This window comes from Myodes glareolus, chromosome 21 (assembly GCF_982192425.1).
Source record: "Myodes glareolus chromosome 21, mMyoGla1.1, whole genome shotgun sequence".
NCBI lineage: Eukaryota > Metazoa > Chordata > Mammalia > Rodentia > Cricetidae > Myodes > Myodes glareolus.
In genome coordinates this window covers 20,572,475-20,678,748 of record NC_142046.1, presented here as the reverse complement: position 1 = coordinate 20,678,748, position 106,274 = coordinate 20,572,475, and the positions used below count along the sequence as shown (strand labels likewise).

The window sequence follows — 106,274 nt, the reverse complement described above, 5'->3', positions numbered from 1 at the left end:
AGTCAGGACCGGCGGATCTCTTGAGTTTGAGGCCACTCTGGTCTATAGAGCAAGTTCTAGGACAGTAAAGACTAGGCTCACAACCAAAAATATGAATTTGGGGGGCTGGAGAGATGGCTCAGTGATTAACAGCACTTGCAGCTCTCTCTCAGAGGACCCAGATTCAATTCCCAGCACCCACATGGTAGTTCACAACTGTCAGTAACTCCAGGGAATCTGACACCTTCATATCAAATACACATAAAATAGCCGGGTGGTGGTCGTACACGCCTTTAATCCCAGCACTCAGGAGGTAGAGGGAGGTAGATCTCTGTGAGTTCAAAGCTAGCCCGGTCTACAGAGTGAGTTCTAGGACAGCCAGGACTGTTACACATAGAACCCTGTCTCAAAAAAAGAAAAAGAATGAAATCTTGGTTGAATATTATATGTAGTATGTAGTCATCTGTCATGTTTTTTCAGAGTTGTTTGACACTTTGATTTTACAGTTGCCAGTGCTGAGTTCACTGTTTCATATAAATGTAATATAAAATGGGAGACATACACTTAGGGCTACTCTCAATATTGTTAAAGTCAGCCCCAATTCCAAGCTTAAATTCACTTAACAATTGCTTTGAAACTCAAGTCAGAAATTCAGATGAAAGTCCAGGCATGTGCCACAGCTTTCTTTGTGGGGGTGGGGAGAGGGATGTTTTGAGACAGGGTTTCTCTGTGTAGACCTGACTGTATTGGAACTTGTTTTGCAGACCAGGCTAGCCTCAGATTTACAGAGATCTGCCTGCATCTGCCTCCCAAGTGATGGGTTCAAAGACAGATGCCACTACCAGCCTGGCAGTTACACACACCTTTGACCCCAACATTCAGGAAGCAGAGGGAGGCAGATCTCTGAATTCCAGGGCAGCCTGGTCTACAGGGTGAGTTCCAGAACATCTGGGCTACACAGAGAAAAGTTGTCTCAAAAAAAAAAAAAAAAAAGAAAGAAAGAAAAAAAGAGAAAAGCAATCAAACTTTAAAAAATAGAACATTTTTCATGATATTGAAGAGGCCTAACTTAACATTAGTACAGCTATGACAGGCTTCAGACTAATAATCCTGGGACTGGGCCTCACCCTAACGGTAACCAGGAAAACCCACAGAGTGTACCCTGTGGGGGAACCAATCAAAACGGAGACAAACAAGTACTCGATGCTCCAGAACATTAAGAATATCTTACCTAATTAGTATACAGGCTGCCAATTTCCTTGCAGCGATGCCAGTACCAATCCCTGTTTGACAAGACCTCTGTTGCCCCACTCCTGACCAATCAGGAGTTCAACCCCCATCTGAATCCTGAATTCCCTTTCTCTCCCTCATCCTTTACTCCTTAAAAACCCTACCATAGCTGTGTTCAATGTTCTCTGATCCAACTGCTGTGTCCGAACAGACAGAGGACCCATGGTCGAGCTTGCAATAAAGGCTCTTTGCGTTTGCACTCGAACTCGGACTCCTGGTGGTCTCTAGGTGGGTGGGGGCTCATGGTTAGCATTCAGACGTCTGTACTGGCCTGGCCTGCCCTTGGCTGCCTGACAGCATGCTCCTCAGTTGTAGCCACTAAGAGCACCTTCTGTGCACATTCACTATGTTCCCTTTAAAAGGTGAGGCTTGCCCTCCTCGTGCGTGTGTCTGTTCATTTCTCTCTCGCTTGCTCTCTGTTTCTCTGCCTGTCTGTGTTTCACAGAGATCCACCTGCTCTGCCTCCCGAGTGCTGGGATTAAAGGCGTGTGCCACCACCACCCAGCTCTTCACCACTCTTGTCCCCAGGACTGGTCTCAGCCCCCCTCTCTGCTCCTTTCTCTGCCCCTTCTCTCCCCTATCTTTTATTTTCCAAAGAGCCCTTCCATTTAATTTACTACAAATAATTAGAAATTTTACATCAACTACAGTATTTTTAATTTTGATTTTTGAGACAGAGTTTTCCTGTGCAGCCCTGGCTGTCCTGGAATTTTCTTTGTAGACCAGGTTGGTCTTAAATTCAGAGCTCCACCTGTCTTTGCCCCTCGAGTGCTGGGATTAAAGGTGTGCACTACTCTGTCCAGCCAGTATTATTATCTTTTCTTTCCGCTTTGTAAAAAATTTTTTATTGATATTTATTGAGATCTACATTTTTCTCGGCTCCCCTCCCTGCCTCTCCCTTACCCCCTTCCACCCTCCCTCAAGGTCTCCATGCTCCCAATTTACTCAGGAGATCTTGTCTTTTTCTACTTTCTATTTCTCATGTAGATAGATATATGTAAGTCTCTCTTAGTGTCCTCATTGTTGTCTAAGTTCTCTGGGCTTGTGGTCTGTAGGGTCAGCCAGCATTATTAAAAAGAATTAAGTAGCTGTGTGGTGGTGGCACAGACCTCTATTTCCAGCACTCGGGGAGGCAGAGGCAGGCAGATCTCTGTGAGTTTGAGGTCAGTCTAATCTATAAGAGCTAGTTCCAGAACAGGCTCCAAAGCTACAGAAAAACTCTGTCTCAATAAAATAATAATAATAATAATTAATTAAATAATTGGTTAAATACTGAATTGGATATTTATACACATAGAACATCTTTAATGCTTTTCGGAGTTTATTGAAATTTTGATTTATTTGTTTTTTAATTTTTATTTATTTATTGTTAAGACAGGGTTTCTCTGTAGCTTTGGAGTCTTTCCTGGAACTAGTTCTTGTAGACTAGGCTGGCCTTGAACTCACAGAGATCCGCTGCCTCTGCCTCACGAGTACTGGGAATAAAGGCATGAGCCACCACTACTTTGCTGACAGTTTTGATTTAAAATAAAATTTAGGGTCTAGAAAAAAATACAGACTACAAACTCTCAGGAAGCATTTTTTTTCCTCTGAAACAGTGATATAAGAATTGCACTTTGAGGCTGGAGAGGTGGCTCAGCAGTTAAGAGCACTGGCTGCTCTTTCAGAGGACCTGAGTTCAGTCCCCAGCAACCATAGGGTGGCTCACAGACATCTGTAATGGGATCCGATGTCCTCTGCTGGCATAAAGTCATACATGCAAACAGAGCACTTTTCTACATAAAATGAAAAACTAAATCTTTAAAAAAAGGTTTCAAGTTTTCAAGTCCAGCGAGAGTACATTTGGAGTTATAACGAAGTTATCACTTCTGGAGGAGCTATCTGTACCATTCTGTTATCTACAGTATTCACTCCTCACTCTAAACGCACCAGTCAAAGGCGGCCAGTACATTATAGGCAACAGTTTATAGCTTTACCCCATGCCATCTATTCGCGGGTTTTCTTTTTCAATAATCCCAGGTGTAGTAGCATAACACAGTCTTTCAAGTCAAGCAGCTGATATCTTCATGGGATCATCTGTGCCTACCTGATAGAGGCCATCAAGACCAGGCATGTGAACTGTGGACATCTCTTATAGAAGGGGTGGGGGATGGGAGGGTCACTGGATCCTTGCCTGAGTATCCAGTTATTCCTTGTTGTGCGAGGCTGCTTATTCATTTCCTGCCCACCCAAACTCCCAAAATAATCATACAGAAACTATATTTTTTTGCAATACTGTTTGGCCAATAGCTGGAGCATATTGATAACTAGCTCTTACACCTAGAATTAACCTATTTCCATTATTTTATATTTTATCACAAGGCTCGTGGCCTACTAGCAAGGTTCCAGCTGGCAGTTTGAGTCTTTCCCTTCTGGTAGCTACATGGTGTTTGTCTTTGGCGGGGCTACATGGCTTCTCCTAACTCTGCCTTCTTTCTCCCAGCATTCAGTTTAGTCGCATCCTCCCTCCCAGCTCTACTCTGCCCTATCACAGGCCAAGGCAGATTCTTTATTCATTAACCAATAAAAGCAACACATATACAGAAGGACCTCCCACACCACTTCTTGACATTTGCATTCAGTTCAGTCATAACTGTACATGGCCCCAGGATCTCGAGAAGGGGCTAGATTATATAGACAGGGGAAGGTTAGCGGAAGGGACCTCTGTGGGGGAATCTTCATTCATGCAGGATAGAGACTCTCCAGTGTGGCTGCTTTGGGGTCACCCACACTCCTGTTAAGAGTAACCCCTCACTGGGCGGTGGTGGCACAGGCCTTTAATCCCAGCACTCGGGAGGCAGAGGAAGGTAGATCTCTATGAGTTCGAGGCTGGTCTACAGAGCAAGTTCCAGGACAGGCTTCAGAGTTACAGCAGAGAAACCCTAGGGTAAAGTTTTGTGGAATTGAACTTTGGTTTGTTCTTGGAACCTTATAAGGAGGGATAAATAACGTCTCTTTAGGGAAGGAATTCTTGTAACCGCACCTGTAGGCTTAGAAGTTAGGCAGTGGAGTCAGGAAGATCAGGAGTTTGAGGCTATCCTTGGATACATGAGGCCATTAAGTAGCAGACAGACATGAGTGAAGTAGTTAGGAGACATGGAGGTTCCTGAAAGACCAACAGAGTCCCATTCCTCTTTGTACAGCCTGATGAGCTATGGTAAAATACTGGCCCCAGTGAAGAACCAGCCTGCCTCCATTTTATAGCAAAGACAAACTAGGTTCATTTCCTGTTCATGATTAAATCTCTGTTTCTCAAGGATTGGGCTATACCCCTGCTGTAACCTTAACTACACATGGTTCCAGGAATGGCAACCATGTCTTTGTTTCAGAAAATTGTTTGTAACCGTCTTGCAACCCTAACTTTGCTTCAGTGTGACTACCTTGTTATGACTCCCTGTATTATGACTATCTTGTTATGCCCACCTTGCAACCATGTCTGTTTCAGGAAGTTGTTGCTGTTGTAACAGCAAGTTAGTTGTTTCAGGACTAACTTGTTATGCTGATGTTCAGCTCCTGTAACCTCACCTCTTTTCCCCACAAAGCCCCCATTTGGAAACCCCCTGCCCCTGAGGTATAAAAGCCTGTCTTTCTCACTTCACCTCACCTGACCTCTTGCAACCCACCTTAGGAGGAGGCAGCCTATGTACACAAATAAAAAAGCTTGCTTTAGTTAGTTTGGCAGTGATGATTTGGGTTAGTGACCTTTTTCCTCCCACATTTGGAATTTGCACCAGCTTTCACGACAAAGCAGAAGTTTCTGCACTGTCTGAAATCTAACATGGACCTCAAGCAGCCTCACAGAGGAGTTAGATGCAAAGGTCTAGCTGTGTCTCCTGAGAGTCAGAAGGATCCTTCCTGGTTGTCAGGCCCTGAAGTTACAGATACATTGTTCCTGCTAGGTCAGAAACGAAAGCACTAGGAAATTGTCCCACACATGCACACTAGAGAAGGATCTGCAGTCCACCAAGTATAACATTTTCTAGGGGACCCTGATGACATACCCTGGAAGGGAGATCTAAGCGGTCCACCACTGTAGGAAGCGCAGTTTAGAATAAGCTTTGGAGTAACCAGGATCGCCAGTCATGTGGTTTTATTTCTTTAAACAGAAGGAAACAATTGGCACCTCGTCACTTGGAATGTCAAAGTGAAAAGTGGTCAATCTGGTGATTCTTTGCTATTTTCTTAGGAGCCACCACCAGCTGAATCCCCCAATATCTTGAACAATGTTTAGGCCCTACCCCTGCAGCTAATAGAACTTATAGCTATGAGAGAGACCCCGCCTACTTTGCATTCTCCACCAATAGAATCTATCCTCGTGCTTATCACAGATCCTTCAGCTAGGGCAGCGGTCCTCAACCTGTAGGTCAAAATCCCTTTCACAGGGGTCACATATCAGACAACCTGCGTATTAGATATTTACACTATGATTCATAACACTAGCAAAATTACAAAGTAGCAATGAAAGTAATTTTATAGTTGGGGGTCAGCACAACATGAGGAACTGTGTAAAAGGGTTGCAGCGTTAGGAAGGTTGAGAACCACTGCTCTAGGCCCTGGCTCTGAATTCTGTTTATCAGCCAATAGTATTCATTCTTATTGTACTGGTAACAGGTCATAAATTCTACTATGTTTAAATGTGTAAGAAAAGTAAACTATGAGGTCAGTCTCTCAAAGATTTTGACCCGGTGCTTGCAGATGGCACTGTCTCGAGTTTCCTTCATCATCTCTTGTGCAGACACCCCCAAGCGGTGAGGCTTTCGGCAGTGGGGGGGGGGGGTCGCCATACTTTATGACTTGCAAGAGAAAAGGGTTACCTTACCCCATGAATATGCTGCTGCTACCTATTGTAATTTTTTTTTTTTAAAAAAAAAGCAGCACAAGAGAAAGACATCACGAGACAGAGTTCACATGGAGGGTTTTTTTTTTTTTTTTAAAGTAGGGAAAAGAAAGGAATGTAGAAAGAGGGAAGGGGAGGGCAGAGACCAGCCTCTGGGGACAGAAGCAGCAGAAGAGAAGAGAGAGGCACAGAGAGAGAGAGAGAGAGAAGGGGAGAGACAAAGAGAAAGAGACGGGAGGTGGGCAGGGCCCCTTTTAAAAGGGCACAGTGAATGTGCACAGGAGGAGCTCTTAGTGCTACAGCTGAGGACGGAGCCTGTCAGGACCCCAAGGGCAGGCCAGTGCAGATGCCTGAATACTAACATTCCTCCCTTTTATCTATTACAAAAAGGTGAGGGGTAGAAAGAGTAGCAGGTAATGCGTGATGAGGACACTGTGTTCTCAAGACTACATCTCAAGATGACCTGGGGGACGTGGTTCATTTTGGGGGGACCTGGAAAAACTGGGGTGCTGACCACATCCTGGAGTAACTGCTGTTACACTTCACTGTCCAGGCTCTGAAACCATCAGACACCGCTTGGACCTGGTAAAATGCTGTTTGGGGTGTATCCAAGTTGACTCCCTACGGTTTAAAGCACCTGATCTTTTTTCCAGAGCATCACCTGGACACGTCTGATGGTCTTGCACCTCTAGCTCTGTAGCTAGCAGCTGGTAGTCCTCCAACAACAATAGCTGGTTAGGAATGGTCAGTGGGTCTCCAAAAAAACATCCCAAAGGGAGCAAAGAGGTATAAACGATAACACAGTTCCATGAATGAGGTAGAGAAGTGAGACCCACGGGCCTGCAATTGCTAGAGCCCCAGGAGTTCAGAGAGGGTCAATTTTGAGACAGGCACAGGCCACCCAGTGGGTCGTCATGCAAAGGGTGGGGACTAAGGCTCTGAGGCCAAGAGAGAGACACTGTCACCTAGTACCAGGACTTGGAGAAAAGCCAGAAGGTGAGAAGAGGACTGTTCTGGAGAAAGGAAGCCTCACATCCGGGGGAATGGTCAGAATTGAATGGAGGCAAAGCCACCAGTCAACAAGGAAGCAGATTTGTTGCAGATGAAAGATAGCGGATCTGTTGAGGGTGGAGCAGGTGGTCCCAGCATGAAGTGATTACCTCTCAGTGGGCTCTGTCACTGAGCAAACAAGCTGCATGCAACAGAGTTAATGTAAGTGGTTTATTGGGGGAGGGGGAAGCGGAAGAGTGAAAGGGTGATGGGGTGGTACCTCCTTCCATCTATCAGGATTACTGGCAGAATGTTGCAAAGGTCCCATAAAATATCAGGATACTGAGTGCTGGGAAGCAGATTTTTGGTAGGCTTATTCCCCATGAGTGAGGCAGAACAAGATCCAGTGAATTTTAACAAGATCAAGTGAGAAAGGCACTCACTGCCCCAGAGAGTTGTCACTCAAGGAGCAGGGCCAAAGGGCAAAGTCCGAAGGACCCAAGGGTCCGAGAAAGGCACAGGCCACCCAGTGAGTAGTCACACAAAGAGTGGGGGCTGAGGGCTCTGAGCCCAAGGACTCTGGGCCTGATAGAACCGTAGTTGCCTGGTACCCGGACTTAACGAAGCCAAAAGGCAAAACACCACGCTTGAGAGACCTCATTCGGTAAATAACCAGAGGTGGGGAAAGGGGAAGGGCTCACCAGTAGTGCCGGTTTTGGATGGAGGGACCCAGCGATCTGGAGAAGTGAGGCTGTTGTATGTGGACTAGGTTCCAGGATCCTGGCACCTCAAACTGATGGTGGGAAGGAGGAAGTAGCAGGAGAGTCTTTCTTGGTCAGGGAGCCAATGTTGTAATTTAAAAAAAAAGCTGTGCAGGAGAGAAAGACACCGTCAGACAGAGTTCACGTGGAGGTGGTTTTTTAATTAGGGGAAAGGGGTAAACAGAGGGAAGGGGAGGTGGGAGACAGGCCTCTGGAGACAGAAGCAGCAGAAGAGAGGAGAGACAGAGAGAAAAGGGGGAGGGACAGAGAGAGAGGGAGGGAAAGAGGGAGGGAGGGAAGGAGGGAAGGAGGGAGAGAAGAATGGGAGGTGGGCAGAGTTCTTTTTAAAAGGGAAAGTAGTGAATGTGTACAGGAGATGCTCTTAGGATCTTAATGGCTACAGCTGACAACATAGCCTGTCAGAACCCCAAGGGCAGGCCAGTACAGATGTCTGAATACTAACACTACCTAATTCATAAATATTCATAAAATTTTTTTAAAAATCCATTGAATGGGACTCTGTTGCTACCCTCCTCCTTTTGGTGATGGAAGACCATTTAATCTATTACAATTTCCTGCTTTGATTTTGATGGGGGGGCATTCAAGACAGGGTTTCTCTGTAGCTTTGGAGCCTGTCCTGAACTAACTCTTGTAGACCAGGCTGGCCTCAAGTTTAGAGATCTGCCTGTCTCTGCCTCCCAAGTGCTGGGATTAAAGGCATGCACAACCACTACCTGGCAATTTTGATTTATTAAATAAACTTATGCTTAAATTTGTCATGTCTTTCAACCGAATTATTTATTTATTTATTTATTTATTTGAGACAGGGTCTCACTCAGTAGCCCTGGCTGTACTGGAACTTGCTTACGTAGACCAGGCTGGCCTTGAACTCACAGAGATCCACCTGCCTCTGCCTCCCAAGTGCTGGTATTAAAGGCATGTGCCACCACTGCCCTGCTTCAGTTGAATTTTTCCCTTCAAGAAGACTGAAACCAAGAGATTCATGCCACAAAACTGTCTCAACAAAATGACGACAAAAATCCCTTTATAGGCATTGTGGTTGAGGTATGAAGGCCGGAGAGACGGCTCCATGATAAAGCAAGCACTGTGGACCTGAGGGCGCTCTCCAGTGCAATGGCTAAAACACTCCATTTATGCTAGCATCCATCTTGGTACCCACCAGCCGTTTGTTTGACTTCAGTCCCTGGAAGTAGCCCTGACTCTGTGACTCCTCCCCCCAGAAGTGTACAGTGGTGACCGCCTACTTCTTACGACTAACATGCTATTTTGCTTCTGTAACTTGCTTATGCAGACATTCAAGACGACTTGACTACCTCTCCTGGCAGAGCAAAACAGATCCTGGCTGCCTTGTGCAGATCCTCAAGGTCCTCTTGTGATTTTGCCTTTAAAAATCCTTCCCTCAGGGGCTGAAGAGATGGCTTTGTGACTAAGTGCGCTGGTTTCTCTTGAAGGATTTGAATCCCAACACTCACACCAGGCAGCTAACAACCATCTGAAACTCCAGTGTCAGAAGAAGCAATGCCCTCTTCTGGCCTTCATGAGCACTGCATACAAATGGTATGCACACAGGCCTGCAAAACACCCATACACAAAAAATAAAAGAAAAATGCCTAGTCTACAGAGCAAGTTCCAGGACATGCAGAGCTACAAGTGAAGCCCAGTCTTAAAAAAAAAAACAAAATAAATAAAAATCTCAAAAAAAAAGGATTTATTTAAAAAGAAAATCCTTTCCTTGCACACCTCACATCAGTTTCTTAAGTTTGGCTCAGAGGTTGTTATCCATTTAACAGTAATCAATAATAGATATTTTGATTATAATTGGATTGAATCTATTGTCTTTTCCCAGGGGTCAGAACTCCATAACACCAGGACCTACATAGGGCAGAATTCAGACAGATGGAGTAGACTGAACAGAATGCTGGGAGAAAGAAACCTGAGTCAGGCAGACACCATGATTCTCCTTCCTGAGACAGACGTTGGCTAGACTCATGCTGGCAAGCCACGACCTCGTGGTGACATACAGATTATTAGATATGGGTTAGTCAAGATGTGAGAGTTAGCCAATAAGAGGCTAGAACTAATGGGCCAGGCAGTGTTTAAATGAATACAGTTTCTGTGTAATTATTTTGGGTGTAAACTAGCCAGGCAGCCAGGATCCCAGCAGGAACGCAGTCCGCCGCTCCTTTCACAACCAAGCCATGTGGCTAACGTAGATAAGAACAATGGGTTAATATAAGCTACAAGAGTTAACAAGAAGCCTGAGCTAATGGGCCAATCAGTTTTATAACCTATGGAGATCTCTGTGTGATTTTTCTTTGGGACTTGCTGGTTGTGGGGTACCGGGCAGAACAGAAACCCCAATGAGTAGGCCCCTCATGTTACAACCCAGGAGAACTAGAAGGCAGGAAATGATTAAATTGAGAGCTGAAATCAACAAAATAGAAACAAAGAAAATACAAAGAATCAATGAGACAAAGAGTTGCTTTTTTGAGAAAAATCAACAAAATAGACAAACCTTTATCCAAACTAACCAAAAGGCAGAGAGAGAATATCCAAATTAACAAAATCAGAAATGAAGAGAAAATCAGACATAACAATAGACATGGAGGAAATCCAGAGAATCATTAGGTCATGTTTTGAAAACCTGTACTCAACAAAGTTGGAAAACTTAAAGGAAATGGACAACTTTCTGGATAAATATCACTTAGCAAAATTAAATCAAGATCACATAAGCAAATTAAATAGACCTATAACTGCTAAAGAAATAGGAACAGTCATCAACAGTCTCCCAACCAAGAAAAAAAAGTCCAGAACCAGATGGTTTCAGCTCAGAACTCTACAAGATTTACAAAAAACTAATATCAATACTCCTCAAATTGTCCCACACAATAAAAACAGAAGGAACATTGTTAAACTCTTTTTATGAGGCTACAATTACCACATAAAGACATTACTAAGGAAGAGAATTACAGACCAATCTCACTCATGAACATTGACGCAAAAATATTCAACAAACTACTGGCAAATCAAATCTAAGAACACATTAGAACCATCATCCACCACGCCATCAAGTCGGCTTCATGCCAGAGATGCAGGGATGGTTCAATATAAAAAAAAATCTTGTCAATGTAATCCACCATATAAACTGAAAAATGAAAACCACATAGTCATCTCATTAGATGCTGAAAAATGCCTTTGACAAAATACAACATCCCTTCATGATAAAGATCTTGGAGAGAGCAGGGATACAAGGATCATACCTAAACATAATAAAGGCAATATACAGCAAGCCAACAGCCAATGTCAAACTAAATGGAGAGAAACTCACAGCAATCCCACTGAAATCATGAACCAGAGAAGGTTGTCCACTCTCTCCATATATATTCAATATAGTTCTTGAGGTCCTAGTTAGAGCAATAAGACCACAAAAGGTGATCAAAGGGATACAAATCAGAAAAGAAGTCAAACTCTCACTATTTGCTGATGATATGATAGTTTACATAAGCAACCCCAAAAATTCTACCAAGGAACTTCTACAACTCATAAACACTTTCAGCAATTTAGCAGGATATAAGAATAACTCCTTTACACTGATGATAAATGGGCTGAGGAAAAAAATCAGAGAAACATTACCCTTCACAATAGCCACAAATAGCATAAAATATCTTGGAGTGACTCTAAACAAACAAGTGGAAGACTTGTATGACAAGAACTTTAAATCTTTGAAGAAAGAAATTGAAGAAGATACCAAAAAGTGGAAAGATCTCCCATGCTCTTGGGTAGGTAGAATTAACATAGTAAAAATGGCAATATTACTTAAAGCAATCTACAGATTCAATGCAATGCCCATCAAAATTCCAGAAAAGTTCTTCACAGACCTCAAAAAAAAGTACTCAACTTTTATATGGAAAAGCAAAAAACCCAGAGTAGCCAAAACAATCCTGTACAATAAAGGAACTTCTGGAGGCATCACAATCTCTGACTTAAACCTCTACTACAGAGCTACAGTACTGAAAACAGCCTGGTATTGGCATAAGAACAGACAGGAGGACCAATGGAACTGAATTGACAATTCAGAGATTAATCCACACACCTACGAATACTTGATTTTTGACAAAGAAGCAAAAAATATCAAATAGAAAAAAGAAAGCATATTTAACAAATGGTGCTGGCATAACTGGATGTCAACATGTAGAAGAATGAAAATAGACCCAAATCTATCACCATGCACAAAACTCAAGTCCAAATGGATCAAAGACTTCAACATAAAGTCAACCATACTGAACCTTACAGAAGAGAAAGTGGGAAGTGCATTGGCACAGGAGACCACTTCCTAAATAGAACCCAGCAGCACAGACACTGAGAGAAACAATTAATAAATGGGACCTCCTGAAACTGAAAAACTTCTGTAAAGCAAAGGGCATGGTCAACAAGACAAAACAACAGCCTACAGAATGGGAAAAGATCTTCACTAACCCCACATCAGACAGAAGTCTAATCTCCAAAATATACAAAGAACTCAAGAAATTGGTCATCAAATGAACAAATAATCCCATTAAAAAAATGGAGTACAGACCTAAACAGAGAACTCTCAACAGAGGAATCTAAAATGGCTGAAAGACACTTAAGGAAATGTTCAACACCCTTAGTCATCAGAGAAATGCAAATCAAAACAACTCCAAGATTCCATCTTATACCTGTAAGATTGGCCAAGATCAAAAACACTGATTACAACTTATGCTGGAGTGGATGTGGGGAAAAAGGAACACTCTGCATTGCTGGTGGGAATTCAAATTGATACAGCCCTACAAGACCCAGCAATACCACTTTTGGGTACATAACCAAAGGATGCTCAATCGTGCCACAAGGACATGTGCTCAACTATGTTCACAGCAGCATTGTTTGTCATAGCCAGGACCTGGAAACAATCTAAACGCTCCTTGGAAGAATGGATAAGGAAACTGTTGTACATTTACACAATGGAGTACTACACAGCAGAAAAGATGATGATATCTTGAAATTTGAAGGCAAATGGATGGATCTAGAAAACATCATATTGAGTGAGGTAACCCAGACCCAGAAAGAGAAATATCATTTTTTCTTTCTTTTCTTTTTTTTCTGTTTTTTTTTTTTTTGGTTTTCTTTTGAGATAGGGTTTCTCTGTAACTTTGGAGCCTGTCCTGAAACTAGCTCTTATAGACCAGGCTGGTCTCGAACTCATAGAGATCCGCCTGCCTCTGCCTCCTGAGTGCTGGGATTAAAGGCATGTGCCACCATTGCCCAAAGAAAGACAAATATCTTATGTACTCACTCATAAGTTGCTTTTAGACACAAAGCAAAGCAAACCAGCCTACAATTCACAATCCCAGAGAACCTAGACAACAATGAGGACCCTAAGAGAGACATACATGGATCTAATCTATATAGGAAATAGAAAAAAAAAAGATTTCCTGAATAAATTGGGAGGCTGAAGACCATGGAAAATGGTTGAAGGGGAAGGGAGAAGAAGAAAAGGGAGCAGAGAAAAATGTATAGCTCAGTAAAATCAATTTTAAAAAAGAGAGGCATAGGAGAACCAATCTACAAAACTGTAACATAGTTTTTTAAAAATTAAGAAATGAAGGAAGAGAGAAAGAAAAAAGAAAAGATGGGGCTGGAAAGATGGCTCAGTGGTTGAGAGCATTGGTTCTTCAAGGGGACCACACGGTAGCTCACAACCACCTGTAACTCCATTTCCAGAGGGCTGACACCTTCAGAAAGACCTATGACACAGTGAATACCCTAATGCACATTTAAAAAAAAAAAAAGACGTTTTATTCTGTGGTCCAGGATGGCTTGGAACTCACTACTTAACGGCAAGACTAGTCTTGAAATTGTAGCACTTCTCTTTCCTCCCCCTCTGGAGTAGTAAGGTTCAATTATGGACACAGATAATGGTGTTGCTTTGCTGCTGGCATTATGGTACTAAGGAGAAGGCTGAGGTTACCTCACTGCTCTCTGTGGCTGAATTGATTCTCCTCTCTCAAGTCACTCAAGTCCTTAACTGACGCTAAGGTTATTCTGAACCTTGACAAGGATCTGTCCCACAGTGGATTATTATTCATTCTTGCCTGGCTTGAACTGGAAGATTTTCAGCTACAGGTTTATTTTCCTAACAAACTCCTTCTTTTGCGGGGCGCTGGTTGCGCATGACTTTAATCCTAGCACTTGGAAGGCAGAGGCAGGCGAATCTTGTGAGTTTGTGGCCAGTCTGGTGTACAGTGAGTTCCAAGACAGCAAGAGCAGTTACACAGAGAAACCCGGGTGTGTGTGTGTGTGTGTGTGTGTGTGTGTGTGTGTGTGTGTGTGTGTGTGCAGCGACAAAACCCTCCTCCTTCCTATTTTCTCTCTCAAGGTTTAGTCTTTGAGCTCTAACTAGCCCTTTGAGATTCCAAATGCCATTTCATGGTCTCGAGCATTGGCAGCACGTGGGAATGTGCAGACCTGGCTCCAGAACGCCACCTTAATTTTTAGGAAGCTATGCAGACCTCCAAGACATCGATCGCATCATCTGCCGTGATTTCAAGAATCTACATTTTGAGGGCACTGTTGCAACTGCCAGATCGAGACCAGCAAGGACCTAAAGTGTGTGTGGGGGGGGGCACGGGATCAGTAGGGTCTCCTGTAAGTCAAATGCTCACTGAGCAGAGAACCCTCCACACATCCAGAGATGTCACAGCTAAGCTGTAGGGCAGCGGCAGCTTCAGCCACCGGACAGTGGGCAGTTTTGGCGTTTTGGGTGTTTTCCTCGCCCCGCGCACCGCACAGTGCAGTCGTTGTACACACGTAGCCATGTCCATAGGACTTGGAGTGGAAGGATCAGAAAAAAGGTCGCAGCGAGGAGAAAGAAAGAGCCAGCGCCTCGGGACGGTAAGTCAGGCCAGGCCTCGGCTTCAACAGGGCCGCTCGTCCCCTCGGCCGGGAGTTGTCCGTTTCACCTCCGGCAAGCGGATGCCGGACCTCGCTCCCCCAGACCGAGCCCGAGGATCCTTCAGGCCAGGACGGCCTCATCTCAAGGGAGGTAGAACCGCGACCAGGACCACACCTCCATGCTGTAGCTGGTCCGCCCACAGCAAGGAGGGAGCAGGACGCCTACACCCGCCCGGGAGGACGCAACTCAGTGACGTAAGGCGCGATGAAATTACGTCAATCGGTGCAGGGGCGGGCGACCTGACGCAAGCGACTCACCAGGAAATATCAACTCAAGGCTGTACGCATGCGCTGTGATTAGAGTAGGGTCGTGCGCTTGCGCAATGAACCCCAAGACGCGGCGCGTGCGCACTGGTGTCTTGGGCGATGGGCGGGGTGTGGACGCCTTCGCTATGGCAGCCCGCGGTCTTTCTCAGTCTTGGGCTTCCTGACGCCTCCAGCAAGCGAGGTCTCTTGGGCCAGCTTCGCAGTCATGTACCCACCGCCGCCGCCGGCGCCTCACCGGGACTTTATCTCGGTGACGCTGAGCCTGGGCGAGAGCTACGACAACAGCAAGAGCCGGCGGCGGCGCTCATGCTGGAGGGTGAGGCGGGGTCCGGGCAGGGGACATCCTGCGGTGGGTAGCGTCCAACTGGAGCCTGGACCCTGGCGTCCGGGTCTCTTCCAGCTTGAAGTTCCCCTGCCGCGTCTGGTTCTCGCAGCTTGGGTTCCGGTGTTGTTGGGTCCCCTGTCTAAAGCCAGGTGTTTCTGGTGGTCCTTGGCTGAGGGGCACGGGTCCAGCATGTATGGTCAGATGCATGGTTCGGTCGACGCCCGAGCCAGGGCATGGGAATTTCAGGAGTTTTTCTCAATTGCATGTTCAGCTCAACAGATGGTGTACAGCTGTTGCCACGTATAAGCTAGTGTGCTCTGTCACCCCTGGTGCTGCCCCAGCCATGTAAACTTTGCTGACAGCGAACTTCCCTCAAGTATAGACACGCCGCAGGTTCTCTCTGAATTGCTGTCCTTCGAATCTGTGACAAGTGTCATTTCTGGCTCCCCCTCAGAAATGGAAGCAACTTTCAAGGTTACAGCGGAACGTGATTCTCGTCCTCCTGGGCTTTCTGATTATCTGTGGATTCTTGTCTTATCTTCAGGCGGCTGACCAGTGGAAAGGTATTGGAAATACCAGTGGTGTTAGGGACGTGGGGGTGCGGGCTGAGGTCAGATACATTCTTGCAGTCTAGTTGAGACAGTGCCAGGAGGCATATGAGGTATCAGATGAGCAAGAGGTGGGGGTGGGGGTCAGTATGGCCACCTGGCTGTGCAGCTGACTGTAGGCCGCTCTTCAGGTATTTGGTGCCAACAGTGCTGCCTCTCTCTGTCAGAGAATGTCAGTCAAGAGCATCAGCACTGCTCACAGGAAACATCCCCACCACTTGTTACAGTGTGTTTGCCAAAGACCAACAGGTTTTCTGAGAAGATGCTGAGGATCCCTTCTGGGATTCGCTAGGGTTGCTGCTCTTGGAGATCCAAACAGTGCTGCAAATTGCTCAGATCAAGCTGTTTACCACCATGTTCTTCTATCCAGTGTAGACAATATGAAATTTATATGTTTGGGGATTTGTGTGTTGTGCTTAAGGACACATTCTGCCAGATGCTTGAAAAAGAATTGATTCAGCCTAACTGTAGTCCCAGCACTTGGGAAGTAGAGAGAAGGATCAGGAGTTTGAGACTAGCCTGGACTACATAAAACCCTACTTTCAATAAAAAAATGTATGTTTGTGTGTGTGTGTATGTATGTACGTACGTATGTAAATGCATATCAGATTTGATTCCTCTGGACTTTCTTGAATTCAGTAGCTTCTAGAAGATCTCACTGACCTAAAACAACACCTGTTGAGGCACCTCTTAGTGAGCTTATCTGGGCCTTAAGGTAAAAGATTTTCTTCCACAGCACTGAGTGGCACACCTGCAGAAGAGCAGAAGATGAAGCCGGAAGTCCCACCTGTCCTACCAGCTCCTCAGAAGGAAGGCGCTAAAGCAGAAGAGTTTCCGGCCGTAGTCCCCCAGGTATTTCCAGTAAAGATTGTGTTGAGTTGCCACTGGGGTCTGCTCTGGAGCGTTGCAAGTTGACAGACAGTGCCTCAAAGAGGCTGAAGGCTCAATTGAGGTTGTCTGTATAAAGCTGGGGAAAGAAGGGGCGGGCACTTGCTTCAGTTTCTCTGCAGAGCACGGTGGTCCAGCTCCTGTGTTAGGTGCTGACTGCCTGCTTATGAGGAAAGAGACTTTTCCCTTTGGAGGAACCACAGAAGCTGATAGGAAGGGCAGGTGAGAGGCTAGCAGCAAACAGTGTCAGACAGCCGGCACATGGCAGATTGCTGAGAGCTGGAACCATCTGGGGAACTGTTCAAGAAGCCCCCATTTCTGTCTAGGTTGAAGGAGATATTTGTAAAGTTGTGGTTCTGGTGGTGCCTGAGGGGTATGGCCAGTGCGCTCAGGAGATCTGAGGAGGGAGTAGAGCCATGCTCAGGTGGCGATGCTTCACAGTGGAGGAAGGTGCTACACAGGTCATGGTGTGGGGATAGAGTGAGGGTCCCCGTGCAGAGGGACACGTGAGAAATGAACAGGAGCCAGTAGAACACTGAGGTGCTCCATCTGACTGTTGTGTTGTGCCTAGAAGGTGGTGTGGAGACAATGTGGGTGGGTGGTATTAGAATCACCTGTTGGGCAGTCATGTCTGGGGAGTCCTGGGTAGAGGCAGCATAGTTTATCTAGGAGAGGTTTTGGGAACAGCCCAGCCTCATCCTGGGGTATCCACTCTGAGAAGTTTAGGATTATGGGGAGTGGAGCCTAGAGGTAGGTCAGAGGCAACTAGAGAGCCAGTTGCCGAGAGCTGATCTGTGGTAGAGATGGCCGGACCTAGGTTTCCTGAGAGCTGAGGCAGTTGCCCACAGCAGTTGGGTTCATCTACACCCTGAAACCTTTGGCTGTCTGTTGCTTTTTTCTGTATCACATAGCAGATGTTGTAAAACTTCAACTTCTCCGTGGGTGGAGTCTTGCACACAGGTGGAGGTTTCATATCCTTGTAGGCTATGCAAACAGGAAACCCTTGCTAATGGCCTCTCTAGGGAATTGCTTTTCCAGTACCAGTTCCCGAATTGAGACATAGACACATATTGAGATCCAACATGGGGTTGTCGTCCTGGTGAATTTGGGGGTGCCTTCATTCTGAACAGGGAATGTTGTACATTTTGTTTTCAGAAAGCTTGTCGTTACTAAGTTGCTGGATACTCACTAGAAAGGACAGGAGAGTAGACCAAGTCTGTGTTGGCAAGCCCCTTGGTCAGGACATAGCGAGCGGGTAGGGTTTGGAAAAGGACAATCAGAGTGCTGCCCCTGTAGGACTGTTGATACAGCTTTTGAGTGACAGACTTGCTTCTAGACAGACCTGTGCATATGGTGGTGATGCTTCCAGTTTCCTTGTGTTTTTTCGGGAGATGCAGCACACGTCAACTCACCCCAGATAGGGATCCTACAATAGACCAAAGTACAGATACTACCAAAGTCCAATGACTTTTACTGGGGTTACTTACAGGATTATGGGGGAGAGGTTACTTACAGGTGAAGAAATGATCCAAAGGCAGCTGCATCACCAAAGCCCATCCCAGCATGAGTGACAGTTCACATATAATAAGCTGGGACCCTGGAGCACACTGCACAGCCTGCAGGCAGCTCAGCAGGTTGGAGAGTGTCCTTTCCAGGTGCCTCTGTTGGTCTCAGCCTCTTCCCGGCAACTTGGCTGGCTGCTGCTTCTTTCAGGCAGGTGGTCTGGACTGGGTCTTTGCAGCTTGCCTTCCCTGAGGGTCTTCACTGCAGCTCTGCTCCTCTGAGGGGAACTCTCAGCTTTTATTGCTTCCTCAGAGTGGGGCCTAGAGAATCTGGTCAGTTTCAGGGGCTTCCTGCCTAGGGAGCTTCCCTGCAGGATGGAATATTTCCATCAGGTGGATACTCCTGCTCTGGATTTTCCTGTAAATTGTAATGTTGCCAAAAGCAAGAGATAAGTATCCTAAGTTTTTTTCCAGTGGTTCAGTGTGCTGCCTTGAGCAACTTTATGGACTTTGTCATGTGCTCAGCCTCTGACACCCCCCACCCCCCCATCCTCCCACTCCCCCACACCCCCACCTCCGCAGGGAGGAAATAGTTTTCTCATGTTTGCACGCTAACTGATTTCAGTGTGGTAAGAAGGAGGATTGGAATGCTGATAAGACAGAATGGAAGGCATTCATTGTCACCCTACTTAAGGCAATTTTTTAAATATTTGGTGTACTTTAGTAGATTTAATTGGGTGCACACATTTGAGTACAATTGGGGATTAGGTATCATGTGGATTTATTTACTTATTTATATAGTTAGTTTTTCAAGGCAGGTTTCTTGTGTAGCCCTGTATAAACAGAGGCAGAGCTTTCCTTTTGTCCCAACTGTCTAGTCCCAAATAATTTTACAAAAGTTTATATTAATTACAGAATGTTTGGCCTATAGCTTAGGCTTATTATTACTGATTATTTATTAATATTAATTATTTTTTTATTATTAGTTCTTAGAACTTAAATTAACCCATGTCTATTAATCTACATTTTGCCATGTGGTTTTGTGGCTTTTCCTGTTCTCTAGCATGTCTTGTTCCTCTGGTGGCTGGCTCATATCTCTCCCGACTCCACCCTTCTTTCTCCCTGTATCTCCATTTGACTTTTCCGCCTTGCCTTGTTCTGCCTGGCTATGAGCCAGTTCAGCTGTATTATTAACCAGTGAGAGGAATGCATGTTCACAGCATACAGAAGGTTTATCCTGCCTGTCCTGGAATGGGATCTGTAAAGCAAGCTGGTCTTGAACTTAGAGAGTAGCCTGCTTCTGGAGTACTGGAATTAGGTCTGTGTTGTGTGCATTTTCGTCCTGAGTTTTAGTATCTTCTGTCATGTAAATTTTTATAGCTGGGTCATCTATTGCATGTATGTATGTAATGTAATAAATGTAATTTCCCAAATCATTTATTGAGGATATAAATAAAGCTAAGGGTAAATTTCTGTGCCTGATGCTATGGAGCACAGAATGAGTCTGGAAAATACACTGTCCTGTTGCCAGGACTACTCTGAGGGGAGGGTGGCAGTGGGGACCTAGCTCTATCATTTGCAGTCCCCCCCCCCTTTCTTTTCTTTGTTTTTTCTTTCTTTCTTTTTTAATTTTTCAAGACAGGGTTTCTCTGTGTAACAGCTCTGGCTCTTGTGGAACTCTGTAGACAAGGCTGGCCTCTGCCTCCTGAGCGCTGGGATTAAAGGCATGTGCCACCACTGCCCAGCTATTTGCAGCCCTTTGATTTGTGAGAACCCAAGGCTTTTTGCATTTTCTCAGATGGAGTGAGTAGCCCTGGCTGCCATCCACAGTGTCTTTATCTTAGTCGTTCTTATCCCTCTAGGACTGTTTCAGTTTTCAACTGTTCCCACCAGGGCTCTCAACTCTGTAGCCAGGCCTGCACTAGCCATTTGGTATTTCACCAAGTCCTAAGCAGCTCATCTCTCAAACCTGCAGACTGCTAAAAAGTGCAGCCAGTTCCCCAAGGCTTTGGTAGAACACAACAGCACACTGTCCTCTCTGGGTGTGAATACATGAATACATTCTGAGGGACAGAATCTTCTACATACAGAGAAGCCCAGGCCATGACAGGTGATGTATTTTCACATGTAACTCTGATATTGGTTTAGAAGCAGCAAAGGCATTTCCGGAGGGGCCCACCCCACCTGCAGATCAGACCCCCCAACACAGTCTCCAAGGATGAAACCCAGGATGATGCTAAGGAGAAGGAGACAGCCCTGGGGGATGCTCAGCAGGAGGAAAACACACAAAGGACCGTCATCAGGTACGAGCAGGAGATGGGCCTGAATATGCAGTGTCTGATGCCAGCCTGTCTGGTTTTATTTTAATGAGAGTTCATTCTGTCCATGTCATAGTTCCCGTTTGAAACAGACCGTGTTCTAAAGATGGCTTCAGTAAGTTTTATTATACAATCAGTTTCAGAGCCACATGGTCTGAGAGCAGGACTATTTTAAGGCTTGTGAGGGTAGAAGGTCCAGAGGAATGGTGGGAAGGAGGAAAGTGAGACTCAGTCTTTTTCTGTGGCAGGTGCTGTGGGGTGACACCTGGTGACAGGCACTTCGTTTTCTAGCCACTTAAGACCTGGCAGTGAGCAGAATGAGAGGATGTGGCCTGGTTCCCTGGACTGGGCTGGCATTGTCAGCCAGCGAGTTGCTTGCTGGCAGTACTCACAGACGCCTCAGTCCTAGAAGGCCTTCAGCTTCACTCCTACTCAGTGTCACCCTTGAAAACATCAGGTGCAGCTCTACCAGGAGGTGTGCCCTCACCTCTGAGCCTGAGGAGCTATTCTGAGGATGTGCAACCTGAGGTCTCAAATCCACGAGCACATAAGGAGACAGGGTGGAAGTAGCAGCCTAGAAAAGTCCTAGGGAGAATAGCGGTTTGGAGAAGCTCTTGATCATGTTTGCAGGAGGAAAAGATTTGCTTCCACAGCCAGCATCTGATTCAGCTCAGTATTGCTTATAGTACTCTTAAAGACAGAGGAATGAAGGGGTAGTAGCTGAGCCTGGGTCCATTCTGCTCAGGTTGTTAAAGAGATCCTTTGAAGTGACAGAGAAGACTACCATGCCCCCTATATAAGCATAACATGCAAATCTGTGAAACATTCTGTATTATAAAAATTAAGGAAAGAGGTCAGGTAGTGTCAGCACATGCCTTTAATCCCAGCACTTGGGAAGCAGAGGCAGGTGGATCTCTGTGAGTTTGAGGCCACAGAGTGAGTTCCAGGATAGTCAATGATACTGCCTCCAAAAAAAAAAAAAAAAAAAAAAAGAAAAGAAAAGAAAGAAAAAAGCCAAGCATGCTAGCATGCACCTTTAATCCCAGCACAAAGGCTGGTGAATATCTGTGAGTTCAAGACCTGATGTGTCCTCATAGCAAACTCCAGGTCAGCCAAGTCTACTCAAGAAAAAAAAAGAGGGGCGGGCATGGGGGCATGGATTAGAAGTTAAGAACACTGGTTTTTACAAAGGACCCAGGTTCAGTTCCCAGCATCCACATAGTGACTCAGAACAATCCATAACTGCAGTTTCAGGGGATCTGACTTCTTCCTCTGACCTCTGAGGGCACCAGGTACACACGTGGTACAAATGCATACATACAGGCAAATGTTCAATACACATAAAAATTAAGACAGACAGAAAAACAAATATACCATAGCAGCAACAAAAAAAGAAACCTTTGAGTCCACACTCAACCAGGTGTCATATGGCAAACCTTTGCCTGTTCCTGGTGTGCTATCATCGGACAGAACCCTAGAGGGACTCCAGATGTCATATCCGTGAGTAGAGACAGTGCCAGTCTAGGCAGCTACCCTGACTCCTGCACCCATCTAATTTCTCTCTGGGTGTTTTCAGTTTATTTATACCATAGCAGCTTCCACCTCTGGCCACTGCATCCGTCCCCAGGGTTGCTCCTTGTGTCTTCTCCAGATCTCAGGAGCTCCTCTGGCTTAGATTTCTGCTAGACTCTCCCTTATTCAGCCCTGGAATTGTCTTCTCCACATTCAGATGACTGTACCCAGGAAGCCATGTTCCAGATGAGTGTGTGTCAGGATTAGTTGGGTGTTTTCCTGTCTCTATGTTGTGCTCCCACAGTGATGAGAGAACAGGCCTCTGGGAGCAGGCGTTGTCTTAGGCACATTGTGGGTTTGGAGGGTGTAACATCAACTGGTTGATCTGGCTGACTGCTTTTTCCTGCTCCCCCTAAGCTGGCGGGGAGCAGTGATTGAGCCTGAACAGGCCACTGAACTCCCTTCAAAAAGAGCTGAAGCCTCCACCAAACCTCCTTTTCTGGCACCTAGGATGTGGAAAAAGCCAGGTGAGTTTTCCTGCTCCCTTTCCTCACTAGAGCTGTGCAGTTGTTACTCTACATGCTGATCCCTGCGCAGCTCCCCCTTCAGCACCCTTGCTCGGTCCACATACTTTGTACAACCCTTGTGACTATCTGTGACTTCTTAGTTCCCCTGATTTTTTTGCCTGAGCACTGAGCTATCAGAGAGGATGCTGTGTTTGAGAAGTCTAACTTTGCCATTCTGCTCCTGGGCCAGGTTGTTCCTCAGTGTAAGAAGATACACAAGATTAAAGTTACACATTTTAATGATAGATTCAATAAAATAATTGTTTTGTTTTGTTTTGTAGACAGGGTTTCTCTGTGTTGCTTTGGCTGTCTTAGAACTTGTTCTATAGACCAGGCTGGCCTTGAACTCAGAGATCTACCTGCCTCTGCCTTAGAGTGCTGGGATTAAAGGCATGCACTACCACCACCTGGGCATCAATAAAAATAAGTGCCTTGTTAAAAATGCTGGGAATAGTGGCACGTGCCTTTAATCCCAGCACTTGGGAGGCAGAGGTAGGCAGATCTACAAAGCAAGTTCCAGGACAGCTAGGGCTGTTACACAGAGAAACCCTGTCTCAAAAAAAAAAAAAAAATTGGCTCAGCGATTAAGAGCACTTATTGCTCTTTTATAGGTCCTGAGTTCAATTCCCAGAAACCACATGGTGGTTCACAACTGTCTATAATGGGATCTGATGCCCTCTTCTGACATTCAGGCATGTGTGTAGACAGCACTCATGCCTAAAAAAAATACATAATTTTTTAAAACCTTTTTAAAAAATTATTTATTTATTTATTTATTTATTATGTATACAATATTCCGTCTGTGTGTATGTCTGCAGGCCAGAAGAGGGCACCAGACCTCATTACAGATGGTTGTGAGCCACCATGCGGTTGCTGGGAATTGAACTCAGGACCTCTGGAAGAGCAGTCAGTGCTCTTAACCTCTGAGTCATCTCCCCAGCACATATAATAAATTTTTAAGAAAATATGAGATAGCCAGGCGATGGTGGTGCACACCTTTAATCCCAGCACTTGGGAGGCAGAGATAGGAGGATCTCTTGTGAGTTCGAGGCCAGCCTAGTCTACAAGAGCTAGTTCCAGGGCAGACAACAAAGCAACACAAAGAAATCCTGTCTTGAAAAGCCAAAAAAAAAAAAAAAAGGAAAAAAAGAAAAGAAAATATGATACACAAGTGTCCCTTGATGTGTCAACTTGTTTCAACTTATTTCTAGACCTAACAGGTCTTTGGACGGGTCTGTGGGCCACTGGGATTGTAGCATCATTTATTGAAATCTGCTTGGTCCCAGCCTTGTGCCAAGAGCTCTGTGTGTGTGCTAGCCCGTTTCCATTGTCATAGTGTACCTAGCCTGTTTCTGTTACGGTGTTCTTTGCGGTAAGAGATGTCTGTATAGCTCCATTGTACATATAGAAACTGAGACTGGCTAGTCCTGCGAGAGCCTGCTTACAGGAAGCTGAACCTCTGAGTCCCGGTACCACTTGCTGGGGCATGTAGAGACCACTGTGTTGGCAGTGGTAGGGTCAAACCATGTCCATCTTCAGGAACCTTAGAACCTGGTGGGAATAGGCGTGTGGTGTGTCTCCCTAAAGACTGCTATGTGCTGCCTAGTTTGGGAAGAGAAGGCTCCCCATGGAGGTGAGGCTATATAGGTACTGGTGTATCTGCACCCGCCCCTGTCCCCATGGGACTGTGGAATCTCATCTGGTTGGATAATGTGTGTGTGTATGGTGTATGTGTGTGTGTGTGTGTGTGTGTGTGTGTGTAGGGTGTATATGGCACAGTGCCTAATGGCTGGTTCCTACTTACTCCAAGTTCACATCGCACACTCTGGTGGCCAGGCTCTGCATTCACCATCTACTTCAAAGGGCTTTGCTCTGCTTTGTTGTAGTGGACCATAGGAACGCTTCCCTGTTCCCCATGAACAGAGAGGCCCTGAGTCCTAGTGCCACTGTGTGTAGCCTGCAGAGGACTTGCTTGCTGAGGATCTGGTGCTGGGCTCTGGCCTCGGCCATCACTGCCTCACTGTAACTCACTCTGCCCATTTTATATCAAGATTCTGGCCAGATCCATCCAGTACTGTATCTGAGGGGGTCACAGCTGTTCTTTGACCCCTGCCTGCCCCAAGAGCGGGACTATTCCCTACCACTTGTGTGTTCTCCTCTCTAGGTCCCCCGAATGAGCGCCAGAAAGGGGTCATTGAGGCCTTTCTCCATGCTTGGAAAGGTTACCGAAAGTTTGCTTGGGGCCATGATGAACTGAAGCCTGTGTCCAAAACTTTCAGTGAATGGTTTGGCCTGGGCCTCACCCTGATCGATGCCTTGGATACCATGTGGATTTTGGGTTTGAAGAAAGGTAATGACTCTTTCTGACTGGACTGAGTTTCCATGTGTGACACATAAGGCAAAGCAGTATGTCAGGGCTCCATGTGGGCCACAGATGCTACTCCATTGGACTTTGGTTTTCTCTTGTCCTGGGTACAGAAAGTGTGTGCTTGGTGTGTTCAGAGCCCAGTTTCCATTCTGCCACTCACTCAGAGCAGCTGTCTCTTATGTCCTAAAGAGCTAAGGGTGACCTCGGCTCTCATTCAGCCTGTTTTGCTGCAGTAAGAGGGCTGCACTTGGCTCTGTATCTCGACGACGACCTCCTTAGGTTATGCAGATCCCATTTAATTTGATAGTGTGGGCCCTTAATCATTTCTAATTGAGAATTGTTTTTATTTTAAAAGATTTATTATTTTTAATTATGTGTGGCATGTGTGTCTGCATGTAGCTATGTGCATGTGAGTTCAGACGCCCTTGCAAAGCCAAAGACATCAGTTCCTCTAGAGCTGGAGTTGCACACATAAGTTATGAGTTTCCTATGGTGCTGAGTTGTCTTGTAGGAAACTGTCCTACAAGAGCAGCAGGTACCCTTAACTGCTGAGCTGTTACTCCAGCCCCAAGTTGTTTGAGTGGCTTGATGGCCGCTAGTGAGTCACTCCCGCGCTCATGTCAGAGCGTCTTCTGGGCACTGTGACACATACCAGAGCTGCTCCATGAGAGAGCCTTTTGTTTGGGATTATTTGTTAAATATATTGTTTTTGCGTGTCTGTGTGTGGGCGCCTGTGTGTATTACGGCACACATGTATAGGTCAGACACTAACTCGTGGGAGTTAGTGTTCTTCCACCATGTGGGTTTCTAGGATTGAACCCAGGTAGTTAGACTTGGTTGTAAGTGGGTAACAACCATCTCACCTACCCTGTTTGTTAAGACAGGTCTCAGGTAGCCTAGGCTGACCTTGAAGTATACATAGAGCTGAAAATACCTGCCTCCAGGGTATGCTATACCATGCCTGGCTAGTGTGTGTGTTTGTTTTGGTTTGGTTTGGCTTTAAAAAATGTATTGGGGATAGAAAGATGGCTCAGTGGTTAAGAGCATTGGCTGCTCTTCCAAAGGACCAGGTTCTGTTTCCAGTACCCACATAACAGTTAACAACTGTCTGTAACTTCAGTTTCAGAGGATCTGATGCACACATTTCATACACAGACATTCATACAGGTAAAACATCTGTACACAAAAATAAAATCTCAAAATATATTTTAAAACAGTGTCTTGGGAGACTGAAGAGATGGCTCAGTGGTTAAGAGCACTGGCTTAGAACACAGGTTTAGTTCCCACCACCCACCTGTAACCCCATTTCCAGAGGGAATCTGACACTGTCTTCTCGTCTCTGCCGGCATTGCACATACGTGGTGCACAGACATACATGCCCACAAAACACTCATATACGTAAAAATAAATAAAATAAAACCAAGGTCTTAGTATATAGCCCGGAGGGTGTAATGTAGCCCGACCTTGAGCTGGGGCAATCGTCCTGCCTCAGCCTCCCAGTGCTAGGCCTGCAGGCCTGTGCCACCACACTTTGTTTCATCATAGAATGACAGATTTATTCATTTATTCCTTTGCTTTTACCCTTCCGTTACACAGAATTTAAGGAAGCAAGAAATTGGGTGTCAGAGAAATTAGACTTTAAGAAAAATGTCGATGTCAACCTGTTTGAGAGTACCATCCGCATCTTAGGGGGCTTGCTGAGCACCTACCACCTCTCGGGGGACAGTCTCTTCCTGAGAAAAGCTGTGAGTATACCTGAACGAGGTTTCCGTGACTTGATGTATGGAATGTGGAGGATTTATTTTCAGTTTCCTCTTCAGTACATTTGGTTTCCTTCTGCATTGGTGTAGAGCTGCCACATGCTTTTCTTTGTTGCTGTGTGTAGCAAAGTCCCTCGGTGCTGTAGCCTAGTTTTGCCGTGTGATGGGTGTTAGCGAGCCACCAAACTGTGTTTTTCCGCTTGGTGCAGATTGGTGATGAGGAAAAAGCTCTCACACCTGCATCTCTATTGTGCTTCGTGTTAGGAAGATTTCGGAAAGCGGCTAATGCCTGCCTTCACCACACCCTCCAAGATTCCTTACTCTGATGTCAACATTGGCACTGGATTTGCCCACTCACCGCAGTGGACATCGGACAGCACAGTGGCAGAAGTGACAAGCATTCAGCTAGAGTTCCGGGAGCTCTCTCGTCTCACCGGAAATAAGAAATTCCAGGTAGGGGCTAGAGAGATGGCTCCGTAGTTAAGAGCACTTGCTGCTCTTGCATAAGGTCCCAGGTTCAATACCTAGAAGCTACGTGATGACTCACAACCCTCTGTTTTGTGCCTTTTTTTGTTATTTGTTTGTTTGATTTGAATCATAGTTTCACCGTATCCTTCTGGCTTGCTTAAAACTCACTATATAAACCAAGCTAGACTGGGTGGTGGTGCCGGGGGGGATCTTTGTGAGTTCAAGGCCAGCCTGGTCTACAAGAGCTAGTTCCAGAACAGGCTCTAAAACTACAGTGAAACCTGTCTTTGGGGGGGGGGGGGAACAAGCTAGTCTGGAACTCATAGAGGTCCACCTATGTCTGCCTCCAGAGTACCGGGTTTAAAGATGTGAGTCACCACATCCAGCTCTGTTCTCTATAACTCCAGTTCCAGGGGATCTGACACCCCCTCTGGCCTCGGTGTGTACCAGCCTTGCAAGTGGCACAAAATAAAAATAAAATCTAAGGGACAAAAAAGAAAAAAACAATTTCAGACAGGATGGGCAGGTTCTAGATGGACATGATATCCCTGAATCTCAGCGCTTCTCACAGGTGTAATTGCTGTGTGTGTGAATTTCATTTTCTTTTTTTTCCCAAGACAGAGTTTCTCTGTGTAACAGTCCTGGCTGTCCTGGAACTTGCTCTGTAGACCAGGCTGTCCTTGAATTCACAGTGATCCACCTGCCTCTGTCTCTCAAATGCTGGAATTCAAGGGGTACACCACCACCTGGCCATTGTTTTTTAATTGTCATTTGTATGTATGTGTGTACTTACTATGGTGCATGTGCAGAGGTCAGAGGACAGCTACTGTCTCTGTCTTTCTAACTTTATATAAGTGGATTCCAGGGTTCCAAGGATCAACCTCAGGTCCACGTTGCATGGCAAGTGCCTTTACCTGCTGGGCCATCTGATTGATTCTCATTGGTTCTCAATATGTCTGTTACATAAAACCAGCTATTAATAGCCTCCTCATCTTGTGAAATGGAAGCTCGTGCCAATTAAAGACTCTGTGTTTCCATTCCCAGCCCTTGACAGCTCCAGTCTTCTGTCTGTCTTTATGAGGGGATATGTATAAGGGACTGTGTGTAGAATCCACACTCTGCCATCTCCTGGTGGCTTTTCCCATTTAGCTTCTGCTGTGTTGCTGCAATTGTTGGGGTTCCTTTCTTTCCCTGGAACTCGCTTGGTAGACCAGTCTGGCCTTGAACTCAGAGATCCTTCTGTCTCTACCTCCCAAGTGCTGGGAGTAAAAGCGTGCGCCACACTGCCTGGCTGTTGAATATTTTTATCAGGAAAAGAAAGAATTGATTTTCTTCTAATGGTTTGTTATTTGTTTGTACGTATGTTTGAGATAAGATCTCATTCTTTCGACCAGACTGGCCTTGAACTTGATGCAATTCTCTTGAGTTACAGGCCTGAGCGATCATGCATTGGTTGTTCTGATACTGTTTAATCAATTGAGATCATTCTGGTTGATATTTGTGACATTTAAATGATTCTCATGCTCTGAAACCATCCTTTCCTCTTGAGCCAGGAGGCCTGGCAGGTTAATGTGTTTCTAAATTGCCTTGTTAGCTTGTTGTGGGGGAGCTCTGCTTCCATGTTGGTAAAGAATTTGGTTTTAGTTTTCTTCCTGCTGGTACTTTCATGTGGCTTTGGTGTTAGGATATTGCTGGCTTCGTGGGACAGGGCAGGAAGTGCCCCCCTTCCATTTCCTGAAGTTTGGGAAGAATTGACTGGTGTAAGCCCACTCTCCCCTTGTCTGCCACAGGAGGCCGTGGAGAAAGTGACAATGCACATCCACTCCCTGTCTGGGAAGAAGGACGGGCTGGTACCCATGTTCATCAACACGAACAGTGGCCTCTTCACCCACCCAGGAGTGTTCACCTTGGGTGCCAGGGCTGACAGCTACTATGAGTACCTGCTGAAGCAGTGGATCCAGGGTGGCAAGAAGGAGACACAGTGAGGCCTGACCCACTGCCTTGATGCAGGGCCCCAAGCTTCTGTCCTCGTCCATTGCTAGGAGCCAGCAGTGGTGCGGGTGGTTTGGCTTCCCTACGAGAACTTCCCAAATGGGATGAGCCATTTAGCAAGGCATCAGTGCCCACATGGCAGGTGCTCAAGGGCCTGTGCTTTGACTTGGGCCGTGTATGCAATGTCTGCTCCCCAGGGAGGGGCAGGTCTAGCAGTCGTGTATGGGTCAAGCTGAGCAAAGCTCCTGGTCCTGTAGCTCTAAGGAAGATGGTTCATGACCATGCCCAGAGTAACCTGATTTGTGATATTCACAGGTTGCTGGAAGACTATGTTAAGGCCATTGAGGGGATAAAAGCACACTTGCTACGGCAGTCTCAGCCTGGAATGCTCACCTTCGTGGGAGAACTTGCCCATGGCCGCTTCAGTGCCAAGATGGTAAGTTGTGTGGACTGGCAGAGCCTTTAGGAAGCTACTGCTTTCTTTGTGGCTTCCAAGGCCTTAGTTTTTTAGGTTTGTGTTTTTTGTTTTTGTTTTTGTGGGTTTTTTTTGTTTTGTTTTTTTTTTGTCAGAAGTAATAAGGAAATCTGGTCAGCTATGTGTCATGGCCACAGGTTGACCTTTGCTGCCTGGCTTGACCTATTCATTGTGATAGCATCAAGCAGAGCCTCCACATGCTCTGTGGTAGCAGGCATAGGCTCTCCCAGGGCCAGCTGCCTTCCTTGTGGTTCTGGAAGTGCAGCAGGTCTCTGAAGGTATTTGTGGGTAGGATGAAGGGGTCCAGAGGGCCTGAGTCAGTATGGCCCCCTGCAGGAGCCATACTGCAGGCTCTGGAAACTGCACTGTAGTTTCCCCTGGATTCTATGGCACAAATACTTTGCCTGGACTTAAGTCTGCATGTGACAAGTACTGCTTAGCCTCACTGCCCCTGGGTCAGGCTGAGTGTACGTGGTGGCAGCCAGGCAGTATGGACCTAGGTCCAGATGTACACTCTGCTTCCAGGACCACTTGGTGTGCTTCCTGCCAGGGACACTGGCTTTGGGCGTCCATCATGGCCTGCCAGCTGACCATATGAATCTGGCTCAGTCACTCATGGAGACCTGCTACCAGATGAACCGACAGATGGAGACAGGGCTGAGCCCTGAGATTGCACATTTCAACATGTACCCTCGGGCAGATCATAAGGATGTGGAAGTCAAGGTGAGCCTGGGTGTGGGCTGCATTTGGGCAGGGTGATGTCAGCAGGGCTGGATACTCCATGAGCCTCTTGCTCTGCCCCTAGCCAGCTGACAGGCACAACCTGCTGCGGCCGGAGACGGTGGAAAGCCTGTTCTATCTCTACCGTGTCACAAGGGACCGCAAGTACCAGGACTGGGGCTGGGAGATCCTGCAGAACTTCAATAAGTACACACGGGTGAGCTGTTAGACACCTCTCTGTGGTCTTGGCTGGTGACAGACATAGCTAGGTTCCTGCAAAGCTCAGGCAGGGCCCATGCTTGAGACTGCTATGGCACAGGTTGGGAAGAGCCAGCTTTCTGGGGCCTTCAGTTGGCTGTCCCCTAGTAGGGTGTGACCTTGATAGTGTAGTCATCTTGCTGAACTGAGTGGCATTGGAACCCTGTTGTCTAGAGGCTTACAGATGTCCAGTGTCTCTGGGCTTGCTCTCAGAACCCAAGCTTTTCTGAGAAGGGTTTCTTTCTCTTGCCCTACGGTGCCCATGGTTTATGAAATATTGCTCAGTGATCCAGAGTACTGCCCTCACCCCACCCCACCGTCTGCACCTGGAGTTCATGGTTCACCTTGCCCTCTCATTGGGAAGGGTTAGGAAAGGTGGTGGGACTAGATATGGTCTAGGTGTGATACCCAGCTCTTGGCCCCAAACCTCAACAACTTCATCTTTTTGCCTGTGCCTGCCCTAGGTTATGTTGAACAAGCTAGATGCTGGACATATCCCGTGACCATACTATTCTGGAGGGAGTTTCTGGTCACTCGGGTTGTTGGCATTTTACAGGGTCCTTGTAGCCATTACTTAGGTGGTCACTAGCCCTGAGTCTGCCCTGGGGTCACAGGTGCTGGGGTTGAGCAAGTAGCCTGGGTGACACCTCTTGCTAGTGGTTCTTCCTAAAGCTTGACTCTTCATATTGGGCCCAAGCTGTGCTCAACCTGTGTCATCGTGGCTTTGGCTCTGATGCAGGTCCCCTCAGGTGGCTATTCTTCTATCAACAACGTCCAGAATTCCCAGAAGCCTGATCCCAGGGACAAGATGGAGAGCTTCTTTTTGGGAGAAACGCTGAAGTACCTCTACCTGCTGTTTTCTGATGACCTGGAGCTGCTCGGCCTGGACACCTGTGTGTTCAACACAGAAGCCCATCCTCTACCCATCTGGACTCCTGCCTAGCAGGGTAGCACCTGGGCTGGTGACCAATGGCAGACTGAGGTGGGCCTAGCGGGTCTGTGACTTTCACAGGGCCCATGTAGTTTTGGGCAGCCATCAAATGTGATGCTCCTGCCCAGTTCTAGGCCCCTCCCGTCTCAGCTTTTCGTGAAGATATTGGGGGGGAACAAGAGTCAGATTAGCAGGTATGGGATTCAGGCTAACCAGTCTACCAGAAGCCTTGGACTTCCTTAAACTCATGTCATGACTCCTGGTTCCTGTCCCCAAATGACCCTAGTGGCTGGCTGCAAGCAGCCCCATGGTAGTCCCAAGACTACCTCCTGGGACCACTCAGGACCCCAGTGCCTGTGTTGAGTTCAGAGGGATAGCCCAAGTCAGTGAGGTGCCAGGCCTGGCCTGACGGCCTGTGCAAGTCCTGACCCACAGGTCTGGTGGGTCTTGTGGCTCTAGTGTTTACGGGTTGGACTCAGGGATCCTCCTGGCTACCCTACTGGGCTGGCAGGGGTTAGAACAGCAAACTTGTCTTATTTCCAGGATACCCTGGTATAATGTGATTTCTCAGCTGAGATGAAAGTGGACTTGGTCCCACTGTAATGGTCCTGTGTTGGGGAGGGAGTGGTATCTGGACTGTAAAGTCTGGACTGGCTGTAAGGGACAGCAGGTTCTCTGGGTAACACTGCAGTAACTGCCCCTAGAGTTAGAGCTGCTGTTCACTTCAGGTCAGAAGAGTGGGGAGAGCAGACTTTGGGGACATTCTACAGATAGGCCAGAATGCTTGGTTTGTGCTCTCAGAATGGTCTGAATACCACCAGCTGACTGGTCGGAGTACATTGTGGAGGAGGCACACCAGCAGAAGCATGTACCTTTCTCTTTCTCAGATGTTTGTGCCTTGGTGTGGGAGCCCATGGACACGAGGGTAGGGTAGGCCCTATCTTTGATATGTTGTTAGTGGGCTGTCCCTGGGCCTTGACTGGTAGTCCCCCATCCAAGACCAGGGTAATTTCATACAGCAGTGTAGGGTAAACTTTACAGAACCTAAGGCACCTCAAGGCTCTCGGCCTGTGTTCCCTGTGCACCCAAGATCTGGAGGTTTGACCTGCTCCCCATCTGCAGCTCAGAGCATCTCAGTGGCAGCCACCTTGTGCCTCTGAGGCACACTAGTTGCCCCGGGGACTTCCTGTCAATCACTTGTACCCCAAACCAGCTCTAATCCCAAAGGTGTCTACAAAGAAGGACCTGCCTGGTGACATATCCTTAGGACTCACTCTTGTGTGTAGAGGCTGCCTCCCCACTTTGGGCTGTATCCCTTCCTGTTGATGTTGGCCTTTCCCCATGTTGTCCTCTGGACCAGGAGCCCCATAGACTTGTGAATGGGCAGCCTTAGGCTTTGGGCAAGGCCTGAGCAGTTGATAATTATGTATTTTCCATCTCTGGCCTTGATCTCCCAGATGTATTCTGGAGGGTGTGGTCACTACCAAGGGACAGCAACTGTCCTTGTGGCCCTCTGAAGAGTTGTCATGAGTCAGAATACCCAAGTTGAAGATGTCACAAAACTGCAAACTGATGGCCGCGTTGAAGCAGACGACATGGGAACAGTCATGGGAGGGGAGGCTGGCGCGGGGAAGGCAAATTCCCTCCCTCTCACCCTGAAGCACGAAGCCTGAGAGCTGGAGTCTGTGCTTAATTAAATGTCTAACTGGTCTGCAGGCTGTGTGCAGTGTGCTGTCTTGTCTAGAGCATATCCCAAGGGTCCTGTCCCTCCACGCCTGGACCCTGCCAGACAAGAAGGAAACATTAACCAACAACCATAAGTTTATTCGGTTCCTTCCGTCCACCACTAGCTTTGGTACCTCTTGCTTGAAGTTCACAGTAGGCAGGCCGCCATGATCTGGACGCCCTTCAGATGTAAGGCGAGCTGTCATGTCACAATTGCTAACATAAAATAAGGGATCTCTGGGTCCTGATGTGCCTTAGCTGGAAGAATGCTGCTTCTCAGACCCAGGGCACCAGGGCATTGCTGGTCGCTTTAGTCTGGCTTCCTCTACCCACTCACGGATGAGGGTGGCTTCCAGTTTACGCACCTCCACGACAGATGGAGGGTCTTTTGAGTTAGATGCTCTATGAAGAAGACAGACGAGGGGCCGCTCAGGTGGCAAGCATACAAGGTGAGTGAACTTCATGCCCATCCAGCCCACATCCCACCACTGGCCCAGAGTCATCAAGGAGGGAACTGGGTGGGCTGTGCCTCACTGCACCTGAGGTCTAGGTGATGCGCTCCCCCCTGGATGGTGACGGCAATGACCGATGTGCTCAGGTTGCTGTGAATCTGTTGGAGAAATCTGAGGCATGTGACCTGTGCTTTAAGCCACAGGTGGGCAACCCCTCTCCCGCCCTGGCACTCTTAACAGGTGCCAGCACTGTCTGGGGGATGCAGCTGAAGCAGTAGTGAGTTCACTGTGCAGCCTCAGATGGTGCCATTGGAAAAGAAAGGTGAGATCTGATGGACCAGATGTTAGACTACATTAAGTGATGTGGGAAAGAAGCCCTCAAGAGAGAGAAGAGCAGCAATGGCCCAGTGAGCCTGAGCGTGAATCTGGAATGGCAGAGGTTCTTTGAGGAGTCTGGCAAAGTGGGAACAGCAGCAAACACAGCCAAGCGTTGCCAAGAGTACCTATATGGGGTCATCTGCTGCCAGGTCGGGACTTACCCCGCCCCCTGCCCAGGGGTCTAAGTCACCGTTGGAGAAGATTATGTTGCTGGCAGCTTTAAGTTCTGAAAGGAACACAGTAAGTGGTCGCAAGGTATCCAGTATGGCCTTTAAAGCTGTGAGCTGCATCTGAGGGTGCAGAACCAGCTCAGGACAGAGGGTAGGACCCTTCCTGGCTCCCAATCCCCATTCCTTTACCGCCACCCCAGAAGCTGGTTCGTAGCCAGTCCCGCCGAGGCCACACGCCCCATGTATCCATGCAGTATCGCTGGCGTAGTTCCTCAGAGAACGGGATGTCAGGGAACATGTCCGTCACATTGTTGCTGTCAAAGGTCAGATTGATCTCCGTACAGGCCTGCAGGTAGCCCACAGTGAAATAAAGCAGGCAAGCCACACATTCCCACCCCTACACTTGGCAGTGTAGCTCCCCAGTGTCCACAAACCTGGTAGTCCCAGGCCTTGGCATCAGAGCCAGTGCCACAGCCAGTGGGGTCAGCACAGCTTTGATAGAGCCGATAGATGTCAAAACAGGGCTCCGTTCCAGAGGCGTTGTAGACCAGCCCTGGATAGGAGGAATGCTAGGACCCGCAGCCGGACACTACATGCTCAGGCCACTTCCCGCCCACCGTGGAAGGAAGGCGAAGGCAGGTGTGCCTCGGCAGGAAAGCACTGAGGTCCGTCGTGGAGCATGTGCCAGCAACTGGCCTGGCCTCTTCAACAGCTGATACCTGTCTCACTCCCAGCACCCTGACCCACAGCAGGGCATGACAGGCATGACTGGGGATTGTAAAAGCCTCAGGCAACTGGAGTGTGCTCCTCAGGGGTAGCTGTACCTGTTCCTAGGGTTGGCGGGAAGTCATACCACCCACTTGAGCATCTGCCCAGCTACAATACAAGTCTTGTCCTTTCAAAAGCTGAACTGAGTCCCCTCCTGCATCTCAGCCTACCAGAACCAAGCCCCAGTTCAGGGCTCTGGGTCTTTTCCTACTCAGCTCTTACTGTTAGGGTCTCTCTCTAGCCTTGGCTCATGAAGACCAAGGAGTAGACCAACCTGTTAGTGCTCGTAGGCCCATGATCCTCTGGTTCTCTCTCAGCAGCCGTTTACAGCCCACCTAGAGAAGGGTAGCAGAATATCTCAGCAGAGGCCCCTTGCCCTGCTTGACCTTCCCTGGTCCCAGAATGCGGGTCAGGGCTATTAGCCTACATGGCTACAACAGAATAGTATTGAAGTACCAAGGCAGGTAGCTGCGAGGCTCTTGGGCCAGGCCTGCACTGGGACCTGCACCTAGGGAGAGCCATTTCACCTTGACAGGGTTGGCAGGAAGATTGCCAAGGAAGTCGGTCGGGTATGGGTAGTCCATCATGGTGAGCACAGTAAATGCATTCCGAGCAAACCCAAAAAGCTGAGTCAGGTCCTTTGGGCTGGAAACTGATTGGCAGGTACCAAAATTCTGCCTGATGGTGTCATAAGCTGGGAAAAGAGAGGCCAGGAGAGGAGGCTGGGGAAGTTGCTGGCAAATGTGAAAGAAGAATGAGTACCCGAAGCGGGCATCAGGCAAAGAAGGACCTCCTCACCTCCCTGGAGGAACAAGTCCTTGATTTGCTGGAAGGCATCCCGCACAGCCTGGGCGCACTTGGGACTCTGGTCATAGAAGTCCTGGAGAAAAGACCATGGGTTGCTGCCGCCGCCGCCATACCTGCACTAGCCTGAGGTACCCAGGTACCCTCACTCACCGCTGTGACATCTTGGAAGAATTGGTAGGAGTCACCGAGGCCTGCAACAGCTACCACAGGAGCACTGGCTGCCAATGCCCCCGCCACCAGCTGGGGATACTTCATCCTCATGTAGGCACTCAGCATCCCCCCATAACTGGGGACAGAGCACAGGATTATGGCTGTGTAAAGTGCCTGCATGCCCAAGCCAGCAGCCTCACCCCATCCTCCAGGCTGAGGTTCCTGGGCTGGACCTTTCTCCTCCCCTTGGTCTTTCCCTGCTCAGAAGCCCAGTGTGGAAGGACTTGAACCTTTTAGGCCTACTAATTCTGACCCCAGGGCCGATGCAGATATAACCTTTACTGGGGAAGGGCACCTGTGAGTGCCCTGCCATGACCCAGCATGAAGATACTGCTGAGACAAAGTCAGGAGGGGCATTGTTCCACTAGTGTGGACAACATAGCAAACACAGTCTCTGAGGTCCAGTCCTGCCATGTGAGAAGTTAAGGACTGAGAACACGGGCTGGGCAGAGGAGTGGAGAGCATAAGAGACATGTGTGGCCCTTCTTGTATAGGGTGTCGCCAGGTACAACGAGGTGGGAAGCAGGGAAGGGTAGGAGTAGGACTCCTTCAGCTCGGGAGTGGGTCAGAATTGTGTGTCCTGAAGGTAAAACAAGGACCCACCTCCCTCCGAAGGCTATGACGGGAGCATCCGGGGCCCCAAGATCTTGCCGCAGGGCCTGGAGTAGCACAGCAAAGTCAGCCAGTGCCTGCTCCACAGTCAGCAGCTGCGTATATCCACGCTGTGTGGACTGCACACCGAATGGAAGCGATTTCCCGTAGTAGCGCTGCGGGAAGAGGGAAGGGATGGCTAACGGCTGCCTCTGCACTCCCCACCTCCTTCAGCTCAGGGACTGCCGGGAAACATCCAGATACCTACGTGCTCAGCGAAGACAAGCAGGGCCCCCTGCTGTGCCGCCAGTTCCACCATGAAACCAGAGTTGTTAGCGAAGGACCAGATGTCCCCTTCATTCCCGGTGTAGAAGAAAATGGGCCCCTGGCCCGCCTTCCAGAACTTATCTGTGGGAAGTGAGTTTCCGTGAGGGCAGAGACAAGCCAGCAGAAGACTTGACGTGAGGACCACACTCACCTGACACCAGGAACCGCTGTCCAAAGGTTTTGTTGCCGAAACTCTCAAAGTTGAAGTGGTCCATGTATTGCTCAAAATAGTTCTCCTCAAAGTCAGGGTCTACAACTCCGTCAGCTGAGGGCAAGTGCAGAGGCTCAGGAGCTGGCAGGGATCATCAGGGACCCAGGAGGGTCAGGAGGGAGGGCGACCAGTAACACTCACCTCTGACCTGGAGGGTGCGCAGCCCCAGTGCCAGCAGCAGGACCAGGACCCGGGAAAGGACCCCATGGTTCACAGAGACACAAGGCTGGAAGCCCATGCCTGATTCTGAGATGGGCGCCGCCAGTCATGTGACGCAGGTCACATGACAGTCGTGGCAGGCCGGGCAACATCACGTGACAACTTTGCAGAACGGTCCTTACGTAGCCTTACGTAGCCAGAGAACCACTTCTACTCCTCTCTCATGCATTGCCCTCTGGGTCGTGTGATGCAATATTAAGGGTTCCCTGGGCTCCTACTGTGTTCTCACGGAGATGACCACAGTGGAGACCCAGGAAACAGAGAAGAGGTCTAGGGCGTGTCAGGACTGTGTGGTCTCCCAAGTGTCCAGTTGCTGAATACCACAGAGTGATGAGAGGATCCTCTCACACAGGGATACTGCAGGGTGTCCGAAGTCCCCAAGGGTTGCCGACCCCACATCTTCCACTGGCGGCTGGAGCTACGTCCTCCTTCGGCACACATCTGTGTGCTAGGCACTGAGAGCTGAGCTGGGACTTCACCAAAATGGACTCAGTCAGAATGGCCACCCGACCCCAGCCCTCAGTACTGGTCAGCACCCTTGCTTCGCTGACATGCCCATAATCCCAGGGTCAGGGAAATTGGGACCGTTCTTTCTGCCCTAAGAGAGTAGCCTCAGGAAGGTAGGGGTGTTGGGGATTGCTAAGGAGGCACAGTGTCTCTGAGAGAGACTTATCTAAGTGACACCAAGGATCTCTGAGCTTCGAGTGTGTAGTCACTCTGTTCTCCTGACTGCTGGCACTGTGCCCATGCCCACACAGAGTAGGGGAGACGAAGGGACAGGGCTCCTGTTGGAAGCTGCCCTCCATCTGGTGGCGGGGAGGGTACAGGGAAAAGAAAGAACCAGTTTTCTGTCGGAAACCCAGTCCCAGGTCTGGAAGACAGGGGAGATCCACGGGAGTTGGAACTTGGACTGGCTCAGCTAGGAGCGGAACAATATCCAGCCAGCTTGGGCACAGTCCGATGGGATACACAGCCCAGAGCTGTGGAATGCTGGGCACAGATCAGGGAAGCCCCATCCTGTGCAGATACCTACCTTCACTGTTATGGATTTCTGGGGGTGTCGCTGTTGCAGGATTTCATGCCGTGTTACTTCCTGATTCCTGATTCCTGCCTGCCATCTGTTTATACAGCCCACTCCCATATGCCCTTTGAATAAAGAGACAGCATCTTCTGTGGCATAACACATGGCTATTTCTTTATTGTGCATTTCTGCCTCTGCCTCCTAAGTGCTACCTCTCTTTCTTTTTATTTAGGGTTTGGCATCCTGGGAATTTTCCATGAGTCATCTCCCCTTTTTATATTTATTTATTTATTTTGTTTTTTCAAGATAGGGTTTCTTTGTAGCTTTGAAGCCTGTCCTGAAACTAGCTCTTGTAGACCAGGCTGGCCTCAAACTCACAGAGATGCCCCTGCCTCTGCCTCCCAAGTGCTGGGATTAAAGGCGTGCACCACCACCACCCAGCTTTCCTTTTTTAATTTTAAAAATTTGATACATTCATTTTATTGTATTGTTTTGCATGTGTATGTATCACATGCATGTTTGATTTTCTTGGAGTTCATAAGAGGCATTGAAATCCCTGCAACTAGAGTCACAGGTGGTTTTCAACCACCCTGTGGGTACTGGGAATCAGACCAGTGTCCCCTGCAAGAGGAGCAGGTGCTTCTAACCACTGAGCCAACTTGCCAGCCTCTATTTTCCCAGTTCTGAGTTTTTTAAAAGTTTTTAAATTTTTATGTTATATACATTGGTGAGTGTCAGTGTGAGGGTGTCAGATCTCCTGGAACAGGAGTTACAGACAGTTATGAGCTGCCATGTGGGTGCTGGAAATTGAACCTGGGTCCTCTGGAAGAGCGCTTAGTGTTCTTAAGTGCTGAGCCATTTCTCCAGCCCCTGCCATTTTGAGGTTTTTTTTCTTTTCTTTCTTTCTTCCTTCCTTTCTTTCTTTCTTTCTTTTTTTTTTAGTTATAAACTGATCGACCCATTAGCTCAGGCTTCTTATTAACTTTTATAACTTATATTGCCCATTATTAGCCCATTATTCCTATCTGTGTTAGCCAATTGGCTCAGTACCTTATTCAGCGGGGTAGTCACATTTTGCTTCTTCTGTGATCAGGTCACAACTGCAGAGAGAGCTTCCTCCTTCCCAGAATTCTCCTGTTTTCATTGACCCACCTCTACTTCCTGTCTGGTTGTCCCGCCTATACTTCATGCCTGACCAATCATCGTTTATTTAAAATATAATTGACAGAATACAATAGTCCCACACCACTTCCCCCTCTTTTTTTTTTTACAACAAGAACTCTGAATCTAACATCCTCTGTTTAGCTTGTCTCCTGACCATTAGCCATAACAACTTGTAACCAACATCCTAAACAAAGGAAAATATCCATAGTCCATTTTTTTTGGGTATGTGGGCATAGTTTTCCAGGCTATTTCCTGCTGGTTGGGGGCACTGATAATTTTATGGGGACCTAAAGAAAATTTAGAGTTGTGATCAAGTCCTGACTGGAGTATCCTGTGAGGTTTATTCATCTTAGGCAGCAGTCTTGAATCTGTTCTGGATGCAGAACTCAGACATCGGGGTCATCTGTTTCTACCAGAGATTTCTAAGGTAGTCTTCCTTGATCAAATCTGATTTTTCTTAACTCAGAATGAATCCATAGCTTCTCATTTTCTGTGGAAACAAAAGCAAAATCTCTTCTCCAGAGTAACATATCTTTTGAAGTCGAGGTATTTTCAAAATACCTATCTTGGATTAATTCAGCAGCATTTATAAATAAATATCTTTTAGCAGCTGTTGCTACTTCCTCAGCATTCAAACAATTCAAAGAAAGCACAATAACATAAAGTATCCAGACTCTTTGTGTGTTTTTCATCTTTACGTGGCTTTACTTTAACCTCTATTTCTTTTATTTTTACTTTTAATTTTTGGCTTTTTGAGACAGGTTCTCTGTGTATCTTTGGCTGTCCTGGAACTCCCTCTGTAGATCAGGCTATCCTTGAACTCACAGAGATCTGCCTACCTCTGACTCCCAAGTGTTGGGATTAAAGGTGTGTACCACCACACCCAACTACTCTTTCCTTTTTATTTTAAGGGCTTTAATCTTTTTCTTTCCTCTCCCAAACTTGTATATATTTTTAACACACTGTAAACCATTTAGAGGTTTTCTTCATCTTTGAATCTCTCTTTACTGTATATCTGTCTTTTTCTGACTATGTGAGTCTTTAATTTGCTGAGCAGTATGGAGAGGATTAAAGCCATAGCTTTGATGAATGGATCCAGTCCATTTCTTAGCTTTCTGTGATTCCAGCCTCATGGCAGAGGTACTGGCTGTAGCCACGTTTATTGCCACAAATCTATGGCATTTCAAGGTCCCTGCCAGCAAGCAAGCTGCAGCAGTTTGCTCACAAACCACACTCAAATGCCCTGTAGCTGGACCTCTTGCCCAAAAGACTGGCAGGACGGCTCAGAAAGCCGGCATTTTAAAACTGTACAGCTTTTTTCCTGCTACGGCTGAAAACCAAAAAGCATGTGGTCAGCTTTTTATGCACACCATTTAAGTGTTTCGTGGCAGGGCCTTTTAAAAGAGCTGCAAGGTTTTACAGCTAAAGCTGAATCAGGAAACCTCTCTTAAGTGAGAGCACTTGCCTCTAGCAAGAAGAGCCCACCTGAGAAAATGCTGCTACCAAGAAACCATGCTTTACTCTATTCTTTTCTGTCTAGAATTACTTCCCAAGCCCCTCAGGCTTTATGTGGGTGCAGTTGTCTACACATTTGGTGCCATTTGTTGTCTGAGTTTTCTGTCCTGCCCGATTACCACAGTTGTTAAGTCCCAAAGAAATCACACAAAGGTCTACATTAGTTATAAATGATTGGCTTATTAGCTAGGCTTCTTATTAACTCTTATAACTTATATTGCCCACTATTAGCCCATTATTCTTATCTGTCTTAGCCTTGTGGCTCAGCACCTTATTCAGCAGGGCAGTCACATCTTGCTTCTTTTTTTTTTTAAGATTTATTTGTTTTTTATGTATACAACATTCCTTCCATGTATGCTTGCATGCCAGAAGAGGGCACCAGATCTCATTATAGATGGCTGTGAGCCACCCTGTGGTTGCTGGGAATTGAACTCAGGACCTCTGGAAGAACATTCAGTGCTCTTAACCTCAGAGCAAGCCATCCCCCCTTTTTTTGGTTTTTCAAGACAGGGTTTCTCTGTAACTTTGGAGCCTGTCCTAGAACTAACTCTTGTAGACTAGGCTGGCCTCGAACTCACAGAGACCTGCCTGCTTCTGCCTCCCAAGTGTTGGGATTAAAGGCGTGTGCCACCACCACCCAGCACATCTTGCTTCTTCTGTAGTCAGGTCACAACTCTGTTTTGAGTTTTAAAGTAGAGAGATGGATGCAGTTATCAATGTCCTTAATTTTGAGTTGGGCATTTCCCCTCTACCTTCATATTTCATGCACATCTACCTAGATACTTTTAAGTCTAAAAAATGTTTGAGATTTTATTATTGTATATATGGGCATTTTGCCTGCATGTTTGTCAGTACACCATCTATGTGCAGTCTGTGGAGTCCAGAAGTAGGTGCTTAATACTCTTGGAACTAGTTACAGATGGTTGTTAGCCACATGCTGGGGTTTGAACCCAGGTCCTCTGGAAGAGCAGCAGTGTTCTTAACCACTGAGCCATCTCTCTAGCCCCAATTTAATTTTAAACTTTTAGTTTTTGTTTTTTGGGTTTTTTTTGAGACAGGGTTTCTCTGTGTAGCTTTGGAGCTTGTTCTGGAACTTACTCTGTAGACCAGGTTGACCTTAAGCTCCCAGAGATCTGCCAGCTTCTGCCTCCTGAATGCTGGGATTAGATGTGCCACCATACCCAGCCCTTTATTTGTTTATTTATTTATAAGGTCTTTCTATATAGAGCATGCTGGTTCACCTGTAAAGCAAGTGCTATTACTGCACAGACCTCACTTTTGGCACGGGTATGTTCTGGCAAGTCTCTCTCTCCATTGTATCTCTGTCTTCCGTGAGGCTCCCTGCTTGGCCCTGCTGTCACTGTTTTGTATGGATCCTTTCATGTCTGACCACTTGAATTCCTTCATTTCTTGGGCCTCAACTTCATCCAAGGGAGCTAAGGCATCACACGGTCGGTTGTGACAAATCTCTTGCCAGGCAGAAGCTCCACGTCTTTTAATGCCTCATAGATTGGTCAAAGGAGTCAACAAAGCCTGACAAACCTCTCTGAGGAGTGAATGGGAGGTGGGGGTGGGGAAGGGAGGGAAGAACTGTGGTTGAGAAGTTGATGGGAGGGCTGTGGTTGATATGTAAAATGAATTGAAAAATTTTAAAAAAAGGAAATAAAAAATAAAAAGTAGGGCTGGAGAGATGGCTCAGAGGGTAAGAGCACTGACTGTTCTTCTTGAGGTCCTAAGTTCAATTCCCAGCAATCACATGATGACTCACAACCATCTGTAATGAGATCTGGTGCCCTCTTCTGGCTTGCAGGTATACATGCAGGCAGAACACTGTATACATAATAAATAAATACATCTTTAAAAAAAGAATAAAATGTTTAAAAAAATAAAAAGTAAATTGATCAAATTTCTCAAGTAAATATAAAGAGTCAGGCATGGTGGTGCATGCCTTTAATGCCAGCAATCAGGAGACAGGGGCAGGCAGATCTCTATGAGTTTGAGGCCAGCCTGGTCTACAAAGTGAGTTCCAGGCCAGCCAGGGCTACATAGAGAGACCTTGTCTCAAACAACAATAGTTTAATGGTCCTGGTTGTCCTGGGACTTGCTTTGTAGACCAGGCTGGCCTCAAACTCACAGAGATCCGCCTGCCTCATCCTCTCAAGTGCTGGGATTAAAGGTGTGTGCCACAACCACCTGGCAAATAAATATACTTTTAAAATGTATATTGAGGGGGGCTGGAGAGATGGCTCAGCGGTAAAGAGCACTTTCTGCTCTTCCAGAGGCCCTGAGTTCAATTCCCAGCAACCACATGGTGGCTCGCAACCATCTGTAATGAGATCTGGTGCCCCCTTCTGGCCTGCAGGCATACATGCAGACAGAATACTGAGAATACTGTATACATAATAAATAAATAAATAAATTAAAATGTATATTGATTGGGTTCGCATGAAAAAGAAGTTTTCTAGACTCTGACTTGTGTGGCCCCCCCTTGCTCCATGATCATCAGATGCCATAAGTCTGCACTACTATGAAATTTTTGTTTATTTAAGACAGGGCAGTGGTGGGGCACACCTTTAATCTCAGCACTTAGAAGGCAGAGGCAAGTGGCTAGTTTGATCTACAGAGTGAGAGCTTCAGGACAGCCAGGTCTACACAAGGAACTCTTTCTCGAAAAACCAGGAAGGAAGGAACCAGGAGGGAGAGAGGGAGGGAGGGAGGGAGGGAGGGAGGGAGGGAGGGAGGGAGGAAGGAAGGGAGGAAGGGAGGGAGGGAGGAAGGGAGGGAGGGAGGGAGGGAGGAAGGAAGGAAGGAAGAATGGTCAGACAGACACAGACAGACAGGGCTTTCCTAGTAGCTCAGGCTGTCTTCAGAATCCTGGTCTTTCCGCCTCTTCCAGGTGCTGGGATTCTAGGCGTGTGCTGCTGTGTGTAGCTTGCCAAGATTTCCCGTCCTGTTTGTGTGTTCACTGGTGGGGAATGGACTTCCTGAAGGTGTGGACGAGTTCTCCTAACGGTTCTGCTTGTTCTCATCCTGCTTCTCTGATGTTTGGCCTGCACTGTCAGGTTTCCAAATAGTCCCACCAGCTTCTGTAATTCTTATGTAGACACAGGTGTCACTACTGCCATAGTTGACTGTTACACGCCATCTGGTGACCATATGGCTCCCAAAGATTTATAAGTGGCGTTGGGTCCTGTCCTTCCTAATTATCCACCCCTGCCTCTGAGTTCTGTGGTTTCTTTCCTGCTCCTGTTTGTCTTATTGTAATTTATCACAATTTTTTGATATATATGACTAATAGGTCATCATTTGTTTTACTCACCTGGAAGACAATGCATTTATTACCAGATCATTCAAATGGCCTTGTATAGTCTTAAAAGTGATAATGCTTCCCCGCCTATAGTTGTCTGAAGGAAACTATCCCCCACGGGTTCATATATTTTCATACTTAGACTCCGATTGGTGAACTCTTTAGACAGGGTCTCACTGTGTAGCTCTGGCTAGTCTTGAATTTACGGAGATCTGCCTGGCTCTGCCTCCCTAGAGCTGGGGTTCAAAGTGAACGCCACCAAACTTGACAAATACTATTTACTGATTCTTTTCATACAGGGTCTCACTGTGCACCTTGACAGGCCTCAAACTCATAGAGATCTGCCTGCCTAAACTTCCAAAATAAATAATGTGAATATTTGTTAACACAGTATAATTCTATAGTCTACCTGAGGCCTGAGCAATGATGGATGTGTCCTCTGAAGTTCACTCCTCTCATGACGCTTTAGGTTTTATGTGTTTGTTGTTGTTTCAAGACAGGGCTTTTCTGAGTAGCCCTGGCTGTCTGGAACTTGCTCTGTATGCCAGGCTGACTTCAGACCCAGAGATTCACTTGTCTCTGCCTCCCTGAGGGTTGCGATTAATGGCATGCACACCACCACCCTGCTAGGTAGTTCCTTTGCTAACTAATTCCTCATGAGTTGAGACCTTTCATGGTGTATGATATAGTATGCTATGCACCTTCCTGACTCTCAAGCCTTTGGACCTTGATCGGCACAGATCATGTTGGACTCTAGTGTCCAACCCGAGAAGGAATCGCCCCCAGAGACCACCTCATACACCACAGCCGATGCAAAAGCATGAGGATTTTATTAATTCTGTCATGACAGGGTCCCTCAGCATTCGGGAAGCCGAGAGACCCCGAATAGCTGGTACAGTCTGCTTTTAAAGGAGAAGGCCCCATAGAAACAAGAGGGGTTGTTCCTTGACCATTATGATTGGCTTATTCGAAAAGGACTAATACCATTAATTGACTGGAGAACTATTGTCAGATCAGATGAGGTAAGAGGTCATTTTGAACCCGTTTCCCAGGGGACTGAGTCAAAACATACGTGTATGGGTAATTGTTCAGGAACTGAGTACGTGCATGTGTAGCTGTTAGGTCCTTGGTTCCCAGGGGAGGAGGGGAAGCACTAAGGCACAGAGGCTGAGAGGGTTTGGAATTGTCAGAAATGGCTTCAGAATTGTCTAAAATCTTACAATCAGAGGCATACACGTCCTTTCTACACCAAAGTCAGGAGTCACCCTAATCCGTGTATCACATAATTGTGAGCAGACCCTTGCTTGAAGATGCAGCTTTGACTCTCTTAGGACTGGAGGGGGAGAGAGGGGGGTGAGTGGGGGAGCAGGAGGGAAATGGGAGGAGGGGAGGAAGTAGAAATTTTGAATGGTATTATTTATAAAGCAATAAATTTTTTTAAAAAAAGATGCAGCTTTGGTCTCTTCATGAGCCTTTGGTAGTGTTTTGTCTGTATCACTGAATGGCTTATTTGGAGAGGGAAGGATCATGTTCACTAGAATCCTTTTTTCTTTTCTTTTTAAACAGACAGGATTCCCGTTTCCCTGGCTGACCTTGAACTTGCTTTGCAGACCAGGCTGGCCTGGAACTCAGAGGTCTGCCTGTGATTGCTGGGATTAGAGCAATGCACCATCAGACCTGGCTTACTAGATTCCTTTTCTAATGAACAGAATCCTTTTTTATTTGTTTTGAAGACAGGATTTCTCTGTGTAGCGTTGGAGCCTGTCCTGGAACTCACTCTGCAGACCAGGCTGGCCTCAAACTCACAGAGATCCTAGGGCTGTGATTAAAAGTGTCACCGCCACCACCCAGGAAGAATGGAATCCTGCTGATCACAGTAGTGATCAAGCACAGGCTAAGCCAGTGACAAAGACCAGCATGTTATGTCTTTTATAATTCACAAGCTACCTTGATTTCACTGGGCACTCTGGATTTTGCTTGGTGCTCATGACCACTGGCAAGCATGGGTGCCTTTAGTCCACTCCAATCTCAGTTACTAACAGCAGCAGCTCTCAGATCACATCGTACCATACAATGAGGGTCACAGAACCACTAAGAAAGGTTAAAGAGACTGAAAGATTCAGGACTGAAAGCAAAAGCAGGGAGCAGATGTGGAAACCAGACCACAGCAGGCTGGATGGAAACCCATGTAAGGCTCAGTATGAAGACTTCTGTCTTCTATGCAGGAGAACTCAGAACAGGCCCAGCCTTTTTCATGACTATGGCTAGACCAGAGTTCTGTGCGCCTAACGGCACTGCTGGGCCCTCCCTGCTCCCCCTATGGATAAGGACTAGAACAGGGAAGTTTTATTCAGCCCATGGGCGTGACTGCTATGCAACAGGGCAAACTACTTATGTTTGCTGTACAATGGTTCCAAGTAAATGCTCAAACCTGGGGCTCCTGCCTCATGTTTGCTCCAGGCTTGTTTCTGAGACAGGGTCTCACTATGTAGTCCTGGCTGGCCTGGAACTTGCTATGTAGACCAGGATAGCCTCAAACTCAAGAGCTCTGCCTGCCTCTGCCTCCCTAGTACTGGGACCAAAGGCATGCACCACCACACCCAGGTTCCATCTCACATCTACCATGTGCATTCTGGTTGTGTGTTTCTGGGTGCCTGAAGAGCTCCCCACATGGCAAGCCTGCCTGGCCTGTGGTTTCTGAATTTGAAAATGTTCCTGGTCTCAGGTCTCTTCCTTTCTTGAGGTCACACTTAGTGTTGTTCTTGTTATTTTCCCACACACACCAGCACCAGCGGACAGTGCCAGCAATGCTGCCAAGGGATGCTTTCTACCATCCTGAAAAAAATACCTGCTTATCCAAAAGGGAAGTCCATGTGGGTGAGCCACCAGGCCCACTACAGCAGCCTTTCCTGGGCTGTCCCAGGTCTTGGGTTTTTCCAAGCTCCTGGTGAGGAGGTGGCTAGAAGCAAGGAGGGTTTCCTGGCCAGCCTGCTGTTCCAAAGCCCCATCCTTTGAATATACCCATCCCCATGTCTGTATGCACCTGAGGCTGGAGCTGTCATAGAGCGCTTGCCCACCATGCAAACGAAGCTCTGGATTCATTCCCACCATCCCAAACTAAGCGCCTTGTCAGCAGGGGCAGATGTCCTAGGTCATCCTTTGCTTTGTAGCTAATTCATGGCCAGCCTGGGATACGAGATTCCCCCCGAAAAAGATAAACCAACCCCTGCAGCTTGGAGTTACCGAAAATGTCCTATCTGTGAAAATAATGTCCACTCTTTCAAAAGTCAATCGTCTTTTCAGGGCACTCTGGGGCCAGGAATGGTGGGTGTGATTATGGCGAGCTCTGAGATGAGGGAACCATTATTCATTTTGATTGACACATGAAAGCTCTATAAACACTGTACTCTATCACCCCCAGTTTGATACTGTCTTCGAATCACGTAAGATGCAATCACCTGAAAAATGGATGAAGGACACGGAGACCTCTTTGAATCTTTTTTTTTTAACTCCTTCAAGAATTCACCCAACTGATTGTTTATTCAAGAGCCTGAGACTTTGATCTCCTCAGGGGCCATCTCCAGCTCCAGGCCTGTGGAGCATCAAGGAAGGGTGCCAAAATACACTGTTTGCCTCCGACAGCAAGATGGCCACGGAGCTCAGCAAAAGCCCAGTGTGTCTTCTACACGTCACTCCCAACAGTGGCAGCCGTGGGCCTGATCCCGCCATCTTTCCCGTGTCTGAACCCACTCCTTCCACACCCCAGGGTACATATACTCGCCCCGCAACCTCCTCTGAGAAAGCGGACAGGAATGAACAGGAGCCCATACACCTGGAGCGAGGTGCTGCCTGTTCTAACCACTGTTACGTTACAGGGACGGGCGGGTGTCACCATTTTCCCACACGGGAAAACAGCCGTGAGTCAATGGAGTTAGTGTCAGAGGCAGAACAAGGCTGGGTGGCAGAGCCACACACCACTTAGGCTACGCCTCTGACTGACAGTTTAAGCTCTAAGCTCTGGGAGAAGAAACTAACCAGGATGAGGTGTGCTCCTGATGCAGTCAGAACCAGCAGCCATCCCAAAAGGCAACAGTGTGACCTCTGGTTCTTGGGGGGGGGGGGACGACTTAAGAGCACAGCAGCCAGGCCCACTTGTGGGTGTTGACTGGAAGACTCGGGCTGGGGAGAGATCTACAGAAGGCAGGGAGAACTGCTTTCATCTCAGGTTGCAGACCAGAGTTCTCAAAGCCAGTCTGAAGCACAGGCATCAGACCTCGTCTGTAGGTAGGTCTAGGCACATGGGGTAGCATGTTCAGCTAGCTACTGCTGGGGGTGCTCCTTTAACCATTCCCCCATGCGGCATCTGTCGGCTGACGATGTGGCTGGCCTGTGTGCTGGCAGGGCGGATGTTAAAGGGCACCTCCTGTGTTGCCTTCTCAGGTAACACCTCCTCACACTCTGCCCAGGCCCCATTTCCCAAGGTCCCCAACCCGCTGCCTTTTGGCTGAGCCCCAGAGTCAGCAATGAGGCAAAAACCACACACACAACCACAGTCCATGGGGGACCCAAGAGGTCCCAACCTTGTGATGTAAACTAGCACGCGCCCTTCCGTATCCTGCAGGTCAGCATTTCTACTGAGAGCCTGGGCCAGAACGGTATCAGCACCCAAGAGGACCCCAGGGCTGGAGAGGCTGGGAGCAAGCAGGTTAGCAGTTCTGTGGCTGCAGCAGCCTGGCCTGGTCCTCATCCAGAACAAATGGAGACTGGAGTTTTCGGCCTTGCAGGTACTTCTCCAACCCCTAGAAACAAAGGATTGCAGCGGCTAAGTGTCCCCCTCATCTGCCTATACCCGCTCCAGTCACCCCAAACCAGCATTCCAGTGTTACCCTGTCAGGGTCAGAAGAGGGCTAGTTTCCTTCCTTCAGGAAGATTCCCCAAAGTCTGGGTCTCAGCCTTGATTCATTCCTGTACCCCATCCCCTCCCTAGACTTGCAAAGGCCTCCAGACTCCCAGTCTGGACGCCTCAGTCCACCTCATTCATTGGCCAGCTGAATCAGGGCTGTGACCTGTCCGGCGCCCACTGCCTGCTTCTCCCATTTTCTTCTTCCGGTTCACACAAACCAGACTTCATGAAATCCTGGACAGGGCCTGTATACTCACCTCTCCAGAGTATGACACCAAGGGCGATATCTCGCAGATGGCTGGAGGGTCTCCATTTGGGAGCAAGCTGGGGGAGAGCAATGGTCAGCATCGGTCTCTATAGTGAATGCTGGGGACCCGCCAGCATCCCCGGGACATGAAGAGGCAAGCGCCAGTCCAGCATCAATGCCACACGCTAGTCGCATCTCCACAGCAAATTCCCCCCTCTGCACAGCCCAAACCCATGCATGCCATCTGCCAAGTGTCAGGCTCTGACCTAGCTACACAAATCACTACCTAGGGTCCCTGCACACAGCTCAGGCAGCCAGGCCGGCTGCACCTCCAGCACAGTAACAGGGGAGACAGACACCAAAGGTCCTTCACCTCCCCCATCCCGAAGGTCAGACTTTCCTGTATCTCTTCAGGGTCAGACTTAGGTCTCATCTTCAGAGCTTAGGAGGGTGCACTTGGAGACCCTGCCTCCCTGAGCATGACTTGAGACTAAGAGGCTGAGTCACCAAGCAGGCTGTCACATAGCCACCTCATTTGGCGTGGTGCTGTACTAGAAGCCAGCTGAGGAGAACGCTGCTCCCCGGGCTAACCTCAGAGCCTCTCACCCAGACTGCTCAGGAAGCTGAACTCCATGCCCATCCAGGAAGCGGGCTCCGGCCTGCAGAGCCCAGCGGTAGTGCTGAGTCAACAAGGCTCTCCTGGAGGTGGACGGGTTGTCTGTGCTGGCTGTGTCTGCGTTCTTCAGTGGGGAGAATTCCTCCTCTCGAGATACTTCAAAGGCAACGAAGTTCCTGGGAGAGAGAAGGGTTCATCATCCTGCATCCCAGCCGGCTGTTCCGCTCTGGACAGGCAAGGGGAGGCCAGATTTCCCCAAATGGGAACCTGTTCCTGTGAGGATGGTGGTCTCGGAGGGACCACCTCTCCTAGATTCACAGAAAGATTCACAGGAAGAATCTTACTTTCCTGAGATCCTAAGAAGCCTCGAATCCTCCAACTCTCACTTGCCCCAGGCTCAGAGGTAGGGAACACCGGGACTCACCCGGCAACTCCAAAACCCAATCTTGGGTCAGGATTGTGGTCTTTTCAGACCTCTGCTCTTGCTGTTGGGGGAACACCCTCTGGACTTCTCTGAGACAGACTATAGTCCCTCACCTCCCCCCACGCCTCCCCCGCCCTCACTAAGCTTCCATTTCCCTACTGTCCCACGGGACCTCGGAACCCACGACAAGAACAAAGAGAGGGAAGGAGAGAAAAGTAAGTGACTTCTGCCACTAACTTAGCAAACTGGAACACATCAAACACAAACTTCTCCATCTTTATCCCATTCGGTCTTAGCGGCTTTACCAGATTTCCCTCCTCATCCACGTACGGGACCTTCTTCACAGCCACATGCAGCTTCAGCAAGGGCTCAAACTCCCTGGTGGCAAGAGGGCAAAGGGGTGTGGTTCAGACAGGGCACCCCGGCACGCCAGTCTTCACATGTGTGGACCCGGCCAGGGGAGGCGGCACTAGGAGCTAGCTACATCTCTGGGGAGGACACAGGTTTTTTGCCCAGCATCTCCAGGGCCAAAAGTCAGGAACCACCAGCCAATGCTGCCCAGGCTAAGGCCAGGGCAGAGGTGGCATCCATGAGCAGAGGGGTCAAGATAGCCTTAACCAGGGTCTCATCCAGGCTGTCCAGAGCTTGACTCGGGTGGGATTTGGCTTGTTGATAGTGACAGAAATTCTCGCTACCTAACTCCTTGCACTCCCAACAGGGGCTCAGCTCAGGCTTGGTCAGCTCTAGAGGTTGTGGGAGGTAGAGACTCTTAGATTCTAACAGCCACCTGTTGCCACACACCTGGTGATCATATCCAGGAAGTCGCGGGTGAAGAAATGGTTGCAGATGTTGCCCGTGTTGTAGAGCAAGCCCCCATCAGCCCCTCGGAGCCCAGCAGTCTCAGGGCTAATCTCGCTGTATTCCACCACCTGGGGGACACCATCCACCTGGCACACCACGCCCACCGGCTCTTCGGGGTATGCTTTTTCCACCACCTGCAGCCACCAGGTATAGACTCAGCGTGCTGGGAGTGACAGGGATGAGAAGAGGGACTGGGTTTGTGCAAGGGACAGAGCCAAGCGCCAAGGACAGCGAAAGCTTGGCGCTTACCTTGGCGCCGCAGTCCGCTCCGCGAAGCACGCAGAAGCCTATGAAGGCTGGGTCAGCCAGCCGCACCAGGATGTTGTCCACACAATACACGTGCACAAACTCCACGCCCCGCTGCTTCATGTCCTCTAGGATCTGGTGGTCAGCCAGAGCACTATACAAGCCACCATTGCCATCTGCAAAGGAGAAAGGAATGGGTCTTCCCACGGACTCCGGCTTGATCTGGTCAATCTCAGTCTGGTAAATGCAGCAGGAACAGCAGCCACCACCAAGAGCCTTGTGACTGTAGCATGTGACAGACGAGGCTCCAGACTGAGCTGGGGCCACATAGCCTGCCTGAGCACATCTGTCCCGGTAGTCAGGCCTCCTGACCCACAGCTGCCCTCTGTGGTCCAACCCTTCCCTGTCCAAGGCGTGGGCCATACCTGGAGCCATGGCAACTTTGTCTTTCCGTTCCAGTATGGCCTTGCCCTCAAAGGTCACAGCGGGTAGCATACGCTGCTCGAACAGGACCACGTTAGCGGGATCTAGGTGGAAGAAGTCATGCTCCTTGAAGAACTTGATGGTGGGTCCCAGTGTAAACTCACTGGTCATGATGTACCTGTAAAAGTCGCGGCAGTGAGTGACTTCCAGAGGACTCTGGGACACAAGTCTGCATGGGACTCAGTAAGGACAGGTACTGGGCTCTCTAGGGCTGTGCTAGAATTGGGTTTCAGGCATTGGTGTGGGGCAGGCCTGGGTCACTTAAGTAAGGGTGCTCTTTCTGGGACGTTGGCAGGGAGGACACACCAGGGCACGGTGCAGTGGGTTCCCAGTCGCTGGCCAGCCAACTGTTCAACACGGCGGATCCGCTCTGCCTGCAGTTGGTACAGGGTCTTCTGGCTGGGCAACCCTACTTGATACATGCCCTTGGGGTAGGTGACGCCCAAGCGAGTGCCCTGCCCACCGGCCAGCAGCAGGACAGCCACTTTGTTCAGAGCAATCTGTCGGAAACCTGGAGGGGAGATGCGTCGTGAGAAAAGGCCTCTTTCTCTAGAGATAGCCACTCATGAGCTTGCTACTGCACGACTTCGGGGTCTACTAAGCGCAGGAGGAAGGACGTGCAAGGAAAATAACTCCACACAGCACTTCCTGAACCGCCACCCTCCCCTTCCCCGTAGGCACTAACTCTACTGGACGCGACGGGCAGAGCTGACCCAACCCCCCTCCGCCCCGAGTGGCGCTGCCTACCTTCCTCTTCCCACTGCAGGCGTGTCTCTTGGTCGCAGCGGATCGCGCTGCCCACGAGTTCTGGGGGTAGGGGCTGCAGGCGCGCTTCCAGGTCCGGCAGAGGGCCCGGGACTAGCGCGCAGGCAGCCGAGGCGCGCTGGCAGTGCTCACGCAGGACATCGGGTTCCAGTGAGGCGAGTTCCGCCAGCAGCGCCGCTCGAGACTCCGGAGCCAAATCAGCCCAGAAGCTAAGGAGATGATCCTGCCCAGCGCGCTGCAGCTGTGCTCGCACATCCTGCTCCGAGGCCATGTTCCAACCGCAGCTGCTGGCTCAGTCGGTACTCGAGACCTTATGACCAACATCACGAGACCTCAGGCGGGAGGCGCAGATCCCAGAGAGGCCGGCCCAGGGCGCAGCCCCTCCACCCGGACCCCGCCCTCTTCTCCGTTGGGGCTTCGGTCCTCTTTGGCTCCGCCCCTCTTCAATTTCTTTTAGTACAGTCCCCCCTCCGGGGTTCCTAGACTTGAATCCCGCAATCTGGTATCTCCGTCTAACTGCGCTCCAAACTATGCATAAGACCCCAGATCCCTTCTACCCCTGCCCCCAAGCTTAAGGTGTTCGGTCCAGGACAGACCCTCCTAGTGCCCAAGGCCTAGGAGTTTCTCTACTAAGTATCTCCCACCACGCCTCCAATGTGGGCGTAGCTATTTTATGCGTGCCCAGGGGCGGAAAGAGACTTGCACCGGCTGGGTATTCTCTTGTGCTGACCAGACCTAACCCACCCTCCTGCACGTCCACAGCCGAGAGGCCTGGGAGCCTTTCCTGATAGATTCTGAGCCTAAGAGGAGCTGCTTGATCGTGTAAACTTTCGCCGAGAAGCCCCTCGGGCGGGCGATCTTTCTGGGACACTTGGAGGCTGGACCCAGTATCCATTTAACCTGTATCCATTTAACCTCACCTGCCTACCTTGACGGACTTGGTTTCCAGACCCGCTCTGCAACCCCTTCCTGCTTTATTTTGATTTTCCATAAAACCTGTGTGTGTGTGTGTGTGTGTGTGTGTGTGTGTGTGTGTGTGTGTGTTGTCTTTTCGAGACAGAGTATTTCCTGTGTAGCCCTGGCTCTCCAGGAACTCTTTCGGTAAACCAAACTGGCCTTGAACTCAGAGATCCTCTTGCCCCTGCCTCCTCAGTGCTGTGATTAAAGGCTTGCACAACTAACGCCCGGCTTACATAGTCTTTTGTATATAAAAACAAAGCAAGAATGGAGGCCACAAATTCTCTTGGACCAGACAGGGTTCTTGTCTACAGCCACAGTGTAGTTTGCAATAAATGGCTTTGCTCCCATCTGAACACCCTTCTTCACAGCTCTTTCTTCCATTCTCTTCTGCCTGACTTCTCCATGGGAAGTGTACTCCCAGAGGCAGAGACAGGACACGGTTCCGTTTGTTGGTCTCCTTCTGTCTCCTTCCACGATGGGCAGACACAGGGACGTGTTTGTGTACTGAACAAATGAGTGTTGGATCCCAAGTCAAGCACCACAGCGAAATGGTTCAGTGAGTGCTGGCTGAAGGGCTGAATGAGTAAAGAGTCTGTTCTGGTGTGACTTCCAGGAAATGCGTGGAAGGAGAAACAGCAGCCAGACAGGAGTCAGGTGAGCAGCATAGGCTTCACATCCCAGGCCAGAGCCCGTGGCAGCCATTATTGCCTTTGGGGCAAGGCAGAGAAAGAAGGGCATGAGCCTCTGGGCAGACCTATGAGCCCTCTAGGTCTGGATGGGCTCCTAAGTTTTGCCTCAAAGTGTGGGCATGGATCAAGGTCAGAGGTTGGAAACACCTGTTTGTATAGCTGAGAGCATTTCCAAGACCAGAAGACTATGCCTCCCTGGGCAGGCAGAGGTACCTGTCACTGAGTCCTGGTGAAGCTGTGAGGTTGGCAAAGTCCTGCTGGACCCAACTCTCTGTATTGCCTGCCAGGGGGAGGTGACTTTTCCTGTATTTTGGTTTATTTGTTTTATTTACCTATTTACTTAGTCAAGGGCCTATGACTAAGGCCTAAGTGGACACCAGAGAAGCCGAGGGAGGGCAGGGGCTAGACAGCACAGCCGGCCTCTCTCCTCACAAGTGGGAGCTACTCCAAGAGACGTCGGAGTCTTGCCAACCTCACAGCCATCTGTATCCTGCACACCTCTGTCCAAGGGTCATGGTTGGCAAAGGGACACCTGTTCTGGATTCTGGAAGTTCCCTGGTGGGCAGCAAAACTGAAAGCCATAGGGCGGGAAGAGTGTGAGGCCAGGCTGGGAGAAGAATGGAAGGAGGAAGTCCTCAGAGTTCAGGCCAGAAAAGATGCAGGGCAGCACACCTTCGTCTTGCACCCAGAGCTGGGCATTGAGTCCACGCTCTTCCTGATCGTTCCCCAATAGTCAGTCATACGGAAACCTACAGACCTACCTTCTCCTGGGCTCTTGACAATGAGAGGCTCTTATGTCCTTTCTTTTTTTTTGAAATTAATTTATTCTTTCACAACTTCATGCATATGTAATGTTCATTGGTCATATTCCTGTTATCTTCTCTTAGTCCCTTTTCCTCCTACCAAATCCTTTCTTCTTCCCAACAAGGACCCCCATACTTTCATGTCTGTGTGTGTGTGTGAAAGAGTGTGTGTATGTGTGTGTGTGTGTGAGAGAGAGAGAGAGTGAGAGTGGGAGAATGTGTGTGTGTGTGTGTGTGTGTGTGTGTTCCAGGCAGTGGTTATGTAGGCCTTTAATCCCAGCACTTGAGAGGCAGAAGCAGGCGGATCTCTGTGAGTTCAAGGCCAGCCTGGTCTACAAAGGGACTTCTAGGATAACCAGGGCTGTTACACAGAGAAACTGTATCAAAAAAAAAAAAAAGTGTGTGTGTGAGAAACAGAAAAACCCACTGCAGTTAATCAGAATTGTCGGCACAAACACCAGTTGGAGGCTCTTTACAGGAGCAAAGGCATTTTACTAGTGACTTCACAGCTGAGAAACAGGACCCTCCCTCCCTTCCACAGCAACTATTAACTGCCTAGAAAGGGGTGGGACTTATGAGCTCCACCTCCCCAAGAGGGCAGGCGTTTATCTTCTCTGCTAGTGGACTCAGGCTCACCCGGGGCCCTGGCCTGAACCTGTTGGTTTTGCTGTACTGAGCAGCACTGGTTTCACCTGATGCTGGTAGTTACTCCATCGCTGGTACCTATGCAGGGTCCTGAGAATGCCCAAGGCCTCATCCTGGCTTGGTGTTCTGCTACATTTGCACTATTCCCTTACCAAACAAAGCTTCCTGTGTGCCCACTATCCACTGAGTGCCAATGCCAGGCCTTGGGGTGCTCTGTCCTATTACCAAACATCAAAATTCAAGAGGAAACAGTCACACAGTCAGGCATGAGAGGTAAAAACATCTATGTAGACTTTTGGGGCAGAGGAAGCAGGTGCCTGAGAAAGGTCTGAAGTGTTCATAGTAATCAATCGATGACGATGGTCCTCTACATGCAGCCCAGAGCCCGAAAGTAAGGGTACATGATGAACACCCTAAGGACTAGGCAAGCTATGAGGGGAGGAAAATGTGAAACCCCAGAGGGGTCTTTGACTAGGTCTGCCCCTATAGGAGTAGCTACGCTCCAGAGGCCTCTGCCAAAACACCTTACCATGAATGAAGCACAATTTTGAGTGTGATGGGTGTGGTAGTGTGCACATTTAATCCCAGCACTCAGGAGATCTGAGTTCCAGGTCAGCTTGGTCTACCAGCAAGTTTCAGGACAGCCAAGGTTGCATAGTAAGACCCTGTCTTAGGACAAACAAAGAAAAGTAATTTTGAGTGAGTAACCTCTAGAAATGTGGAGCCAGGGGAGCTGGTCAGGGAAGCTGCTTCCACACCTGAGACATACACCTATTAGAAGCCTGTCCAGAAGGGCTGGAGCGAGGTCCCGAGTGAAGGGCCTGTCTGGAGGCTTTCAACAACATTGCTGAAGAGTGTGCCAGTGTGGTTAGAAAGTAGAAGCAGCAGTTAACGTATGGACTGTCTCAGTGGCAACTGTTCTCAGTTTCTGTTTCTGTGATATTCGGAAGTTTGGGAAGGTGATCGGGTGGAGGATAGAGGACAGGCAAAGGAGTTGGTAAGGGGGTAAGGGACCCTAAGGGAAGAGGAAAGGAAGAAGGGAGGAGAGAGAGGGGGAGAGAGAGAGGGAAGGACGGAAGGAGGGAGAGGGAGAAGGAAGAGAGGAGAGAGAGAGAGAGAGAGAGAGAGAGAGAGAGAGAGAGAGAGAGAAGGAGAGAGAGGGAGAGGGAGAGGGAAGGAGGGAGGGAGGAGGAAGGAAGGAACAATAGAAAAAAAGCAAGCCAGCAAGCAAGCCCGAGTAGGGGACCAGATCCAGAACGCCAAGGGAGCTGATCACCGGATGGGCATCTGGGGACACAAGACAATTTGGCTTTGTCCTACAGTTGGCAGGACAAGGCAGACGGTCCCAAAGGACCAAAGGTAGAACTGGCAGTTGTAGGGACAGAGGCCTCAGTGAAGGAGAGCGCCCAACTGTCTGGAGCCTATAATCCTCTTGGGGCATTCCTGATGCAAGAGAAGGGAGCCCCAGAGTCAATGGGCGCCTGGAGCCAGGGGACTCTCAGTGAAAAGGACCAAAGGGAGCAGGAGGGGCTGGACCTTCCCATCCTTACGGGTGAGGCTACCTGGGTACAGGATCTGTGCAGGGCGCCACGCTCCGCCCTCAGAAAAGTGGCTGGCAGGGCGGGGCACAAATGGATTGGAGTAAAGCCTCCACCGAGGCCAGAGGGGTGGGTAGTGGGCGTGGAGGCAGGGGGAACGTGGAGAGCGGAGGTGGGAACCCTAGCCGGTTCGACTGGGGCCTGGTCACATCTCCCGGGTCCCACGCACTGGCGGCGCCCGCCCCTACCGTAGGAAAAATCAAACTGGACTGGTGGCTTCCGAGCCAATCCCGGAGCAGATGGGCCAGTTTCGACCAATGGCCGCCGTGAATATTAATGCGAGCTGACGCGGCGGCGAGGAGAGCTCCATTCAAAAACCAGCAGCTATTGTGGCGGGGCGCGCGTGCCGTGCAGGGCCCGCCTTCTGGGCTTGTGGGGGACCGACGCGGATGGAAGCTGGGTGCCCATGGCCGTGGCAGCGATGGCCGAGCGTGGCCGCCTACCGCACGCCGCGCCCGCGCTCGGCACGGAGGGGCTGCCGCGAGCTTTCCTCCAGAGCCTGCGCACCCTCTTCGACATCCTGGACGACCGGCAGCGCGGCTACGTGCACCTGCGCGAGATCGAGTCCCGCTGGCAGGGAGCAGACGCGCGCGAGCTGCCCTGCGGCGTCCTCGAGGGCCTGCGCCAGGTGGCCCCGGCCAATGGCTACCTGACTTTCGAGCGCTTCGTGGCGGGCTTGCGCACCTCGCTGCTGAACGCCAACAGTGCCCCGAGGGATCAGGCACGCGTCGCTCCCCGGTCTGGGGACCAGCCTTCGTTGCAGCAGCGCCTGATGTTCGTACCGGCCGACGAGCCGCGGACTGTCCTGGAGAGGAAGCCTCTGCCCCCGAGTGCGCGCCCCGCGCCTGCTGACCCCAGTGGCACCTCCCGGAACCCTGAGCTACTGTGTGTCCCCGCGGAGGCGGCACCCTGTCCCAAGGAGCCCGAGCGACTCCTGAGTAAGACCCTGGAACGGAGCCCGAGCGCAGACGCTGGTGAGTTTGGGCGGCCCCCAGTCCCACCTCTTAATCCCTGGGACCTGTGCTGGAAACTGGAGAGACCGGCAGGGTCTCCTCAAGAGGGTTGGAGATGGGAACCACTGTGGGCAGGCCCCAGAGCCTAAAACAAGGTTGGGACCACCTGGATGGAAGGGAGCTTCGGCCTGTGCCTGTGTGAGCTGCGGTCAGAGGCCTGATACCAGGGCCAAGGGCAGGTCGATAATTCTGAACACCTAGGAGAAGCCCACTCTGTCTAAGCCAGAGTTGGGTCCTGGAGCATCTGCGGCGGTGAGAGGAGACATGCTCCCTGCTGTACCTGCCCTATACCTGGGGACATCTGGGCTCGCATCCTCGTTTCTGTGTGGCTGTTTAGGCACAAGTTTCTTCATAAAAGCATCCTCTAATCTGTCCTGGAGGTCCTTCCAGTGTGACACCCTGCAGAGACAACCCAGCCTGCTTCTCCACCCAGTCAGAGGAGGTGCGGGAGCACAAGTGCTGAAGAAGACTGGGTGTGTGGATGCTGAGGGGTGTATGTGCCCTACAGCACCTGCTGCAGACACCCTGGCCAGACACAGACCACAGTCTCTGGGGAATCCAGCAGGCTCCTCTCCCTCCTTCCGGTCTAGTTGGCAGGGACAGGAGACTGTTGAATAGCCCCCTGTCTGCCTCGAGAACAGGACCTGCATTATAGCTAAGCGTGGAGGCAGGTTCTCAGAGGAGCCCAGGGCCCCTCTGCAGCCCTGCAGCCCATTCATCCTGTGCACAGCACTACCAGGTGCAGGGCTGCCCACTGGTGGCAGCTGCCAGTCCATGTTGCCACTGGCCACTGCTCTGCCAGCCTCACTGGACCTCTCCTGCCTCAGCCATGTTTTACTGCCTCCCTTGTGAATTGATATAAACACATACATTGTGTGTGTGTGTGTGAGAGAGAGAGAGAGACTGCTCCACATGTTCAAGCCCTGACTCCCTGTTCTATGGTAGGGGAGACTTCTGGACATGGCTGGTGTGGCTGTGAGTTTGAAGTCAGCCCTGGGAAGGGACTGTGTAATGAACAGGCTCACAGTTTGCCTGTGGTACTGATCTGTTCAACCTTCAGTGGCCCTGGCTCAGTTACTTCTGAAGGTCATGTACTCAGGGCCCACAGTGTAGTAATATTTAGCCCACTGCTCTGTAAGCCTAAGGCCGGGCTCTGGCTCTAACTCCTTTATAGGTCAACCCAGACCCAGTAAAGATTACGGTGTGGTTGACACAAAGCTCGCTTTGAAGGAGCCACAGAACCGCGTTAGCCCCCACCCGCATGGGAGAGTCCTCCCAACACATTTATGGCCTCAAATTCCCAACCCTGTGGGAAGGAGGTTTATGCCTCCTTCCTGTGTAAGTCAGATCCAAGTGTCACAGGGTTCCTTCCTAGAACTCATTGCCGGTACCTGCTCTGGCCCCACCTTCATGAGGCAGTATCCTTGTGTACCTCCCATGGCCTCACCCTGAAACTGCAGGCTGGGACATGAACTTTGGGGCCTGCTTTGGAACTAGAGTCTCTGTTATGCACAGCCGAGCATAATTATTGTCTCTGTCACTCCTATGACAGCCGCAGGGGCGATCCTGATGCCAGGGATAGGGTTAGAGGGCTGGGGGCAGACACCCTCCTCTCTACCTGTGCCCTACTTTTGGTAGATGGGGAGGCACTCCAGATGATGCTCACAGGGGTCTATGGCACATATATGCACAACTTGCTTTATACTGTGGTTATTTCTGGGCGAGAATTACGTCTCCATCACCGGTGGAGGACTGGCTCCCTCGCTACCCCGTGCTGTGCCACAAAACCCCACGCATTTGAGAAAGGTGAGGGACAAGTCAGAGGGTTCTGCCGGTCCATGCCTTGTTTCTTTGTTTTCTTTTTCTGAGACAAGATCTCTCGACATGCTTATATTTGAAACTGGAACTCACTATGTAAACCAGGCAAGCCTTGAACTCACAGAGCTCTGCCTGCTTCTGCTTCTTGCGTGCTGGGATTAAAGGCACAGTACACTACCACGCCCCAGCCTTACCATCTCATCTTTTACACGTCACCCCTTGATACCCTTGAGAGGTATCCACTATGGTTTTTTTTCAGGCACTGGGGGAGAAGTGCAGGAAAGAGCTGTATTCATGCCCTTCCCTGACCCCTCAGGGAGTTCACAGCCCTCCTTGAGGCAGGTGAGGGAAGCAGGGCAGGCAAGAGGAGACCGAATCCCAGCCAGGTACAAAGTCAACAGATAAAGCAAGTTCACGGTTCAGGATGACAAAGGTTCCCAGGACAGCCCTGGCCCCTGGGGTTTATGTCAGCTAGAGGGTCCTGGACGGGCTGAGGAACTGGAATGAGATGTTGAGCCCATTAAGCAGGCCCAGAGCTAAGCAATGACCCCAACTGTCTGCTACAGGCGCAGCATCCTGCAAGACCCTGGACGTAGGCACAGGTGAAGCTCGGCAGGCTCCACGGGCTCGAGGCGAACGTCGAAGGCATACCATCACCAACGGTGTGGACTGTGGCCTGGTGAGAAGGGCCATGACTCTGAGGGACTCTCTGTGTTGTCCAGAAGGTTGGAAACCACGAGTCTGGTTACCTGGGGAACCCCTGTAGGAGAACTGGTTAGCTCTGAATCTCTCTCTCCTGGGCTTGAATCTGCTGGAGGGAAGACAGGCAAAGTCAGACAGAGTGTGGAAAAGTGGTTCTTAGTGATCCCTGGTGACAGAGTTTGGGCCCCTGCCCTGCCTACTTCCTGAGGCTCTCACCTCTGCAGGCCAGCTTAGGGCACAAGGAACAGGGTGCTGAGTTGCCCTTGGGCAAGTGTCAGTAGAGGGGTGCGAGAGAGGCCAGTCCCCATTATCACCTTCATCATCCAAAGAGGAGGAACTGAGCTATGTTCTCCAAGGCGTAAGTTTGAACCCAGCATACACTGGTGCTTCCGCGTGTGCATTTGCAAACCGCCTGTGTGCTGACCCGATGCTGGTGCCTGTGTGCTGGTCTGCCGGTGCACAGTGCACAGGTCTCAACTTCCACACCCGCGGCTCCCTGAGCACAACCGGTGTGTGCACGTATGCCTAATGCCAGTCTGCTTGCCGGCACGCGTCCATTCCTGTGTGCACGTGTGTGTTATAGCTGAAGCAGATGAAGGAGCTAGAACAGGAGCAGGAGGTGCTGCTGCAGGGCTTGGAGATGATGGCTCGCGGCCGAGAGTGGTACCAGCAGCAGCTGCAGCGTGTGCAGGAGCGTCAGCGCCGCCTGAGCCAGAGCAGAGCCGGCGCCGTGAGTGTGGGGGCACCCCTGCCAGCTGGACCCGAGTTGCCCCGGGTGGGCTCCCTCTGGACTCCGAACTGAAGCTTTGGAGGAACAGGAGTGCCAGATACAGGAGTCTCCTCACGGCCTGGTGTTCCCTGCTTCTCTTCCAGGACTTTGGGACTGCAGGGAGTCCCCTCCCTCTGGGGAGGTTGCTGCCCAAAGTACAGGAGGTGGCCCGGTGCCTGGGGGAGCTCTTGACTGCAGCCTGTTCCGGCAGAGTGAGTGTTCTGGAGGCTCCCGGGCACCCCTTGTCCTTGTTCTGGGTGCTGTGCCCAGAAGAGGCCTGCCTGATTGTGCGCTCCCACAGGCTCTGCCCTCGTCTTCTTTGGGGCCCCTGGGCCCTTCCTCTCCCTCAGCGCCAGTCTGGCAGCAGCAGACCATCCTCATGCTGAAAGAGCAGAACCGGCTTCTCACTCAGGTGAGGTGTGGGAAGATGGGGCTGGGGCTGGTGGCCCTGCAAACCCTGACCGCCCCCCTGCCTGCGCTCCCGCCCAGGAGGTGACGGATAAGAGCGAGCGCATCACTCAGCTGGAGCAGGAGAAGTCTGCGCTCATCAAGCAGCTGTTTGAGGCCCGGGCTCTCAGCCAGCAGGATGCTGGGCCTCTGGACTCCACGTTCATCTAGCTGGTTGTACCTCGCTAGGATGTGCACGCGGACTCAGCCTCAGCTCCACGGCGCTGCTGTGAGCCTGCCTTCTGACTGAAGGTCTCAGAGCTTAGCCCTCCGGGCCCTGGAGAGGGCACCTGCCTCCACGCTCGTCGTCTGGGCTGTCCTGAGGCTTGCCCCAGGCTGGCCTGACACCATACAGTGGGTGCTGGTCGTAGTAGTGCTATCAGGCCTGAAGCTGCTACTCCATTGTCAGTGGATGGCAGAGGACCGTGCCTCATATTTATCTGGTTTTCGGCAGCCCTGGACAAAGAAGGGGGCATGTTTACAGTCATCCTGTCCCCTCTTGTAAGGCTGGGATCGTTGGTGTTTAGTAAAAAGTACTGGTCACTTCTAAAACTTCAGAGAGACCCTGTCTCGAAAAACCAAAAAAAAAAAAAAAAAAAAAAAAAGTACTGGTCACATTGGGCTGTATTTCTCATAATGCCCAGCAGAGGCCGCTGGCTGCGCTGGGTCCCTCTGCCCTGTTGCTCACTGTGGTGTTTCTGAGTAAATAGATTTTTTTGTACTGAGGGTAGGCTAGGAAGCCTGGAAGACCTAGCTCCGGGGTTCTTTCTCTCCACCAAGGGCCCTAAGACAATCTGATTGTGACTCAGGAGCAGAAGAGAGACATGGGATGGAAGGATGGGGCCCAAGAAACCTCTAAAAGAACCTGGCTGCAGCTGGACCAGGCCAGTCCGGTTCCTAGAAGTGCTCCAACAGCTTGGTTTACTTACCTTAGCGTCCTGCCTTACCTTAACTGTACAGGGGAAGATGGCAGCAAGGTAGCTCAGGTGTGGCCCTCTCCTGGGGAGGCCCCATGCCCCCAAACGGGGGAGTTTGGACTTCTCAGCTAAGTTATGAGTGCGCTGTAACAGAATATACCCATTCCACAGGGTGCAGGATTCCCTAGGCCTGGGATCTGCTCACACCTTCGTCTTTAATGTCCTCCTTGGTCTGACAGCGTGGTCATTGACTCAGCCACAGAAAAGTGAACCAGGGAGCCCCGGGAGAAACTGAACATCCTTGGATACCTCCCATTGGCAGCTCAGATGGGTACAGATTGAATGAGGGGCATCTCTGTTGGTCTGGTGGGGCCTGGTGCTTGCAACCTAAGGCGCTGGGACATCATGGGTGAATTCTGTGGTCTGCAGCCCCCGGTATGGACTGTGAGCATTTGGTAGTGAAATAACCCTGGAGTCTAATTTCCCCCACTGTGCTCAGCCTACAAAGCGTGTCAAATCAGGTGCAAATTAGTCTAACACCCAAGCCGTCTACTTCAGGAATTAGTGGTTTCTTGGCTGGAGGGAGGGCTAGATCTAAAAGGCAGTTGTGTTCCATGAACTCAGAACACCCAAATGAACTTATCTCAGACCAGTGCTGGCCAGGGACAGGTCTCCATGGCAACAGATTGGGTCTGCCCTCATTCCTTCCCCCAAGATGGCCTCCTTGTTCCTTGGGTTTGCCCCTGTACCCTTCTCTTCCGTGGCTTGGCCCTCCTAATTCTCAGGTCCTAAGGATACTTGGCTAGTCTTAAGAGGTTCTCCAGACACAGACTGTGGCATCCAGCACTAGGGCCTGACTGCCCATCCCATGGAACACGGGTCTCAGCAGCGTCTCTGAGGTCTTGCCAAACTCCTCCGACAGCCAGGCCATCTCAGTCACAGTTTTATTTTCCTCTTGGCTTTGCCCAAGCGAGTTACCCCATCTACTAGAGTCTGCTTGCTCAGGTCACATGGCACCGCAGAAAGACACAGCTGGACATAGTGGCCCATGCCTTTAATCCCAGCACTCAGGAGACAGCAGGCAGATTTCCGAGTTCAAGGCCAGCCTGGTCTATAGCGTGAGTTCCAGAACAGCCATGGCTACACAGAGGGACCCTGTCTCAAGCCCCATCTACACACACACAAAAGATGGGCAGCTTTCCACCTGATGTGCTTGTCACACCTTGTGGTGTGCCCCTCCTCACGTCGTCACAGGACTGGAGGTAAGAGACGGGACAGCACAGCTCCTCTTTGGGGTGATGTTCTGAAGACCTTTCACATATCGGGAGGGAGATGGAATCCAGCCAACATGGCCTCATAGCCTTGGTGTTCCCAGCAGAGTGAAAAACGTATTTGTAGTTTTTAGAATACTCTATAGTTTCTTAGAAGTTTGCGGCTTGGAGCCAGACTGCCTGTGTGGTCCTAAAAACCTCAAGAGAGGACTGGCTTTTTTTTTTTTTTCTCTTTTCCTGAGACAGAGTTTCTCTGTGTAGCCCTGGCTGTCCTGGAACTCATTTTGTAGGCCAGGCTGACTGGTCTCAAACTCCCGATCTGCCTACTGAGTGCAGGGATTAAAGGCATGACCACCACTATCAAGGGAAAAACTAAGTGGTCCTGATAGGCAGAGGCCGGCTCAGATGCTGCCCGGAACCCCAGCCCTGGTGCTGTAGGAGAGGAAAGTATCTCCTGCAGGTTGACCTGTCTTCCCCGAGCTTAGCCGCATCCCTGCGGTCTACCCTCTGTTGCTGGTAGCGCACGGAGACTCCCAGCTGTGACAACACCAACTGTCTAGAGACGTATCTTTCACTGTTCTCAGAGGAGACTTTGTCCCCTAGTTGAGGACACAACAGGCTAAAAGTGTTTTGTGTCAAGTTCCAAGGAGATGAGCTCCTCTAGGCTTGAAAGAATCACAGGTCACAGAAGCTAACAAAAAACAAGACGTGAGGGCTGGAGGGATGGCTCAATGGTTAAGAGCACTGCCTGCTCTTCCAAAGGTCCTGAGTTCAATTCCCAGTAACCACATGGTGGCTCACAACCATCTGTAATGAGATCTGGTGCCCTCTTCTGACCTGCAGACATACACACAGAATATTGTATACATAACGTAAATATTTAAAAAAAAAAAAAAACAAGACATGAGGGGACCTGGGTACTAGAGCAGTCAGAGCAGACAGTAATGACTTGATTCTTGAACATGTGGACAAGGAGTAACAGCCTATACTCTATTTTACAAAAGGTGCTACCTTTCAAGAGAATAAGAGAATATTAAACAATAGTAATTAACTTCTAGAAATGAAAATTTCCATTTAAAATGAAAGTCTTGCCGGGTGGTGGTGGTGCATAATTGACCAATCCCAGCCTTTGGGAGGCAGAGGCAGGTGGATCTCTTAAGTTCAAGGCCAGCCTGGTCTACAGAGTGTGTTCCAGGACAGCCAGGGCTACACGGAGAAACTTTGTCTCGAAAAAACAAATAATAATAAAGCAAAAGTGTCCACAAATGAACTAAACATCAGATGAACACTTCCAGCCCAGCCAGAAAAAAAAAATAGTGAATTTTGAGACAGAGGTTAGAAAATTAATCCAGAGAACAGCCCTGGACATCTAGAGAGAATGAAGGAGGTGCAGGGCCTCGGCTGGTGGGTGAGGCTGGACTTCCTGAGACAGAATAAGATAGGGGCATACACAGAACTGGTGTAGTTTTCTAAGACTGCTCAGTGTGTCCAGCCTGCAGCCCTGTGAGCCATGTGAAGCTGAGGCCATACTTCCCTGAATGTGGCCAATCTCCTCCAATGAGAGTTTTTGTTTGTTTTTTATTTGCTTTGTGAGGGGTTGTGTGGTTCTAGGGCATGAAACTTGTGGATGGCAACATCTCGTAGATGACATCGTCCTCCGGTGTCAGAGATTGGATTTGCCCACCAGTTGTCAGTTCCGACAAGAACACGGGCAAATCCCAGTGAGTTTGGAGGGGAAGCTCACCCTTGTTTTTACAAGACCACAAAAAGAATGCAATGACAGAAAATAAGTCACCTACTGAAAGCCCCCAGTGGTAGGAAAGTAGGGGAGACTCCGAGGGAAGAAAGGGGAACAGTCAGGGGGGACAGGAGTCACTAGGAGTGTGATGGAGGAGGGGCATGGTGAGAACAGAGTGTAATGACGCATGTATATGGAAATGCCATTAAGAAATCCAGTATTCGGTCTGGAGAGATGGCTCAGAGGTTAAGAGCATTGCCTGCTCTTCCAAAGGTCCTGAGTTCAGTTCCCAGCAACCACGTGGTGGCTCACAACCATCTGTAATGAGGTCTGGTGCCCTCTTCTGGCCTGCAGGCATACACACAGACAGAATATTGTATACATAATAAATAAATAAATATTTAAAAAAAAAGAAAGAAAGAAATCTAGTATTCGGACTGAAGAGATGGTTCAGTGGTTAAGAGCTTTGCTTGTTCTTCCAAAGGTCCAGAGTTCAATTCCCAGCAACCACGTGGTGGCTCACAACCATCTGTAATGAGACTTGGTGCCCTCTTCTGGCCTGCAGAGATACATGCATCCAGAACACTGTATATATAATAAATAAATTAAATAATGTAAAAAAAAGAAATCCAGTATTCGGGCTGGAGAGAGGACTCCATTGCTGAGAGGGCTGGCTGCTTTTCCAGACGACCAGAGTTCGGTTCCAGCACCCACATATCAACTCGGACATGCACACAGCTACATTAATACACATAGAATATAGATATAGTAGCATACTACTTTAATACCTACACTTGGGAGAGCAGAGGCAAGCAGATCTCTGAGTTTGAGGTTAGGGCTATATAGTGAAACCCTGTCTCAAAAACAAAATTTTATATGGCAGTCTAAAATTAATTTAAAAAAATTAAAAGCCAGCTGGGTGGTGATGGCGCACACCTTTAATCCCAGCACTCAGGAGGCAGAGGCAGGCGGATCTCTGTGAATTCGAGGCCAGCCTGGTCTACAAGAGCGAGTTCCAGGACAGGCTCCAAAGTCACAGAGAAAAACCAAAAACAACAACAAAAATTAAAGGCCAAAACCACCTCAAAGTCCATTCCCAGAGATGCTATCTCTCCAGAACACAGACAGACCAAAACGTTTTCAAACAAAACTGAAAGTTTGCCATAAAAAAACCTATCACTAACGGCAGCCACAGGTGTATCAGGAGGAAGGTAAGATTCAGGAAAAGTTCATTGATAAAAGACAGTGTTGTATGGCAAGTGAATACCAGACAATGGTTTCAAGAAAGAAAAAAAAAAGCATCTTTTTTTCCCCCCAAGACAGTTTCTCTGTGGACAGCACTGATTGTCCTGGAACCCATTTGGTAGACCTCAAACTCAAGGAGATCCACCCTTTTCCCACGTGCTGGAACTAAAGGCATGTGCCACCACACCCAGCCAAGAAGCTTCTCTGTGGGTTGAGGGCCAGGTGGTTTGACCTGGGATTGCATGATATTAAAATCAAGTAACTGCTGGGCACCATGGCAGACTAGGAATGAGGATGGAGTCCCAAAGCCCAGTCCTCAAGGAGAGAGGGGGATTGGGCTCCACCCTTTCCAGGGACGCGTTTGAAAACCTGCATGCAGGGGCCGGAGAGGGGACTCAGTAAAGTGCTTGCTGCACATTACCAGGACCTGAGTTCAATCCCCAGCACCCACATGGTGGTGCATGCTTGTAAATCTCAATACTGGGAAGATAGAGACAGGCATCCTTGGGTTTCCCTGGTCTATCCTAATTAGTAATTTCTAGGTCAGTAAGAGACACCTAGACCTCCATAGGTGTGCCAACACACACACGAACATGTACAGGCGTAAAATAAAATGAAAACTTGAACACAAAAGTAGTTGAAATAGGAAAACCTAACGGAACACTGCCTAACAACAGGGCGTTGTTTTGTGGGAGAAATGCAAGACAAAAGAGCGGTAACGTCAACGGTGGCCAGCAAGGAGTGGCAAGGCGTGACTAGTGACACAGGGTGTTTATGTAGTGCACAAGCAGGGCAGTGCGCCAGTTAACGTTACATCGTCTCAAGTAAGCCTGTTAAAATAACAAGTAAACCAAGTTCGATTCAGATAATTACATGGTGTATGCCTTCCAAAGGGGGATGCAGATGGGAGAAGAGGAGAACAATTAAACCTAAAAAAAAAAAAATACATTCACAGTGGGCACAGTGACATGCGCACATTGCAGTACCCACAGCCGGGAGGCACAGCTGCACGCACACTGCCATGCCCACAGCTGGGAGGCACGGGCTCATACTGCCTTGCCCACAGCTGGGAGGCACAGGGATGCACACTGAGATGCCCACGGCTGGGAGGCACAGGGATGCACACTGCGATGCCCACAGCTGGGAGGCACAGGGGCGCACACTGCCTTGTCCACAGCTGGGAGGCACAAGGGCACACACTGCGATGCCCACAGCTGGGAGGCACAGGGGTGCACACTGCAATGCTCACAGCTGGGAGGCACAGGACGCACACTGAGATGCCCACAGCTGAGAGGCACAGTGACAGGCACATACTGTGGTGCCCACAGCTGGGAGGCACAGGCTCACACTGTGGTACCCACAGCTGGGAGGCACAGGCTCACACTGTGGTACCCACAGCTGGGAGGCACAGCTGCACACTGCCTTGCCCATAGCTGGGAGGCACAGGGGCACTCACTGTGATGCCCACAGCTGGGAGGCACAGGGGCACTCACTGTGATGCCCACAGCTGGGAGGCACAGGGGTACTCACTGTGATGCCCACAGCTAGGAGGCAAATGCAGAAGGATCACTGCTAGTTCATGAGATCAACCTACATAAAATGGTGAGTTCCAGGCCTCCACAGTGCTGGGTGTCATTTGGCAGGGAAACTGGGAGGCAGGCATGCACACTCAGCCATCAAAATAGGTTATAAAGCAAGAGATATTACTAATCATAAAAATGACAACTACCCACAAGGAAGAAATAATTCTCTAGGGAGAGATAACAATTCTGGGCTTGGAATCTCTCTTGGGGCCTGAGACCGCAGCAGGCTCTGTCTGGCACTCCAGTCAGAATGCTTGAAATACACTGGTCAAGCTGGGTGGTGGTGGCACATGCCTTTAATTCCAGCACTCAGGAGGCACAGGCAGGCAGATCTCTGTGAGTTCAAGGTCAGCCTAGTCTATAAGAGCTAGTTCTTGGACAGGCACCAAAGCTACAGAGAAACCTTGTCTTGAAAAACCAAAAATAAAATAAAATAAATACACTGGTCACATCACAGACTGGCAAGGAAGCTGATGGACTTCAACACTTACACACTGCTGTCCACTTGGTAAGACTTTGCAGTGCGCCAGACCGGCTGCCACCATGTAAAACAGTTTAGTAATTACTTTCAAGACTCAACTTTGGGTCAGCAAGATGGTTCAGTGGTTAAGCGTACTTGCTGTGCAAGCCTGACAATTCTGCTTGCTTCTCACGCCTAACTGCTTGAGTTTCACCCCCAGAATGCGTGTAAAGGTGGAAGAGAGAACCAACTCCTCAAAGTTGTCCTCTGACCTCCACACATGCATGGTGGCACAAGTGTCCCCCATAATATATATACACACAATAATAAGTAATAATGATAAACTAGCTTAAAAGGTTTTTAAAAAATAAACTCGGGGGCTGGAGAGATGGCTCAGCGGTTAAGAGCATTGCCTGCTCTTCCAAAGGTCCTGAGTTCAATTCCCAGCAACCACATGGTGGCTCATGACCATCTGTAATGAGGTCTGGTGCTCTCTTCTGGCCTGCAGGCATACACACAGACAGAATATTGTATACACAATAAATAAATATTTAAAAAAATAAATAAACTCACTGGGACAGTGAAACCTTTAGCCTATTTTCCTTAGAGCCTCCAGCTGTGATCTGGGTGGCTACAGATGGCTCGTGTGGCTAGAATAGAAGTGAACTGGTTGTTTAATGATTTTTTTTTAAATTCACATTAAAAATTTCTGATGTTAAGAATATTTTAAATAGGGGCTGGAGAGATGACTCAGAGGTTAGGAGCACTGACTGCTCTTCTGGAGGTCCTGAGTTCAGTTTCCAGCAACCACATGGTGGATCACAACCATCTGTAATGAGGTCTGGTGCCCTCTTCTGACCTGCAGGCATACATGGAGGCTGAACACTGTGTACTTAATAAATAAATCTTTTAAAAAAATATTTTGGTCTGGAGAGATGGCTCAGAGGTTAAGAGCATTGCCTGCTCTTCCAAACGTCCTGAGTTCAATTCCCAGCAACCACATGGTGGATCATAACCATCTGTAATGAGGTCTAGTGCCCTCTTCTGGCCTGCAGGCTTACATGCAGACAGAATGTTGTATATATAATAAATAAATAAAATGTTTTTAAAAAAGAATATTTTAAATAAACATGATTGATTAATAAAATATAAACTCACTAAAATCCATATTCTATGTATAACTGTGTTAATTGTATATGTTAACTTGATAATATTAGGGTATCCAGCTATTTAATCAAACAGTGTTTTAATGTTGAACCAGTGGCTCTAAGTAAGGCACATTGTCCTCAGTCACCTGAGTGAGTGTCACCTGATAAGGTGACGCTCTTAAAACATGAGATTCCCAAGCAGGAACAAACCTCGCTCCTAGACGGCCTTTGAACTCAAGGTTGCAACACTGTTTATACACCTGTAGACTTGCTCTGCAGACGTCAGAATTGTAGCCTCTACCTTTGGGAGCCAATGCCTCTGACAAACATTTCTCTCCACTCTGCGGTCCAGATTTTCTGTAGACGTTTGACTCACCCGTTATGTGATTACACTCTATGGAATTTATCCTGAAAATAAGAATTCATTTTCATTTTTAAAACATTTATTTATTTATTATGTATACAATGTTCTGCCTGCATGCATCCCTGCAGGCCAGAAGTTGGCACCAGATTTTATTACAGATGGTTGTGAGTCACCACGTGGTTGCTGGGAATTGAACTCAGGACCTTTGGAAGAACAATCAGTGCTCTTAACCGCTGAGCCATCTCTCCAGCCCCCGAACTCATTTTCATTTAGGAACATATAACATGTACATGAATATTCATAACAGTTGTATTTATTGAATAAAAGATAAATACTATCCAAACATTTTTCTGGAGGTGACTGATGAAACCGTCCACACCCTGAAACACTATTCAATACTAAACAGGATGGGGCAAACTTGAGTGGACACAGAGGAAGCCCATCTCAAACCTGTCATTGTTGTTATTTTGAGATAGGGTCATACTATGCACCTCTGGCTGGCCTGGAACTCACTACGTAGACCAGGCTGGACTAGAACTCACAGAGATCCTCCTGCCTCTGCCTCCCAAGTGTTGGTGCTGTAACTAAAGACGTGTTGCCACATTCATCTGAAAACTTATTTATATTAGTGCCTGTCTTAGTTAGGGTTTCTATTGCTGCAGTGGAATGCCATGATCAAAAAGCAAGTGAGGGGGAGGGTTTGTTTGACTTACACTTCCATATCGTTGTTCATCAAAGGAAGTCAGGACAGGAACTCAGACCCAGCAGGAACCTGGAGGCAGGAGCTGATGCAGGCGCCACGGAGGGCTGCTGCTTACTGACTTGCTACATCTGGCTTGCTCAGCCTGCTTCTGTACAGAGCCCAGGACCACCAGCTCAGGGGTGGCACCTCCCACGATGGGCGTGGCCTTCCCCCATCAGTCACTAATTCAGAAAATGCTCTACTGGCTTGCCCAGCCCAATTTTACGGAGGCATTTTCTCAATGAGGTTCTCTCCTCTCAGAGGGACGGCTGTTTGTGTCAAGGTGACATAATCTTGCCAGCACATTATTCGCTGATGTTATATGCATTACTCCATTTATGTAACAGCCATAAAATACTATAATTAGACACAAAGGGAACTGTCAATGGGTTGGGAGTTAAGAGTGGGAACTGGGCTGTGTTAGAAAGAGGGAGTGAGAGAGGCCCTTTCACAGAGTGGTGACTGTCACAGTGGGGTGATGGTTGCACAAGGTTGTCATGGTGATTCTCTTTCAGTCTTCACAACAGGTAGGGAAAGCAATCAGCCCAATTTTGCTGTATCCAGTGCTGGACCAGGACTTCGAGAGTCTGGCCCAGATCCGTTTACTTTAGCCAGATTTAAGCACAGAACAATTTTGGGGGAAAAAAAGATATTCCGGTAACAATTAACTCAGTCCCAAGTGCACAACACTTTAAGACTTGTTTACATTGAGATTCCTTACAAAGTACATCTGGTTTCTTTCACAAGAATGGGAACTGTTGGCTCAGAGATAGTCCTTAAGATTAGGGTCTGGGGAGTTTTACTGGGGTAAACATAACACCTGTGGGTGTCAGGATTGGCCTGGCCCTAAGATAACGTAGAAGTCACTTAGGTTGTTGGAAGGCACAAGTGACCTCACTCATAGGAGAGGGGTTATGGTCTAAAAGAATGCCCAAGATTTAGGGACAAGGGTCTGGGATAAGGAAAAACAAGAATTCTGGGATACGTGGCAGAGCCTCTCTTATCAGACAGCAAAGGAACACCAGATTGTAAAAATACATCCCTGGCATTCCAGGATGAGCTGCTTCACACCTCGTTCCGCTGAAAAGGTGAGCAGTGTGTTTAATTTTCCTGGCCTCTCCAGGGCTTATCTGTGTGCACAAGGCCTTTTTGTCCTCTACAGATTGTCCTGACTGGTGACAAAGAAGCTCCTCGATCTCTCGATTGAGAGAATGGAAATTCTTGTCCTCTAGTTGTATAAGATGTCAGTTCCAGTGAGATTGGGGAGGGCCCGCAGGACTGGGCATGGGCTCTGCAGCTTGTGAATACAGAATTGTTTAAAAAATGAAAGAGGGGGTGCTGGAGACATGGCTCAGTTGTTAACAGTACTGGCAACTTCCAGAGAATCCAGATTTAATTTCCAGAACCACATGGTGACTCACAGCTGTCCATAATTCCCAATCCCAGGGGATCCAAATGCCATCTTCCAGCTTCCTTAGGCACCAGGCAAGTAATAACCCATTCAAATACATAATTGTTTTTTCTTTCTTTTTTTAATTTATTTTTTTAAGGTAGATAATTTCTTTTCTTTTCTTTTTTTTTTGTTTTTTTGTTTTTTGTTTTTTGAGACATGATTTCTCTGTGTAACAGCCCAGGGTGTCCTGGAACTCATTCTGTAGACTAGGCTGGCCTTGAACTCATAAAGATCTGCCTGCCTCTGCCTCCCAAGTGCTGGGATTAAATTATCCACTGCCCAGATCAAGTGTATAATTTCTAAGAAAATCTTCTGACCTTTTTAAGCATCAGGCAAGTAATAATTTGATTCAAGTGGATAATTTAAAAAAAAATACAAAACTGACACCCAAGGAGAAGTAGGATGCCTATTTAGCCATATAACCACCAAAGAAGCTGAAACAATAGTAAATAATAGTTTAAAATTTTATGCCAAGAATATTCCAGGCCTGCATGTTAAAAAGTTAAATCCTGAAAAATCTAAACAGGGACATTGCAAAGGAGGAAAAGCACGTGCACCCATCCTGGAAATGCAAGGACTGCGTTCCGCTGTGATGAGTCACCAGGCACACAGGGCTGTTTTAATATTTTATAATGTGCTGTAAAGGATTATGTTAATGATTAAGGAGGAAAACCCATCACCGCTTCAAAATGTGGGTGAGAAGCATGTAAAACTCAGAGCCTGGTACCCACATGGTAGGAAGAGAACCAACTCCAGAAAGTTGTCTTCTGACCCCCACAGGCACTCTGAGGCACACTGGAGTTTGCACACATGCACATGCACACACAAGCAAATAAATAAAAATGTAAAAATAAACGAGCTATTAGGCAATTTAAAAGATACGGAAGAGATTTGGATACATATGTCAAGATGCAAGAAATCATCTGAACAGGCTGTGTACCGAACAATCCTCTTCATCACTGTTCTGCAAAAGGCAAATCTATAGAAACAGGAAGGGTAGGGTAGTTGGGGGCCCAGGTGTCAATAGTTGAAACCCAGGGAATCTTTAAGGCACTGGGATCCTCCTCCCATACGACACAGTGATCATAGATCCCTGTCATTGTACATTTGTGCAAGCACATACAAGAGATAGCCAAGTGTAGTGGTGGCTCTGCATGACGGTGCACTGGTGTCATTTGGTGGAGACCATGTGCCTTTGGTGACAGAGGTCTGTGTGTGAGGAGGCAGGAAGTGGGCCATCTCTGTGGTCTTAATAGTGCTCCTTACTAAAAACAAATGGGAGGAGGTGGAGGAGGGAAGACAGAGAGAGAAAGGGAGAGAGAGAGAGAGAGAGAGAGAGAGAGAGAGAGAGAGAGAGAGAGAGAATGAAAGAAACAAACCACGTCCCAGGTCAATTCAATTCATGTTCTTAATTTACTTGTAGAACAAAGACCTCATGATCCCAACTTGGCCCTGAGCTCCATGTGTTGGTGACTCTAGCTTTGAATGTCTGAACCTCTACTTCTGCCTCCCAGGCGCTGGGATTATAGGAGCGAGGCACCATACATAACCAGCTTGCTTGCTTATCATTCCATTTTGTTTTACTTTTTGTGTCTCACTCCGTACCTCAGGCTCGACTTGTCCGCATGGCAATTCTATCTTAGTCTCACATGTGCTAGCATTACAAGCGTGAACCTTCTTCCTTCCTGCCTGCCTTTCTTCCTTCCTTTCTTCCTTCCTGCCTTCCTTCCTGCCTGCCTTTCTTCCTTTCTGCCTTCCTTCCTGTCTTCCTTCCTGCCTTCCTTTCTTCCTTCCTGCCTTCCTTTCTGCCTTCCTGCCTTCCTTCCTTTCTTCCTTCCTGTCTTCCTTTCTTCCTTCCTGCCTTCCTTCCTTTCTTCCTTCCTGTCTTCCTTCCTGCCTTCCTGCCTTCCTTCCTTTCTTCCTTCCTGCCTTCCTTCTTGCCTTCCTTCCTGTCTTCCTTCCTGCCTTCCTTCCTTTCTTCCTTCCTGCCTGCCTTCCTTTCTTCCTTCCTGCCTTCCTTCCTGTCTTCCTTCCTGCCTTCCTTCCTGTCTTCCTTCCTTCCTTCCTTCCTGTCTTTCTTCCTTCCTGTCTTTCTTTCTTTCTTTCTTTCTTTCTTTCTTTCTTTCTTTCTTTCTTTCTTCTTTTCTCTCTTCTTCCTTCAGTATCTCACTATATAGGCCAGACTAAAACTTGCTACGTACACTCACAGAGATCCACCTGCCTCTGCTTCCAAAGTTCCAGGATTAAAGGTGTGCACCACCACACCTGGCTTGTTTGATCATTTTATTCAATAAAAATTCAAAATCAAGAGTTTGCTTTCTTAGTTAGGGTTACTGTTGCTATGATGAAACACTGTACCAAAGCAACTTGAGCAGGAAAGGGTTTATTTGACTTGCACATCCAAGTCACAGGTATTTCCCTCTTTTGTGGAACCCTTCTGCACAAGGGTGTCCCCTCGAGGTTTCCTTTCGAGGTTGGCTTCAGCTTCAGGATAATTGCTGCTGGCCACCATGGGTTCTTCATGAAGTCCCAGCAAATCTCCCAGCAAGGGTCCTCAAGTGGAGCAGTCAGCCCCTGCAGCTTCCGCTCTACAAGTCCAGTGGGTTTTATTTGAAAGACAGTTTACCTGCTCTCTGGTTTTCAGTACAAGATAAGAGGACAGCCCAGTCAGGAGCTACATCCCCCACCTAATACAGTCGAGTAAGAGGGACGCCGCCACTTACAGGGCACGCGGCCAAGCGTACCAGCCCGTCTCCAGCTGTCACCCCAAGTCCTCTACTCTCGCTTTCCTAGGTGGTCTCTACCACGGACACGGTGGCTCACAACCATCTGTAACTCTAGGTCCCGGGGTTCCAATGTCATCCGGACTCCAAGGCAGTGCACGCATACAGTGCTCATAAACGCAGGCAGGCGACGTTCCCAAACACGTAAAATAGAATCATTAAGTCTCTAACAAGGTGGCAATTAAAATCATGGTTAGTAAGTCCAGCCTTGCGGCACTACTACATGTGACCCCAGCTGAGTCCAAAGAAACAGTTGAAGCCAGGAATTTGAGAGTAGTTTGGGCATCCTATCAAGACCTGCTAAAAGTTAGCTAGTTGATAGATTGATTGGTTAGATTAAAAATCCACTGGGCACAGGCTCTGTGACATTGGCGGTTTACCTACAGCACCAAGAGTGGTCTCAGAGACATCCCTAAAAATGAAAAAGGGACCAGGCAGTGGTGTCACATGCCTTTAATCCCAGCACTTTGGAGATAGAGGCCCTTTGATCTCTGAGTTCGAGACTAGCCTGAACTAGACTTGGAACTAGACAGAATGAGTTCTCAGGTAGCCAGGGCTTCACAGAGAAACACTGCCTCAAAACAAACAAACAAAAACCAACCAAACGGGGCTGGAGAGATGGCTCAGCGGTTAAGAGCATTGCCTGCTCTTCCAAAGGTCCTGAGTTCAATTCCCAGCAACCACATGGTGGCTCACAACCATCTGTAATGAGGTCTGGTGCCCTCTTCTGGCCTTCAGGCATACACGCAGACAGAATATTGTATACATAATAAAATAAATATATTTATATAAAAAAAAACAAAAACCAACCAAACGAAACAACAACAACAATAACAACAAAGGGGGACTGGAGAGATGGCTCCGTGTTTAAGAGCAAGTGTTGCAGCCAGGCGGTGGTGGCGCACGCCTTTAATTCCAGCACTTGGGAGACAGAGGCAGGCGGATCTCTGTGAGTTCAAGGCCAGTCTGGTCTACAGAGAAACCCTGTCTCCAAAAACAAACAACCAAAGAAATAAGATTTTATCTCTTGTGTAGAGGCCCTGGCACCCACATGGTGACCCACAACCTCCTGTAACTCCCTCCTGTTCCAGGGATCTGACGTCCTCTTCTGATCTCCTGCACCGTGCACGCATGTGGAGCACAGACACACATGCAAGCAATACATGCACATACAATAAATAGACCTAAAGGTGTTTTGTATGAAAAGGGAAAGATATTTCTCCATTTCACCATATTCTAATGTATGTGGGTTAATACATGTTCCAGGTAGGCATGGTGGAACCAGGGTCGTGGCACGTGACTTTAATCTCACCACTCCAGAGGCAGAGGCAGAGGCAGGAGGATCTCTGTGAGCTCGAGGCCAGACTGAACTACTTAGCAAGCTTCAGGACAGCCAGGACTACATAGAAGGACAGCATCTCAGAACACAAAACACAAAGGAAACGAGAAAGAAAATGTGTTCCACACAGTGATGAAATTCTATGGTGGTAGCCAGGCGGTGGTGGCGCATTCCTTTAATCCCAGCACTCTGGAGGCAGAGGCAGGCGGATCTCTGTGAGTTCGAGGCCAGCCTGATCTACAAGAGCTAGTTCCAGGACAGGCTCCAAAGCTACAGAGAAACCCTGTCTCAAAAAAAAAAAAAAAAAAAAAACAAACAAACAAACAAAAAAACAGAAAAAAAAAAGAAGAAGAAAAAAGAAAAAAAGAAAGAAAGAAAGAAAGAAATTCTTATGGTGGCCAGTCAAATAGAAAAATGGAGATTGTAACATGGGTTCTTTAAATCTGATCAAACAAGAAGAAAGAAAAACTCCTTATACTGCAAGCCTGTTCCCTTAGAAGAAATAGATGTAGCGCTTCAGGGCCGTTCCTCAGACACAGAACGCTCAGGACACAGGAACAAATATCTTGACTTTTCGGGCGACGGTCCTAACTAATGTTTGTGAACCTTGGAAACAAGGTGTGTGTACTAGGTGCAGTAATCTGGGTGAGCATTCCAGGAGTATCACAGTGACTGACAAGCAGAAACTGGGGGGGGGAGGGGCAGGGAATAATTGCTGCTGACGCAGAAGACCCCAATGCACTGATTATAGCGACGCAGATGACGGCAGACAGCTGAGACTGGCCGCCTGGAAGCTGCAGCTGACCAGTTAGAAGGTAGGCTCTTGATGGAAAACCTGAAATTGAGGCTTGTTTGTTTTTTTTTTTTGTTCAGTGTTTTGAGTGAGGGTCTTGCTATGCAGCCCTGACTAGTCTAGAATTCATTGTGTAGATCAGGCTGGCCTGGAACCTGCAGCAACTTTTCTGACTCCTGAGTGCTAGAATTACAGGACCATGTGTCGCCATGCCTGGCTGTAAGTAATATTGCTAAAAGCACTCATGAATTTTGGAAGGCATTAGTGATAAGACATTAGGGAAAGGGGAGTAGAGTGTGTGACTGCCAGAGTGCCAAGCCCCTTTCACGTGGGACCTAAGGGTCCCAAAGCCATTGCGGATCAAAAGCATGCCCGTGGCTCTGTGATGAGCGCTCTCTGGAATACAAACTGATATTGCCACGACTTGCTCACTTTTCAAAGCTCTGAATTCATAGAACCCATGTAAGCCAGGTGTTGGCACACACCTTTAATCTCAGCACTAGAGGTGCAGAGGCAGGCAGATCTCTGAGTTCAAGGCCAGCCTGGTCTATAGAGTGAGTTCCAGGACATCCAGGGCTCCACAAAGAAACCCTGTCTCAAAAAACAAACGAACAAACAAACACACACCTCATCTAACTGAAGAAAATTCTGCCGAGACCTAATTAATATGATCAGAACGTTAGCGATCTATAATCTTTCATGTCTCAACCGAGAATACTTTAGAACGTGCTTAAACACCAACGCGGTGGTGATTTAGAAGCTCCTTCAGTAATGTACAAAGTGAACACACATTGGATAGTAGGAAATAAAATTATTTTGTTGAAAAAATAAATAATGGGCTGGAGAGATGACTCAGAGGTTAAGAGCACTGACTGCTCTTCCAGAGGTCCCGAGTTCTACTCCCAGCAAACACGTGATGGCTCACAACCATCTGTAATGAGATCTGGTGCCCTTTTCTAACATGGAGGTGTACATGCAGGAGGAACATTGTATACATAATAAATAAATTTTTAAAAGAAAAAGAAAAAAGAAATAAAAGAGTTGGGCCAGTTAGGCAGTGGTGGCACACGCCTTCAATCCCAGCACTCAGTAGTAGGCAGAGGCAGGTGAATCTCAGTGAGTTCTAGGACAGCCTGGTCTACAGAGTGAGTTCTAGGTCACTCTAGGTCTCTAAAGCTACACAGAAACCCTGTCTCACAAGAGCCCCCCAAAAAGAGTTGGGCCACTGAGATGACTCAGTGGGTAGAATAGCTTACTGTCCATGTCTGATGACCTGAGTTCTAGTCTTGTATGCCTCAGTGCAAGGGAAGAACCGATTCCAGAGAGCTGCTCTCTGATCTCCACATACGTGTGCAGGCACACACACACACACACACACACACACACACCACAGACATATCACACACATCATACACACATATCACACCCACGCACAAACACACACCCACGCACATGCCCTTCCAGAGAGTTGCTCTCTGATCTTCATGTACGTGCTGTGCAGGCCCCCCCCCCACACACACCCCATATTACACACATCACGCACATATTTCAAACACACACAAACACATACACACGCACATACACACACTCTCATACATATTATAAACATAGACATACAAATAATAATAAAGTTTAAAAGTTTAAAGTCTCTAGGTGGGTGGTGGTCTCAAACTCAAAGAGATCCGCCTGTCTCTGCCTCCTAAGTGCTGGGATTAAAGGTGTGCACCACCATCACCCGGCTGGATTTAAATTTTATATATTTACCTTTTTATATTTATTTATTTATTTATTTATTAATATTATTATTTTTGAGGCAGGTTTTCTCTGAATGACACCATTGACTGTCCTGGAACTTGCTTTGTAGACAATACTGGCCTTGAACACAGAGGGCTGCTTGCCTCTACCTCCCAAGTGTTTGGTTTAAGGGTGTGGTGTCACCACTGCCCAGCTTAATTATTTTAAATAGATGTATTTATTTATTATGTATACAGTGTTGTGCCAGCATTTATCCCTGCAGGCCAAAAGATGGCACCAGATCTCATTAAGGATGGTTGTGAGCATGCTGGGAATTGAACTCAGGACCTCTGGAAGAACAGGCAATGCTCTTAACCACTGAGCCATCTCTCCAGTTCCTTTAACCTTTTTTTAAAAAAAATTATGTATGTTTCTGTGTCTGGGTATGGGTTTTTAATCGTCTGTGTTTCTGTGTCTGGGTATGGGTTGTGCATGTGCATGTGGGTACAGTGCCCCCCAGGCTGTAGGAGGACGTCACATTCCCCAGAGTAGGAGTTAGCGGTGACTGTGAGTCCCCCGATGTGGGTGATGGGAACTGTGATCCTCTGGAAGAACAGTACACATCCCTAACCACTGACCCATCTCTCCTGCTGCTACCCACGTCTGATTTTTTTTTTTTAAAGTAGAACCTAGTCAGGGCTCACTTGTAATTCTACTTACTCAAGAGGCTGAACTAAGATTTTGAGTGTGAGGTGAGTCTGGTCTACACAGTAAAGCCCTGTCTCGCTCAGAACTAACCAACCCCGTCAAACATACAAACAAAAAGAAGGGACTTTTAAAGTCAAGATGTGCCCTGAAGCAATGGGGATCATTTCCATGGGAGCGAGCGGCAGGGTCCTGGAGACCCCAGTGTGGATCTCAGATGTGAGATGGACCCAGGCAGAGCCAGGGGATGGGGACGGAGCACTCAGTACTCACCGAGCTGGGTGACGGTGATGCTGGGACACCCGGTTCTTCACACAGGAAAACATGACCTAGAATTGTTTCCTCACATCCCACACACAAACATTATCCAGATGGATGGAAGGCTCCCTATCAGCCAACCGCAGGCCTTTAGGGAATATCCCATGAGCTCACTGTGACTTACTCAGACATCAGCCCAACCGAGCAAAGCCTGCAAGCGTGCAGGCACCTTGGAAGCTTCAATAACTTTCCAACCTAGCGCTTGGTACTCAGGCCACACAGCAAGAGCCTGCAAGTCAGGAAGGCCGGGACAACCATCCCTAAAAAGATGGGAGGCAGCAGTAGGTGCTTCATGGGAGAGAGGGTAGAGTGCGCTCTCTCTTCAGAAAAAAACCTCAGTGGCCGGGCGGTGGTGGCGTGTGCCTTTAATCCTAGCACTCGGGAGGCTGAGGCAGGCGGATCTTTGTGAGTTCAAGGCCAACCTTGTCTGCCTTCTCTGCCAAGGGAGTTTCAAGACAACCAGTGCAGTTACACAGAGAAACCCTGTCTGGAAACAAATAAAGAAAAATACAGTAACTGTTCAAGCCAAGTGTGGACTAAGAGTCACAGTGAGAAAAACAGTCACGGACACTCATGAGCGTCAGCAGGCTGTAATTGTCTTGGAGCAAAACTTGGCGTTTAGTGAGGTCCAACACAGACCTGTGTTGTGGCCAGCAGCAATTCTGTTCTCACGATAACTGTCCAGACAACAGCTTTGAACAGTCACACAGCAGAAAGGTCCAACACCGAGAACACGTGACACCTTCAGTGTTGACAGGGCCTCTTCAAAAGCACAATGTGAGGGAAGGCAGCCCTCTTCAAAACGGTCCTGCACTGTTCAGTTTTATGTCGATTTAACACAAGCTAGACTCGTGTGAGAGGAGGGAGCCGTAGGCAGGCGACCTGCAGGGCATTTTCTGAATTAGTAATCGAGAGAGGGAGGGCTCATCCCACTGTGGCTGGGGATCTCCTGGACAAGCTGGTGGTCTTGAGTTCTATGGGAAAACAGGCTGAGCAAGCCATAAAGAACAAGCCAAGAAGCAGCACTCCTCCATGGCCTCTACAACAGCTCTGTCTCCCGGGTCCTGTCCTGTTTGAGTTCCTATCCAGACTTCCTTCAGTGATGAACTCCAGTGTGGAAGCATAAGCCAAAAAACCCTTTTCTCCCCAACTTGCTTTTGGTCATGTTTCCTTTCAGCATCAGAAATCCTAAGACAAATGTCAATATAAAATTGAAAATAGGGCCTGGGCGATGGCTCAGCAGTTAAGAGCATCCATGTCAGGGAACTACCTGTGACGTCAGCTCCTGGGGGATCCAATGCCTCTGGCTTCCCAGGACACATATGGCTTCCCAGGAACATCACTCACACGCACATACCCACGCAATACATGTACTTACAAATGATAAAGTAAACCTTTCAAACTGAAAACCAGAAAAACAATACATTATTTAAAGATAGGTATATAGCAAAGAAGAAAAGCGAGGGGCAGGTCAACATCTGATTCAAGACAGTGTGTTCCTGTCATGGGGGAGGACACTCTGCACAGGGCCCCTGGGGCTGGAGGTGTCTAATATGTGTGTGCTTCCACACAAGTTCCCACTTGGTTATTCTTACCAGCTGACCCTGAACTCTACCTACCCAGTTACAGAGTGGGTACATTTCACAAGGCAGCCCTACTCTCCTTCCCCCTGAGCCTTTGTGAAGTCTGCTCTCTTCAGGACAGTTGAATATATCCCCCTTATACACACACACGCACACACACACACACACACACACAGTTCAAGAGCATGCTTGGCTCACTGTGTGTACCTACAATCTGTCTTTGGCTTGTTCTTGGACCCAGTAAGTGTGTGTTGAATGACTGAATGAATTCATAAAGGAAAGAGGCCCTTGGGCTAGGGAGGTAGCCCATTCTGTGCAGTGCTTCCCAGAAGGAGGAGAGCCTGTGTTTGAGCTCCAGCTCTTACAGAACAAAACAAAACAAACAACAAAACAATATCAACAAAGCTAAAGCCGCTGTGGTCGGTGCTCGTATTCCCAGCCCTGAGGAGGCAGAGGGCAGCTCCACCTGGGGCCTGTTGGCCAAGCAGTCTAGACTAATGAGTGCACACACATTTCCCCACACATAAATATACACCCCACCCATACATATGCATCCACACCAAAAAAATTCTTAATGGGGGAGAGGGTACTGGAAAGATGTCTCAATGGTTAAGAACGCTTGCAGAGGGCTCAGATTCACTTCCCGGCACCCAAACGGAAGCTCACAACATTCTCTAACTGTAGTTCTACGAGATTTCTGTGCCCACACATATATCCATGCTAACACTCATAGACATAATAGTTATTTCCAAAGTGGATTTATTTTAGGGAAGCTGGCGAGATGGTTAAGAGCCCTGGTTGCCCTCCCAGAGGACCCAGACTTCATTCCCAGCACCCGCACAGCTCTGACAACTGTGTGTCTCCAGGTCCAGGGAACCCGATGCTCTCTTCTGACCTTCGTGGGCATCAGGTGTGCATATGGTGCACAGATATATAAACAGGCAAAATATCTATACACATAATTAAATAAAGACAGTAGGGGAAATTTATTTTTTCTTTTTCTTTTCTTTTCTTTTTTTCTTGAGATAGGGTTTCTCTATGTAGCCCTGTCTGTCCTTGAACTTGCTCTATAGACCAGGCTGTCCTCAGATTCACAGATTCACCTACCTCTGCCTCCCAAGTTCTGGGATTAAAGGTGTGCACTACCGCTGCCTGGCAGTAGGAGAAACCCTTATTCTACTGATTTAATTACTGTTTTAAATTTGTGTGTGTGTGTGTGTGTGTGTGTGTGTGTGTGTGTGTTTGCACAAGCATGCAGGTGCCCAAGACAAAGACATCTAGAGTTACAGGAGGTTGTGAGCCACCTAACATGTGTGCTGGGAACTGAACTTGGATCCTCTGCAAAAGTAGTGTATGCCATTAACCCTTGATCCATAACCTAGCTCTCTAAAGTAAATTTTAAAAGACGGAGAAGCAGGAGGAAGAGGAGGAAGGAAGGAAGGGCGGGAGGAAGGGCGGGAGGAAGCCTTGTGGAGGAGCTTTTCCACTGAAGGTATTTCAGCTTTTGAATGAGCTGAGAAACCCTGAGGCAGCAGCAGCTGAGGTCTCATCAGGTCCCACGGGAAGCCCCAAGCGGAGTTCGGGAGTTCGGGAGTTTGGGGAGTGAGCAAAGGAGGCTCTGACTCTAAGCCTCCACATTCCTCTCCTTGAGCCTGAGCCAAGCCACACACAGCACATCTGGGGCCTACCCCGCCCAGGGCCTGGAGCCATTGCCCCTTCTTTAGCACTGGCCAGTTTCTGTCTTTGTCCTGTTCCCAACTCCGGGCCCTCCCACCCTTCTTGGCAGGCTAATCTGGGTACTTGACCATGAGTGTCTCCCCAGGAGCCAGAAGCCTTGCCCCATCTCTGTCTGTCTCCTCCTTTCAGGTCCTCACTTGCCCATTAGGAAGCCCTGTTTGGCTTGGAAGAGGAGGTGCTGGCAGACTGGTAGCTCCCCATGGCCATAGCCTTTTCATGTGCTGCCCCCCCCCTTTCCTGTCCTTTGGTGCCTCTGCCTCCTCTGGCCTTTCAGAGCTGGGAAAAAAAAAGAACTTGGGGGGAATGTGGGATGGGGAGCTAGCAGGAAACTGGAGCCTGGTGCCCAGTGCTGGCCACACCCAGAGATTCCCTCTGGATCCCCACAAACTGGGCTTTGAAGAGATCCAGCCACCTCCTGGGTTCCTCCCCTCTGGGGTCCTGAGCTGGAAGAAAGAGGCCTTTGCTGGGCCTGAAACACCAGACCCTCAGCCAGGGCAGCAATCCCAGCCCTATTGTCCTTGTCTGTTCTGCGGCCAAGGCATTGCCCCATGCCTGCAGCAAAGGCCACTCTTTAGCTCCGGCAGCCCCTGTTTGCTGGTGGTCTCACCACATGGCTCCCTGCTGCCCCATGGATGGGATTCTTTGTGTTGCTGGAATTCCCATCTTGTAAGGGCATGAAGTGGCATGGCCCCTGGCCAGGAAGCTCTGGGTCAACGGGAGGGGTAGGGTTAGGTCAGAGCTAGCTTTCCCAGCCCCCAGCCAGTGTCCAGGAACTCCTTGCAGACCAGCACCCAAGCATTCTTTGGGACACTGATCCTTCTTTGCCTTGTAGCCTCCTCAGGTGTCTGAGCCTCTCTCCCAGGCAAAGAGGGCTGGTCAAGCCCCCAAGATAACGTTCAGAGACGGAGGCCCCCATCTGCCCTCACTTTCCCTTTTGGGCTTGTGAGATGGCTGATCATTCCACTCTTTCCAGTTCAGAGCCACTTGGTGCTCAATTAACCCTGGGAGTCGGCTGTCACTGCTCCTTGTACCTACTCCTTAAGCAGATGCTGAGCCCTGGGCCCTTCTGAGCCTCCAGCCAAGACCTAGTAGTTGGAACTTAGTTCTCTCTGCAAAGAGGTTTGGCTTGCCTTTCCGCATGCCAGGGTCAAATTTGACTCCGAGGAGCAGCACTCTCCAAGCAAGGCTGCGTAGGAACCAGCCCAGGTACTCCCCAGGACCAGGTGTCCTTCCCTCACGACGCCCCAGGACAGAGCTGGGCACTCTCTTTGCTAGACAGACAAGAAGGAGGACCGTGGGTGATAGCTGTGGGGAAATATAGACAAGAGCTTGAGAGAAGGGGTGGTGCGGTTGAGTCACCCACACCGCTTCAGTCACCTGTGCCTTTGGAAAGGGCTGGGCGAACTTTGGGCGGGTCCCACGGTGGGTGGGCCTTGATGTGGGCGGGGCCTACTCCAGCCCTGCCCCGGCGCCTAACTCTGGGGCCCGGGCCACCCAGGCCTCCACGCTGCCCGCTGTCCGGGGTCCCCGCTGTGTTCTCCTGCGCGCTCCCATGGCCGGAAAGTTGCTGTCACTGTTACCACCCCTGCTGCTGGCTGCGGTGGGTCTCGCCGGCCTGCTGCTGCTGTGCGTTCCTACCCAAGACGTCCGGGAGCCGCCTGCTCTCAAGGTGCATGCGCCCACCGTGGCACTGGTCTGGGAAGCAGCTGGCTGGGGCTGGGGGGCGGGTGGGGAGCTATCGGGGAATTTAGGAGCGCGCAGGAACGCCCGGGGCTCCCGCGTAAGCGCGGGACCAACCCGCGCTGTGCCTCCGGCCGGGTCCTAGGTTCCGCGCTTGGTTTTACTGAATCCGCGGGGTGACAGCGACGCTTCCGGAGCTCCACGGCACTGGAGGCCAAGTTCGTGGGAATTCTGCTGCGTCTTCGCGACGGAGCTGCCAGCGCGGCGGAGGCGCTGTCTTCCCGCTCCTTTCATGCGGTTCCCATCTCCCTTAGCTGTGGCAAGAACCCCCGCCCTTAGTCCAGCGTGATATCCGGGCAGCACCCAGAGCGCGCCGTTATAGAAAGCCATTGGTTCTAGATTCAGTTCCAGATAGGGAACAACACACACTAGGGACTTCTAACCCCTCTCAGACCAATGTCTGAACAGAGACACTTGAAGAAAGCTTGCTGGTTCTAAAGGGGTCACCAACCCTCAACCGCCTCAGGCTAGAAGCTGGCACCTTAACTTTTTGTTGCTCTTGTGCTGAGTTTGTGTGGAGAGTGGATATCCTAACTCCAGGGACCTAGGATGGAAGGGAAAGAGCTTTCCAGCTATGCAGGATGGGCTGTGGGGTGTGGGAGTTGGATCACTGTATCTGACTGGCTCTGGAGGAGTTCCCTGTTGTGCGGGAGGACTGGAGCAGCCCTTTCTCAAGCTAGAACGGGCACATGCCCAAGGCTGGTGTCCAGCCAGGCTCCCTCAGCTGGAGCAGGTTACGCTACAAAGAAGGCCCATCCACCGCTCTGCAAAGCCAGCCTCTCCCTGACTTTGAGGTTCGGGAAGGACCATAGATTGGAGACATATACTCAGCTTCAGCCACATTCTTTCCCAGTGGCCCTTACTTCACATCCTCAAGTTAGGCTAAGGTCCTTACAGGCACCGGTAGAGTAGGGAAAGAAGGAAGAGTAGCCCTTGGGTTTGGTCCCCTTTAATTGAGGACCTTGTGTCCCCAAGGCAGAGTTCCAGCTGCCCTGGTCAGGAAGTCTACTTTCTGGTCCTGGCAGTGCCATCCTTAGGCAGTTGGTGGGGGGGGTGCCACCCCAGGAACTCCTGGTCAGTCTCCTTCCAGCCAAGCTGTGTCAGTGTGAACGCCTCTGACTGTCTCTGAGGGTCAAATGAACCTCGATACAAAACTGGTGGGGCCAGAGAACCGGAAAGCTAAAGGGATGGAAGCCCTCCGTCCCTCAGGCTGACTTGCCACTCCCACCCACAGTACGGCATCGTCCTGGATGCTGGCTCTTCACACACATCCATGTTTGTCTACAAGTGGCCAGCAGACAAAGAGAATGACACAGGCATCGTGGGCCAGCACAGCTCCTGTGATGTTCAAGGTGAGCGTGGTCTTAGCGGCCCAGGCCCAGGCGGTCATTCCCCTCTACCTGTTGCTAGGTGCGGCTCACTTGAGGCAGGAGTTCAAAAAGAGAGGCTGGGTTCTCTGGACCTGGGAGCGGCTGTGGGTACTTTATGTTCTGGAACAGAAATCCTGGGGAGCAGGCAGAAGCCTCGGGGTTTAATGGCCCAAGATGGGTCTCTACTCTATAGACAAGGTAGGTGGGGCTCTAAGGATCTAAGGGTGTACCCAGGCTAGTTTCTTTGGAGGTTGGCTAGGCTAACAATGCCCGAGTCTTTCTCCTGTCACCTGTGCCCACACCCGCCAGGCAGGCGGCAGCTTCAGAGACTCTGGGTGGCACCTGGACCCTTTGTCTCCAATTGGGTATCTTTGGGATTAAGCTGGGAGGGTATGTCTGGGCAGCCCCATCTAAAAAGCCTATGTCTCACCTGGAAACTGTCCACCCAACCTGGACCCAATTCCTTGCTCCCTCTAGGTGGGGGCATCTCCAGCTATGCAAATGACCCTTCCAGGGCGGGCCAGAGTCTGGTTGAATGTCTTGAACAGGCGCTTCGGGATGTGCCCAAAGACAGACATGCCGGCACACCGCTCTACCTGGGAGCAACGGCAGGCATGCGTCTACTCAAGTGAGTCTTTACACCGACTGGGCCCAGGGGCCTTCACAGCCCTTCGACAGAGAAGAACTCCCCTCCCTGGGCAAGGGCGTCTGGGGATGAGTTCCATCAGAGTCCTCCCCATTCCACAGCCTGACCAGCCCAGAGGCCACAGCCAGGGTGCTTGAGGCAGTGACACAGACACTTACACGGTACCCCTTTGACTTCCGCGGTGCTCGAATCCTCTCGGGACAGGATGAAGGGGTGTTTGGCTGGGTGACTGCCAACTACCTGCTGGAGAACTTCATCAAGGTGGGCCCTGCAGCTGGCCCAAAGGGCCCGGGGTCCGGTGGGCTTTGCCTGCCCACTCTCTTATCCTGATCTCTGCCTTCCCACAGTATGGCTGGGTGGGCCGGTGGATCCGGCCAAGGAAGGGAACGCTGGGGGCCATGGACCTTGGGGGTGCCTCAACACAGATCACCTTTGAGACGACCAGCCCACCTGAAGATCCAGACAGTGAGGTCCATCTGCGGCTCTATGGCCAACACTACCGAGTCTACACACACAGCTTCCTTTGCTACGGCCGAGACCAGGTTCTCCAGAGGCTGCTGGCCAGTGCCCTCAAGGTGCCTTTCCAACCTCAGCCACCATACCACACTAATGCCTCCTTGAGGAAGGGAAGCAGAAGGAACCCGAGGCAACAGAGCAGAGCCAGGGAAGCAGCTCATACTGACCGCAGGGACTGTAAAAGAGGCCTCTTTTTACATGGATGTCCACAGTGGGTCAGACCTCCATGATGGTGTCCGCCTTCAGCCGCAACCACCAGATCGCCTGACCAGGGCTTCTCCAGCTGGGTGTGCCTCAGCTTAAAGACGGGTGGGGAGGAACTCAATAGGATAAAGGGTCAGGAATAGAGGTCTAGAGTAAGGAGAGCCAAGCGTCACCTCACAGAACCTTGAATACCTGGCCGAAGTGTTTACTGTTTCTTCAGGCAGATAAGAGTTAGCCATGATTGTTCATGAACACATCAGGGGAGTCGCCCACATTGGCTCTGTGGGCAGCTCATCATGTGACTTCTCTGGCGGGGGGGGGGGAGCAGCAGCCAGAGTGGGAAAGTCTATCTGTGCTCTGGTTAACTCCCCAGATCCATCACTTCCACCCCTGCTGGCCGAAGGGCTATTCTACCCAAGTGCTGCTCCGGGATGTCTACCGGTCACCATGCACCATGGACCTGCGTCCTCACGTATTCAACAGCAGCGCCCTTATCAGCCTTTCGGGGACCAGCAGCCCCGCCCTCTGCCGTGACCTAGTCTCTGGGCTCTTCAACGTCTCCTCCTGCTCCTTTTCCCGGTGTTCCTTCAATGGGGTCTTCCAGCCGCCTGTGACGGGGAACTTCATAGTGAGTCTGGGTAGATGGGTGTGGGGGCAGGGGGCACTAAGCATCTGGGGTCTTGTGGTGGACTGTACAACTCTTCCTCCCACAGGCCTTTTCTGCATTCTACTACACCGTGGACTTCCTCAGGACGGCGATGGGGCTGCCTGTGGGCACCCTGCAGCAGCTGGAGGCAGCCGCGGAGACCGTCTGTAACCAGACCTGGGCTGAGGTGAGATCTGTTCCCCATAGCTTCCATGGCTGGGCAGGAGGCTTGGCCATTCATTTGCTGTACCCAGAAAGAGACCCAGTCATTTCAGAATGCTGACTGCCATAGACAGACTTCAGAAAGGGCCAGGCTAATGTGGGGGGACCTGGGGCTGGGCAAGCTTAAAATGTAGTGGTCCCCTTAAGGCCTGAGCTTGCAGCCAAAGTCTAGAGAGCAGGTCTTTTGGGGACAGGTATTGCAAAGGCTCCGTGGCAACAGAGAATTCAAAGTAGGCTGAGACAGACAGGCAGGTGTCTGGGAGAGAGTGTGGAACAGCATGTCTCACCAGCTGGAAAAGAACACTCAGGAGAGACTCAGCAGGGCCTGGGGTATGCCCCAGAGGAGTTGAAGATGCCACTAGATTTCTGGTTCTGGCCACTGCCTGAATACTAGCTCCAGGTAAGGAAGAATAGAGAAGTCTGGATAGCTGGAGTGTGAAGTGGGTTCTAAATCTCCGGAGAAACAAGTTCTCCTTGTCTTAGGCACCCTTGACGGTCTCAGAAAAGTGGGACCAAGCCGTCAGAGAGCAGCATTCGAGGCTGGCCGTCTGTTCCTTTGATTATGAAGCAAGGGTGTGTTTCCTAGTGGCTATCCTTGCTGTCCTCTCCATCTGGCTGTTGGAAGGAGGACACAAGGCCTTCCAGCAGTCATGTGGTTTCTCCCAGAGGAGCATCTGTCTGGGAAGGGCGTTTTGGACTAGGTCTTTCTGTGTATTTCCGGCCATAGGCCTCTCTTAGCCTGAGCTGTAGGGAGGGCGCCGCACCCCGTGGGCCATTGCTCCTCGTGGTTCTTAATCTAACGATGTCTTGCTCTCTTCTTAGCTTCAGGCTCGAGTGCCAAGGCAGCAGGCCCGCCTGGCTGACTACTGCGCCGGAGCCATGTTCATACAACAGCTACTAAGCCGCGGCTATGGCTTCGACGAGCGCTCCTTCAGCGGCGTGGTCTTCCAAAAGAAGGTGGGTGATGGGTGGGGCCGGAGGATTCGGGGCGCGGTCTCTTGGAAGCTGACGCCACGCCCCCTCTTAGGCCGCAGACACGGCTGTTGGCTGGGCGCTGGGCTACATGCTGAATTTGACCAACCTGATTCCCGCTGACCTTCCGAGACTACGTAAAGGAACTCACTTCAATTCCTGGGTCGCTCTCCTCCTGCTCTTCGCCGTCCTGCTCTTGGCGGCGCTGGTCCTGCTTCTGCGCCAGGTGCGCTCGGCCAAGTCTCCAGGCGCCCTCTAGGGGTGCACTGGGAGCTGCTCCCAACTCCCCAGGGCATCCCTGACCCTGAGTCAGCCTGCGGATCGACATCCCTATATCTACATTCATGGGGAAGCCTTGGTAGTAGGCCCCTGCAGTTTTCTTCAGCCGGCAGTTCTCAAGTATTTCCTGCCCACTCTCTCCCTGGGGTGTCAAGTCTCTCAGTCTGTGACTCAGGGTGAGGTCCGCTCAGAGAGGGACATTTGTTCTGATCTTCACGGTCCTGGGAATTTCCTGTGCGTACTCTGGACCTTTAGATAGGCAACCACCAGAGCCGACTACAGGCTAGGAGTCCTTTCAATGCCTACTTGTAAAAAAAATTTGTAATAAACGATTTTTCCTAGAGCAGTGAAGTGTTCATAGGGTGGGGTGGGGCATCCTTCTGCTGTTCCTCCTTCCAGCTGTCGGTTGTTCCGCTCTAGCCCTGGTTCCAAGATACTGTCTTTTCTTGCTTCCTTCCTTTCTGAACCAGCTCTGAGGCAACGAAGGAACTCCTTTACACTGGTCTGGGTTGTCCTCGAATCTGATTCTTCTCTGATTGACAGAACCCTAACAAACCTCAGGTCCCCCTTGATGATAGGTAGGAATTGAGGATGCACCCCGAGGTGTTTCCCCCCCGACTGCAGAGGCTCCCGAAGTGTCAGCAGCCCTTCATTCCACACTTAGCTTCTGTGTCCTCCGGGCAGAAAAGAATGGCCTGGGTATGTAATTCTCCTCTACCCCTTTTATGGGAAATGAGTTCAGACACAATTTCTGTTCTCTCGGTGTTTTAGGGCTGGTTGGGGGTGCACACGCATGCGCACACACGGCGCCGTTGTTTGATACATTTTGTTAACCTGCCGGAGCAAGTCTCCACTCTGACACCATGAACCCGAGGGAGTGAAAGAACCGCAGGGCTGGGGAACTGAACCTTGCTCTTTTCTTTGTTTTGTGGTTTTGTTGTTTTGTTTTGCTTTGCTTTTCGAGACAGGGTTTCTCTGTGTACCTTTGACTGTCCTGGAGCTGCTCTGCAGACTAGGCTGACTTTGAACTCAGAGATCTGCCTGCCTCTGCGTTCCGTGTGCTGAAATTAAAGGTGTGCGCCACCAGTGCCCCGCAAGATTTTTTTTCTTCTGTTTTACATTTTTAAGACAGGGTCTCACTATGTAACCCTGGCTGTCCTGGAACTTGATAGGTAGAGCAAGCTGGTCTCAAACTCACAGATAGCTCCCTATTTCTGCCTCTTGAATGGTGGGATTAAAGGAGTCCGCCACCACACTTAGCTTCAACCTTGCTTTCTTGACTTCGTCGGGGAGCGGTCTCTGGATGGGATGGGGTGTGTTCTCAGGCGATTGTAACTGAAGAGTAAATACGAGACACTGTGGATGCTCCACGTTGTGCGACTCAAGGAAAACAAAAGCCATTACCTGGGACAGTGACCACCTTGGACAGCTCCCAGACGCCTGTCAGCAGCGACGTCAAATTTACTTTTGCCCTCTGGTGGAGTCACTCGGAAACAAGTCTGGCTGGCGTCAGAAGCGATCTAGTGAGCCTGCTGTGTTTGCTTTACTTCGTGGATTAGAAAGCCCGGAGGCGGCTCTGAGTGCACCTGTGCGACTCTATGCACCTGTTTATCATTTGTTTAATACATTTTGCAAACCTGCAACAGTCAGCCTGGTCTACATAGCAAGTTCCAGGACAGCCAAAGCTTGTGTTCCCCTAGTACAAGGTCTTCCGCTCTGAAAGAGTGGGCGGCTAGGGTTTGGCAGTCGGACCACTAAGAGAAAGGTACGCATCCTGGATTGCGCACTCCTGGTCAATCCCAAACCACATTTCTGGGTAATAAGGAGGCATCATGCCGTAAAGGCGGGAGGGCCCGAGACACTTAGTCGCCTGTAGAAAGGGGACCCCCCAACAGGACGCAGAGGGAGGGGGCTCAGTCTGGAGATGTCCCGCCCCCGCAGGTGGAGCGCGCAGGCGCACTCCCTACACGTTTCTCTGACCGCCGAGCCTCCATCCCATCCCGGATCCTTTGCCGCAGCGTCAGCGCCGCCTCCTCTTCTTTTCCTCTTCCGCCCCCTCCCGCTTCCCGGCTTCTCCAGTCACGGTTCCCGGAGCCGGTATTGAGCCCCGGGCCAAGGGGTGCCATGCTGCCCTGGTGGTACTGAAGCATGGCGACGCCGATTCCTCCGCCTTCCTCGCGGCACCTGCGGCTACTGCGGCTGCTGCTCTCCGGCCTCATCCTCGGAGCGGCCCTGAAAGGTGCCACCGCCCGCCGCCCGGGTGAGCTATCGCTCTGGGCGTAGGCTGCGGGGCGCTCCGGAGCTGGGATCGCCGGGCGGGGAATCCTACCACCCGGCGCCACCCTCGTCCTCCCTGCCACCGCCCTGGCCTCACCCGGGCCCTCAGGCAGGCCCGGTCCGCTGGGACTGGATTGGGTAAACAGGTCAGGCCCGTTGAAGGCCAGGCTGGATGAGTCTTCGTCTCAGGTCCCTGGAGGCGAATGTAGATTTCACGAGCTTCTGGTCTTTGTCTCTGGGTCCCTGAGCCTATTCGGCGTGTGTCTCCGGATGCCTTTCTGGGCGTCTGCAGCCATCTGGTTCTCGGTGTCCCTCAGAGGGGATCCTATGTCTTTGTTTCTGTGTCTCTGGTTTTTCCAAATGCTAGGGTTGTTCCCGGTGTCTGTGGGCCTTGCTGCTGTCAGCCTTATCTGGGGGATCCCATGGCAGAGTCTAAGAGTTCCAGGCCCACTAGGGTCTTGTTCTAACTTAGTGCAGTCAAGCTGCCACCATTCCCTGCCCTGAAGGGTACGTGCCACCCTGTCTTCTGGACTGAGGTCTGTGTGTTTACCCCTCAAAAGAGCCCAGTCTGGGAAATCACTCTTGCCAGATGGGTCCTGAAGCTACAGGATCCAAATCGTATTTCCCTGAAGGGGGCGAAGTGGGAGAGGGCGCTCATATACTTGTTCAGTTCTGGAGCTCTGAAGGGGAGGTGCTTTGAACCCAGCTTACAGATGAGGAAACTGAGGCACAGAGAGGTGACTGGTATGTGGCACAACTGGGACTCTAACGAGATTGTTCTGAATGTGGGGCCTTCAAGAGCTGGGCAGGCCTCTTACTGGGCAAGCAACCCTGGACTGAAGGTTGGCCTGACTGGAAGAGACTCTTGGGGAGCGTGAGGGCCAGACCAGGCATTGCCAGAGGTAGTACAGGCCACCTGCCTGCCTCCCAGGTGGAGCCGCCTCAGGAATGGGACTAGCTGGGCGGTGGTGGTGCACGCCTTTAATCCCAGCACTCGGGAGGCAGAGGCAGGTGAATCTCTGTGAGTTCAGGGCCAACCTGGTCTAAAAGCAAATTCCAGGATAGCTAGAACTGTAACACAGAAAAAACCTGTCTCGAAAAACAAAAAACAAAAAAGGAAAAAAAGAAAAAGAAAAGAAAAGAAAAGAAAGAAAGAAAAGAAAATAGAATGGAACTACAGGGGCAGCTCTCAACCCCTTCTTGGGCAGGTGCTGGCCTCTGCTCATTGGTCACTGTAGCTGGATGTAGAGACCTAGCATGACCCATATCTAAGCATCCCCTTATCACATCTAGTGACCAGGAGAGGCCAGACCCCGAATGGGTAGAACACTAGTTACTCTCCAGTTGCCATTGTTTCTGGGACCTCCTCGTCACACCCAGGCTAGAGAGGGTCTTTCTGTCCAAGATTAAACAACAGACCGGTGGGCTAGGGAGGTCCTGCAGCCCCAAACCAGCCTTGTGCGACACACCTCTAGTATAGAGGTCTGACTAAGTTCTCAGCACCAGGGGCAGGGACTGTCTGGCTCCGTGGAGCCTAGCTGGTGGGTGGAGTCCATGTAAACCTCCCAGTACAGGTTTAATGTTTAACTACCCCAAGCCCAGATTGCTGTTACTGGAGTCTGCTGACCCAGCTATGGAGGATAGAAGGTGCCTGGCCTGGGATTCAGTGTGCCACCTGCCACCAGGGCTGCTGGGACTTCTTTGCAGGAGATGTAGAGTGTCACATTGCAAAGGAAACTAAGCCAAAGGCTGCGGAATGTTCTCCACATCCCAGGGGGCCCTAATGGCTTTGCCTGCAGTGTGCGGTGGTGGCTGGGCTAAGGAGAAGAAGGATCCAGTTGGCCAGAGATACTTACCAGTCAAGGTCGATGATTCTGCTGGGTGTTCCTTGGCTTTGCTGACTTCCAGAGACAAGGGCCGGGGTCCCAGATTGGAACTATTCCTTAGCTTTGAAGAAACTGAACTTATATACCCCACAGGAGAAACTGAGGCACGAGGGTTACTGCTCTATCTACCTGCATCAGCACGGTACTGATTGGCATGTATAAGCAGAACGTCATGCTCTGGGCCCCAAATGAGGAAGACAGGAAATGTGACTAGGAGCTATGATCTAGACCGGCATCTCTAGTGCTGATCAGCGCAGGCCTTTCAATGCCCTCGTTGTGTCTAGCCAGCTCCATCTTAGGTCTCCCAAACCCAGTGGCTTCTCTCTGCTTTAGACGAAGGCTAGGCAGGGAGAGTGATTGTGTTCTGTGGCCCGGCAATCTATTCCCTAGGGTTACAGGATTATGTGATGGGAGCTAGGGAGAAGCACCAGTGTTTAGGAGAAATGGCTACCCAACATCCTTTGCTCTGTCCTCAGTAGCAACCTGGATAAAAGGTCCTGGCTTACGCTGGGCCACACATAGGTCTAAAACCAGCCTTGGAGGACTATACAGTCCTGCCCTGGAGGCTGACTGGACAGGAAGGGTCAGTTCTCCTTGAAGGGTAAGGCTTAGGCCTAGAAGCAGGACTGTGAGGGGTGGATGGGACAGGGTAGTTCCTATAAGACTTGGAGCTGTTTGCTTCCTGCTTCTGAGACTTGGCAGCAGGAAGGCAGAGTCTGCCTGGAACAATGACCGGAGACAGGCCAGGCCAGCTCTGTGAAGGAAAGGGTTTCTGAACAGGGCTGCTGTTGCGCTGAGACCCAGCCAAGCGAGCTGTGATAGGCCGTGCCTCCTCTGCTTCTTCCTCAGATGCTCCCACCTGTCCTGGAAGCCTGGATTGTGCCCTGAAGAGGCGGGCCAGATGCCCACCAGGTGCACATGCCTGTGGACCATGCCTTCAGTCTTTCCAGGAGGACCAGCGAGGGTTGTGTGTGCCCAGGATGCACCAGTCTCCTGGTATGCCAGAGTATTAAATACAGGGACACGGATGGGTGAGGTATTTTTCCTACCCTCCTTCCCTACGCTGTGGGCCCATTCCCCTGAGCTTTGTGGAGTGCTCAGGTCCAAGACCAGAACTGGAACTCTTGTCAGCCTAGGAGTGACAAGTCCTTTTAGCTTTTCAAGATGGTGCTGGCCCCATGTTGGAACTAGGCTGAGGTCCCATGGCAGCTGAGTCCTCCTAGCGTAAAGACGAACCTCAGGAGGAGGAGAGGTCAGAACGTCAGAGCTTGGAACACAATAGGTCTGCTGAAGGGTGTTCCAGGGGTCTGCGTTAGCACTCTCTAGGCAACCTGCCCCCCTCCTTTGCTCACGTACCCTGTACACACCACATGGCATGTTTGGAAGGATCAGCCCTGTGCTAGTGATGACTGTCAGATAGACGGTGAGTCTGTTTGAATGCCCCTTCAGATGATGAGGGCTTTACCTGAGAGGTCCTGGGGATGTGGCCAGCCAGGTTTCCTGGGAGGAAGTAAAGAGGGGCACCGAGAAAAGGCCAGAGGACTGCTGTAGATTGGGGTCCCACGTGGCAGCTTCTTTTTGGACTGTGAGATACACAGTGAGAACCAATCAGGGCCCGACAACCTACCCACCCCTATAGGCTCCTTCTTTTCTGATGGTGGCAGTAACCTAGGTATTTGAGTATACTTTGGCTTCTCTCTGTTCCTTCAGGATTTCCTATCTCCTCTTGGGCAGAAAAGGTGCCTGGGGTTGGGCAAGGTAGGAAATGTGTTGTCTCAGTCGGTGTTCTGCCCAGCTCTTCGGGCACCCTAGCTAGGTTAAAGGATTCCATTCCTTTTGTGAATCTCTGCACATTTCCTTAGCCGTTCTCTCCACCCCCTACCCCCATCCCCCGGGACTTAAAGAAGCTCCCTCAGTTGTCACCATGGTAACCCAGGATGGTGAAACTTTGGATGGGTCCCTCCATCTCAGGAGGCTGCTTGCTGCAGGTATGGTCTAAGGGTCTGGGGCCTTTCTCTATGATGGCCCCTCACATTCCTTAGGGGAGGACCTGGCCCGGCCTAGACTGGAAGAAGAGATCGATTCTCTGGCCCAGGAACTGGCACTGAAGGAGAAGGAGGCTGAACACTCGCAGCTTACGGCACAGCCCTGGCCTGAGGCTGCGCAGAACCTCCTGGAGCCCGGTGAGGACCCTTGCTGGCTTTCCTGACCCTGCTTCTTTGACTAAAGGCCAGGTCCTGCTGACTTTATGTGCCTGCCTCTCAGCAGCTACCCAGGGATTCTCAAAGTGGGGTCAAGGACTGGAACCTGGCCTCCCCTCCACTCACGGAACCTCCCTGCCCACACCCCACGCCTCCTTGGGCTCCCCTGTATCTTCTGGGCCTGTGCACATGTCCCCGTTGGAGTCCCGGGGCAGGCATGGAAATGGCCTCACCCTTGGTAGGTCCAGGTTGGCAGCAAGGGACAGGCATGTGGTGGGTGAAGGAGGAGGCACAAAGGGGATGGGGCCGGGTGCAGACTAAGGACCCTCCTCGGGTGGCTCCTCACAATGCCTCTGTCTCCCACAGTGCTGATCCTGGCTTTCTGCTTGGCGAGCACAGCCGCCCTGGCAGTGGCAGCCCTCTGCTGGTGTAGGTGAGCCGCTGACACCAGCCGGTGGGTGGGGTCTGACCTTCAGCTCCCTAACAACCCCTCTCAACCCCAAACCCCTTCAGGCTACAGCGAGAGATCCGCCTGACTCAGAAGACCGACTATGCTGCCACAACCAAGGCGCCCACTTCACCTGCGTCACCTCGAATCTCGGTGCGTACATAGCTCCTCCCCCATCAGGCGCGTTCTTAGCCTGTGGGCCCCAGTGTTTGTTTAACATTTCCGCCCCCTTCCACAGCCTGGGGATCAGCGGCTGGCGCACAGCGCTGAGATGTATCACTATCAGCACCAGAGACAGCAGATGTTGTGCCTGGAGCGGTGAGCGTCCCTGGCCTGAAGTGGCAGCCACTTTTTCCCAGTGCTTCCACTCTACCCACACCTCACCTGGTCGCCCTTCCCCACCTTCTTACTTCCTGGCTCCCCCCCTGCCCCTGCAACCCTTTATCCTAGCCCACAGCCCCCACCCAGGGCAACAGTCCATTGAGCACCCACCTCTGAACCCCTGTCCCCTGGAGAGTGTGCAGAGGACCCAGCTATCTCGCCCCCACCAGGCATAAGGAACCTCCAAAGGAACTGGAGTCAGCCTCCTCTGATGAGGAGAACGAAGATGGTGACTTCACAGTGTATGAGTGCCCAGGCCTGGCACCTGTGAGTGCGCTAGGAGTGTGGAGGGGGGTTATCTATGAGAACTTCTCCTCATCTTGCTTGCTGTCTCAGGCCTTACTGCCGGGTGCTTAACCCAGTGTCTTCCCAGACAGGGGAGATGGAGGTGCGCAACCCACTGTTTGACCACTCCTCGCTGTCGGCGCCGGTGCCCGGTCCCCATTCCTCACCTCCGCTGCAGTGACTCCTTGGCCTATGCCCACTTGCCTGCAGCCCACAGCCCACCGATGGGAGAAGCAAGTCCTGGTGTTCCCCATGGAAAAGAACAGCATTGTGACCTTCGGCATGCTTTTGGCAGGAGGGAGGCACCAGTCCCTGGGCTCCCTTGCCAGGGAGATACTCTACCTTATGTGGGAGACCTAACTTCTGCTTGCACATTCTCTCTCTGGTCTGAACCCTCAAACTTGAGGGACTAGTCCAGAGCCCTAGAGCCCAGGCATGAATAGAAAGTTCTGGAGATAAAAGCCAATTAAAGTCTTTTTCAAACCTTCTGGCTTCCCTGACGGTGTGATTGCTCCACAGTCACGACCTCCCTGGGGGCCTTGGTGGATAGACATTGAGCGTGGGCCTGGGATCTTCTCTTGCACCTCCAGAGAGAGGTGGTGCCTCTATAAGGGACTTGGACTGGAGGAGGATCAAAGACAGGACGAACCCTCACCCTCCACAGTGGGGACTTACCCCTACTACCCACCCTTCTGCCCCAGAGTTAAGGAATTAGGGCTAGAGGGGTCCAAAGGTGCCAGATTCTGAAGACCCATTCTGTGGGATAAAAAGGGTCGGGAGAGGGAGCAGTTTGCGTATGCCTGGTTGTGGGTATCCAGTGCCTCCATTCCTGCTTGCTATCTACCTAGGACAGAAAGTCATGAGAATAGCATATAGGCCTGTGGGATTCTTACAGGGAACAGGCTCCTGGACTCCTATAATGTTTTGGTGGGGGAGGGAGACAGGCCAGGCAGACGGACCCGAGGAACACAGTGTACCTACAGCCAGACATATGAGGCAGGGATTTAGGTAAGGGGAGTTATGTTTGCTTAGAACCTTAGCTGCCCAGACTAGTGACTATGACAGCAGCCATACTTTTAGTACTGAATGAGTGAACATGTGTGTGTGTTGTGTAACTTGTTTGCTTGTTTGTTTGTTTGTTTGTTTGAGACAGGGTTTCTCTATGTAACAGCCCTGGTTGTCCTAGAACTCATTTTGTAGACTAGGCTGGCCTCGAACTTACAAAGGTCTCCCTGCCTGTGCCTCCCTAGTGCTGGGATTAATGGCATGCCCAGCTAAGTGAATTATCCTGACTCCTTTAGTTTTTTCTCTACTACTTGTGCCATCCCAAGGGATGGGTCAGGATCCTGCTGACCACATGACGTCATGTCCCTGTCCACTGACTTTCCTTCCCGTAGGATGGGCACCAGCTACAGTCTAATCTCTGGAGACTCTATGGCCTCCCTGGTCAAGAAGACGGATGAGCTGGGCATGGTGGCCATGCACTTGGGATGCAGAGGCAGGAAGAGCTCTTGAGTTTGAGGTCAGCCTGATCTCAGTAGCAAGCTCCCGGCCAGTCAAGGCTACATAGTGAGACCCTGTCTCAAAAAAAAAAAAAAAGAGGAAGAAAGGAAGAAAACCTATTAGAAGGGGTCCCAGTGTTCCCTGGTGCTTAGTTAGGTTTCTAGTGCTGTGAAGAGACACCATGACCATGGCAATTCTTAAAAAGAAAAACATTTAATTGGGGTGGCTTACAGTTCAGAGGTTCAGTCCATGATCATCATGGCAGGAAGCAAGGCAGCGGGCAGGTAGACAGGTGCTGGAAAAGGAGCTGAGAGTCCTCACATCTTAACTCACAGACAACAGGAAGTACTCTGTCTTACTGGGCGTGGCTTGAGCACATATGAGACCTCAAAGCCCACCTCCACAGTGACACACTTCCTCCCACAAGGCCACACCTACTCCAACAAGTCCATACCTCTTAATAGGAGTGCCACACCCTGTGGTCTTAGTGGGGGCCAATTACATTCAAACCCCACACATGGGTCTTAGCTAACCAGGGAGGGCGAGGGCCAAAATATTGGTTGTCCTTTTCGACCCTCCTCTTATCCTCACCAGCGGAAACCTGCACATCTTAGAGAACACCCAACAAAACTGCTTTACCAGCTTTGTAATTTATTTTATTTTATTTTGGTTTGGTTTGTTTTTTTTTTAAGATTTATTTATTGGTTATATACAACATGTTTTCCTGCACACCAGAAGAGCGCGTCAGATCTCATTACAGATGGCTGTAAGCCACCATGTGGTTGCCGGGAATTGAACTCAGGACCTCTGAAAAAGCAGTCAGTGCTCTTAACCTCTGAGCCATCTCTCCAGCCCCTTGTTTTGTTTTTTTGAGACAGAGTTTTTCTGTGTAGCCCCACCGATACTGGAACTCTCTCTGTAGACCAGGCTGGCCTGGAACTCAGGGATCTGTCTTCCTCTGCCTCCTGTGCTGGAATTAAAGGTGTGTGCCTGCCTTTTTTTCTTTTAGCATCATAATTTTAAGTTCTGTGTCACATATAGTTAAATCTTAGAAAATAAAACAATTTTAAGTAAGTCTGACCAGGCTGGCCTCAGACTCACAGAGATTCGTCAAGGCGGGATTTTTTTTTTAATTACTCTTGATCAGTTAGCATAGAAACAACAGATTTTTGTTTTGTTTTTGCAAAGCCATACACAGTTTTCTTATCTCATGAGAAGTAAGTTTGGCCAGGTTGGCCTCAGACTCACAGAGATTCAGCAGAATTTTTTTTAAAAAAATTATTCTTGATCATTTAGCATAGAAACAACAGATTTTTGTTTTGTTTTGTTTTGTTCTCGCAAAGCCATACATAGTTTTCTTTATGAGAAAAAAGTAAGAAGTAAGTAAGAAGTAAGAAGTAAGAAGAGAAGTAAGAAGTGAGAAGTAAGTCTAAGTCTTTTTAATTTTGTAGGATAATTTCTGCAAGGGACTCTAACTGTCATTTTAATGCCTCTTGGTCCTGATCAGCCTGTCTACTTAGTCTGGAAAGCATCAGAAGAAATGTGTTTGGTCAAATGAGTCAGAGACCAAGAGCTCTCAGGGGCTCAGTAATATTGCTGCTATCCGTATGAAGTGATCCGCACGGCAGAATAAGGGGAGGTGCCTAGGTTAGAGAATATCAGACAAGCCCCAGTCCCTTGTAAGTCCTCTGGCATCACTTTGGGCTGTCCCAAGTCACAGTGAGTTTTTTACATCCTGTCCTATGTATTATGGGGGCTGGGTGCTAAGCACAACCAGGAACCCTGGCTGAGTCTTTGCTAGGATTCCTTAATTCTATTCCCAGGGTTCCTTTCTGTGGCAGAGAGTTTGATTCCCCACATTTTCCCTGCTTTTTTAAAGGCCAGAATCTTTTTTTAAAATTTCCAGGAAAACTTAGTTTTGTAACCCCAGTTTTTGCAATGGAAAATCCCTTGTTTCTGGTAACCAGAGGCCCAGCCACAGGGCAAGCATAGAACTCTTCTCCGATACACTCAGATATTTAAAGTCGCATCAGAGAGCAAAGGTCAAAGTAAGTATAGATTACTGGTCTGTAGTCACAGCAGCTAATACCTTCCCTGTATCTGTTTCTCTTAGTCCCCAGGAGCAGGACTGAAGGCAGTAAGGGCTGGACCATACCAAATGTTCATACCAAACACATTTCTCAGGATGGGGTAGAGGGGCAGGGAGTGGAAGGGCCTGGAGCCTCAGTAAAACCTTAATTTCAGTTAGTACATAGTCAGGAGGCAGTCCATTGGCAGTATCCGTGTCTCTCCTTCCTTCCTTCCTTCCTTCCTTCCTTCCTTCCTTCCTTCCTTCCTTCCTTCCTTCCTTCCTTCCTTCCTTTCTCGACCTGTGTGTGGTGGATCCATGGTACAATGCCAGCTACCTTTATAGCCATAGAAACAGAGAATCACCATGCAGAGTCCTTTTCAGTTGATTTCAGTGCCCATTTGGCTACCCAGACAGTGTCACCGGACTGGAACAAGGGGAGGCTGGTGGTCACTGAGTCACTGGGCTGAGAGGTGGACTGGGTCTCTAGGACAGTCCAGTGAACAGCCTGTATGGACAACTGGGGGGCTTGGGGTGACTTGAGAAAGAATGATTAGAATTCTAGCTACTGTCTCTGAGCCTGGGGAGCAGTGGGGGAGGCCCCCAAACACAGTCTCACAGGGGGAAATCCCTCCCTATATTGGGAGCAGTGGATCAAAACAAAGAGAAGAGGCTTACCCCTTCTGTCCTGGACTCTGAGAGTTTGGATAGAGTCTGTTTGTTTGTTTGTATGTTTGTTTGTTTAATGCTCTGCTTATTCCTTTTTACCTGGTCAGAACTATGAGGTCTATATGCACAATTATTTAGATGTATGTCTAAAACTTTCGCTATTCATTGATATATTTTGACTATGAAAGCCAGGCTATTGTTAGACCCCATTGCTAGGGGGAGTCCAAATCAGGGAACTAGTTTCCTTGAGGAGTTTTTTAAAGCTGGTTCTTGAGCAGTTTTGTCAGGGCGAGGAACACTTTTATCCACTCTGAAAAGGTATTTATAAAGACTAGCAAGGGCTTTTACTCTCCCTCAGCAGGTCGGAGCTTGGTGGCGTTGGTCCCTCAGTTGGACTTCTTCCTGGGCAAGGCTCTCCGTTTTGGATCCACTTGAGCACAAACCTGGCACCTGGCTAAGACACCCCAAGTTAGGTTGTCTAGTTTAGGTATAACATACCTTGGTCTGACTGGGTGGTGGGATTAAAATCCCAGCACTTAGGAGTCAGAGGCAGGCAATTCTCTGAGTTTAAGACCCGGCCCGTCCGTAGAATGACTTCAAGGACAGCCAGGAATACACAGAGAAACCCTAACTTGAAAAACCAACCAACCAACCATACAAACAAGCAAAAAAGCCGCACCTTGATCTGAGCAACTCAGAAAGTTTTGTGGACCCCAGATAATAGCATGGTGAAAGTCAGTTACCAGAGTCTTGCCAGCTGTGTCCTCCACCAACCTGTGGGTTTGAGTTGTCCATTCCTTTTTTACCATGGAGTCTCAGACAGCAGTGGGTCATGCTAGGTCATCAGAATATCAATAGGCCCCACTGGTCTTGGGGCTGTTTGTCTAGTGGCCATATTAGCAGTCCAATAATGGAGGACAGTAATTTGGAGGGGTAGCCAAATAGATTCTCTTAGAACCAAGAGATTTTTTCAAAAAAAAAAATTTTTTTTTTTGATACAGGATTTCTCTGTGTATCTCTGGCTGTCCTGGAACTCCCTTTGTAGACCAGTCTAGCCTCAAACTCACAGAGATCTGCCTACCTCTGTGTAGGTGGAGGCTGCTCGCTCATTTCCCAGCCTCCCAGACCCGAAAAAATCACACAAAAACTATATCAATTACAACACTGCTTGGCCAATTAGCTCATGCATATTTCTAGCTAACTCTTTTTTTTTTTCTGAGATAGAGTTTCTCTGTAGCTTTGGAGCCTGTCCAGGAGCTAGCTCTTGTAGACCAGGTCGGCCTTGAACTCACAGAGATCCTCCTGCCTCTGCCTCCCAAGTGCTGGGATTAAAGGAGTGCACCACCACCGCCTGGCTTCTAGCTAATTCTTATATCTTGAATTAACCCATTTGTATTACTCTATGTATCACCACGAGTACATAGTTTCTGTGTGACTATTTTGTGTCTGGGAGGCCAGGAAATAAACGAGCAGCCTCTGCCTACAAAATGGCGCCCAATGTGGGGCCGATACCTACCACACACTTCAGGTCTGGGTGCTTGTGTGCCCACTTGGGGTCTGGAAGAAAGTAGCTGAGACCATGGCCGTGGCTTAGCGCCTCTCCCCCCGCACCTGGGCAGGTGGTCGAATCAGGCCTACTAGGAGTGCACAGGCCACAGAGCATGGTAAATTCCCACAGCTATACACAGAGATATTTTCAGGCCTCACAGTGCACTGCATGGCAGATTTAGCTTTTACTTAGATGAAAAGGGTTTATGTGCTACATGCTCCTTCCCAGACTTAAAGTGGTGAGCTGGGAGCTGGTGGTAAAGTTACCTCTCCCATCTTAGAAGGCTGAGAAAAGCAGAGCCAGCATTCAGGGCTGCCACAACCAAGCTGTTCACCATTTTAAAAGTGCTCCTGGTCAAAAATGATTACAGTTACACAATAAATATGGATTCAGACAGAAAAAGATCTCTAAATGTGTTATGGTGTTGGATAAATATACATAGGCTTGAGAGGAAAAAATACAGTTATAAAAAAGTAAATGTTTTTTAAAAAATAAAACAAGCCAGGTGGTGGTGACACACGCCTTTAATCCCAGCACCTGGGAGGCAGAGACAGGTGGATCTCTGTGAGTTTGAGGCTAGCCTGGTCTACAAGAGAGAGCTAGTGCCAGAACAAGCTCAAAGCTACAGCAAAACCTTGTCTCGAAAAACCAAAAAAATTAAAAATTAATAAAACAAAGTCTTCAAAGAGACAGAGTACAAACAGTCATAGATTGAAAAAAGAAAAAATATACCACATAAAGATAAAATATACACAGAGAGTTTACCGGTAAGGTTCTCTGGCGTCTGTTCCTTTGGCGGCTACACGCCCTCTCCCTCAGCAGCTACATGGTGTCTCCCTTACTCCACCTTCTATCTGCTTGGAATTCCCATCTTATTCTATTCTGCCCTGTCATAGGCCAAAGCAGCTTTATTCATTAACTAATAAAAGCAATACATATACAGAAGGACTTCCCACATCACCTCTGCCTCCCTAAGGGCTAAGATTAAAGACGTGTGTCACCACCGCCTGGGAAAACCAAGATTTTTTAAGTCTTTTTTCCACGGAGGTGAAAAACCCCCTTTCTCTAAAGACAATACTAAGGACATGCCCTGGAGTAAAAGCATACTGACTGACTGTCCAGGTATATGGTGGCAGACTTTCCTTTTCTCATCAGAGAGCTTAGGTCAGATCAATCAATTGTGTTATCTGGGCTTCTCATCTCGTGTCAGTTACGGATGGGTACCTGAGTCATCAGGAACGAGGGCAGCCAACTTGATGGCAGTGGCGGCTGGTGGCATCCGGGCATCTGTTCTGGCCTGACCTTGGGGCACACATCTTCAGCCACAGCCACTAAGAGCATCTCCTGTGCACGTTCACTATGGTCCCTTTTATAAGGAGCCTGCCCGTCTCCTATCTCTCTCTATCTCCATCATTCTGTCTGTCTGTCTGTCTCTCTTCTCTCTTCTCTTCTGCCACTCCTGTCCCCCAGAGGTCGGTCTCCCCCCCTCCCCCTCTTCCATTCACTTTCCCCCAATAAAAAGCTCTCTACCTGAGCTCTGTCATGGCATGGCATCTTTCTCTCTTGTGGCTTTTTCTAAATTACAGCAGGTGCTTCTCAGAGGAGGGTCTCAACTGCATTGTGGGTGCTTGAGTATAAGATCTTGACCCAGAGTTAACTTGTTTTCTTTCATCAAACTTGCAGTATCCGCAAAGCGGTGGTGGTTCACACCTTTAATCCCAGCACTTGGGAGGCACAGGCAGGTAGAGCTCAGAGTTCGAGGCCAGCCTGGTCAACAAAGCAAGTTCCAGGATAGCCTGGG

General features: G+C 49.4%; 6 protein-coding genes across 12 annotated transcripts; 4 read left to right on the top strand and 2 right to left on the bottom strand.

The window, feature by feature from the left end:
* The first annotated feature begins 15,237 nt into the window (after positions 1–15,237).
* Positions 15,238–33,559, top strand: Man1b1 (mannosidase alpha class 1B member 1). 2 transcript variants are annotated; one of them, XM_048426330.3, is made up of 13 exons: positions 15,238–15,469; positions 15,933–16,041; positions 16,823–16,938; positions 20,625–20,779; positions 22,724–22,833; positions 25,037–25,222; positions 26,837–26,985; positions 27,265–27,453; positions 29,259–29,449; positions 29,776–29,896; positions 30,461–30,658; positions 30,745–30,872; positions 31,653–33,559. In XM_048426330.3, exons 1-13 carry the CDS (start codon positions 15,359–15,361, stop codon positions 31,750–31,752), a joined length of 1,863 nt encoding a protein of 620 aa, XP_048282287.3. In that variant the 5' UTR covers positions 15,238–15,358; the 3' UTR covers positions 31,753–33,559. The 2 variants fall into 2 exon arrangements, with proteins under 2 accessions (XP_048282287.3, XP_048282286.3); XM_048426329.3 differs by having other exon boundaries at positions 30,741–30,872.
* Positions 33,560–33,647: 88 nt separating this feature from the next.
* On the bottom strand, positions 33,648–37,770 carry Dpp7 (dipeptidyl peptidase 7). The gene is made up of 13 exons (XM_048426331.3): positions 37,625–37,770; positions 37,424–37,537; positions 37,214–37,353; positions 36,958–37,121; positions 36,295–36,430; positions 36,136–36,217; positions 35,865–36,031; positions 35,612–35,672; positions 35,004–35,122; positions 34,759–34,915; positions 34,561–34,625; positions 34,109–34,179; positions 33,648–33,971 (listed from the first exon to the last, which is right to left on the bottom strand). The coding sequence occupies exons 1-13, from the start codon at positions 37,719–37,721 to the stop codon at positions 33,824–33,826; spliced, it is 1,521 nt and encodes a 506-aa protein (XP_048282288.1). The 5' UTR covers positions 37,722–37,770; the 3' UTR covers positions 33,648–33,823.
* An 11,492-nt stretch (positions 37,771–49,262) lies between these two features.
* On the bottom strand, positions 49,263–53,845 carry Uap1l1 (UDP-N-acetylglucosamine pyrophosphorylase 1 like 1). Its single transcript, XM_048426060.3, has 9 exons — positions 53,237–53,845; positions 52,796–53,000; positions 52,432–52,607; positions 52,010–52,182; positions 51,701–51,894; positions 51,137–51,277; positions 50,466–50,651; positions 49,870–49,936; positions 49,263–49,508 (listed from the first exon to the last, which is right to left on the bottom strand). Exons 1-9 carry the CDS (start codon positions 53,523–53,525, stop codon positions 49,416–49,418), a joined length of 1,524 nt encoding a protein of 507 aa, XP_048282017.3. The 5' UTR covers positions 53,526–53,845; the 3' UTR covers positions 49,263–49,415.
* Positions 53,846–58,095: 4,250 nt separating this feature from the next.
* On the top strand, positions 58,096–63,255 carry Sapcd2 (suppressor APC domain containing 2). Of its 3 annotated transcripts, none has more exons than XM_048426133.3 (6): positions 58,096–58,923; positions 61,347–61,505; positions 62,066–62,212; positions 62,356–62,463; positions 62,553–62,663; positions 62,741–63,255. In XM_048426133.3, exons 1-6 carry the CDS (start codon positions 58,356–58,358, stop codon positions 62,752–62,754), a joined length of 1,107 nt encoding a protein of 368 aa, XP_048282090.3. In that variant the 5' UTR covers positions 58,096–58,355; the 3' UTR covers positions 62,755–63,255. The 3 variants fall into 3 exon arrangements, with proteins under 3 accessions (XP_048282090.3, XP_048282091.3, XP_048282088.1); XM_048426134.3 differs by having other exon boundaries at positions 58,097–58,923; positions 61,347–61,442; XM_048426131.3 differs by having other exon boundaries at positions 58,105–58,923; positions 61,347–61,459.
* Positions 63,256–86,071: 22,816 nt separating this feature from the next.
* Positions 86,072–91,549, top strand: Entpd2 (ectonucleoside triphosphate diphosphohydrolase 2). Its single transcript, XM_048426174.3, has 9 exons — positions 86,072–86,280; positions 87,586–87,703; positions 88,199–88,349; positions 88,469–88,628; positions 88,715–88,942; positions 89,461–89,715; positions 89,801–89,920; positions 90,778–90,912; positions 90,983–91,549. The coding sequence occupies exons 1-9, from the start codon at positions 86,164–86,166 to the stop codon at positions 91,184–91,186; spliced, it is 1,488 nt and encodes a 495-aa protein (XP_048282131.2). The 5' UTR covers positions 86,072–86,163; the 3' UTR covers positions 91,187–91,549.
* Positions 91,550–93,171: 1,622 nt separating this feature from the next.
* Npdc1 (neural proliferation, differentiation and control 1) lies at positions 93,172–99,172 on the top strand. Of its 4 annotated transcripts, none has more exons than XM_048426090.3 (10): positions 93,172–93,466; positions 96,219–96,365; positions 97,080–97,127; positions 97,412–97,552; positions 97,638–97,808; positions 97,937–98,003; positions 98,084–98,171; positions 98,257–98,336; positions 98,570–98,666; positions 98,773–99,172. In XM_048426090.3, exons 1-10 carry the CDS (start codon positions 93,355–93,357, stop codon positions 98,863–98,865), a joined length of 1,044 nt encoding a protein of 347 aa, XP_048282047.1. In that variant the 5' UTR covers positions 93,172–93,354; the 3' UTR covers positions 98,866–99,172. The 4 variants fall into 4 exon arrangements, with proteins under 4 accessions (XP_048282047.1, XP_048282046.1, XP_048282049.1 ...); XM_048426089.3 differs by having other exon boundaries at positions 93,173–93,466; positions 97,635–97,808; XM_048426092.3 differs by lacking the exon at positions 97,080–97,127 and having other exon boundaries at positions 93,174–93,466.
* Positions 99,173–106,274: the final 7,102 nt, after the last annotated feature.

What these genes read in the sequence shown, in the direction of transcription:
- Npdc1 (XM_048426089.3), top strand. Translation starts at nt 93,355, where the DNA reads ATGGCGACGCCGATTCCTCCGCCTTCCTCGCGGCACCTGCGGCTACTG. An exon ending in CAGGATGCACCAGTCTCCTG is followed by an intron (nt 96,366 to 97,079) that starts GTATGCCAGAGT and finishes CTGTTCCTTCAG; the next exon opens with GATTTCCTATCTCCTCTTGG. An exon ending in TGGAAATGGCCTCACCCTTG is followed by an intron (nt 97,809 to 97,936) that starts GTAGGTCCAGGT and finishes TGTCTCCCACAG; the next exon opens with TGCTGATCCTGGCTTTCTGC.
- Sapcd2 (XM_048426131.3), top strand. Translation starts at nt 58,356, where the DNA reads ATGGCCGTGGCAGCGATGGCCGAGCGTGGCCGCCTACCGCACGCCGCG. An exon ending in ACGGTGTGGACTGTGGCCTG is followed by an intron (nt 61,460 to 62,065) that starts GTGAGAAGGGCC and finishes TGTGTGTTATAG; the next exon opens with CTGAAGCAGATGAAGGAGCT. An exon ending in CTGCAGCCTGTTCCGGCAGA is followed by an intron (nt 62,464 to 62,552) that starts GTGAGTGTTCTG and finishes GCGCTCCCACAG; the next exon opens with GCTCTGCCCTCGTCTTCTTT.
- Entpd2 (XM_048426174.3), top strand. Translation starts at nt 86,164, where the DNA reads ATGGCCGGAAAGTTGCTGTCACTGTTACCACCCCTGCTGCTGGCTGCG. An exon ending in GTAACCAGACCTGGGCTGAG is followed by an intron (nt 89,921 to 90,777) that starts GTGAGATCTGTT and finishes CTCTCTTCTTAG; the next exon opens with CTTCAGGCTCGAGTGCCAAG. An exon ending in GCGTGGTCTTCCAAAAGAAG is followed by an intron (nt 90,913 to 90,982) that starts GTGGGTGATGGG and finishes GCCCCCTCTTAG; the next exon opens with GCCGCAGACACGGCTGTTGG.
- Dpp7 (XM_048426331.3), bottom strand. Translation starts at nt 37,721, where the DNA reads ATGGGCTTCCAGCCTTGTGTCTCTGTGAACCATGGGGTCCTTTCCCGG. An exon ending in TGCTTGTCTTCGCTGAGCAC is followed by an intron (nt 37,122 to 37,213) that starts GTAGGTATCTGG and finishes CTCTTCCCGCAG; the next exon opens with CGCTACTACGGGAAATCGCT. An exon ending in GCGCATCACCTAGACCTCAG is followed by an intron (nt 33,972 to 34,108) that starts GTGCAGTGAGGC and finishes TCTTCTTCATAG; the next exon opens with AGCATCTAACTCAAAAGACC.
- Man1b1 (XM_048426329.3), top strand. Translation starts at nt 15,359, where the DNA reads ATGTACCCACCGCCGCCGCCGGCGCCTCACCGGGACTTTATCTCGGTG. An exon ending in GGCGGCGCTCATGCTGGAGG is followed by an intron (nt 15,470 to 15,932) that starts GTGAGGCGGGGT and finishes GCTCCCCCTCAG; the next exon opens with AAATGGAAGCAACTTTCAAG. An exon ending in CCGGAAATAAGAAATTCCAG is followed by an intron (nt 27,454 to 29,258) that starts GTAGGGGCTAGA and finishes TGTCTGCCACAG; the next exon opens with GAGGCCGTGGAGAAAGTGAC.
- Uap1l1 (XM_048426060.3), bottom strand. Translation starts at nt 53,525, where the DNA reads ATGGCCTCGGAGCAGGATGTGCGAGCACAGCTGCAGCGCGCTGGGCAG. An exon ending in CAAAGTTGCCATGGCTCCAG is followed by an intron (nt 52,183 to 52,431) that starts GTATGGCCCACG and finishes TCTCCTTTGCAG; the next exon opens with ATGGCAATGGTGGCTTGTAT. An exon ending in TTCCTGGATATGATCACCAG is followed by an intron (nt 51,278 to 51,700) that starts GTGTGTGGCAAC and finishes TCTTGCCACCAG; the next exon opens with GGAGTTTGAGCCCTTGCTGA.